At 49.5% G+C, this 103,371-nt stretch overlaps 2 protein-coding genes across 3 annotated transcripts; one reads left to right on the forward strand and one right to left on the reverse strand.

Moving 5' to 3' along the window:
- The first annotated feature begins 2,477 nt into the window (after positions 1–2,477).
- LOC122909476 (SREBF chaperone) lies at positions 2,478–74,972 on the forward strand. 2 transcript variants are annotated; one of them, XM_044253691.1, is made up of 23 exons: positions 2,478–2,525; positions 40,501–40,720; positions 52,791–52,920; positions 62,266–62,423; positions 63,221–63,441; positions 63,606–63,711; positions 64,397–64,569; positions 64,971–65,097; positions 66,603–66,715; positions 67,710–67,804; positions 68,981–69,079; positions 69,217–69,435; positions 70,243–70,619; positions 71,131–71,319; positions 71,398–71,599; positions 71,681–71,796; positions 71,953–72,472; positions 72,567–72,652; positions 73,538–73,620; positions 73,738–73,904; positions 74,065–74,145; positions 74,331–74,537; positions 74,620–74,972. In XM_044253691.1, exons 2-23 carry the CDS (start codon positions 40,599–40,601, stop codon positions 74,863–74,865), a joined length of 3,837 nt encoding a protein of 1,278 aa, XP_044109626.1. In that variant the 5' UTR covers positions 2,478–2,525; positions 40,501–40,598; the 3' UTR covers positions 74,866–74,972. The 2 variants fall into 2 exon arrangements, with proteins under 2 accessions (XP_044109626.1, XP_044109627.1); XM_044253692.1 differs by lacking the exons at positions 2,478–2,525; positions 52,791–52,920 and having other exon boundaries at positions 40,662–40,720.
- Positions 74,973–75,251: 279 nt separating this feature from the next.
- On the reverse strand, positions 75,252–100,287 carry PTPN23 (protein tyrosine phosphatase non-receptor type 23). The gene is made up of 25 exons (XM_044253693.1): positions 100,140–100,287; positions 91,482–91,556; positions 83,924–84,051; positions 83,597–83,673; positions 82,850–82,899; positions 82,573–82,704; positions 82,260–82,340; positions 82,034–82,165; positions 81,894–81,941; positions 81,464–81,520; positions 81,275–81,333; positions 81,094–81,173; positions 80,858–80,972; positions 80,700–80,765; positions 80,143–80,288; positions 79,588–79,899; positions 79,345–79,499; positions 79,097–79,248; positions 78,829–79,008; positions 76,973–78,740; positions 76,709–76,893; positions 76,495–76,599; positions 76,277–76,415; positions 76,057–76,170; positions 75,252–75,979 (listed from the first exon to the last, which is right to left on the reverse strand). Exons 1-25 carry the CDS (start codon positions 100,221–100,223, stop codon positions 75,500–75,502), a joined length of 4,920 nt encoding a protein of 1,639 aa, XP_044109628.1. The 5' UTR covers positions 100,224–100,287; the 3' UTR covers positions 75,252–75,499.
- Between the last annotated feature and the right edge of the window lie 3,084 nt (positions 100,288–103,371).

Below are 103,371 nucleotides of genomic sequence, written 5' to 3' on the forward strand. Positions count from 1 at the left end.
CAAGAGAAATGAAAGCAGAAACACTTGTAGGTGGATGTTCACATGGTGCTATTCATAATGGCCTAGAAGTGGAAACAAGATATCCGTCAACTGATGAATGGCTAGACAACGCAGGGGGAGGGCCCTGCAGTGGAATGCCATTTGGCAATTCAAAGGAATGAAGTACTGCGACATGGCACAGCGCGGATAAGCCTCAAAAACAAGATGGCAGACGCAAAAGGCCTGATAGCGCACTAGTCCAAAGGGACTGTGGTGAGAATGGGAAATGACTCCACTCGGTTTCTTTTTGGGCGGATGAAAAAGTTCTGAGGTTGGAATGTGATGTTTGCACTCTACATATCCTGGAAATCATTGGACACTTAAAACGAGTAAAGTTTATTTTAAAAAACCAGGATTATCCTGACTCCACCCCTCAGAACTCTTCTGTAGTAGCAAGCAGCCTCCAAATCCCAGCGACGTAAATGGACAGACGTACACTTCATTTAAGTTACATGTTTGGAACTATGGGTCGTTGCTTCCGTTCTGCTCCATGCCCACTCATTCTGGGACCCAACTGGAAGAAGCATTCCCAATGTGGCACTCCTGTCCCCCTGGCTAAGGGTGAGAATGAGAGGCTTATCCTCCCAACCAGTGGCTCTTAGAGCTTCTGCCAGGCCATGTTCACTCACACTCTGGTGGCCAAAGCCAGACACGTGGCCAAAGCTGCCAATGGAAAGGGAAGTGTATTCACCCTGCCGGGAGGCACCAGTCACTGGACATTGGGCAGGGCTGTGTGTATGATCCCACCGCTCACCAAGAAGGGAACAAGGAAATAGTCGATTATAATGACCTTACTCGAGTACTCTCTCCAGGTACCCTGTCCAATGTCCCATCTGAAACCAGAAGCCAATCCTGAATACAGGGAAAAATCTTAAATCACTTTAGGCCAAGGCCGGTTGTCCCCACTATTGTTTACTTTCCCCTGACAATAGTGTGTTGGGCAGGGAGGGAGGCAAGACATGCAGGGCCTTGGAGAGGTGGTCCTGAGTCCTGTGGAAATGAATGGGTGTGAGGGAGGGGATATGACTCTTTGAAGAAGGCTTGGAAGGGGTCAGCGGCCTGGTCTGGTACAAGGGCTGCTTCTGAGTTCCACTTTGCATTGTGACTACATCTATACCTTATCCCAGAGCTGTTGCCTCTGAGGGCAGGAGCAGGGTCTGCCTCGGATGGGTGCGGCTGAGCTGAGCGTGCCCAGGGCCGCAGGGTTGGGGGCGGGGCTGATCTCTGACGCTCTAGACCGGGTTCTGAGAGGGCGAGGTGAATGCGATCAAGGTTCCCGCTTGCGGCCTCGGGCAGTCAGTGCGCAGCATCCCAGCGCTGCGGGCCGGGACTCGTGTCCCCACAGGAGACGAAGCCCCCAACGTTCCCCTTATATGAGACCCAGTAAGGAGACCTCCCTCGGGGTTTTCGGGACGCTCAGATGAGCGCTCAGGTCAGCCCCCGGCACATACTAAATGCTCAGTGGACGCAGCTATGCGATTCCAACAAAGACACGGTCCGTGTGAAATGGTTAAATGCCCATCGGCGGATGGAAAAACCCAACACCCTAAATCTGCCACCCAGACATATCCACTCACTACACAGCTGCAGCATCTAGACCCTTCCTTCTCCGTGGTTGACTTTCCATAAAAATGATATCGTACTTCACAGTTCATTTTGAACCTCTTTCAGGAACAGGTTTCAACATCAGTAAGTATTCATAAGACTTGTCTTTTAAAAAGGCTGTAGGGAAATTCGTTTTATGGACTGAATTTATTCGACCCACCTGTATTTGTTGTGCATCTGTACTGTTGTCTTTAATTTTTTGCTGTTTTAAGCGGGGACCTAGGCATCTTGGGCACGTTCTTGGTAATCCTCGGAAGGTGCGGTCACAGCGGTCAAGTCCTGGTGCGGGCTCAGGGCCCTGCCCCATCTTTTTTTTTTTTTTTTTAAAGATTTTATTTATTTATTTGACAGAGAGAGATCACAAGTAGGCAGAGAGGCAGGCAGAGAGAGAGATGGGGAAGCAGGCTCCCTGCTGAGCAGAGAACCCGATGTGGGACTCGATCCCAGGACCCTGAGATCATGACCTGAGCCGAAGGCAGCGGCTTAACCCACCGAGCCACCCAGGCGCCCCCCTGCCCCATCTTCAAGCCCCGCCCCGCCCCGCCCCGCCCGGCCCAGTACCGCCACCTCTCCCTCCCTCCGGGTGGCGCGGCAGGCGTCCGCCAGGGGGCGAGCGGGAGACGCGGGCGGGGCTCGACTACGCATGTGCGCGCCGCTGGAGCACGTGCGGGGGGCGGTGAGGGCGGGAGGGGAAAGGTAGGAGGTGAGAGGTGAAGGGGCGGAGAGCTGCGCGGGCGCCCGGCGGCCGGGAGAGAGAGGGCGGGTACCACGCACCGGACCGCGGGCCGGGAGCGCGCACGCCGCGCCCCGCCCCCGCCGCTGCCGCTGCCACCGCCGCCGCCGCCACCGCCGCCACCGCCCGGGAGCTGCTGCCGCCACAGGTACTGCCGCGCGTGTCCCCACGGCGCCTGTCCCGGGGCCCGGGGTTCGGGCCTCCGGCCGCGCGGTCCCGGGAGGTTGGGGGGTGGGGGCCGCTGGGGACTCGGGCGCGCGGGCGTGGGCGCTGTCCAGCAGCCGTGCGGGCCGGGAGACCGCAGCCCAGAGAGGGGGCCGGGCCGCCGCGTCCCCACCCGCACCGGGTCCCCGCCCGCGCCCTCGTGTCCCCACCCAGCTTCTGGCCCCGGGTGACCACTGCCGGTTGAGGGGGTCGCGCCGTGGCGGCCCCTGGCCCGCCGTCCCCGGGAAGCCGCCGCTTCTAGAACCTGCTTCGGAGCTGTCGGTGTTTTCCAGAGTGCGGGGGAGAGCTTGCTGTCCACTCTGCCTCTTTTGGGGGCTGTCTGGTTTTGAGGCAACACGTAGCTCCTTTGCTGGGTTTTGCTTGGTTTCTAGTTTGCCCAAGCCCAAACTTTGCTCACTCACGTTGCCGGTGTTTACTGTGTTGCCTTGTGTTTATTACCTCGGTATATCATACGGGATTATAATGTCACGGTGGCACGAGTGCAGGGAGCCTGGGCCGTTCGAAGTGCAGAAAGTTGCACAGGTGGAAATGCTGTCGGCTGGAGGGAGCGGAGGGTCCCCGCGGGGGCTCTGGCAGGAGTTCCCCTTCCTTGTGGCTACTTGCTGGCCCACCGTCTATGGTGCGGGGTTAAACTCTTTCTGGGGATTTTGTAACAATTCTTGTAAAGAAAACCTAGGAAAGGTTTCCTTAATGATGTTAGTCTTGTATGTGTTTCTTTATTGGACCAGATCTCTTTTGGAGTTTGGTTATAGGGTGTCTTATTGGTTTGCTGCGGTCTCAGGATATCCTGCTAGGGTCAAGAATGTCTGGGTAGTGTTCCTGAGGGATGCTTAACCGATGAACTTCTTTTCCTTTTTTATTCCTTTTCTACGGTGCTGTTTTTTAAAAAAGATTTTACTTATTTATTTGACAGAGATTACAAGTAGGCAGAAAGGCAGGCAGAGGGAGAGGAGAAAGCAGGGTCCCCGCTGAGCAGAGAGCCCAATGCAGGGCTCCATCCCAGGACTCCGAGATCATGACCTGAGCGGAAGGCAGAGGCTTAACCCACCGAGCCACCCAGGTGCCCTTATGGTGCTATTTAAAAAAATAATTTTTTGGAGTGTAGTTGTTACACTCCAGTGTTACATTATTTCTGGATGACACAGTGATTCAACTGCCTGTACATTATGCTCACCACAAGAGTAGTTACCATCTGACCTGTATTTTTTTTTTTAAGATGGCTCCAGGTGAAGCCCTGGTGGGGGGGGGGGCAGGGGTCTTGAACTCTTGACCCTGAGATCAAAACCCCAGCTGATAACTAGAGTCAGCAGCTCAATTGACTCAGCCACCTGGGCCCCTGTGACCTGTACCTTTTTAAGTGTATGTTAATATAGTTTGGGTTTTAGGTTTTTACACATTTGCAGCATTCCCAGTAGGCGCATCATGTAAAAAAACAAAATATATGTGTGTGTGTGTATTCATAGTCCTTGTTTGAGTCTCAGATTGAAAGAATTCTCATTGGGGTGCATGGGTGGCTCAGTGAGTTAAAGCCTCTGCCTTTGGCTCGGGTCGTGATCCCAGGGTCCTGGGTTTGAGCCCCGCATCAGGCTCTCTGCTTAGTGGGGAGCCTGCTTCCTCCTCTCTCTTTCTCTGCCTACTTGTGATCTCTGTCTGTCAAATAAATAAAATCTTAAAAAAAAATTCTCATTTATTGTGAACTAATCTGGTGTTTGAGAGCTCTCTCTTTTCTTTTGCTGTTGTGCAAAAACCACCTCTCCTGAGGTCTCCATGTGCTTTATAATCATTGGTTTGCCTTCCATCCCCATCACCCAGACCAGTTGACTGTTAGGTGGATGTAAAGTCTACTCCTAGTTTATGACTGAACGATGGGGGCAGAAAGATGCTGAATTGCCAAGGTCATATATGTGCAAGTAAACTGTCCAGTTGGGGTGCAAACCATGCTTGTGGGATTCAGTACTTATGCATGTATTAACGTTTGGTGGCAGACTTAGGAATGCTTACTCTCTTAGTTATCTGGCCACACACATGAATGTGTCCCAAGGATGACATGTAGGTTTATGTGCTGTTCAATTACTCTCACCGTTGATAGCCATTTGCTGTGGCCAGGGTTAGTTATATTGGCTCCAACAGGTACTTTGTATACGGTTTATGTCATCACTTCCATTTGAACAGATAAGAAGACCGCTCCTTAGAGTGAATCTGGGTTTCCAGGGTCACCAGCTTGTAAGTCGTGGATCAGGTCTTCAAACCAGATCTGCCAGACTCTACTGCCTGAGCTACTTCCACTGTAACTTGCTTCCTTCCGGAGTTTCTGATGAAACAAAGTCCACGTGACTCCTCCCCCCCCCCCCCCCGTAGTAATTGAGTAAAAAATATTTGTTGGACACCTGTGCTGTCTAGGTACTGTGCTAGGTGCTCTAATAATAGCTTATCTTACTTAATCATTATAGTAACCAGGTGAGATACTGTTACTAACCCCCCCCCCCCCTTTAGTGTTGAGTTTTTACAGATGTTATCTGATGGGTCCTGGGTCACTGCTTGAGTTAGAGGCAGCGCCCAGGTGCAAACCCAGGTTTGTTTGACAACAGAGTCCATGCTTTTATGCTCTTGTTGCGGCAGAGTACAGTGATGGGGTGCAAGGAAGGAGCTAGCTAGCATCACAGACTCAGGTCAGAGATGTGGGACTCAGCACGAAGGATAGCAGTTTGGGGGCTGCATTTGACAGCTTCCGCTTCAGGGGTCGGGGGCACTGCCCGAGCGTGCTTGTGGGGTTGCTGGGCCATACGTAAGCTTTACCATGGAGTCCAGAGATGGGGCGTGTGCATGCAGCAAGGGCGCTTGGAGGTCTCAGGGGAGAGTTTGTGTTTGTTGTAGCTTTACTTAATTTTTATTAGGTTATTTTATAAGGTACACTGTATATTACAGTAGTACATGCGTATATACGAATATACATATATTGGGACGTATACTCAAGTTCTTTTTGGGGGTTTAAATTAAAAAAAATTTGGAAACCACTGACTTATTTGATATTTAACATTTGTATCAAACATGTAAGGTGTTGAGCTAACCATTTGTTCCTGATTAGGAAGTTTAGTGAAGTTCACTATAATTTCACATAATTAGGGAGAGGAGTATTTCGTATTTTTTAAAAACATTTTTAAAAATTTATTTCATAGAGCACCTGCATGAGGAGGGGAGGGGCAAAGGGGGAAGCAGATTCCCCACTGGGCCAGATGTAGGGCTCAATCCTAGGACCGGGATATCATGACCTGAGTGGAAGGCAGATGCTTAACCAACTGAGCAACCCAGGAGCCCCAAGAATGGTATTTCATATTAATAACCAATTGTAAATTGTTTTTAAAATTGCAGTCACAATTTTGTGAAAGAGGATCTGGTATTTTAATAGGCTTTATGTCTCAAATGTAGTAACAGTGTTAAGTTTGGAGCTATAGTGACTGATACAACCCTTTAGAAATTAAAATTTTGTTGAACTTCTATTTTAAACTTGTTAATGTCAGAAATAAGAGAGACTAAAATAATCAGTTAACATAAATGTGACAGTTGTAATAGTCACATTTGTGCTGTTAACTTCAGAGTATTTGCAAATCTTAGATGATATTTAGATATATTAAAATTCCAAATGTTGATTCCTTACCACTTCTTACAAACGAGATTTGAGTTTCTTCAGGTCACTCCGCTGCAGTAATTGGTAACTTGTATCAAAATAAGCAATTCCAGAATTCTGCCTAACTTAAAAAAATCTTTAAATTCTCTTTCAGTTTATTTCACAATTGAATAGATTAGTGTTTGTTCAGGAGTTCAGGTTAAAATAACAGAAAGGGATTTGAGCAAGAAAATACATTCTCCTCACTAGACAGGTGAGGCATTATTCATACCAGTGGTTCTCAGACTTTTCTGTGAATTAGAATCACCATGTTTTAATCCTATTTCGCTAGAGTCTCTGACTCTGTAGGTCAGAGATAGGCCTTAGAATTTGAATTTCAAGCAAGTTCTCAGGCAGCTGCTGCCGGTCTTTGGAACCATACTTTGAGAGCCACGGCTCCATACAGGCACACCTAAAACCAGAGCACAATTGCCAGTGCTGACGTGTTTCACATGGAATCCCAGCAGCATCAGTCAGTCGTATATTATACTTTTGCCAAGTACATAACTGGCTCTTGTTTTTATTTTTTATTTTTTTTTTTTTTAAGATTTTATTTTTATTTATTTGACAGAGAGAAATCACAAGTAGGCAGAGAGGCAGGCAGAGAGAGAGAGGGAAGCAGGCTCCCTGCTGAGCAGAGAGCCCGATGCGGGACTCGATCCCAGGACTCTGAGATCATGACCTGAGCCGAAGGCAGCGGCTTAACCCACTGAGCCACCCAGGTGCCCCCTGGCTCTTGTTTTTAGACAGTTCCCCTTATTTTTAGATGATGTCGTAATTAAGATTTCATTCTCAGTGATACTGCTGTTTATACTTTTTACTGCGTATTGTATTTCTAAATTTCTTGAGTTAGAGGTTTTTTTTTTTGTTTTTTTGGTTTTAATACAAGTTGTCCGTGTTGAAGAACAATTAGTACGCAGGTGTGCACATGCACAAGTTTTGTAATCCCGGTGGTGACCACTAGCAGGCTTCACTCTTGCTCATTCTCTTGTTCTCTGTCTTTATAATGGGATCATACTGTTTTGTATCCGATTCACCCCTCTGTATCCATGTTATATGTGAACCTCTTTTTCTGTAAAACACTGTCCTACAACATTTTTTTTTTTTTAACTTAAAAATCTCATTTATTTCTGCGTTCCCCAGTTAACTTGATCCTTTGAGCAGCTTGCTGTGTTTGGCTGGGGGCCTGGGTTGCACCTTTCAGAAGACTGCGGTGTCGCTTGGAAGGTCTCTGGTTGTGGTCCTCTTCAACAGTCTTCAGTGTCCCCCTGCCCTCATGGCCTTCCCCGAGCTGGCCTGCCCAGCCCTTCTTCCCTGCCACCTCACGTGGATGCCATCTCATCTCCGTGGGTGATTAGGTCCCTTCTGCCAGCCTGAGCCTTGGTTGGGTTTGGATATGCATTCTAATTTGTCGTCCCTGCAACAGTGACTGTTGGAAACCCCAAGACCTGCCGTTAGCAAACAGAGAATGTTGCATCTCATATTCCTGTCAGGAAAGATAATCTTGAATTCTTCTCCCAAGTGCCATCCGAAGCTCAACTGAGAGAAAGAACATTCATTAGACTGTGCTGGGAGGTGGGGTTTTTTTTGTTGTTGTTGTTTTAAGATTTTTATTTATTTATTTGAGAGAGAGCGAAAGCGCGAGCATGAGCACCAGAGTGGGGAGGATCAGAGGGAGAAGCAGACTCCCTGCTGAGCAGGGAGCCCGATGCCATCCTGAGACTCCAGGCTCATGACCTGAGCTGAAAGCAGTTGCCTGACTCAGAGCCACCCAGGTGCCCCTGGAAGGTGTTTTAATGCTTACGTTCCAGGCAATGTTTGGTCTTTGAGTGAAGCCAGATCATTAAGAAGCAGCGTAATTCTAGTCCCTCTTCCAGCTTTTTAGTAAACTGACTTTGCCTGGCCCCGCCAGCTTGCATTGAGATCTATCTGAGAACTCCCTAAGAAAACCTGTGAGGCCAATTAGAAATTTCTTCATGGGGGCGCCTGAGTGGCTCAGTGTAAGCCACTGCCTTCGGCTCAGGTCATGATCTCAGAGTCCTGGGATCGAGTCCCGCATCGGGCTCTCTGCTCAGCGGGGAGCCTGCTTCCCTTCCTCTCTACCTGCCTCTCTGCCTACTTGTGATCTCTGTCAAATAAATAAATAAAATCTTAAAAAAAAAAAAGGAAATTTCTTATGTTCAGTGCCTGGAGAGACTGTGCCTCATTTAAGCTACTGGTTTGATTTTTTTTTTTTAAAGTATATGGTGAACTGTGTCAGTAATGTTTCCTTCTTTGCGTTGGCTATTAGGGAGCTCAGAGTCCTGTTTGTATGGCTTGTGGTTTCTGTATAAAATTATTTCTGGCTTATAATGTTCTGTTTAGTGGCTAGTTATTTTGCTGTTTAAGATTTTGCCACAAAATACAGAACACATTTCATCCCAGTTCTAAAGATTACTGTCATTGTATTGTAACCAAATGTGTTCCCACCCTGTTTCCTTTTTTCTTAGTACTTTTGAATTCCTCCTAGCCCTATCCCCCGCCCCCTCCTGTGTACTCATTCTTGTACTCATTCTTTGTTATTGTAGTTTAATTTTTCTGTTGTGGTAAATACACATAAAACTTACCGTGTTAATCATTTTAACTGTGCAGTTGAATGGTATTAAATGCACACATAACATGCAACATCACAACCATCCTTCTCCATTTCTCTTTTCATCTTGCAACACTGAAACTCCATACCCATTTAACATTAATTCCCCATTCCCTCCTTCCCCCTGCCCCTGGCAACCGCCCATTCTACTTCCTATCTATGATTTTTTTCTAATCTAATTCCACGTGGGTGGAATCATACAGTATTTGTCTTTTCGTGACTGGTGTGTTTCATTTAGCATGATGTTCTCATGGTTCATTCATGCTGTAGCATGAATTAGAATTTCCTTCCTTTTTATTTTTTCAGGCTACTTATTTATTTATTTGAGAGAGAGAGACACACACACACACAGCAAGAGAGGGAACATAAGCAGGGGAAGTGGGAGAGAGAGAAGCAGGCTTTCCACTGAGCAGGGAACCTGATGCTGGGCTTCATCCCAGAATCCTGGGATCATGATCTGAGCCAAAGGCAGGCGCTTAACAACTGAGCCACCCAGGTACTCCTGTTTGTTCTGTTTTTTTATAGTAACCATCCAAGTGGGTTTGAGATAGTAACTCATTATAGTTTTGATTTGCTTTTCCCTAATGGGTGGTGATGTTGAGCATCTTTTCATGTGCTTGTTAGTCATTGGTGTCTCTTTGGAGAACTGTTTATTCAAGTCCTTTGCCCAGTGTTACATCAGATTTGTTGTTGTTGTTGTTGTTGAGTTTTAGGAGTTCTCTGTGTATGCTGGCTAGTACTCTCTCTCTCTCTCTTTTTTTAAAAGATTTTATTTATTTATTTGGCAGTCAGAGATCACAAGTAGGCACAGAGAGAGAGGGGGGAAGCAGGTTCCCCGCTGAGCAGAGAGCCCAATGCGGGGCTTGGTCCCAGGACCCCAGGATCATGACCTGAGCCCAAGGCAGAGGCTTTACCCCACTAAGCCACTCAAGCATCCCTGGATAGTAACCTCTTTATCAGATACTTGATTTGTAAATATTTTCTGTGTACTGCCTTTTTACTCTGTTGATAGTGTCTTTTGATGCACACAATTTAAAATTTTTTATGAAGTCCAATTTTTTTTTTCTTTTGTTGCCTGTGTTCTTGGTGTCTTTTTTTTTTTTTTTTCTTGAAGATTTTATTTATTTATTTGACAGAGAAACAGTGAAAGAGGGAACACAAGCAGGGAGAGCAGGAGAGGGAGAAGCAGGCTCCCCGCTGAACAGGGAGCCTGATGGGGGTCTCCATCCCAGGACCCTGGGATCATGACCTGAGCTGAAGGCAGATACTTAATGACTGAGCCACCCAGGCAGCCCTGTTCTTGGTGTCTTATCCAAGAAATCATTGCCAAATTCAATGTTATGGAAGCCTTTGCCTTTTTTTTTTTTTTTTTTAAGTAATCTCTGCACCCAGTGTGTGGCTCAAACTCATGACCCTGCAATCAAGACTTGCATGCTATACCTACTGAGCCAGCCAGGCAACCTTTGCCTGGTGTTTTCTTAAAGTTTGTTTTTCTTTTCTTTTCTTTCTTTTTTTTTTTTTTTTTTTTTGAAATTTGACAGACAGAGATCACAAGTAGTCAGAGAGGCAGGCAGAGAGGAGGGGAAGCAGGCTCCCTGCTGAGCAGAGAGCCAGATGTGGGGCTTGATCCCAGGACTCTGGGACCATGACCAAGCCTAAGGCAGTGGCTTTACCGCACTGAGCCACAGGTGCCCCAACACTGTGTTGAAGCATGTATCAGAATTTCATTCCTTTTTCAGGCCAAATAATATTCTGTTGTATGTGTATCCACATTTCATTTAGCTCTTCATCTGTTCGTGAACACTTGGATTATTTCTACCTTTTGCCTATTGTGAATAATGCTGTTATAAACATGAGTGTACAGATATCTGTTCAAATCCCTTCTTTGAATTCTTTGGCTATATACCCCGGGGAGGAATTGCTGGAATTTCTGTGTTTCACTTTTTGAGGAACTGCCAAACTATTTCCTACAGCAGCTGTCTCATTTTATATTCTGTCAGTAATGCCCAAGTGTTCCCAGTTGCTCCACATCCATACTAACACTCATTTCCCATTCTCATTTGTTTGTTTTTAATTGTTTTAATAAGAGCCATTCAAGTAGGTGTGAAGTGGTATCTCATTAAGGCTTTAATTTGCATTTCCCTAATGATTAGTGATGTTGGGCATCTCTTTATGTGCCTCTTGGCCATCTGTGTATCTTTTCTAGAGAAATGTCTGTTCAAGTCCTTTGCCCATTTTTGAATAGGGTTATTTGTTTTTCTGTTGCCAAGATATAAGAGTTTTTTATTCTGGGACGCCTGGGTGGCTCAGTTGGTTAAGCAGCTGCCTTCGGCTCAGGTCATGATCCCAGCGTCCTGGGATCGAGTCCCACATCGGGCTCCTTGCTCGGCAGGGAGCCTGCTTCTCCCTTTGCCTGCCACTCTGTCTGCCTGTGCTCGCTCTCTCTCCCTCTCTCTCTGACAAATAAATAAATAAAATCTTTAAAAAAAAAAGGAGTTTTTTATTCTGGGTATTAATTCCTTATTAGATGTGATTTGCAAATACTTTTTCCCATTCTGTGGGTTGTCTTTTCACTCTGTTGAAAGTTTCCTTTGTTGCACAAAAATTATTCATTGTTTAAGGTCCGGTTTGTCTCGTTTTTTTTGTTTGTTTGTTTTTTGTTTTTTGGGTTTTTTTTGCCTGTGTTTTTGGTGTCATATGTAAGAAATCCTTTTTAAATCCAATATCATGATGTTTTTTCTCTACTTTCTTTTAAGAGTTTTATAGTTTTAGGGGCACCTGGGTGGCTCAGTTTGTTAAGCATCTGGTTTTGGCTCGGGTCATGATTCTGGGGTCATGGGGTCGAGCCCTGCATGGGGCTCACTGCTCAGCGGGAAGTTTGCTTCTCCCTCTCCCCTCCCTGCTCTGCATTCTCTCTTGTTCTCTCTCTCTCTCAAATACATAAAATAAAATTAAAAAGAGTTTTGTAGTTTTAGCTCTTTGTTTAGGCCTTTGATGCATTTCGAATTTATGTATGTGATCTAAGGGTTCAATTTAACTGTTTTGTATAGTGGCTATTCAGTGTTCCCAGCACCATTTGTTGAGAAGATTGTGTCAAGGAGAAGGGCTCGAGGAGAACCTCATCTTTGGTCTCTTCTTTGCAGTTCTTCCCCTCACAAACAGTGCTTTTGTAGATCTGTGTTGGGAATGGAACCATTTTCCATGCGGCATTTGTATGAAAAGCTCTTGAAACCATAATAAAAAAGAGACTCGGGGCACCTGGGTGGCTCAGTGGTTTGAAGCCGCTGCCTTCGGCTCGGGTCATGATCCCAGGGTCCTGGGATCGAGTCCCGCGTGGGCTCTCTGCTCGGCGGGGAGCCTGCTTCCTCCTTTCTCTCTGCCTGCCTTTCTGCCTACTTGTGATCTCAGTCAAATAAATAAATAAATCTTTAAAAAAAAATAAATAAAAATAAAAAAGAGACTCATCACACCCCCACTTTGGGGTAAGCTATTAAGAACAATGATGCTCTCCAGCAGGCCACACATTTGTCAGGAAACCAGGCAAGGGGCCTCCATCCTGTGTGGATGTGGCTGCCCATGTGTGGCTGGGAGCAGGTGGCTGGTCCCAGCACCTGCCAGGACCGAGACTGAGGTACTTTTTGCCTGGGTCAGAGGTCTTGTGAAATGACAGGGCTGCCCCACTGGGCTCTTGAGTTGTTTCTGCCTTTATTTTATTTTTTAAGATTTATTTATTTATTTTAGAGAGAGGGAAGGCAAATGGGGGTGAGACAGAGGGAGGGAGAGAGAGAATCTCAAGCAGACTGCCCGCTGAGCACAGAGCCTGCTGTGGGGCTCGATCTCACAACCCTGAGAACATGACCTGAGCTGAAATCAACAGTTGGACACTTAACTGACTGAGCCACCCAGACACCCCTGTTTCTCACTTTAAAACAAATTCTTTTCCCATATTCTTAGCAAGGGTCAGTTCAGTCTCTTTGTTAGTCATTCCTGACCAGTTCAGGAGGGAATAACAATGTAGGTAGCCGGCATTGTGGAAGAAAATCTTTAATGTATTTGTTGATGTCCAGTTGTGAAGAGGGGCAGCATCATGTACTTGGTTACTTGTTAATACAATTTTGTCTTTCCTTCAATATGGGTGTTGCTGTGCCATCCCAATGATTTTTTTTTAAGGTTTTATTTATTTATTTGACAGAGAGAAACAGCGCATGTGTGAGAGAGAGCACGAGCAGGGGGAGCTGCAGGTAGAGGGAAAAGCAGGCTCCCCACGGAGCAGGGACCCTGACTGGGTTGTGGCAGGGGCAGGGGGGGTGGGGGTTGGGTGGGGAGGGCTCAATCCTAGGACTCCCAGGTTATGCCCCAGTAGAAGGCAGATGCCTTTGACTTAACTGACTTCGACTTAACTGACTGAGCCACCCAGGTGCCCCCAATTATTATTCTAAATGTGGCAGTAATCATTCTCTTGAATATATGTATTTTCACACTTCACGTTCTCTGAAATCAGCTTTCATTCATGAACTGAAACTTCTTTCTCTTTTCAGTACTTTTAACTTACTCTGCTGAGCATTCTTCTGGCTTATTTGGCTAATTTTGATGCTTACAGAAGCAGAATTTCGTGTCCTAATCATCGGTCTACTTTACAAAGCAACTTTCAGGAAAAGCTTCTTTTCCCCAAGGATGAACTGTTTGCAACAGTGGACTAGTTTAACACAGTGAACAGACCTGCAGTGACTTTCTGCTCGGCACCAGGTGAGGTGCTGGGTGCTCTGGGGAACACAAAAGTGATTCAGCAGTGACCTTCTTCCCGAAGAAACCACAGTCAATCAGAGGAGGCTGAAAGAGAATGAACGCAGGCATAATGGAATTACACAGTTACGGAACTCAGAGACTGAGGCTGCTGCTTCCACAGGGAAGCGTTCAATATTGTTAATTTCAGCTTTTCGCTGCAGTAATAGATTCACATGGCAGAAAATTCAAAAGGAACAGCAGTATACATGGGAAAGCTTCCCTTCCATTTTGCCCCTGGCCCCCATCCTCTCCCCAGAGGCAGCCAGTGTTACCAGTTCTCTAGTATCTCTTCAGGGCTGTTCTTTGCATGATGCAGACAGACACACAGAGAGCTCTTTTCTTCTACATGAAAGTAGCACACTATGTCCCTCACTTTTTTGTCTCTTTGTGATAATTTGTTGTCAATACATAAGAGTTTTCTCATTGTCTTTCACAATCGGTTAATAGTCCACAGTCAGGATGTGCTTTTCTGTAGCCAGAGCTCTCCTGACAGACATGCAAGGTGTTGTAAATTTTGCTAGTTTAGAAACACTGAGGGGGCGCCTGGGTGGCTCAGTGGGTTAAGCCACTGCCTTCGGCTCAGGTCATGATCTCAGGGTCCTGGGATCGAGTCCCACATCGGGCTCTCTGCTCGGCAGGGAGCCTGCTTCCTTCTCTCTCTCTCTCTGCCTGCCTCTCTGCCTACTTGTAATCTCTCTCTGTCAAATAAATAAATAAAATCTTTAAAAAAAAAAAAGAAAGAAACACTGAGTTGCCTTCTATATATAGCATCCTTTGATGCATGGCCAAGTACGTCTGCCTGGTCACTTAACCAGGAGCGGCATTGCTGCGTTAGTGAGTATGTGCTTTTGTAAAATTGTTAGCTCTTACCCGATCAGCCTCCATTAGAGGCTCGGTGCCCGTGTGCTCCTTAGCTGTGTGCGGCTGTGCCTATTTCCGCACACCTTACCAGCACCGGGAGAGCGCACGGTTCGGTATTTCCCTGTTTGATAGGTGAAAAAATTGTTTCTTTGTGTATATTTTTTCCTTCCAAAACTCAATTTACCCTATAGAAAAGTTAAAAGAGTAATAGAGTGAACGTTCATATCGGGGTAGTTTTAATTTGTAGCTCTCCCTTTGCTCTAAGATTGAAGGACCATTTCCATTTCCTTTGCCCATTTTTCCTTTGGGCTTTGGTGTTTTTAACATTGATTTTGTAAAAATCATTCATTTATGAAGGAACTTAGCACTTTGTTGGTGATAAAAATTGTGGTTATATTTTTCCAGATTGTTATTTCTTTTTATTTAGGATGGTTTTGTCATGAAAAAAAAAATTAGTTCTTTATTGGGTCATATTCATTGGACTTTTAAGGCTTCTGGGTTCTTTGTCATACCTAGAAAGAGCTTCCCTATTAGAAGAGTATGAAAAATTACCTGTGGTTTCTTAAAGTACTTTTTAAATTTCATTATTTACCTTTATATCTTTTATCCATTTGGAATTTGAGAAGTGTGGCTCCAACTTAATTTTTTCCCAAATGGCCACCCATTTGTCGCAACACCTTTTAATGAGTAATCCATCTTTCCTCCCACTTGTTCAAATGTCCTTTACTGTATGTGATATACTTTGCCACATGTTGAATGAATTTGGGTCTATTTGTGGACTTTCTGTTCTACACATTAATCTATGTGTTTATGTTTGGGTACACATTGTTTTAATTACTCTGGCTCTAGAGCATGTTTTGATATTTGGTAAAGTTAATTATCATTCATTGCCTTTAATTTTCAGAACTTTCCTGGCTATGTTTGTTTTTCTGTATGAACCTTAAGATAAATCTGTTTCAAAAAAAAAATCCTTTTTGTTTTTCTTGGCACTGTGTTACATTTTTAGGTTAACGTAGGATGAGTGATATTTAGGTGATGAGTCTTCCGCACTAAGACTGTATGCCTTTCTCTTTGAGTCTTCTTTCATGTCCCTCTGAGTTTGAGAGATTCCTTGGCATTTCCTGTTAAGTTTATTCCCAGAGCTTTTTTGTTTTTAGTGTTGTCAAAGCATTTTATCTTCTACCTTCTTGTTGATGATGTATGTGAAGGCATGGATTTCTGTATGTTAATTTTCACTACCTGCCAGTAGTGAAAGGTAAAGGTTTTCAGCTAATTCTCTATATTAGAATATACTCTGCAAATAATGATCATTTTATTCTTTTCTAGTTGCATGCCTGTGTTTTCTTCCCATTGCCTAATTGTGATCACTGACACCTCCACAGCAGTAGTAAATGGTGGTGATGAAGTGCACAGGCTTCTTTGGTCTTTGAGTCTGATGGGAATTACTCTAATGTGTTCCCAATGGGGTTGATTTTGGCTTTGGGGTTGAGAAGGAAATAAATAGTTGAAGTGTGTCTGTCTGTCTGTAATCTATCTGTATGTAAGTATAATATAAATGGCAGGGTTTCCTCCTTTTCTCATGGCTCAGTAGTATTCCATTATAAATCTACACTACATCATCTTTATCCATTTACCTGTTCACAAACAATTAGGTTGTTTCCATAACTTGGCTATTGTGAATAATGCTGTGCTAATGGGGATGCAGATAGCTATTCATGATAATGATGTTGTTTGCTTTGGATATATACCCAGAAGTAGGATTGCTAGATTATAGGTTTAGTTTGGTTTTTAATTTTTTGAGGAATATTCACATCGTTTTCTGTAATGATTGTACCAGTTTACTACAAGCAATGTACAAGCATTCCCTTTTCTCCACATCTTTCCCAACACATGCTTTCTGTTGTCTTTTTACTTATTTATTTTTTTAAAAGTAGGCTTCACGCCCAGCGTGGAGCCCAATATGGGGCCCGAGCTCAAAACCTTGTCTGTCAGATGCTTCATTGACTGACTCCCCCCTGGGCGCCTTATCTGTTGTCTATTTAGTTATTTATTTGGGAGTGGGCAGAGAGAAAATCTTAAGCAGGCTCCACATCCAGCCTGAGCCTGATGCATGGCTGGATCTCACAACCCTGAGATCATGACCTGAGCTGAAATCAAGAGTTGAGGATGCTTAACGGACTGAACACCCAGGAGTCTCCGTAAACAAAAGCCATCCTAACAGGTGTGAGGTAGTTTTGCTCTGCATTTCTCTGATGATTAGGGGTGTTGGGTACCTTTCCACGTATCTGTTAAGCATTTTTATGTCTTATTTGTAGCTATTAACAAATTATTGTTGCTGTAGTTATTTTTAGTAATTTTGTCTTTTAACCATTATGTTGGAGTTAAGTGATTAACACATTACCATATTAGAGTATTAGAGTTTTCTGAATGACTGCATACTTGCCTTTACCCAGTGTATATTTTCATGATACTAATTATTGTCCTTTCACATCAGCTTGAAGAGCTCCTTTCAGCATTTCTTGTAAAGCAGGTCCAGTGGTGATGAACTCTGGGCTTTTGTTTGTCTGAAAAAGTCTTTATCGCTCCTTCATTTCTGAAGGACAGCACAGCTTGATAAAGTATTCTTGTTTGGCAGTTTTTTCTTGCAACACTTTGTAGGGTTTTTTGCTTTTTTTTTTTTTTTTAAAGATTTTATTTATTTATTTGACAGGCAGAGATCACAAGTAGGCAGAGAGGCAGGCAGAGAGAGAGAGGAGGAAGCAGGCTCCCCGCTGAGCAGAGAGCCCGATGTGGGGCTCGATCCCAGGACCCTGGGATCATGACCCGAGCCGAAGGCAGAGGCTTTAACCCACTGAGCCACCCAGGTGCCCCGGGTTTTTTGCTTTTTGTTTTAAGTTTTTATTTGAATCAAGTGGTGCTCATCACAAGTGTGCGCCTTAGTCCGCATCACCTGTTTCACCCCTCCCCCGCCCTTTCCCTCTGGTCACCATCAGTTTGTTCTCTATAGTTAAGAGTCTGTCTCTCTCTCTCTTTTTTTAACCCTCTGCTCCTTTGTTTTGTTTCTTAAATTCCACATATGAGTGAAGTTATATGGTATTTGTCTTTCTTTGACTTATTTCACTCCGTATTGTACTCTCTAGCTTCATCCGTGTTACTGCGAATGGCAAGATTTTGCTCTTTTTTGTGACTGAATACTTTTCCATTGCATGCATATACCACAGCTTCTTTCACCATTCATTCATCTAGCGACAGACACTTGGGCTGCTTCCATATCTTGGCTATAGCAAATAATGCTGCTACAAAAATAGGGATGCATGTGTCCCTTTGAATTAATGCTTTTGTATTTTTTGGGCAGATACCTAGTGTGATTGCTAGATACTGGGTAGTTCTGTTTTTCATTTTTTGAGGAATCCAGTGGTCTGAGGAACCACTCTTTTCCACAGTGACTATACCAGTTTGCATTCCCACCAACAGTACCTGAGTGTTCCTCCTTCTCCACATCCTCATCAACACCTGTTTTGTGCTCGCTTCGGCAGCACATATACTAAAATTGGAACACCTGTTTTTTCTTGTGTTTTTGGTTTTAGCCATTCTTATGAGGTGATATCTTATTTTGGTTTTGATCTGCATTTCCCTGATGATGAGTGATGTTAAGCATCATTTCATGTCTGTTGGCCATCTGGATGCCTTCTTCAGAGAAGTGTCTGTTCATGTCTCTTGCCTATTTGTAAATTGGATTATTTGGTTTTGGGGTGTTGAGTTTTATAAGTTCTTAATATATTTTGAATACTAACCTTTTAAAGGATATGTCATTTACAGATATTTTCTTCCAGTCCGTAGGTTGCCATTTAGTTTTGTTGATTGTTTCCTTCACTGTGCAGAAGCTTTTTATTTTGATGTTGTCCCAAAAGTGGATAGTTTTGCTTTTGTTTCTCTTACCTCAGGGGATGGACCGATCTAGAAAAATGTTGCTAGAGCTGGTGTCAGAGAAATTTATTGCCTGTGCCCTTTTTTAGGATTTTTATGGTTTTAGATCTCACATTTAGGTCTTTAAACAGTTTTTAATTTATTTTTTTGTATGGTTTAAGAAAGTGGTCTGGTTTTCCCAACAGCATTGTTGAAGAGGGTGTCCTTTTTCTCACTGAATAGTCTTTCCTGCTTTGTCAAAGATTAATTGACTATATAATTGTGGGGTTCTTTCTGGCTTCTGTATTCTGTTCCATTGATGTATGTGTCTATTCTTGTGCCAGTACCATACTGTTTTGATTACTACAGGTTTGTAATATGACCTGAAGTCTGGAATTGTGATGTCTCCAGCTTTGCTTTTCAAGATTTCTTTGGCCATTTGGGGTCTTTTGTATTTCCACACAAATTGTAGGATTATTTGTTCTAGGCCTGTGAAAAATGCTGTTGGTATTTTTTTTTTAAAGATTTTATTTATTTATTTGAGAGGGAGAGAGAGAGCATGAGAGGGGAGAAGGTGAGAGGGAGAAGCAGACTCCCCATGGAGCTGGGAGCCAGATGTGGGACTCTATCCTGGGACTCTGGGATCTCTGGGATCACGACCTGAGCCGAAGGCAGTGGCTTAACCAACTGAGCCACCCAGGCACCCTACTATTGGTATTTTGATAGGGATTGCATTAAATGTATAGATTGCTTTGGATGATTTAGACATTTTAACAATATTTATTCTTCCAATCCATGAACATGGAATGTTTTTTCATTTTTTTTGTGTCATCTTTGATTTCTTTCTTATAGGTCTTTGCCTCTTTGATTATATTTATTACTAGGTGTCTAATTTGGGTGCAGTTGTAAATTGGATTTTTTTCTTAATTTTTCTTTTTGCTGCTTTATTATCGATGTACAGAAATGCAACACATTAGGGTGCGTGGGTGGCTCAGTCAGTTAAGCATCTGGCTCAGGTCATGATCTCAGAGTCATGGGATGGAGCCCCACATGAGGCTCCTTGCTCAGTGGGGAGTCTGCTTCTTCATCTCTCTCTGCTCCTTCTTGATGCTCATGCGTGCATGCTCTTTCTCTCAAATAAATAATCTTTTAAAAAATGTAACAGATTTTGCGGGGCGCCTGGGTGGCTCAGTGGATTGAGCCTCTGCCTTGGGCTCAGGTCATGGTCTCAGGGTCCTGGGATCGAGCCCCGCATCGGGCTCTCTGCTCGGCAAGAAGCCTGCTTCCCTTTCTCTCTCTCTGCCTGCCTCTCTGCCTGCTTGTGATCTCTGTCTGTCAAATAAATAAATAAAATCTTAAAAAAAAAAGTAACAGATTTCTGTACATTGAATTTGTGTCCTGCAACTTTACTGAATTCATTTATCAATTCTAGCAGTTTTCGGGTGTAGGTTTTTGGGTTTTCTGTATGTAAGTATCATGTCATCTGCAAGTAGTGGAAGTCTGACTTTGCTGATTTGGATTATCTCTTTTTGTTGTCTGCTTGCTGTAACTAGGACTTTCAGTACTATGTTGAATAAAAGTGGTGACAGTGGATGTCCTTGTGTTTTTCCGGGCCTTAGGGGAAAGGCTCTCAGTTATTCCCCACTGAAGATGACATTAGCTGTGGGTTTTTCACATACGGCCTTTATTATGTTGAGGTATGTTCCCTCTAAATGTACTTTCTTTTTTTTTTTTTATTTTTATTTTTTTAAAGATTTTATTTATTTATTTGACAGACAGAGATCACAAGCAGGCAGAGAGGCAGGCAGAGAGAGAGGAGGAAGCAGACTCCCTGCTGAGCAGAGAGCCCGATGTGGGGCTCGATCCCAGGATCCTGAGATGATGACCTGAGCCGAAGGCAGCGGCTTAACCCACTGAGCCACCCAGGTGCCCCTAAATGTACTTTCTTGAGGGTTTTTTTTTTTTTTTTTTGAGGGTTTTTATCTTGAGTGGATGTTGTACTTTGTCAGATTCTTTTTCTGGATCTACTGAAATGATCATACGGATCTTCTCCTTTCCCTTATTGATGTGATGTATGTGACGTATAACGTTGATTGATTTGAGAATATCAAACCACCCTTGCAACCCAGGAATAAATCCCACTTAATCGTGGTGAATGAATTTTTTTTTTAAGATTTTATTTATTTATTTGACAGAGATCACAAGTAGGCAAAGAATCAGGCGGGGGTGGTGGTGGAGGGGGAGGGAAGCAGGCTCCCCGCTGAGCAGAGAGCCTGATGCGGGGCTCAATCCTAGGACCCTGAGATCATGACCTGAGCCGAAGGCAGAGGCTTAACCCACTGAGCCACCCAGGTGCCCCTGATTTTTTTTTTTTTTTTTTTTTTTTTACCCCTGATTTTTTAAAAAATGTATTGTTGAATTCAGTTTGCTAGTATTTTGTTGAAAATTTTTGTATCTTTGTTCCTCAGGGATATTAGCTTGTAGTTCTTCTTTTTTGTGGTGTCTTTATCTGATTTTGGTAACAGAGTAATGCTGGCCTCATAGAATAAGTTCGGAAGTTTTACTTCCTCTTTTTTTTTTTTTTATAATAGTTTGAGAAGAATGGGTATTAACTCTTCTTGGTAGAATTCGCCTGTGAACCCATCTGGTCCCAGACTTTTCTTTCTTTGGAGGTTTTTTTTTTTTTATTACTAATTCAGTTTCTTTACAGGTAATTGGTCTGTTCAGATTTTCTATTTCTTCCTGTTTCAGTTTTGGTGGGTTATATGTTTCTAATAATTTATCCATTTTTTCTAGGTTGCCCAATTTGTTGGCATGTAATTTTCCACAGTCTTTTTTATGTGGTGTTTGCTTTTATTTTTTCTCTCTCATTTGTGATTTTATTTATTTGGGTCCTTTCTCTTTTTGTCTTGATAAGTCTGGCTAGAGAGTTATCAATTTTATTGTGTCCCCCCCCCCCCCCCCCGCAAAGAACCAGCTCCTGGTTTTGTTGAGTTGTTGTTGTTGTTTTCCCTTTTAGTTTCTATATCATTTATTTCTGCTCTCGTCTTTATTGTATCCTTTCTTCTTCTGGTTTTAGGTTTTGTTTGTTCTTTTTCTAGCTCTTTTAGGTGTTAGGTTAGGTTGTTTGAGATTTTTCTTGCTTTTGAGCAAGTAGGCCTGTATTGCTATAAACTGACCTCTTAGAACTGCTTTCACTGTATCCCAAAGGTTTTGAACCATTGTGTTATCATATTCATTTGTTTCCATGTTCTTTTTCATTTCTTCTTTTATTTCTCAGTTGGCTCATTCATTGTTTAGTAGCACGTTATTTAACCATCATGTATTTGTGGTCTTTCCAGATGTTTTATTTTGATTGACTTCTAGTTTCATAGTGTTGTGATCAGGAAAGATGCATGGTATAATTTTGATCTTTTGTTGAGGCTTGTTTTGTGGCTTAATACGTGATCTCTTCTGGAGAGTGTTCCATGTGCACTTTGAAAAGAATGTGTATTCTACTCTTTTAGGATGGAATGCTCTGAATATATCTGTTAAATCCATCTGGTCCGGTGTGTCATCCAAAGCCCTTGTTTCCTTGTTGATTTTCTTTCCTTTTTCTTTTTTTTTTTTAAGATTATTTATTTATTAGAGAGAGAGAGAGAGCACACGCACAAGTGGGGGAGCAACAGGCAAAGGGAGAAGCAGACTCCCTGCTGAGCAGGGAGCCTGATGCAGGACTCTGTCATGACCTAGGATCATGACCTGAGCTGAAGGCAGTTCCTTAACCACCCAGGCTCCCCCTATTATTGTATTATTATCAATTAGGTTTTTTTAAATGTTTGTTGTTAACTGTTTTATGTATTTGGAAGTTCCCATGTTGGGTTTATTCGGCTCAGGTCATGATCTCAGTGTCCTGGGATCGAGCCCCGCATCCGGCTCTCTGCTCAGTGGGGAGCCTGCTTCCCCCTCTCTCTCTGCCTGCTTCTCTGCCTACTTGTGCTCTCTCTGTGTCTCAAATAAATTTAAAAAATAAATAAAAATTTTAAAAATAAATAAATACTTAATGATTGTTATATCTTCTTGTTGGATTGTTCTCTTCATTATAGTATTCTTCTTTGTCTCTTGTTACAGTCTTTGTATTAATGTCTGTTTTTTCCGATATGAGTGTTGGTACTCCAACTTTGTTTTGACATCGATTTACATCATAAATGTTTCTCCATCCCCTCACTTTCCAGCCTGCAAATGTCTTTAGGTATAAAATAAGTCTCTTGTAGGCAGTATATAGATTTTATTATTATTATTATTATTATTCATTCTCTTATTCTGTGTCTTTTTATTGAAGTGTTTAGTCCATTTACATTTGAAGTAATTGTTGATGGATATGTATTTATTACTGTTTTGTTACTTGTTTTGTGGTGGTTTCTGAAGATTTTCTTGATTCTTTCTTTCAGGGTATGCTAGTTTTCTTCAGTACTGTATGTGGATTTCTTTCTCTGTATTCTTTGCATATTTCTTAGTGGTTTTTGATTTGTGGTTCCCATTACGTTTGTAAATTATATTTTTTCCATATAGCAGTTTACGTTAGGTTGATGGGCATATAAGTTTGAACCCATTCTTTACTCCTCCCCATGTTTTAGGTATATGATGTCATATATTTTTTTTTTTAAGATTTTATTTGTTTATTTGACAAGACAGAGATCACAAGTAGACAGAGAGGCAGGCAGAGAGAGAGAGAGGGAAGCAGGCTCCCTGCTGAGCAGAGAGCCCGATGCGGGACTCGATCCCAGGACTCTGAGATCATGACCCGAGCCGAAGGCAGCGGCTTAACCCACTGAGCCACCCAGGCGCCCTATGATGTCATATTTTACATCCTTTTATTTTGTGTTGTTTAATTATTTTTTTTTTACAGAAATATTTCTTTTTATTGCTCTTGTATTTCCTACATTCATGCTATTGGTTTTGGCCTTTTCTTTCTACTCAAAGAATCCCCTTTAATATTTCTTGCTGGGGTAATATAGTGGTCATGAACTACTGTAGTTTTTGTTTGTCTGGGAGACTTTTTTTTTTAAATTTTATTTATTTAGCTGATAGAGAGGCACAGCAAGAGAGGGAACACAAGCAGGGGGAGTGGAAGAGGGAGAAGCAGGCCCTCCCCCTCCCAGCAAGGAGTCCAGTGCAGGGCTCGATGCCAGGACCCTGGAGTCATGACCTGAGCCAAAGGCAGATGCTTAATGATTGAGCCACCCAGGCACCCCATTGTCTGGGAAGCTCTTTATCTCTCCTTCTATTCTGAATGACAGGCTTCCTGGACAGAGTATTCTTGGCTTCAGGTATTTTCTGATCAGCACTTTGAATATATCATGCCACTTCTTTCTGGCTTGGAAAGTTCCTGCTGAAAAATCCACTGTTGGCCTTATGGGGTTTCCTTTGTATGTAACTGTTTTTGTTTGTCTTCCTGCTTTTAATATTTTTTTCTTTACCACTATATTTTGCCATTTTTTTAATTTTTATTATGATTATTTTTAAAGATTTTATTTATTTATCTGACAGACAGAGATCACAAGTAGGCAGAGAGGCTGGCAGAGAGAGAGGAGGAAGCAGGCTCCCCGCTGAGCAGAGAGCCCGATGCAGGGCTCCATCCCAGGACTCTGGGATCAAGACCTGAATCGAAGGCAGTGGTTTTAACCCACTGAGCCACCCACGTGCCCTGTATTTTGCCATTTGTTTTTTAATTTTTTTAAGATTTTATTTATTTATTTGACAGTTCACAAGTAGGCAGAGAGAGAGAGAGGAGGAGGCAGGCTTCCCGCTGAGCAGAGAGCCTGATGTGGGGCTTGATCCCAGGACCCTGGGATCGTGACCTGAGCCAAAGGCAAAGGCTTTAACCCACTGAGCCACCCAGGCGCCCCTGTTTTGCCATTTTAACTACAATATGTGATGTGTAGGTGTGGATCTGTGTTTTTGATTTTGTTGGGGGTTCTTTGTGCCTCCTGGATCTGGATGTCTGTTTTCTTCCCCAGATTAGGGATGTTTTCAGCTGTGATTTCTTCATATAAATTCTCTGTCTCCCTTTCTGTCTGTTTGTTTTTGGGATTCTTACAAGATGGAGGTTATTAAGTTTGATGGAGTCACTGAGTTTCCTAAGTCTGTTCTTGTTTTGCATAATTCTTTTTTCTCTCTTTTGTTAAGTTTGATTACTTTCCATTACTCTGTATTCTAGGTCATTAATTCGTTTCTCTGCATCCAGCCTTCTGTTCATTCCATCAGGTGTGTTTCTCATTTCATTTATTGAGCCCTTTATCTCTGCTGTGTTGTTCCTTCGCTCTGTGTTTATGGTTTCACTGATGTCCTCCACTCTTTTTTTTTTTTAAAGATTTTTATTTATTCATTTGACACAGAGATCACAAGTAGGCAGAGAGATAGGCAGAGAGAGAGGGGGAAGCAGGCTCCCTGCTGAGCAGAGAGCCTGATGTGGACCTCGATCCCAGGACCCTGAGATCATGACCTGAGCCAAAGGCAGAGGCTTAACCCACTGAGCCACGCCCAGGCACCCCTGATGTCCTCTACTCTTTTTTTTTTTTTTTAAAGATTTATTTATTTATTTATTTGCCAGAGAGAGAGGGAGAGAGAGCAAGCGAGCACAGGCAGGCAGAGGCAGAGGGAGAAGCAGGCTCCCTGCCGAGCAAGGAGCCCGATGTGGGACTCGATCCCAGGACCCTGGGATCATGACCTGAGCCGAAGGCAGCTGCTTAACCAACTGAGCCACCCAGGCGTCCCTTAAAGATTTTATTTATTTATTTGACAGAGAGAAATCACAAGTAGATGGAGAGGCAGGCAGAGAGAGAGAGAGAGAGGAAAGCAGGCTCCCTGCTGAGCAGAGAGCCTGATGCGGGACTCGATCCCAGGACCCTGAGATCATGACCTGAGCCGAAGGCAGCGGCTTAACCCACTGAGCCACCCAGGCGCCCCTGATGTCCTCTACTCTTAAGGCCAGGGAGTATCCTTATGATTATTGCTTTAGGGGTTTTTAGTTTTTGTTTTTAGTATATGTGCTGCCAAAGCAAGCTCTTGTTTTTTGTTTGTTTGTTTTATTTGTTTTGTTTTGTTTTTAAGTAAGTTCTATGCCCGATGTGGGGCTTGAACTCATAACCCTAAGATCAAGAGTGGTGTGTTCTACCAGCCGAGCCAGCAAGGTGCCCCATGATCGTTGTTTTAAATTGTTTATCAAGGGCGCCTGGGTGGGTTAGGCCGCTGCCTTCAGCTCATGATCTCAGGGTCCTGGGATAGAGCCCCGCATCGGGCTCTCTGCTTAGCAGGGACCCTGCTTCCCTTCCTCTCTGCCTGCCTCTCTGCCTACTTGTGATCTCTGTCTGTCAAATAAATAAATAAAATCTTAAAAAAATTAAATTGTTTATCAAGCATGTTACTTATATCTGTTTCACTCAAGTCTCTGACCATGGTCTTAACCTGTTTCATCTGGGACAAATTCCTCTGTCTTCTCATTTTGTGTGAATCCCTTTGCCTGTTTCTCTGTGTTAGGAAAGCCAGCTACATCTCCTGTTCTTTAGTGTAATGGCTTTATGAAGAAGAGGTCACGTAGTGCCCTATAGCGTAGTGTCCCCTTTCGAAGGCCTGGTACTTCTGGGACTGTCTCCATTGTATGCTCTTGTGTGCTCTGCTGTTGTATCCTGGCCACTTTATCCTTCAGGCTAGTTAGTCTGTCGAGGCTTTCTTTGCCTATTGTGGGCAGGGTTTGGTGCCTGGCCTGAATGTTGTACTTTTTTTTTTTTTTTTTAAAGATTTTATTTATTTATTTGACAGACAGATCACAAGTGGGCAGAGAGGCAGGAAGCAGGTTCCCTGCTGAGCAGAGAGCCCGATGCGGGACTCGATCCCAGGATCCTGGGATCATGACCTGAGCTGAAGGCAGAGGCTTTAACCCACTGAGCCACCCAGGTGCCCCAGAATGTTGTACTTTTTAACTTGGTGTGCTCTGGCCTGCTTGTGAAATGAGATCTGTGGCTGCCACTGGAATTGAGGCCTCACAGAACTCCTGGGTTGGGAGACATGGTGTGGGCAGGGGTTTGGGCCAATCATCTAGGGGAGGGCACCCCCCCACACACCTGAGCTGAGACTGAGGCAAGCATGACTAGGGAGGGTGCTTCCCCTTCAGTGCAGGGAAGTGGGTAGTGGGAGGGAGCTTGGTATAAGCCAATTAGGTAGGGAATGTGATCACTACACTGGTTCCTAGTGGTGGCTCTGCGTTTATGCTGAGAGGTGGAGGAGGGAGATGGCGCTGCCCAGTTCCCATGTTCCTGGCGGGAGAGGGGGTGTCTCTGTGAATGCTGCCTCCCTAGGACATGCTCCCAGATGAGCAACTAACCTCCCCACTGTGTGCCCCAGGCACTCTTCAGATCATGGTTTCTAGGCTGTATGTCCGCAGACTATTTGCCCTGCCTCTTCTCAAGAGTAGTCCAGTGACCTCTCAGCCCTTCCAGAGGTAAACATGCTGATCTTTAAAACTCTAGGCTTTAAGCCCCAGTCATTGCAAGAACACACAAGATTTGGACTGTCTTGCTTTGCAAGGCAATTGCTATGGGGATTTGTTTTCCCTATGCACCCCTGCGTGTGCTAGTCTGTCTCTTGTCCTTCTTGCCTGTGGTTCCCTCCCCACTGCAGTAACCACTATCCATTTCTCTCCCGAACTGCATCTCTGCACTTCCTGTCCTCTGATGTGATCTCTTCTCTACCTTGAGTTTTGGAGTTTTTTCTGCCAGTCTTCAGATCAATTTCTGGGGTAGTGAGGATAATCTGATAGTTATCTAATTGTATTTGTGAGACCAGGCAAGCCTAGGGCCCTCCTGCTTCTCTGTCAGCTTCCTCAGTCAGTCTCTTACAGCATTTTGAATACATCATCCCACTCTCTCTTGGCCTAAATAGTGTTTCTGCTGAGAAATCCACTGATAGCCTTGTGGGGGTTTCCTTGTATGTGAAGAATTTTTGTTCTCTTGCTGCTTGAAAAATTCTCTTTGATTTTAGATGGCTTTATTATAGTTTGTCTTGGAGAAGATCTTTTTGGGGACCTATGAGCTTTATGAATGTGGATGTCTAAATCTCTCCCCAGACTTAGGAAGGCCTCAGCCATTGATTATTTATTTTTATTTATTTTTCAAAAATATTTCGTTAAATTTTCTGACAGACAAGAAGAGAGGAAACACAAGCAGGAGGAGTGGGAGAGGAAGAAGCAGGCTTCCCACTAAGCTGGGAGCCAGATATGGGGCTTGATCCCATGACCTGAGCCAAAGGCAGATAGATGCTTAACCACTGAGCCACCAGGGCGTTGTCCCCCCTCACCCCCGCCATTGTTTCTTTAAATAAGGTTTCTGTCCCTTTCTTCTGTTTCCCTTTTGGGATGCCAACAATGTTTAGATAGTTTCTTTTGATGGTATCTCATAATTCACTTAGGCTTTCTTTTGTTATTTTTTTTTGTTCTTTTCTGGATAATTTTAAGTGACCTATGACTTCACAGATTCTTTTCTCTCTCTCTTTTTTTTTTTTTTAAGATTTTATTTATTTATTTGACAGAGAGAGACAAGTAGGCAGAGAGGCAGGCAGAGAGAGAGGAGGAAGCAGGCTCCCTGCTGAGCAGAGAGCCCGATGCGGGACTCAATCCCAGGACTCTGAGATCATGACCGGAGCCGAAGGCAGCGGCTTAACCCACTGAGCCACCCAGGCGCCCCTCTTTTCTCTTTTGATCACATCTGGTTTTGGTACTCTCTGCTGCATTTTTCATTTCACTCGTTGCATTCTTCACCTCCAGGATTTCTTGGATCTTTTTAATAATTTATTTCTCTCTGTTAAACTTCTCATTTTGTTTGTGTATTGTTTACTGATTTCATTGAATTGTCTTTCTGTGTTTCCCTATAGCTCACTAAGCTGAATGAAATCTTTATTAGGTAGATTGCAGATCTCTATTTCTTTGGGGTCAGTTACTGGAAAATTACTGTGTTCCTTTGGTGATGTCTTGTTTCCTTGATTTCCTGTTCTTGGGTATCTTACGTTGCTATCTTTGCATTTGAAGAAGCAATCACCATCTCTAGCCTTGACTCATTGGCCTTGGGAGAGAAATATCTTCTGTCAACCTGCTGGGGATCCTGAGGCTTTCCCAGTGAATGACAATTGTATTATCAGATATTCCAAAAGCTTTTTATCTTTTTTTTTTTTTTTGAAAGTAGGCTCCACGCCCAGCAGGGAGCCTGTTGCAGAACTTGACCTCAACGACCCTGAGATCCAGACCTGAGCTGAGATCGAGAGTCAGATGCTTAATTTAAGAAAAAAAACAAGGGCGCCTGGGTGGTTCAGTGGGTTAAAGCCTTTGCCTTCAGCTCAGGTCATGATCCCAGGGTTCTGGGATGGAGCCCTGCATCGGGCTTTCTGCTCAGCAGGGAGTCTGCTTCCTCCTCTCTCTCTGCCTGCCTCTCTGCCTGCTTATGATCTCTGTCAAATAAATAAAATCTTCAAAAAAAAAGAAAAAGAAACAAAACAGATGAATGTAGGGCAAGGGAAGGAAAAATAAAATAAGATGACAGAGGGAGGGTCAGGCAAACCATAACAGCTCTTAACTCTAGGAAAATTAGAGTTGCTGGAGGGGAGGTGGGGGGGATGGGGTAACTGGTTGAAGGGCATTAAGGAGGGGATTTAATGCATTAAGGATGGGATTTAATATAATGAGCACTGGGTGTTGTATGCAACTGATGAATCACTCAGTTCTGCCCCTGAAGCTAATAATATATGTTAACTAAATTGAATTAAAAAAAAAAAGTCAGATGTTTAACCAACTGAGCCATCCAGGTGCCCCTCCAAATGCTTTTTAAATAGTTATCACGTTTTAGAATCAACGTATACAAAATGTACAGGAGATTTTTATAACAGTTTATTTATTTTAAATTTATTTGACAGAAAAGGAGAGATAACAAGAGCGGGAATACAAGCAGGGGGAGTGGGAGAGGGTGAAGCAGGCTTCCCCTGAGCAGGAAACCCCATGTGGGGCTCGATCCCAGGGTCCTGTTATCACGACCTGAGCAGAAGCCACACACTTAATGACTAAGCCACCCAGGTGCCCCTTGTAACAGTTTAAAAACTAAATATAAATGTTGGCAACATATAAAGAAAGAAGCATCACAGTAACTAAAGTCAGAAATAAATTCCAAAACTACTTGAATATAAATATGTGTGTACTACTTTTATAATTGAAAAGCAATCACTGTTGTGGCTGCTAATGGAGAACTTTGGGGTAATACTCTATTTCTTGATGCGAGTGTTGTTTAGATTAATGGCTGTGTTTACTTTCATGGAGCTGTATGCTTATAATTTGTATACTTTTTTACAGTATTTTATGCTAAATTTGAAAAGTTTATTTAAAATAAAGGTAGTACTCGGGGTGCCTGGGTGGCTCAGTTGTTAAGCATCTGCTTTCGGCTCCGGTCACGATTCTGGAGTCCTGGGATCGAGCCCCGCATCGGGCTCCCCGTTCAGTGGGAAGCCTGCTTCTCCCTCTCATTGCTCCCTCTGCTTGTGTTCCCTCTCTCTCTGTCTCTCTCTTTGTGTGAAATAAATAAAATCTTAAAAAAAAAAAAAGGCAATACTCATCATAAAAAATGTAAAAGTATAGAAAGTTGACTTGAAATATTTCTCCACATACCTTATGCCACATGAAGACCAACAACCAGTACTAACATTTCCCCCATTTTTCTGCTGTGCATTTTTGGCCTATGACCTTTATTTCATTATTTCAGACGTTATTTCAGACTGTAGAAATAGTACATGCTCTGTGTGGAAAACTTGGTAAACACAGTAAGGCACCACATCTCACAATGGAATGATAAGATTGACAGAAAGATGCCAATAGGCTCAGTATAGCAATTAAGATTCTTTAATGGCAAAGAATCCAGGAATTTATGAAGATATTTACATTAAGAACTGAAAGGGTTCTGATTCTGGTCAAGATGTAGTAAGAACATTCTGTCCTTTCTCTCTGACTGAATCCAACTAAAATCCCTGGATCAGTTGAGTACCCTGGAAGATAAATGACAGCAGATGGATTGGGGAAGGAAAATGTTTTTATATTTTGTTTCCATACAATACCATCCAGCCTGGACTCAAAGGTACCACGAAACCCGGAACTGGGCACTGGGTGCAGACAGAAGAAGGTCTAAGAGAACCCCCCTCTTTCTAGTCTCGGGAGCAGGAAAGGGGATTCCTATGGGACAGGGAATGGAGGTAGAGGAAGAGAATCTCTGATTTTTGTTTGCTCCCCCGCCCCACCCGCCATTTTCTCCTGCCCTGGCGAAATACTGTAGCAGCAGAGGCAGTAGTGACATGGGCAGCCAGACTGGAGAGGAATCCTTTATTTAGGGGGATTATGGTCCCAGGAGCATGGAGAGAGATTCACTGAATTTGTTTGGTCTCTTCTCACCGCTTTACTAGAGGCGATCACAGTTGTGGTAGGTGCTCAGCAGAGAAGCTAAAGCTTTCCCTTTCTACCCAGAAGACTGGGAGCTGAAAAGTGTCAGGAAGATTGCAGAGAGGAAGGAACTCAACAAAGGGAACCCATAGTATTGTTTATGAACTCCTGGGCTCTCCTGTGAAATAGCATGGGTGCATCTGACTCTGAACAGTAAGCTGAGAGCCTAGAAGAGGAGACGACTGCCCAAGTCCTCTGCTGGCCACTGCAGGGTATGCCTGGGACAGATCAAAGTAGTACTGCAAGAGCTGTGCGAACTAAACTGATATTAGAACACAGCCCACACTGTACCCCTGGGGATAAAAATATATGTTTAGGGACGCCTGGGTGGCGCAGTTGGTTGGACGACTGCCTTCGGCTCAGGGCGTGATCCTGGAGTCCCAGGATCGAGTCCCACATCAGGCTCCCAGCTCCATGTGGAGTCTGCTTCGCTCTCTGACCTTCTCCTCGCTCGTGCTCTCTCTCACTGTCTCTCTCTCTCAAATAAATAAATAAAAAAAATCTTTAAAAAAAATATATATATATGTTTATAAAAAATAAAAAATTAAAAAAAAAAAAAAAAAAAGAACAGCCCACAAAAGATGGGTAGGAGCTTGTGGATTGGGCCTACTTAAGTTAATTACTGTTAAGACAAACAAAAATCCAACATTTTCCATTCCACCTTAACAAGATCCAGATTAATACAGCGTAATATCTAGAAATACAGAATTGCTCCACATACGAAGAGTCAGGAAAATCTTACTCTCCTAAGGAGAAAGGACAGATGGGAACCATGACATGATACAGATGTTGGGCTTATCAAAGACTTTCAGGCAGAAAGTAGAATTAAATTATAATTAAAATTCCCCTTTAAGAATTGAGGGTGAACACTTTTGAAACAAATGGAAAATTACATATTTAAATTTTAAATCGGAAAACTTATAACTAAAACTAAATTTAAAAATTCATGAAATGACCTCAGTAACAGAGCGGGGGTAATAGAAGAGCCAGTTAACTCAAAGACGAAACAATGAGAATGATCCAGTTCAACCCAGCAGGAATTAAACTGAGGAAAAGTACACGGAGCTTCAGGGAGTTATGGGACAATAAGAGAGGGCTTAGCTTTCATGTTATGGAAATCGCCAAAGGAGAGGCAGGCAATGGAGTGATACAGAAAACTGAAGAAATTATGGAAAGGAAGAAATAATGTGTTTCTATTTGCAGATGACATAATAATCAACTTAGAACTTCCCAGGGAATCCATGAAAAAGACTCTAGGTAACTGGGGCGCATGGGTGGCTCATGAGGTTGGTGAAGCGTCTGCCTTTGGCTCAGCTCATGATCCCACAGTCCTGGGATCAAGCCCCACATTGGGCTCCCTGCTCAGCAGGGAACCTGCTTCTCCCTCTCCCACTTACCCTTGTGTTTCCTCTCTTGCTGTGTCTCTCTGTCAAATAAATAAATAAAGTCTTTTAAAAAAAAAAAAGACTGTAGGTAAAATAGTTTTTGTGTTTTTTTTTTTTTAACTTTATTTATTTATTTGACAGAGAGAGATCACAAGTAGGCAGGGAAGCAGGCAGAGAGAGAGGAGGAAGCAGGCTCCCTGCCAAGCTGAGAGCCGGTTGTGCTCAATCCCAGGACCCCGGGATCGTGACCTGAGTCAAAGGCCGAGGCTTTAACCCACTGAGCCACCCAAGTGCCCCAGTAAAATAGTTTTGAATGGGAGGAAACACAGTACCCATTTCAAGACTTATTTTATAGCTACAGTAATCAAAACTGTATAGTATTGGTAGAGCGATAGACACATAGATCACTGGAACCGAACAGGAAACCCAGAAATAGACTCACATAAGTACAGCCAACTGCATTTTGACTGAATGTTTGTGACTCCCCCAAATTCACATGTTAAAATCCTGACCCTAGTGTGATGCTACTAGGAAGTGGGGAACTTTGGAAGGTCATTAGGTAGAAGGGGTGGAGCCCTCACAAATGGGATCAGTGCCCTCATAAAAGGGACACCAGAGAGCTCGGATTCTTCCTTTCTGCCATATGAGGACACAGAAGATGGCCCTCTATGAACCAGGAAGTGGGCTCTGCCCAGAAATGTAATCTGCTATGATCTTGATTTTGGATTTCCCAGCCTCCGGAACTGTGAGAAATAAATGTGTGTTGTTTAAGCCACCTTGTGCATGGTATTTTCAAATGCTATAGAAGCTCAAACAGACTAAGATGTGCCAAAGCAATTGAGTGGAGGAAGGGTGGTCTTTTCAGCAGTTGGTGCTGGAATAATTCGATATCCATGGGACCAGGGGGAGGGGGAAAACAACCTAGGCCTAAGCATCACATTTTACACAAAAAGTAATTCAAATGGATCATAGATTAGTTGAAAAACTATAAAAACATTGGGGAAAAAATCAGAGAAAATTTTCAGAAGTACTGCTTGGTGAAGAATTCTTACCCATGACAAGTAAAGCATGATCCATAAAAGAAAAAAGTGGGTAAACTAGACTTCATTGAAATTAGAAACTTTGATTCTGTCAGAGTTTGTGGAAAGAATAAGACAAGAGACAAGTGGGGCGCCTGGGTGGCTCAGTGGGTTAAACATCTGCCTTCGGCTCAGGTCATAAACTCAGGGTCCTGGGACTGAGCCCCACATGGGGCTCTCTGCTCAGCGGGGAGCCTGCCCCCCCGCCCACCCGCCCTGTCTCTCTGCCTACTTGTAATCTCTCTCTCTGTCAAATAAATAAATTTTAAAATCTTAAAAAAAAAAAAAAGGAAAAGAGACAAGCTACAAAGACTCAGTGAAACATATCAGACCAAGACTCATATTGAAAGAATATAAGGATATCTCAACAACAGTTCCTAAATACCCAGTGGACCAAAGAAGAAAACACAAGTGAAATGAGAAAATACTTTGAGATGAATGAGAACAAAAATCACAACATATGGAAACTTACAGGATGCAGCCGAAGTAGTGTTTGGAGGGAAACTTACAGCTGTAAATGCCTGTATTAAGAAAGAAGGAAGATACCAAGTCAGTAAGCTCAACTATTAACTACTTGAAGAAACCAGAACAGTAAGAGCACAAATAAGCCCAAGACAAACAGAAGGAAGAAATAATGAAGACTAGAGTAGAAGCAAGTGAACAGAGAATAGGAAAACCAGAGTAAGTAAAATAAAAAATTGATTCTTTTTAAAGATCAACCAAATTGGCAAGCCTTTAGCCAGAATGACCAAGAAAATAAGATTCATATTACTAGAATTATTCATGAAAGTGGGGACATTACTACCAACTTTCCAGAAGTAAAAATGATTGTAAGGAAATACTATGAACAATAAACATGATGCCAATAAGTTAGTTAGCCTAGATGAGATGGACAGATCCTGAAACATACAAAGAAAACTTAATAAAGAAGGAATAGAGGGAGGCCTCCCTCCCTCGTGCTCTCTTTATGGGTTAAGCCGCTGCCTTCGGCTCGGATCATGATCTCAGGGTCCTGGGATCGAGTCCCGCGTCGGGCTCTCTGCTCGGCAGGGAGCCTGCTTCCCTCTCTCTCTCTCTCTGCCTGCCTCTCTGTCTACTTGTGATCTCTGTCTGTCAAATAAACAAATAAAAATCTTTAAAAAAAAAAAAGATAGATAAAATCTTTTTAAAAGTAGAACACCTTTTTTTTGTTTGTTTTTTTCTTTTAAGAGGACTAGAAAGAAAGGGGTTGGGGAGAAGGGCAGAGAGGGAGAGAGAATTCAAGCAGGCTGCATGTCCAGCATTGACCCTGATCAAGGGCTCAGTCTCACAACCCTAAGATCATGACCTGAGCCCAATTGGACACTTAACTGTCTGAGCCACCCAGGTGCCCTAAGGAGAAATAGAAAATCTGAGTAGCAGAAAAACAGGGAAAGAGGTTGAGTTAATCTTAAAATTTCCCACTTAAAAAAACAAACGGGTGCCTATGTGGCTTAGTTGGTTAAGTGTCCAACTCTTGATCTCAACTGAAGTCTTGATTGCAGGGTCGTGAGTTCAGTGCTCATGTTGGGCTCCACACTAGGCATGGAGCCTACATAAAACAACAATAACAACAACAAAATCTTTTCCATTAATAAAAGACCAATATCTGATGGCTTCATTAGTGAATTCTATCAGATGTTTAAAGATTTATCTTGAACTCTTCCAGAAAATTAGGAGGAAGCACTTCCAAGTCATCTTGTGAGGCTGGCATTATGCTGATACCAAAGCCAGACAAAGAAGACATAAAGAAGGAAAACTGCAGAGCAGTATCGCTTATGAATATAGACATAGTATCCCTTAGCAAACCAGGACAACCAACATTTAGAAGGAATTGTACCCAGTGATACAAAGTTGGTTCAACATGAATACAACTCAGCCTTTGTAATATACCTTATTAGTAAGATAAGTAAAAAACCATAAGACTGTCTCAAAAGATACACCAAAAAACCATAATACTCTTTAATGATTAAAAAATAACAACAAGGGGCGGCTGGGTGGCTCAGTGGGTTAAGCCTCTGCCTTCAGCTCAGGTCATGGTCCCAGGGTCCTGGGATCGAGCCCCACATCGGGCTCTCTGCTCCGCGGGGAGGCTGCTTCCTTCTCTCTCTCTGCCTGCCTCTTTGCCTACTTGTGATCTCTGTCTGTCAAAAAAAAAAAAAAAAGAAGAAGAAGAAGAGGAAGACCACCTTTCACTCTTAATCTCAGGAAGCAAACTGAGGGTTGCTGAAGGGAAGGAGGTGGGGGGGATGAGGTAGCTGGGTGATGGACATTGGGGAGGGTATGTGATGTGGTGAGCGCTGTGTATTGCATAAGACTGATGCAATCACAGACCTGTACCCCTGAAACAAATATGTTAAGAATAATTAAAAAAAAAAAAAAAAACAGACCCTCTCAAGCTAGGAACAGAAGAGGGCTTCCTCAGCCTGGTGAAGATATCTATGAAAAACTTTGATGTGCTATAATATTTAATGGTAAAAGACTGAATGTTCTCTTCCTAAGCTCAGGGTTAAGATGAGGATTCATTCTCACCACTGCAATTCAGTGTTGTGGTAGAAGTTCTAGCCAAGACAAAAAAGACTTATCTTTTTTTAAAAAAAAATTATTATTGTAATAAAAACACATAACATAAAATTGACCATCTTGACCATTTTAAGTATACAATTTAGTAGTGTTAGTATTTCACACTGTTGTGAAATAGATTTCTAGAACTTTTTTGTCTTACCAAACTGAGATTCTAAAGTCATTTTTTAAAATGTTGATGCATTTGTTTTTTGTTTTTTTATTATGTATTATTTAATGACTTTACCAACCTTATTTAGCCAAGACAGTTTTTTTTTAAGTTTTTTTTTTTTTTTTTAATTTTATTTATTTGACAGAGATCTCAAGTAAGTGGAGAGGCAGGCAGAGAGAGAGAGAGAGGAGGAAGCAGGCTCCCCACTGAGCAGAGAGCCTGATGCGGGTCTCGATCCCAGGACCCTGAGATCATGACCTGAGCCGAAGGCAGAGGCTTAACCCACTGAGTCACCCAGGTGCCCCAGATTTTTTTTTTTTTTTAATTTAACAGAGAAATCTCAAGTAGGCAGAAGTAGACAGAGGGGCAGACAGATAGAGGAGAAGGAGACTCCCTGCTGAGCAGAGAGGCAGATATAGGGCTTTATCCCAGGACCCTGGGATCATGACCTGAGCTAAAGGCAGAGGCTTAACCCACTGAACCACCCAGCCGCCCCAGCCAAGACAGTTTTATAAGAAAAGTAAATAAAAGGCGCCCAGATAAGAAAAGAAATTAAGCTAACATGGTTTGCAAATGACATGATCTCGTGTATGTAATATCCTAAGACATACACAGACACATGGCTGAGAGGCATGTGTTCAGTGTCACTTGTCCTTAGGGAAATGTATTTTAAGACCCAATTAGTTATCAGTACGTACTTAGCATAGCCAAAATAAAAAACAGTGGAAATACCAAACGATTCTAAATGATGGCAGATGAGAAGAAATCTCATATGCTGCTGGAGGAAATGTAAAATGGTACAAGCACTCTGGAAAGTATTTTGGCAGTTTCTTAGAAAATTTCAACGGGCCATACTACCTAGCAGTTTCACTTCTAGGCGTTTATTCCAGAGAAATGGGGTAGTCAGTAAACCTTTGTGGTAAAAACAAGCATGATAGGTCCATTGTGGCTGAAGCTTGGGGGAGATGGTGAACATTTCCAACAAACAGTCCTGAAAAGCTGTGGGACAGAGCCTGTAGTCTATATAGGTTTTTTTTGTTGTTGTTGTTTTGTTTTTTTGGGGTTTTTTTTACATCTTTTTTCCTATTACCTCCACCTCTCTTGGGTCTTTGGCACATTTATTTTTTTGGTTGATCCTTTTTTTTTTTTTTTTAAGATTTTATTTATTTATTTGACAGAGATCACAAGTAGGCAGAGAGGCAGGCAGAGAGAGGAAGGGAAGCAGGCTCCCTGCTGAGCAGAGAGCACAATGTGGGGCTCGATCCCAGGACCCTGGGATCATGACCTGAGCCGAGGGCAGAGGCTTTAACGCACTGAGCCACCCAGGCGCCCCTTTTGGTTGATTCTTATTAAGTGTGACTTGTTTGAAGAGAATTTTAAGTGTTGGGTGTTTGGTGAATATAGGCACAAAAAGATAATCATTTAAATTTTATAATAATGTATATATGTGGATTTTTCTGTAAGTTTCACATGTATTTTCTCATTCGGGGCCTGTTCAGAACTGTGGGAGTCTCAGGCAAGCTGATGACAGAGTGGGATGAGCTTGCCTTCCTGCTCTGTCCTCAGGGACCTTCATTTTCTGAGCCAGAGTGCCTGACTTGATCCAGGCTTGTCCTCTATAGAATTCCTCAGGGCTGTTCTGACTGGTTCTAGCAGTTTTTTTCTTTATGTGGACAACTCTGTAATTTAGGTGTCTAATAACGAACTTCTTTGTTTTTGCTTATAGTGGGGTCTCCGGCAAAGGCAGGCTGTGGGATTGTTTATGTTTTCATATAATGTACACTTTGGCCTCCCGGGCCTCCATCCTTTCCACATGTTGTGTCTCTTTATTTTTTTTTATTTTTATTTTATTTATTTATTTATTTATTTGTCAGAGAGAGAGAGAGAGAGAACGAACAAGAGAGCCAGCACAGGCAGGGAGAATAGCATGCAGAGGAAGACGCAGGCTCCCTGCTGAGCAAGGAGCCCCATGTGGGATTCAAGGGGTCATGACCCAAGCCAAAGGCAGAGGCTTAATGACAGAGCCACCCAGGCCTCCCATGTTGTATCTCTTTTTGTTGTTGTTGTTGTTGTTGTTGTTGTTGTATCTCTTTAAATTCAGGAAGCAGAGCTGTAGATTTTGATATGAAGAAACTTATAAGTATGGGGCAATGTAGGAAAAACAGGTTTTTGGATCACATAGAAATTTTGCTTTGGAGTACCTTTGCATTAAAATTGTATACAGTGGAATAGAGATGAATAATGTCTCCTCTTGGTAGGTTCAGGTAGGTTGGCTGTATAATCAAGTAGAATTTGCATTTTTTTGGCCTTGTTTTCTGGGTGCTATGAAAATTAACAATTAGTATAACTGGTAATATTAAGATCAGTGGGAGCTGAAATTAAGATCATGTCAGAAAGAGTTGTGTTGGCTGCAGACTGGAAGTGAATTAGAACGTTTTCTTCTTCTCTGGTTGCGCTGGTGAAAGCAGGACTGCAGAGGTGGGGCCCCTCCCCCTCCTGTGTTACTGATGTGTGTACAGAGGAGGCGGAGAAGGAGATTGGCATCACAAAATCAGAATTTTTTGGAGGGCTTGGTTTTGTGACACTTGAGGGAAGAGATGTGAGACTTGCCAGAGGACTGAGGTTCGAAGAGGTACAGTTGGTTTCTGGCCTTCAGTCTTTGGGGATCCCTGTGATAGTGTCTCTCTCCCTGCAGGTGAACATCTCATCAGTGTGTGTATCCCCACCCGCACCCCAGGGGCAGGATGGAGGGCCAGGGAGCAGGAGCAGAAACACTGCTTCCCGGGGTCGTGGTGTCTACTGGGAGGTGAGCACTAGTGCGGGTCACCCCCGGTGGGTGCTCTGCTAGACACCTCTCTGACATGCGGGGCTCCAGGCAAGCCTTGTGAATGGCTGAGCTGCCAGAAACGGCTCTGCTGCTGGGGCCAGCAGCTGCCACCTGCAGGCTCCTCTATCGCGAGCCTGTTGAGTTGACCCACAGAGGGTTCTATAGCCTTAGAAGGTTGCTGGGCTGGAAAATTGCATATGCACGTAAAGCTTGTGTTTCCTGGAAGGTGAAAGGAGTGTTAGCCATTCATCTTCTTGAGAGTTGGCTGTGCTGTGACGCCTTTGGCCTCTCCTTTCTGGTCTTGACGCTTCTGGAGAGTCACCTCTTTGGCCTAGGTTTCCATCAGTGAGCCTGATCAAGCCAGGACACAAGTCTGGGCAGGTTCCCTGTAACACAGACCAAAGAAAACGGCAACATGGAGCAGGAGATAATGGATTTCTATTTTAGGGTAACAGTGGAGAGCTTGTAATGAAGGGAATTCTAGAACCTTGGGCCTTTGCTGGAGTTTTCTATTCTGATTTTATTGGTTTAAGGTTTTCTACTTGGAAGCAACAGAAGTTAATTTTGGCTCACATGGGCAGAAAGAGGATTTATTGGAAGGATATACAGTGGCTCACAGACTGGAAAGAAAAGCTGCTGAGCATCGTCTTCAGAAGGTGCTCGCATCAGAGGAGCCTTGATCTTGGGAGCAGGAACCTGTTGGGGTTGAATAAGCACCAGCACATCTAGTTCCTATTTCTTTTTGCTCAGAAGTCAAAGTCCAGGGACAGAGGCCCAACCACCTGGCCTGGTGCGGGTCAGGGAGGGGCACCTTGACTGACAGCGTGTCCAGGCCCAATCCTGTGGAGGGGGGTGGTTCTTCTGTGGCACAAAGACAGGGGCTGGGCAGGCTGCCACACGACTGTGTCCCAGTCTGACTGGGAGCAGTAGCTTCCTCTAATGCTGCTGCCACCATGAAATGTGTTTTCTGTCAGAAGCCTGGGCTTTTTGGTGTTTTTTATGTTAAAGGCTAACTCTGCTGAACATTCCTTACCAGTGAAACACTCTCTGTGCAAGAATGTGTTTTCTGAGGGGTCAGGCCTATGTAAAGTTTTTCTGGAAATCCCAAGGATTTCTTTCAGTCAGACCTGTGCCCAGAGAAAGGTGGGGAGGATGTCCAGAATCCTCCTTTGTCAGAGAGCTGCTGAAGGTGATGTCTGCTACCCAGGTGTGCTTTCCTGTGTCACCTGTGGGAACAGTGCCCTCTTGAGGGAGTGGTCTTTTAGAAATGCCTGTTTGGGAGAGGGTTGAGAGTTCATCATCAGAGTCAGAGGGGCAGTTTTTGGCTCTTAGGTTACACTGACTGAGAAACTGCCCACAGTTAGAGCTGACCAGAGGGTGTGTGTGTGTGTGTGTGTGTGTTGGGACTGATGTCTCCAGACCTTGCATGTAGGCGTCCTCAAACACGTCTCCAGCCACGCCATGTGCCAAACCAGGACTGGCTGACTTGTCTCCCTTCTTGCCAGGTACCAGCCGATGGTGTCCATTGTCCGTGCTGTCCAGCGCACACCAGGCTGATCCATGGTCACTTTCCGGGATGGCAGCAAGGTGACTTCAGCTGAGGATGACCCTGACTGAAAGGCTGCGTGAGAAGATATCTCAGGCCTTCTACAACCATGGGCTGCTCTGCGCATCCTACCCCATCCCTATCATCCTCTTCACAGGGCTCTGCATCGTAGCCTGCTGGTATGTTTCTGAGTTGTGCTGGATAGGGTAAGCCACTGTGTTGGGACAGCAGGTTTCCTAATCCTGATTGCTCTGCAGCCCTTGGACTGTGTGTACTTTTTACACAATGAAACTGGACGCTCATCAGAGCTGGTGGGTGGAGAGTTTGAGTCCTGAGGTGTTTAGCCGCTAGACTGAAAACGGTTCAGGCTGGCCCCGGCTTAGGCATTCGCCAGATTTGTTCATGTCATTAGTAGTCTATTTCTATTTCTAAGAAACTGGAAGAAAGGCATGATCTTGTAATATTCCTTCTCCACAGCGACACTTTCATTTTGGTACCTGGTCAAGAGCAGGAGCATTCGAATGTTTTAAAACAAAATCCATTTGAACAGTCCTTGGTCTACGGCCATACCACCCTGAACGCGCCCGATCCCGTCTTAACAGTCCTTGGACACTCTCGTGCAGGCTCACACAGAGACTTGGTTCTCTGCTCTCCAGTCATTTTCTGGTGTTTACAAGGAGCCTGTTTCTGACCTCTTACTGATTCTCAGGGCCTGCTGTGCTCCCCGAGGACTGTCACGCCTGCTGTAGCCACCTTCGGTTCACGTCTGTCTTTCTGTTACAGAGCCTCACAGAAGCCGAAGGCTACAGCTAATGATGACATGAAAAGGATGGGTTTGGTGTAAAAGGGTATCTGAGAGCCTTTTTTGGCTCTAAAACACTGACAGCCATGAAAAGAGCCCAGTGTGTTATCCTTGCTTCTGGAAGGATTTCCACACTGTTTGTACATCTGACGTTTGTTGGATGCGTTCAGTGCTGTGCTGGAAGGAGGATGGTTCGGGACTGAGCTCGCTCTCCGTTGCTAATGATCCCACGTTCTTCTCTAATTAGGACTGAGGAAGATGAGTGTCTTTCATTGAGAATTTCCTGCCGGGTGCTTCAGGCATATAATTAATCTCATCAATCCTCATAATAACCTTGGAAAGCAGTCCAGTTATATTTCCATTTAACCAAAGGAGGGTGGGGGGTTGGGGCCTGGCCTGGTCTACACAGTTAATAAGCAGGGATACTGGACCTAGGGATTCTCGTGCCTGCCCCCGAGGTACTCTGTTACCCTGACTCCCTTCTTTTCTGGCTCAGTGGTTTTGTACTGATGCTTAACTTTTGTTAAATTGTGTTGTGAAAGATAAGATACAGCTACCTCTTGTAGGACATATATTAGCAGAACCCAGATCTTGTGTGTGTGGTTTTTTTCCGTCTAAGTTAATTATCTTTTTAAAAGTCTCTCAAGATCGTACTTTTTAAAAGTCATCTCTGTCCTTCAAAATCATACTTTTCTAGGCTTGGCCTGCGTGGTTCTCAAACCTGAGCTAGCAACAGAATCACCTGGAGGCATGCGCAACACAGACTGCTGGGCGTCACCCAGAGTTTCTCATTCATCAGGTCTGGGCTGGGTCTAGGAATTTTTATCTCTGACAAGTTCCCAGGCTTGGGACCACATGCTGAGAACCACTGGACTGTCTTTTTTGAAAATCTGTCTGTGGCTCTGCCACGTCTCCGCTAAAAGTGTTTCTCTTTTATTCCGATTTCTGGAGCAGCTCGTGGGGACACTCATGGTTATTATCCCCGGTATGGCCTTCTGTTGGGGCTGGTGGGACTGGGCTTCCCATGCACTAAATCCTTGGGTCTTCAGTGGCTTCCATACGGGGGAAGGTGGTAGGAAATACTTGGTGAACGAGTACATTGAATTCAACTTGTATGCTGTGTGGTCAGTTTGAGTCAAAGAGGGGTAGTTGTGATTCCCTGTCCTCAGAGATAACTCTAGCTACAGGAAAAGGGAAGGATGTTTTCTGTTTGCCGTTCGTCTTTGGGAATTGGGTGTCACCAGGTGAGACCAGGCAGCGTCCTGGACCAGGATTGTAGGATACATGATCCCGGAGGACTGGCTGCTTGGGTGCAGTCGGGCCTTACCTCTGAATGAGTAATTTGCTCTTACACTAGTGTTTCAGAACAGACAGTTCTTGGTTTTATGACATGAGGTTTTCTGTTATGAAAACCTTAGAAGATGGCTACAGTCTCAAGTTTGGAGGACCCCTTCTTGACTCTGGGTGAATTAGAATGGGCTGGAAGGTTGGGGAAGAGGCAGATGTGATGATATGGTATTTAACAACCAACACAGCCCAGATGCTGCCAAGCCTGCCTTCTATCCTGCAGGTGCTCCTGGCTGAACGTCAGTCCTGGGAAAGGGGTGGGTGAGGCTAGGGGTAGGACTGGGCTGATGGGAAGGCAAGGAAGACTGATCTTGACTGATCTTCCTTGCCTTCTGGCTCGTAGGTCCTTCGGTACTTTCCCTTTCACAGGTGCTGTTCCATTTGATGCCTGACATCCTTAGCGGGGGTGGTTGTGTCCTAGTTTTTTTCAAGATGATGACACTGGTGTGGAGAGCTGATAAGTGGTATTACAGCTGGCATGTCCTTGTGGAAAGCCCTGTACTTCCTCCACCTCACCAAGGTGATAGGAACTTTTTGAAGAACACCGCTTAGTGCTGATAGCTTTTGTTGCAAGGAGTTTGCTCCCTGAACAGGAAGCCCAGGAGACAAGGCCTCAGTTGCCTTGGGCCAGGAGCAGGATCTGTAGGCAGAACCTGCCTAGACAAGACCGGAGAGGGGTTTTGACACATTAGCCCTGTGTAACAGAAATTGAGCTCCAAGTGGGTTTTATAACACTTCAGTAAAGATGGCCATAACAGGGGGCCCTGGGTGGCTTATTTGGTTCAGCACCTGCCTTCGGCTCAGGTCATGATCCCGGAGGACCGGGATCGAGTCCCATGTCGGGCTTCCAGCTCCGCGGGGAGTCTGCTTCTCCCTCTGACCCTCTCCTCTCTCCTGCTCTCTTACTGACTGTCTCTCTCTAAGAAATAAATAAAATCTTAAAAAAAAAAAAAAGATGGTTGGGGCGCCTGGGTGGCTCAGTGGGTTGGGCCGCTGCCTTCGGCTCAGGTCATGATCTCAGGGTCCTGGGATCGAGTCCCGCATCAGGCTCTCTGCTCAGCAGGGAGCCTGCATCCTCCTCTCTCTCTCTCTCTGCCTGCCTCTCTGCCTACTTGTGATCTCTCTCTGTCAAATAAATAAATAAATAAAATCTTTAAAAAAAAAAAAAAAAAAAGATGGCTATAACATATGCCAAGCACTGTGCCAGCCTAGTGACGCACATATCATCTCAGAAGCGCGATCTGGACCCAAGACAGGTAGCCGCAGTGCCATTAGATGTCATGCTCAGCAGATGTGACCTGGCCTTGGTGCAAAGGGAGATGGTGGTGTCAGGGAGGCTTCTCTGGGGGAAAACCCTTGAGCCAAACCCTGTAGGAAGAATGAGTGGCGTCTTCCTCCCCTCTTTTCCTGTTCATGGTTGTGGCCATCAGTCAGCTCACTCAGCAGCTGGGCAGGAAGGGTGGTCCCCTGAGAGCCCCTCTGAACACCTGCTGCCTCCTCTGGTCCCACCTTCTCACGGCGCTACAGGTTCCTCATGTCTTTGCAGTCACGAGGTTTTAATTTGAAGAGGAAAACCAGCCTTAGATACTGTCCCATTCTCAGTGCCGTGTACTTTCCCAAAGCAGCAGCTTTGTCATGTCATCTTGAAGGAGCCTTTTAATGGCTTTTCTTAAAATCTGATTGGCTTAGGAAACATTTTGCAAAGCTAAATGAAGTCTGTTAGCCTCCTAAAATGACAAAATGTGTTTCAACAGATCCACAGATTCTGGACCTTTTTGTCTAAGAGACCAGATACTGTGGCCCTAGGGCACAAGCCTCCCTGTCCACTTCTAAGCTGTGAAGCTTCTTTGTCCAGGGCAGGGTCCCCCCTCCTGTTCAGTCTCAGGTTGCCTGCAGAAAGCAAAGCGTGGGTCATAGACAGCTTCTAGTAGTTTTGTTAGATACCTGCATTCTGTTTAGTGGCTTTTCTTTTATTGTCCCTGGCATGGGGCACTGGTGCAGCTTGAACTCAAAGGACTCCTGCTCTTGAGACCCTTGTTCAGATCTTAAAGGTCACGTGAGCTGTAGACCCTGTTCTTCAGCACCGGATCACCCCAGGAGCAGTGAATGCTCTTTCCTCTGGGAAAATCTGATGAAACCTGCAGCACGGAGGCACTGTGGCAAGAGGTGTCCTCACGTTTCCTGGAGGTTAGGCCACCCGAGGTGCGGCCCAGCAGCAGCCCAGCAAGGCGGAGGGTGCTCTGGCTTCCCGGCGGGGGTGTGGCAGGTGCACCGCGGGATGAAGAAAGAGCGCTTGGGTACAGGCTACCTACCGGCCTTCCTGGCTGCAGGTCAGAGGTTAGCATGAGGGGCATTGGGTCCCTTGATTCTGTTGATTCTGCAGCCTGCTGCTCCTGGCTAGAGAGGGTGACTTGAACTTGGAGAGCAGGTCAGAGCACGGTGAGGCCATTCTGAACCCCACGAAGGGTGGTCCTTGTGCGGCCTGTGCGGGAATGCCAGAGCAGGCTTGGCTCCTTTCCTCTTCCTTTTTCTCTGGAAGGACACAGTACCTTGGGGCTGAGGCTGCGTGTCTCAGCTCTGGTGGTTCTGCGTGGCAGCCTCTCTCCTGCTCTGCCCATGTTTTGAGTTTCCGCAGATCACCGTGCTCTTGGTGGGGTGTGCACACAGGGGCTTGCATTAAAGGCTCTTTTTTTCTCTGCCTGTGTGGCCACTCTAGGCACATTTTATTCTCATTTAGATCTCTAGGCATCTAAGTAGGTGAAGGCCTGTCTGTGACTGTGTTCTGGAGAGCCAGGCTGGATAGCTGAGGACGAGTCGCAAAGCCCCACTGAGCTGTGCCCTGAAGCCAACACCTGAGAGCCCAAGGGACCGGCTGCTGCAGCTGCTGCTGGACGCTGGCCTGTCCAGCATGCCAGAGCCCAGGCCTCGCCCAGCGAGAGTTACTCCCGGCCTCATGGACAAGCTCCGGAAAGGCTCTGGGATGCCTGTGGGAGATCAAAGACTCCTTCACCACCCGAAAGTTCCTCAGACACAAGAGAGCAGGAGAGCTCAGAAATACTGCTTCTAGTCTTTCACTACCCCACCCCTCGGCCTGCACTGTGGTTCTCCCCTGAGAAGGGAAAAGCAGAAACATCTCTCACCTTGATGTCTCCAGACAGGTGCCTCAGGCAATGTCTCTGAGCGTCATTTCTGTGGTTGCTGTTTCCATCTGTCTTCAGCATCTCCTGAACCCCAGTCCCAGATGACTGGGAGTGAGAGGGAATGAGACAAGCCAGTAGCATCCCCGTAATTGTGGGACTAGAGCAACAGGACATTGCAGGGCTGCTTTGGGTCAAGAAGCAGGGGAAGGGACCATTCAGGGTCCTAACTGTTCTTGCATGGGAGTGGGTGAAATATCCCTGCCCAAAGGCCCACCAGATGGGCTGTGGTGCTGCCAGTCTGTGCTGTGGGATGGCCGTCGCCTCACCCTGCCCTGGGACACAACAGGGTGTGTGCACATCTGACCCTGACCCCCTCCCTTTGTTCTTACATTCAGGCCCCTGCTGGAGGGGCAACAAACAGGATACATGGATAAGGGAGGGCAAGGCCAGGTCCTGGGATGTGGGGGCAGAGGAGCTAGTGGTCAAGAACATGTTCCAGGGAGGAGGGACCACAGGTGAACCTACATGCCATACCCTCAGCACACACTCTGTTGTGGTGGACTTCAGAACACAAGTTTAAATTTATTAAGAATTTCCATACTGCTATAGCAGAGCATTAAACGCCAAGCACTCGGACCTTATGAGCACGGAGTTCTGTGCAACAAAATGTGCACTCACAAAGTCAGCCTTGTGTGGGCCGTCTGGAAGATACCTCATCCTGAACATTTCCTGAATGTCTTCCATGTGGCTAGTATTTGGGATGCAGGAATTAAAATGGCATGTCCCCTCCTGTTGTTTCCTGTATTAATCTTGTAGATGAGTAGGAGGTCTCCGGGCTCAGTGGTTGCAGGCTGCGGCAGAGTATAGAGGAGAGGGACTGATCTGCTTGGGGACAGAGGAGTGGGGAGGCAGTGTGGCCTTGAAGGATAGGCAGGAGTTTGGCTGGCATTTGGGGGGCTGGAGGGCATTTTGTTTTGGGTTCTCCTGACGCAAGGACTGAGTCCATGTAGCTTGTGTGTGAGATGACATGAGCTCGGGCGCCAGTGAGCAGTGAGCTAGGAAGCAGGGAGCAGCATCCGGGAGTGAGCCCCACGGGCAGCTGTGTCACCTCACTGGGGGATGTGCAGAAACGGGGTAGGACGGCTGCCTCGGAGCTCCTACCTGGGTGTGGGGGGGTTGGGGTCAGCGGACTCTTTCCCTAAAGGGCCAGAGAGGAAAGCCACACACCACCTTGGTCACTTTGTTGCTGTTGTTGTTTTAATTTTTTTAAGAGCTTATTTGAGACAGAGAGTGAGCATGAGGGGGGGAAGGGGCAGAGGGAGAGGGAGAAGCCAACTCCCCACTGAGCAGGGAGGCTGATGACTTGGTGCTCAGTGACCCCGAGATCATGACCTGAGCCGGGCAGATGTTTGACTGAGCCACCAGGTGCCCCTTGTTTGTTTGTTTATTTAAAAGAACCTCTTAAATGTGGAAAAACCATTCTTAGGTCATGGGCCACACAAAAATGGGCCATTGGCTGTAGTTTGTGAACCCCCAGTCTGTACAACAACAACATCAGCTGGTTGAGGGCTGCCTCCCACTAGCATCAGTTCCCACCACTTAGGCAGAGAGACCTCCAACAGCAGTGGAAGAGTGTCGGGGACAGAGATGCACATGCTAGCAGCTGGAAATTGGGAATTGAGCCAGCACGTTCAGAAATAACGGGGGATAAGGGAAGGGCATCAGTAGCCTGTGGGAGATGTGTCGGGTGGTCTCATACGGGGAACAGGCGCACAGGTGTGGTAACAGAGTTACGGGTGGGGGAGACTGGGGACTTCAGGTCCATACCTGACTAAGAGATGAGTGATTTCAGGGGTAGAAGCAGAGTCTAGCTAGGCTAGTGCATTGCCCCAGGTGAGAGCTAATGGTTGCTTAGTCCAAGTGGAAGGCCTGGATGTGGCCTTGCCTAGATATATTTTGAAGGTGGAGCCTTCAGGATTGTCTGAGGACCAGATGTGAAGTATGAGAAAAAGAGGAGTCAAGATCAAAGTGCTTGGCCTGAGCAGCTGGATGGGTGGAGCTGAGGCAGGAAAGGAAGGGGAGGTTTTGGAGACATGGTTCATTTCCTTTGCCCCTGTGAGATCAGGGTAAGCCAAGATATAATCTGGTCTCAGAAACGAGTTTTGCAGAAGTAACATGGGGGTAGTGGTAGAAATCCCCAGACAGTTTCTTTAAATGTCTCTAGTCTGTTTTCTAACCTTGGAAAAGTGAGTGTTTTTACTTTTGAAAATTGCCTGACACTTTCCTTCAAAGCTTTCCTTTTGGCTAAAATTTGGCAGCCATGGATGGTGATTATTCCCTTGCATTTTGCAGTTTTGTAGAATTTGGCGTTTTTCTTTGCTTACGTTAAAAGGGATATATGGTTGATTAAATTTTTTTAGCAAAAAAAATGCAGTACAAGGTATTTGAGTGTGACCTTAAGAACACAGACTCTGGTGCCACACAGTCGGTGTTGACATACGGGTTTTGTTGCTTTCTAGTGGTGATGTAGCTTCTGCGTGTCTCATTGGGTTGTGGTGAGGCTTACATGAGCACATCGGTGGGAGGCACTGGGATCCATATCTGGCACATAGGTGCTCAGTGAAAGAAACTACCGCTAGTACAGGGACAGAAACTGGTCCACTGTCAGTGATAAGAACCACGTTGGGGTGAGTATGGGGCACTTTGGTAGCTCACAGGAGGAGCTACCGAAGGGAACCCAGATATTGGGGGAAGGGGAAAGACTTCCTGGGGCAAGTGGTACCACAACTGCGGGCTCACAGATGAGTTATGTAGAAGAATGGGCAAGCGCGTTCCAGCAGGGATGGAGCCTCAGAAGCAAGAGAGCAATTGTGTGGCTCCAGGGCACAGGAGAATCACTGGGAGCCTCTTGAAGAATTTCAAGGTCTGTGGACCTTTCTCCCAAGAGACTTTGTCCTAAGAAAGTTGGAGGCTCTGGAGTGTCCTTCCCTTCTTTCTCTTCCTGCTGTAGTGTTTAGACTCCTGGAATTCACAGTTGTTTTTAGTAATTTACGGTTTGAGAAAAAGGCTGCATCTAGTCTAGTCAGTGTGTTTCAAGCAGCTGTGGTGTGGGACGTGAACGTAGACGTGGAGAGTACTGAGTACTGCCGGCTTTCATTCTGGCGTGAAGCTCACGCTCCATCCATCTTAGCTCTGGGCCCCCAGACTTCCCTCCACAGGCAGAGTCCAGGGCTCCGCCCGTGTGCCGTGCAGAGCTTTCCAGAGCAGAACCTTAGCTAAGTTTGGAGACAGCCCTTGACACCTACCTCCAAACAGTTGAACCTTGGCTTTTGAAAGCAGCAAGAGAGGAACAACTGTTCGTGTTCAGGGGAGTGTCCATACGATAGACAGCTGATTTCTCCTCCCAGAGGTCAGAAGGCAATGGGATAACATTTAAAGTTTTTGAATGAAAAAAAACTCAAGAAAGAATCATATATTATACCATACGATTGTTTGGTAATGGAGAAATTGAGATATATCCAGATAAACAAAAACTGAGGGGATTAGCTACTACTGGGCCTGCTGTACAAGAAACACTAAGTAAAGCCCTTCAGGGTGAAATGATGGGATACTAGACAGTAATTTTAAATTAAAAATAACACTAGTAGGGGCACCTGAGTGGTTCAGTGGGTTAAGCCTCTGCCTTCGGCTCAGGTCATGATCCTAGGGTCCTGGGATCGAGCCCTGCATCAGGCTCTCTGCTCAACAGGGAGCCTGTTTCCTCCTCCCTCTCTGCCTGCCTCTCTGCCTACTTGTGATCTCTCTCTCTGTGTCAAATAAATAAATTCAAAAAAGTCTTTAAAAAAAAAATAGCACTAGTAAAGGTAACCAGATTGTAACTTTTGGTTTGGTTTTTAACATCTTTCTTTGTCTTTAGGGCTTTAAAAGGCAAGTGCATTGAACAATTATTTTGAAGTCTTTGGTGATGGGCCTACAATATACAGATTGGAGTCTGTGGCGATAATACTATAAAAGGGAAGAGACAGCTGTAGAAACAGTGTTTAGGTACTATTGAAACTAAGCTCTTCAGGCTGGATGGTTTCAGTTGTCTTATTTTCAAGGTCGCTGACCCCTTCTCCTGCTTGCTCACATCTGTAGAACCCCTCTGTAACAGCAGTATTTAATCTAGGTTGTTGTAAATTGTTAATAATAACTGTATTCCCCATAGTACCCAAATGATAACTTGAAAAATGCAGAAAAGGAAAGAAGGGAATCAAAGTGGCACACTACCAAAAATCAGCCAGATACCAAAAACCAGACAAACAAACACAAAAAAACAACTATTGAAGGAATTGAGGAGCAAAAGTCATAATAAGACATGCAAAAACAAGTAGCACAAATAAATCCTTCCTTATTAGTAATCATATAAAATGTGAGTGGGTTAAACTCTTCTATTAAAAGAGACATTGGCAGATTAGATTTAAAAAGAATCTGTTTGTATGCAGTCTACAGGACACTTCAGATACAGACTACACATCAGATGTAATAACACAGAGAGATTGAAAGTAAGAGGATGGAAAAATATATTCCATGCCAAATAGTAACAGAAAGAGACCTAGAGTGGCTGTATGATTATCGGATTCTATTTAAAAGGTTATGCGACAGGGGCCCCTGGGTGGCTCAGTGGGTTAAGCCGCTGCCTTCGGTTCAGGTCATGATCTCAGGGTCCTGGGATCGAGCCTCGCATCAGACTCTCTGCTCAGCAGGGAGCCTGCTTCCCCCTCTTTCTCTGCCTGCCTCTCTGCCTACTTGTGATCTCTCTCTGTCAAACAAATAAATAAAATCTTTAAAAAAAAAAAGGTTATGAGACAAAGAAGGATGTTGATAAATGCCTTAATAAGCAAGAGTGCAGGACAGTTACAGACACACACCCTTTCCAACAAGAGCCCCCAAAGCATATGAATCAAAAATGGACAGAATTGAAATGCAAAATTGAGAAATCTACAGTTACAGTTATTTGAATCCTGCACTTGCCGTACTGGACACAAAAACCAGGCAAGATGATAAGGAAATGGGGAACTTGAGCAAGAGTGTCTGCTAGCCAGACCTAACAGATATGTAGAGAACACCCAGCAGCGGCAGGATTGACCTTCTTCTCAAGTGCTCATGGAACTTTCTCCCTGATAGACCGTATGTTAGGCCACCTTAAGCAAGTCTTAATAAATGAAAGAAGACTGAAATCATATAGAGTGTCTTTTCCACAGTGGACTGAATCTAAAAATATTAGAAGGAAAGCTGGAAGATCCACAGATAAGTGGAAGTTAAATGGCACATACTAAAACAACCAATGAGTCAAGTAATCAGAAGGGAAATTAGGAAATACCTTGAGATGGGAACGAAAATAACACAATACACCAAGTGTGGTGGGGTGCTGTGAAAGTTCTACAAGGAGGGAAATGTGGAGCTGTGAAGAGAACTCCGTACTCATAGCCAGAGTATATAAAGAGCTATGAATCAATGAGAAAAAGATAATCAAAAGAGTTGAAGAAAAGAGAATGTGTCCAAATGGCCAAAAAGCATGCAAAAGACTTTTCAACATTGTTGCACTTTGAAACCACAGAGACCCAGGCCTTCTCCTGGCCATGGTTGCAGTTAATTGGCCTGACAGCATCTAGAGGTGGCAGGGCTCTGGAGCAGCCAAAATTCCCGTCACACCACTGGTGGGCACATAACATTTGTGCTACTACTTTGGAAAATTAGTATTATCTACAAAGTAGAACAAGTGCACTTTAACACCCAGAAGTTGTCTTCTGGGAACACACCCAAGAGAAAGGAGTGCTTACGGCCACCAAAAACCATATATAAAGATGACCATAATAGCTTTATTCTTAATAACTGAAACTGGAAACCAGCCAAAGGTTCCTTGACAATGGAATGGGAAAATGCACTGAGGTGTAATTCAGGGGAACGGCGCATATCTGTGGGAAGGGGTGATCCGCCGCGTGCACTGGTGTGGGTGAATCTAGCAGATAAAGTTTAAGTGAAAGCAGCCAGTCATGAGAGGAGTACACACGTGGCACAGGTGATTTCATTTGTAAGCCATTAAAAAGGCAGAACTAATTTATGTTGGTAGAAGTTCTAATTTATTTATTTTATTTTTTTTGAGTAGGCTCCACACCCACTGCGGAGCCCAGTGCAGGGCTTGAACTCACGACCCTGAGATCAAGACCTGATGAGACCAAGAGATGTTCACTGAGCCACCCAGGCACCCCCGATAGTAGTTTGGGGGATGCTCTTCACTTGGCGCGGGTGCAAGGTGCCTTCTGAGGTTCTGGAAATGTCCTATAGCTTGATCTAGGTAGTGATTATACAGGTGTATGTATATTTCAAAACTTATTGAACTACGTAGTTTAGTGCATTGTATTCTATAAAAGTTAATTCTCAATTAAAAACAGAAGTATTCTTAAGAAGATGTGAAAGAAAATGCACATCGGTTTGCCAGCTTTTTGATACAAGGCCGGGGTTTTCCCTTATGAATGGTGGGTCTGATTATGAACCATGCCCTCAGTGTGTTTTACACAGTTTTCATGGTCTCTTTAAATTGGAGCAATTGCCCAGCAGTATGCCTCCGGCTCTTTGGGATTTTTATAGATTCCACCCCCCTCCCCCAGTTTCTTGTTGTTGTCTTGCTTACATCTAATTTGACAATTTTTTTTTTAGCATCTTTGTTATATCTCTAAAAATGTTCAACCTGTTTTACGAATTAGACTTCCTTGTAAGCTTTCTGTGACTAAAAATGAGCTTGAAAAAATTCTGATCTCAGAAGGTGGCTTCTGTGAGTGTGTTTCTAGCCTTGAAGTTTTATGATTGCAGTATTTTGCACACGTGCACTGTACCTGCGGTGGCTCCTGCGTCACTTGTCCTGGCGCAGACTGTGCTCCCGCCATGTCCTAACCCTTCTCTCCTTCTTGTTCGTCCCAGCTGCCCACTGCTGAAACTGCCCCTGCCAGGGACGGGGCCGGTGGAGTTCACCACTCCCGTGAAGGACTACTCGCCCCCGCCTGTGGCCCTTGACCACAAACCAGGGGAGCCCAGTGAGCGGCCAGAGTGGGTAGGTGCTCAGCGTGGGGCCGGGGAGAGCCCCAAGGGTTGGGTGGAGATCGGCCAAGGCAGGGGTCCTGGGAGTGTGTGAGGGTGGCCATCTTCTGACTGGTGAATATGTGTACTTGACCGGCTCTACACAGGCACCACAAACACCTAGTCACAGTTAGTGAATAGCCTTGTTTGAAAGGAAACCGCAAATGACACAATAGTGAGACTGTCCTACAACACCAGGGTCGGGTGTGTGGTTGTCATCGCTGTGGCCGGGTGGGTTCAGGGTCCTAGCGGGGCAGCTCACACACCATGCCTGGGGCCGAGCAGCCTGAGATGGCGCTAGCAGCCAGGCCATCTCCTCCTTGCCCCAGGCGGTCATGAGAACCACGGAGCAACCCTAGAGAATGTTGTCAGCAGAGTCTTGGCACCATCTAACATATGCCGTGTGTGCCTCATTTCTCAGATCGGTTAGGTCGGTTAGGTTCGATTTTCTCACAGTGCAGTTAGGTAGAGAGAGTGGAGTTTTGTGTTTTGGGTTTTTTAAATCCCTTTTACAGTTAAGGAAATGGGGCCCGGAGTGATGAAGGGCCTCTGTTACTCAGTTTACATGGGGTCAGCACTGCCATCAGAACCCCAGGACTCCTGACTCCGGGTCCCTGCTGCTTCTGGACCGTACTGTCTTCAGTTGACTGAGCTCTGATGTCCACGAGGAAGTAAGAGTCACTCCAGTTGAGGGTCTGAGGCGGAGGAACTCACTCACTCTGATACTGGACTCGTTACTCAGAAATCTGGCACGCTCCAGAGCCCATCTCTAAAGTTTTTAACCTGCCAGGTAGTGGATAAACTGTCCATCCTTCACACATTGTGCTTTGGTCCCGTGGACTTGTGCTGGGCTGAGTGTGTTGTTGAGGAGGAAAAGCAAAGCTCGGAGGGCAGAGCTCTTCCTCTGCCGCCTTCTCTGAGAGTGATGGTATGTTCCTCTGTTTCCTTTGCGGGTAATGTGGCCATCCGGGACCGTGGTCAGCCGGGTGTGTGTTAAGCTGTACATGCTGTCCAGCTTACTGGGATAGGACTCCGTCCATTAACGTCGGAGGGAGCATGACTGATGTTGGTAGGAGCTCGCTCTGTGACTTCGTGTCTCAGCTTGACCATTGGCCCAGCCTGGGACCTTCTTGGTTCAGACCCTTTACCCTCATTAACCTCTTGAAGCAGTTGTACCACAGAGTGGAACGAGGGCTCCTGGTCACAACAGGGTGATCTCGTTGGTGGATATTTCATGACTCCACGAGTTTGGTGGGCCTGATGATACCGGGGAGGCATTTAATAATACAGCTGTTGGGGGAGGGGGTGATGTGTTTGTGAGCTCTTTGAACTTCCATAGTGCCCTTCTTTGGTCCGGAATGATGGTAGTAACCAGCTGTCAGATAACTGCCGGGCGCAGAAGTCAGAGGATTGTCTGCTCTCTCGTCCTCACTGGAGCACCCCCCGCCCCTGCCTTGAAGGCCTCTGTGCAGTGACCTGGTGGCTGTGCAGGTCAGTGTTCAGTTATCTTACCTCTGTGCACAGTCCATGCTCAAAATCCAGGCCAGCAAAGCGGGAGCAGTAAGGACTGCTTTAGTTACAAGGAACAGAAAACTCAGCCCAAACCAGAGTAAGCAAGAAGGGAATTTTGGGAGTCCTAGAACTCAAGGACACTATGGCTTGGGCCTCAGAAGGAGCCCCTCTCTCCACTCTGTCTGCTCCGCTCATGATCTGCCCGCCAGCAGCGCCAGCCCCACGTTGGTGTGGGATGAGAGGGTGCCAGGCTGATCTAAGGGAGGTTATGTGTCACTCCCCATCCCAGATCCAGGGGCAAAGGCTGGTACTTTGTTGACTGGCTTCAGCATTGGTCTCCATCATGAGGCTGAGAACAAGGGCGGACCATTTCCAAAGGAAAATCAGGGTTCTCGGGCTCCAGGCAGCACAGCACAAGCACCTGCTGCCCACCGGGGAATAAGAACATCCTTCCTTCCCCCGTTGCTTCCGGCTTTATGTTTACTGCATGTCTGCGGTGTGCCCGGCAGGGTGTGATCTAGGGGACACATAGAGCTCACGGCTTCTGGGGAGGTCCCAGGCCAGTTAGATAAGACAAAGATGTCTGTTTATTTTATTTTATTTTTAAAGATTTTATTTATTTATTTGACAGACAGAGATCACAAGTAGGCAGAGAGGCAGGCAGAGAGAGAGGAGGAAGCAGACTCCCTGCTGAGCAGAGAGCCCAATGCGGGGCTTGATCCGAGGACCCTGGGATCATGACCTGAGCCGAAGGCAGAGATTTAACCCACTGAGCCACCCAGGTGCCCCAAGATGTCTGTCTAAAATAAATATGATACATGTCAAAGGGACACAGGAACCGACTCAAAGAGCCTGGTGTCAGTGCTGGAAAATAAAATTTATTTTGCAATAAAGCAAAGTATTGGGTTGGATTATAGGCCAAAGTATAAAATAAATATCTGAGTTCAAATGATCAAATAAGTAAATGGGGGAAATAGAAAATTTGGGCAAAAATACGAAATAATTGATGTAAATACTCTGCCCTCAAGGCGGTGGGATTTAACCCCCTTCGTTAAGCGTGCACTGTGCATAGCAACTTCCTTCCAGAGAACACCGTATGGAGACGGGGAGAAAAGAAGCACTTTACTGTGGAGAACCAGATAGATACCTCCCCAGCAAGGCGGTCAGGGTCAGTGTCGGCAGTGGTAGATCAGGCTGATGGTGTATACCCTTGAGGGGCGACAGGTGAGACCTTCTGCCCCTGGTCTTCTTCCCAGATACCCAGAATCCCAACCTAATTATGGGAAGAACATCACATGAGTCCCAGTTGAGGGACGTTTTATGCAGTGCCTGACCACAACTCCGAAAAACTGTCAAGGTTATCAAAAGCAAGGAAATTCAGAGAAACTGTCACTAAGGGAAACTAAGGAAACCACATTTTCTTAGTTTCTAACCTGAAGTCCTTTGTCTTTCCCAGGATCCCATTTAGGGCACCACAGTACATGCACTTGACGCTTCCCTGGCCGCCTCGCAGACCTTCCTGGTCTTGGATGAGCTCGGCAGCTCCAAGTGGCGGCCAGGTGTTTCGTAGAGCCGCCCGTTTGTGTGTGTGTGTGGGGGGGAGGTTTCTGGTTTTCCTCTAGATTAGACTGGGGTTGTGGGTTTGGGGAAGACTGCAGGGGTGAAGCATCATTCTTTTCACATACATCAGCCTCCTAAGTTACTTTTTAAATTTCCATACAGTAACAATGTTCAGTTTTTATACCTTGCTACAAGTTTTTAAAAAGGTTTTCTAGGGTGCTTGGTGGCTCAGTTGGTTAAGTGTCTGCCTTGGGCTCAGGTCATGACCCTGGAGTCCTGGGATCAAGTCCCACATCGGGCTCAGCGGAAGTATCCTCCCTCTGACCCTCCCCCTTCTCATGCTCGCTGGCTCAGGCTCACGCTCTCATTCTCTCTCTCTCAAATAAATAAATAAAATCTTTTTTTAAAAAAGGCTTTTTAATGGATACAGAGAGAAATCTCATTGCGGTTTCCATTTGCCTTCCCCAGATGATTAATGTCAAGTGCTTGTTGTATTTGCATGTCTTCTTTTGCTGTTTGCAAGTGCCCATTTTGAATGAAGTCATTTGGATTTCTTTTTATTGAATTGCTAGTCTTTCTGTATGCTTTGTCTACCCTTTTGCTTTAGTGTCCCCACAATGGGATGCCATAGCTATACTCTGTGGTCTTGCCTTCGTGGGTCCTGCAGAGAGGTCTCTGATCCACTCTGCCTGGTCTTGGTACTCTGAGTCAGGCCATCCTATCTTGGAGTCACTAACTCAGCCTTGTCAGTGTGGGAGGGGCACTTTCTGGAAAGAGGGATGTTTTTACCTGAGGAAGAGAAGAACAAAGCAGAAATGGTAGAAGCTTTCCATTCCCCACACTTGTGTGACCTTGGGCAAGTTTCTTCACAGCTTTGTGCCCTTGTTTCCCCATTCATGAAATGGGGATGAATCTATATCATCCATTGTCTGAAGATTAGACAAGGCACGCAAAGGCTAAGTGCGGTACCTGGCTCATCACTTGCATTTGACACATTTGTGGCTGTCACTGTACTTGATCAGATCTGGCCAAAGTCCTGGAGGAGGACCAAAGTTCATATGCTCGGATTGCCCTCTGGGGCACAGCAGGCCTGCAAGCCCTTTAGCCTGAGCTCAGTGCGGCTCTCTCCAGGAAGCCTCCCCCAGCTTTCTTGCCCTGCTTCTCTGCTCTTGTGTTTCCACCCAGTAGGAATTGTGTTCTATTTAAGCGTGTATAGTCTGGTATTTTAACATAGTAGTTGCTGAAGAAAAGCTTCTTGTTGAACAGAGAAACCGGGTGGCTTACGTAGCCGACCGGGAATGTAAAGTGAGGCATTTGTCTTGGACCCGGTAGGTGATTAGGTGGGTGGGGCCAAGTTGGATCTGAGGTGGTGGAGTTTTAACTTTGATTGTATGGGCAGTGGGAAGCCAATCCCCCAGAGGCAAGGACTTGAGGAAAGTGTCAGTAGGAAGATCAGTTGTATTAAACGTGGAGAAACTTAGAGACGAGGTGACCATGCCTAGGAGAAGGGTGGATGTGTGAAAGGAGTGGAAGGATTCATCTGGAGGAGAAGCCAAATCTAATTTTAATAGTTTTAAGCCATGGTAATGTAACTTCATATAACTCACATGTTTTTGGCTAGACACTTCGCCGGATGGTTATATGTGGTGTTTTCTTGGGTCCTCACAGTGAAGCGTGAGGTCTGGGATTCTCTCCCTAGTAAGAGCCTGGGGGCTTAGAGAGTACAGACACCATTGTCCAAGGCACACTGCCGGGGCTGGCACTAGAAATTGAACCCAGATGGGTCCCCTGAGCCTGCCCCCCATCCCCCCACCACCCACCACACCCCCTCACATGCCCAGAGCTGGAAGACAAGGATCAGGAGTTCTGGTTTTTCAGAATTGCTGAGTAACGGGTATCCTCTGTCATGTTCTGCAGAGCGCCTGGGTGTGTCAGGATAAAGGTAAACTCCCTGGAGCTCTAGGTTGCTCTGTCTGAACGTAGAGGAAGGACTGTGTTTAAAAAAAAAAAAAAAACCGGAACAAAACAAGCCTGAGGTCTCTTGCATTAGCCTGGCTTCCCTAGACCAGCTCACCAGGAAACCTGAACTTCACACGAAGCCCTACCTGGCCGGCCGCAGAGGTGGCTGGGCTTCCGGGGCCAGCCCCGTGGTGTCTGTGGTGGTGGCTGAGCCTGGACTCGGGCTTTCCAAGGAGCCCTGGTCAGCGCCTCATGCTGTGAATGCTGGTGGTTGGAGATCTCAGGGGTCCCTGACCTCAGCTTCTCTCCTGCGCTGCTCATGTTGGGCCTTCCCGTCTGTTTCTTGCTCCCTGTGCGACTCGCATGGTTCACAGCTACCTAGGCACGTTGGCTGTTGAGGAAAAACAGGCTGGAGGATTGGGTGGCTCTGGCTTTAATCCTGACTCAGCTCCCTGTCCGCTCTGTCCTTGGACACATCCTTAATCTCTCTGGGCCTTGGTTTTCTTATCTGGGTCCTCGAGGTCAGGGTCTCCCAAGGCTGCACTCAAGGTATCAGCCAAGGCTGCGCTCCTCTCCGAGCCCTACTGGGGAGAATCCACTTACAGGCTCTCTCAGTGACCTGCTGGCAGTGCAGGCTGTCAAGCTGGGGGACTCCCTTCCTCACTGTGTGTTGGCTGAGGGTCCCCTCAGTTCTTTGCTAAGTGGGCCTTCCAGAAGAGGGGGACTTCTAGAAGAGGAAGAGTTACAGTCTTTTCCCTTCCAGTGACGCACACTCTTGTATGCACGTGTGTGTGTGTGTTAAAATACAACATAAAATCTACCATATAAACCCTTTTTAGGTATATAGTTCATCGGTATTAAATACGTTCACATTGTGCAACCATCCACCGCTGCAATTTTTCGTCTTGTAAAATGGAAACCCTATACCTCTTAAAAACCCCCCTGCTCCCAGCCCCTGGCAACCGCTGTTCTTTCTGTGTCTATAAATTTACTTTAGGTACCTCGTAGAAGTAGACTTGTACAGTGCTTGTTTTTTTGTGTCACAGAAATGCTTATTTCATGCAGCATTACGCCCTCAAGGGTTACTTGTAACCTAATCTCAGAAATGACATCTCATTACTTTCGCTGTCATCTGTTTGTCAGAAGCCAGTCACTGGGTGCTGCCCACTCAGGGGGTTGCACACGGACGTGAGCCCCGGGAGGTGGGGGTGGCTGGGGTCTCAGTAGAAGACTGCCTGCCGCAAGCTCCATCTAGTGGGGAGTGTGCGCTCTGTGCCTGAGGGCGTCTGGATCCCTGCGCCCTTCCTCTTCCGTGGCCGCTGTTGGGGTATGGGTGGCTGCGTCTGTCTGCCTGTCTCTCACTTGACAGCACCCAGCACGGGGAGTGGTGGGGCCCTGGCCACGTCCCGCTGCGTTTTCAGTGCCTGCCGTCTTACTTGCCAGCTGCCGCTCCCTGCATTGCCGGTGTCAGCGGATCTCAGGTGCAGCAAGCTCAAGGTGCTGGGGAGTTAGCATCCCCTAGCTGCAGCCCTCAGGCAGGAGCCGCTGGGCAGGTGTGTAACACCTGAGCTCTCTAGTCCCTTAGGTGGGGTGACTCAGCTAAAACTTGTTACCGCAGACGTCGTTTGGCCGGTAACACCCTTTGTTGGTTGCTTTCCCTCCCTGTGGCTTGTGCTTTTCCCCTCTCTGTACTTTCTGCACACCCCAAATAAACTACCCGTCTTGGGCTCTGCTCCTCGGGAACCCAGACTGAGATAGTGGGTGACCAGAGTCGGGCCCATGCCTGTTGAATAAACCATGTTAAGGGAATTTTGATGCCCAGAAGAGGGGGCTTGAAGGGTGCCTGTGTTGGGTGGCAAGTTTGTTACAATCCTATTAAATGAGCGGACCAAGACCTTGGAAAAGTTGCAAAGACGTAAAATAGCTGCTTGGGAAGTTCACTGGGAAATCAGGGAGGGTGAGTCAGGAGCCCTTCAGCAGAGGGAGGCCCAGCCAAGGCCAGGGGGCAGCGCTGTGCTGTAGGACTCAGCCATTCCCTGGGGCTGCCGCTGGGGCTTCCCGGCAGGGCTTGCCAACTGACAAGTGCTGGGTCTGCCCAGCCCTGGTGGAAGGACGACAGAGAAAGAGACGTCTAAGGCAAAGGGATTACATGTTCCTATGAAAATCTGATGAAAGCCGTGGATCCCTCTCCCCTAAAAATGATGATGGTAGTCCTAACATGTGTACTTCTAAGCAGAAACTTTTTTTTAAAAAATTGGTGGAGCAAGGTGCTCCCAGAACTTCTAGAGCTGTCCCTAGGACCCAGGAGAGGGCTCTAGTTCTGAGTCATGTTCGTTAGCACTTGTAGAGATGGTAGTGTGAGTGGTCCTGGCTGGGATGAAGGGGGCTGGGAGGAAGTTGAGGGCCTAAGGGTGGAGGTGGAGGGCCCGAGAGGGGCACTGGGCAGAGGAGGTGGCGTGTGTGACACAGCCTTGTGGCCAGTGGGCACAAACCGGGGCTGGAAGCTCTGCGGTGCCGTGCCGTCTCTGGGTGACCTGCCGTGTCCTTCACAGGGTTTGGGGATGATGGCCCTGGGGCGGGTCTCCTTGTAGAGCTGTTTGATTTCAGATGGCTCCAACCCCACTCAGGCCTGTGGGGGGAGTTGAGCGGAGGAGCTGCTGTACGGGTCAGAGCCTGCGGCAGCCAGCTCCCTCCAGAGTCCTCTGTGCCTCTGAGCAGCTTCTAGCAGGCCAGGTCCGGTGCAAAAGACAAGCAGGTGAGGCCTTCTGTCGGCGGCGCCTTTGTGAGGGCGTCCTGAACGTAAACTTCACAGAGGCACAGGTGCTTGCCTTGGGTCGTTCCTTGACACTCAGGAGGCCGCAACTTGCCGCTCGCCTCCAGCATCCGGACCTTGCTTGTGCGATGAACTGTCTGGGCGCCATCGAGGGGCTGCGGGGCCTTTCTTCATGTCCTCCCTTGCTCTTGGGAGTCCCTGATTGCAGCACTGCCATGCGTCATGGCTGCTGGGCTGTCTTGCCCTGCCTCCACTTGGATGATGCCGTAACTCCAGAGGCTTCCAGAGCGTGGCTTCCGCCTCGTCGCTTCCTCTCAAAGACAGCCGGGGGCTGTTCTTTGTCAGCAGGTTAGAATCGCAACCGCTCAGGCAGGCGCCCTCCCAGCCTCCCCTTGTTCTAGCTGGGACTTCTGGTCGTACCTGGCAGGACTCCCGCGTGCTGTCAGAGGCCCTCCCCGGCCCTGTCCTGCCAGGCCTTCCCCACCTCATGGCTCCACGCCATTTCTCCCTGGGCCGGCTAATCCAGTACCTCATTTTGGAGGTGCTCCATGACCTCTGTGTCACTGGGAATTACTCAGACGTGCCTGTTACATGTCTGAACGCTTCAGTCAGGGGCCTGTTGCTAGTTCTTCCAGGGCAGCCGGCCGGTTCTAGTGAGAGAAGGGTGTGGCGTTCAGTGAGGAGACGCGGGCTTGGGCCCTTGTAACCCCTGCACAAGTCCTGAGAACCTGGGGAGTCACCATGCTTCTCACAGAACTGTTGGGGGGCGGGGGTGGTGGCAATGAAAAGCTGTGCCAGAACTGTTTATTGGTAAGGTTTCCGTGAATACGTAATCTCTGCATGTGCTGTTTGGATGCACACGTGTGTCTGTGGGTCCATGTGGTGGGAGGGGTGTGTGTGTGCGTGTTCTCGATGCTGTGGGGTGAATGTTGGTCACATCCTTTCACAGTGAGGAAACTGGAATCCAGAAAAATACAGCATGTTCCCGAGGCTGTACAGTTGGAGAGCCGGGATTTAAAATTGGGTCTTTGGATCTTTAAAGTCCACTGACATGCAAGTGATGGGGTCGGTAAGACAGGCCGCACCCTTGGGAGCTTAGGGTCCTCTGTGGGGGCAGCAGACCCATCCCATAGAGGGCAGGGCTGTAAGTGCTTTAGGCTTCGTGAGTCACAGTCTCTATACTGAACACTCACCGTGGTCATGGTTGTGTGACAGCAGCCAGGGACAGCACAGAGTGGGGTGGGCACAGCTGTGTTCCAGGAAAACCGTATTCAGAGAAGCAGATGCTGGGCTTGACCGTGCTTGTAGCCGTGGTCTACTGACCCCTGGTCTGTTGGGAAGTGAGTAGGGAAGTGGTCCATAGATGGTAAAGAGCCCCTCGGGGACACCTTCATTTCTGAAGTCCCGTCGTTCGGGCCTCACATGGTTGGCCCATCGTAGATGCTCAGTATCGCCTTCCCGAGCATGGGCCAGTGCCGAGCTGACCTTTCTGCCCTCCCCCCGTTTCTTCCGCAGTATGTGGGTGCCCCCGTGGCTTACATCCAGCAGATATTTGTGAAGTCCTCGGTGTCTCCCTGGCACAAGAACCTCCTGGCAGTGGATGTGTTTCGCTCCCCTCTGTCACGTGCATTCCAGCTGGTGGAAGAGATCCGGAACCACGTGCTGAGAGACAGGTAACCCTCTCGGAGACCACAGCCTCCCTGAACTCCTTCCGCACCGCAGGAGGGGTGGGTGCCGGCCTCTCTCTAACCACGGAGCCAGCCAGCTCGGCGGAAACTGAACAGGCGAGCAGAGCGGCGGGGTCGCCAGCTTTGCATTTTTCAGCATCCTGCCGGGCCCCCATGGCCACACACCCCTGGACCTCTGCGGAGGGCACAGTTTTGTCCTCAGGTCTCAGATGGAGTAGGTGTCATCCGCGCTGACCCTGTGCCGGGCTTGCCTCACACCTCAGCTGGCTTGCTGCCTGGCGCCCCTGAGGCGTGGACGTGGTGGTGGTCGGGCTGAGAAGAGGCACTCCCCGCACCCCCAAAGCAATGGATTGCTTCTGAGGTCCCACTGGTGGTGCCACCCAGCCCCCCGGTCTCTGGGGTGTGCTGGCTTCACAGGCTGCCTCCCTCTCTGGGATTTTAGTTAGCTAAGGCTTTGGCACACATTTTGGTGACTGAAACGAAGCCCCTCATTTTTGCCCTGGCTGCCCACTGAATTGCCTGACGTGTCTTAGTGTGTGAGAGGTTGTATCCGCTCCCAGAACGCACTTCTAAGAGAGGCTTGGGGCCTCACGTGTACTGTGAAGGTCCATCAACCACATGGTTTGGTTGTTGACCACCTGGAAGAACCCCCCCAACCCCCGCCCTGCCGCTATCCTAATCCTTAGGCATCTGGGAATCTGAGGACAGGAGCTCCCGTCAGTGCAGTGTGCCTGCCCTGTGCTCACGGACACAGCAGGTGCCTTGTGCTCTCTCCTTCACAGTTCCGGGACCAGGGGCCTGGAGGAGGTGTGCCTGCAGGTGACCGACCTGCTTCCAGGCCTCAGGAAGCTCCGGAACCTACTTCCGGAGCATGGATGCCTGCTGCTGTCCCCTGGGAACTTCTGGCAGAATGACCGGGAACGCTTCCATGCTGATCCTGACATCATTGGGACCATCCACCAGCACGAGCCCAAAACCCTACAGACTTCAGCCACGCTCAAAGGTACCTCCAGGGCAGGTTGCCTAGGTTGGTCACCGTGTCCTCACTGGGTGCTCTGGCAGATCAGGGGTTACCCCATGTTTTTCGGGGTGGGGGTAGGGAGGGGTCCTTGGCAGCCCTACAGTGGCTGTCTTCCTGTGTCAGTACCTGATGCTTTCTGTCTGCAGACTTGCTGTTCGGTGTTCCCGGGAAGTACAGCGGGGTGGGCCTCTACACCAGGAAGAGGATGGTCTCGTACACCATCACCCTGGTCTTCAGGCGCTACCATGCCAAGTAAGGCTGGCGGCGCTTGGGGCTCCTGGCTGGGCTGTGGAATGGCATGAGGCTTTGAGTAGTCCCTGTTCTGGTTTAGGGTGTCCAGAATGCCCCCCGGAACTTGCAGTTTTTAAGCATCCTGTTGAAATGTTTATCTCCCTTAGACTGAAGGAGGCTGTGTTTCCACATTTGAGCAGGGATGACCTGACGCCTCGTTAAGAATAAGGCACTAACTATACATTGGATAATTGAATTAAAAAATAAAGAAAAAGAAGAAGGGACTAAGGCAAATTCATTGTCCTGGTGCTTCCACTCTGGTAGGAGTCCCTAGCTGGTGACGCCTGAGCCTGATGTCGCCTCAGGCCTTCCTAGCAGAGTGCCGCAGGCAGCTTCCTACCCAGGGATCGGCTGTCTGGGCCTTGGGCATTCAGAGTGCTATGAGAGGTCAGGAAAGGGGTGTTCAGGAAGGAGCTGGAGGAGCTCCTGAGACAGCTTTGTCATTCTTCCAAGGCTGCTTGGAGACTGTGGGGAAGCTCAGACACCACAGAGAAGCTCCCTCCAGCATGGGGAGGAGGGCAGCCCTGATGGGCCTACATTTTTTTACCTGCCAGGGACGGTCTCTGCCCCTGGCCCAAGAGGGACAGTCTGCCCCTCACTCTCCCCCACCCCCCCCCACCCCACCCCCCCCCCCCCCGCCGAACAGGTTCCTGGGCAGCCTGCGGGCCCGCCTGATGCTGCTGCACCCCAGCCCCAACTGTAGCCTGCGGGCGGAGAGCCTGGTCCACGTGCACTTCAAGGAGGAGATTGGCATCGCCGAACTCATCCCCCTCGTGACCACCTACATCATCTTGTTCGCCTACATCTACTTCTCCACACGTAGGTGCACAGCGCTGAGGCGGGGGGCTTTCTCCAAGCTAAGTGGGCATTCCAGGCCACCTGCTTCCCTGCTCTGAAGGTGGCTTGGGCAGAGAGGTCACACATGCCCAGCGATCACAGACACCAGGGCTTCCTCCTCTGGTGGAGTCTCGGGCTTGGGTGGTTCTGGGCCTTCTCTGGCTTCTCAGGAAAAGACCCTTCCTGGGTTAGGGCTCCCAAGACACACCATTTCTCTGAGACTGGGAAGTATGTGTGGCTGTTCTTTTCTTGGATTAAACTAGGGGCCTCCGCTTCCTCAGAGGTCAGGCACACTCTGCTCCTAGGAGATAAGTCCAGAAGGGCCCCGGGTGGGTCAGGGTCTGGGGTAAACGCTGCCCTGAGGTGCCTTCTCTGCCTTCCAGGCAAGATCGACATGGTCAAGTCCAAGTGGGGGCTGGCCCTGGCTGCTGTGGTCACAGTGCTCAGCTCGCTGCTTATGTCCGTGGGGCTCTGCACACTCTTCGGCCTGACACCCACCCTCAATGGCGGGTAGGTCCCCACCGGTTCCCCTGAGCTTCAGGCCGGAGAGCCTCCAGGCTTGCCCGGGACTGGATGCTTGCTGTTACCCCATATCTTCACGTAGTTATCTTGACATTGAAGAGATACATTTTTTTACCTTTGACTCACTTGGCTTGTATTTACACTCATGTATGTGTAGTGTATCTATATATAGATATAGCACATATGCAGGTATGGCCGTGTATGTGGGGCAGGTATTCATATATGTATATATAAGTGTGTTTGTGGACGTGTGTGTTCAGTATATATCCACATGCATACCGCTCCCTATTGGTTTAGGGCACAGATGGGTAGAAGGTTAAGAAAGGTACATTTCTTCCCTTTTTCACTACTGAAACATTCAATTACTAACAAAATAGGCCATTTCAGAGTTTGTTTTTTTTAAGATTTTATTTATTTATTTTGATAGAGATCACAGGTAGGCAGAAAGGCAGGCAGAGAGAGAGGAAAGGAGGCGGGCTCCCCGCCGAGCAGAGAGCCCGATGCGGGGCTCAATCCCAAGACCCTGAGATCATGACCTGAGCCAAAGCCAGAGGCTTTAACCCACTGAGCCACCCAGGCGCCCCCATTTCAGAGTTTGTTTTTTTTTTTAAGTTTTAAGTTTTTTAAGTTTTTTTTTAAGTTTTTAAGTTTTTAAAAGATACAAGCATAGTCTAATTTGCCACCTTTCCATTGACCTGTGTTTTCTCTTGCCATTTCTCTCCAGCTCTGGGGCTGGAAGCCCTGTTCCGTGTTTGTCTTCGGTCTTTAGGCTCCCCCGGCCCCCGCCCATCCTTTAGTGGCCGCTGACTGCCTGGCTCCTCACTTACTGGGGCTGCTCAGGCTGGTTGTGGGTGCAGCGATATTGTGCTGTTACTTCCCTTGCTCGTGGAACACTTGCTGCCTTTTCTAAACCTGATGGGGCTGACACCCCACCCCCCGTGGCTGCTGTGCCCTCCTCAGAGCCCTGGGTTCCACGGCCCCACAGCAGGGGTCCCGGCGGGTACACCTCAGCTGGGGTGACCTGTCCCTCACAGTTCTCACCAGTAGTCTGAGCCTCAGCTCCCAGAGAACAGGTAGTTCTCCAGATAGCTTCTGCAGAGGTGACGAGGGCCTGACTGTGGTGCTGCCAAGGGCTCCCCGCCCTTTGCTCTGGCCAGCGAAGTCCGGTGTGGGAGGGACAGGGAGAGTGGTGCTCTGGCAGCCGCTGTGTGCTGCGTAGATTTAGGCCAGGATGCTTGCTGACCCCCGGCCGGGCTTCCAGGCCTGCCTGAAAGCTGAGGGCTGTGCAGGCGGCCCGTGTGGTGCGGCAGAGGGGGCTGGGGCTTGTGCCCTGTGCTTCTGGAAGGTCACTCAGCAGTCTTCCTGCTAGAGGCTGCAAAGCCCACAGCCTTCCCAGGGCCCCACAGCCTTCCCAGGGCCCAAGCCTATGGAGAAGCAGCATGTGCTGGGGGCCTCCTCAGTACTGTCCTCACTCTCGCCCTCTCTGTCCCCAGCGAGATTTTCCCTTACCTTGTGGTGGTTATTGGGTTAGAGAACGTGTTGGTGCTCACCAAGTCTGTGGTCTCGACCCCAGTGGACCTGGAGGTGAAGCTGCGCATTGCCCAAGGTAACACGGCTGGCAGTGGAGGGGGCGCTGGGGGGGGGGCTTCTGTGCTGCGCTTCCTGCTGTGGAGGAGACAGGGGGCCCCACGGGTCGCCCTTGCTCTGACCTCCAGTATAACGTCATGTGGACTGCCGGGCCCTGGGGGCTTGCTGGCATGTGCCCTGAGGAACCACGGAGCTGCTAGACTGGGCTTCGTGCTGCTTCATGTTCCCGTCAGAACACAGCGGGCCCATGTGCGCCGTGGCCCTCTGTCCAGACTGGCACCCGGTGCTTCCTCTTCCTGCCTCACTCTGCCGCACCAGCACAGCAGCGCAGGCTCCTGCGTCTGGTCACTGCAGAGACACTGTCTCTACCGCTGCCACGAAAGGCCCTTGGGACTCGGTGCCAGGAGCTGGGGGTCAGGATTCTAAGGAAAGTGGGCAGAGAGCCTAGACCTGGAAGTCTGAACTCTTGCACTTCCTCTGCGGAACCTCCAGTCTGTGGGAACGGGGCCGAGGGCGGGCTGTTCGTTCATTCGAAGCCTTTGTGAGCTGCTGTGAGAGGCCAGGCCCTGCGCTAGATGGGGAGCTCTGAGGATGTGAGGGGACACGGCCCCTTACCCAGCAGGGGCTTGCTCTGGGGGCAGGGGCTGGAGGAAGAACACAGCCAGCCCTCGCATCGCTCGGACCTTCCACCGGCTGTGGCCAGGCCCTTGCGGACCAGACAGTATAGTACATGGGTGTGCCAGAGTGGGCGGCACTCGGCTTTCCTCTTGGATTTGCTCATCTCCGCACCTTGCTTCTCCCTTCGTCTGATGGCGGCCGTAGCTCTTCTCGGTACTCTCTAGCCCCTTCCCTGCAGCAGCCGTACAGTGCTGGCAGCACTGGAGCCTGGGCACTGGGAGAGTCCTGGGCACTGGGAGAGTCCTGAGCACTGGGCCACTGTGGTGGAATGGCTGCCTCAGAAGGCTGGGCACCCTGCCCGTGTGCTGGCCCCATGGCCCTGTTGTCCCCTGCAGGCCTAAGCAGTGAGAGCTGGTCCATCATGAAGAACATGGCCACGGAGCTGGGCATCATCCTCATTGGCTACTTCACCCTGGTGCCCGCCATCCAGGTAAGACCCCAAGGCCTGCCCGTGCGGGGGTACCCCTCAGCACAGACGCCCTGGCCTTGGGACCTCTGCTGCCCAGATGCCGTTCCATGCACAGAGTGCTCCTGGCAGGCCTGGTTCAGAAGTTCTACCAGTTCCAGTCAGACCTGTTTCTCATTTCTCAAGCAGAAGCCCTGTGCTGCACTGGCCCTCCCCTCCTTCCTGGGCTTAGCGCGGACCCACTTATGTAGCTCCAGGCACAAACCACCCCCCACCATAGGAGGGCCACCACCCACTGCTCCGAGTGGCTCCTGTTCTTGGCCAAGTGCTCCCACACAGCTGTGGGGCTGCGAGCAGGTGGAGGGGGACCGACGCCGAGTCGGAGCGCAGACTTGACTTGAGGGGTTGCAGGAAGGGAGCCGTGCAGCTTGTGCCCCAGAGCTGGCAGGGCGGCTGAGTTGTGGTGTGAGCAGAGAACATAGGGTGACCCAGAGGGCATCGGCAGGACGTAGTGCCATCTTGGGACATTAGAGCTGCCGGAGCCCTGTGTCACCGTGAGCTGGGTCCTTTATCTTACCCAGATGTAAGTGGAAGCTGTGGTGAAGGGCAGGGAAGGAAAACTGAAATCTGAGCAGATTCTGTCTATGGACAGAACTTGGAGAGCAGAGGCACTACCCGTATTCCTTTCAGGGCAGAAATAATTCCCTCCTGCCCTCTCTCCCTCCTTTGGTACTGTGCAGTCACTGGCAAGGAAGCTTTCTGGGAATCCTGACATTGGGTCAGGCCTGGGCTCTGTGTAGGCATTGGTCATAGAACTTAAGCAGGGCCAAAGAGTCTGTGGGGGAGGCCTTTTGGGGGAGCGGGATGTTGGGGCTCAGAGATTTTCAGGTTGGATCAGGCCTTCCTCTCTAGGGGGGTTGGAAGGTATAGGGGGAGCACCTACCCTTTCCACCTTCTTGGGGCGGTTGCAGGGGAGAGTGTCTCTGCTGCCCCCTGGTGGGGAGGGAGGGAGGTTGCACCTGGCACTGCCGCTTGCTCCTCGGCCACTCTGAGTCAGAACACAGCAGCGTCTCTTTATCTCTTGGCTGGGCTCTGCCCGCCACTGCCCTACAAATTCTTAGGTACTTGCAGGCAGGGAGCTGCTTCTCAGGGTCTGCGCCATGACGTCATCGTATTCCCTCAACTGCTCTAATTTTCCAGGAGTTCTGTCTCTTTGCCGTTGTGGGCCTGGTGTCGGACTTCTTTCTTCAGATGCTGTTTTTCACCACTGTCCTTTCCATTGATATCCGCCGGATGGAGGTAGGAGTGCGCTGTGCCCTGCCCCACCTACCTTCCTGGCCATGCTCAGGGTGGCCCAGGGTGAGAACGCTGCAGATCTCGGTCGTGGGCTGCCTCTGGACAGCAAGGTCGAGCCTTGACCACTGTGCCCCCCACAGCTAGCAGACCTGAACAAGCGGCTGCCCTCAGAGGCCTGCCTGCCCCCAGCAAAACCAGTGGGGCGGCCAGCACGCTTCGAGCGGCAGCTGGCTGTGCGGCCCTCCACACCCCACACCATCACGCTGCAACCGTCCTCCTTCCGAAACCTGCGGCTCCCCAAGAGGCTGCGCGTCATCTACTTCCTGGCCCGCACCCGCCTGGCGCAGCGCCTCATCATGGTACCTGCCACCCCCCACACCCCCGCCGCCCTCTGAGGGCCGGCCCTCCATTCCCTCTGGACTTCTGCGCTTTGCTTTGGGAGGTGGGGGGTGCTCCTCAGGCCCTCACGGCCCCAGGAAGCCAGGCTTTGGGAAGCTGCCCACCATACCCTCCTGCCCAGATCCTGGTGGCTTCGGAGGTGATAAGCCTATCCCTGAGAGCAGCAGTCCCGGGAGCATCGGGTAGAAGAGTCACCGTCTCCTTAGAGGGACTCGGGACAGGAGCCTGGCGGATGGGGTGCTCTGGGATGGAACAGTGCCCGGCGCCAGAAAATGCTGGCCAGACTCACTCACTTGTTGGGCTGCGTTGGGAGAGGAGCAGGGCTGGCTACTGGCCAGCAGTGGCGCTCCCGTGGAGCTGCAGGGAGAAGGCTGAGGCCCTCTGAGGACTGGGGGATCCATGGGCGTCTCTGAAGCAGGTCAGTTAGCCGGTCCCTCTCGCCGTGCTGACCATGGGAATGGTGCCTGCTTTCTGGCCCCAGCTGTTAGATGGGGTTTGGGGAAGTTCTAAGGGTGCTCTTCGTATTTCTAGGGCGGGAAACCCAAACCTTGACCATGAAGAGGGGACTCGGTCCCTCCAATGACAGTTGGCCCAGGTGGTAGTGGGAGGACTTGGTGAGGCAGAAGGGAGGACAGGTTGGGGCCTGGGTCTCTCCCCACCCCCAGGCCTGAGGTCCCTGTGCTGTTTCCTTCTGGCATGAGGGCCAAGGCTGCTGGGGGTCGGGGCCACCCAGAGGTCCCTCTGAGCACCCATTGGCCCCCCTGCAGGCCGGCACTGTCGTCTGGATCGGCATCCTGGTGTACACAGACCCAGCAGGGCTGCGCACGTACCTCGCTGCCCAGGTGACAGAGCAGAGCCCGCTGGGCGACGGCGCCCTGACTCCCATGCCTGTGCCTAGTGGCGTACTGCCCGCCAGCCACCCCGACCCTGCTTTCTCCATCTTCCCACCTGATGCCCCTAAGCTACCTGAGAACCAGACGTTGCCTGGAGAGCCGCCTGAGCCTGGGGGCCCAGCAGAGGGCGCCCCTGACAGCCCTGTCCCAGAGGTAACCTGGGGGCCTGAGGATGAGGAACTTTGGAGGACCCTCTCCTTCCGCCACTGGCCTACGCTCTTCAGCTACTACAACATCACACTGGCCAAGAGGTGAGTTGGGCTGTATCAGCTCCCCAGAGCATCCCTTCCCCCTCAGGCAGGAGACCCATTGCTCTGAATTTTGTGTTTCCTTTTCAAGAAACACCCATAGGGTTGTGAGGTAGGAACCTATGCTCCAGGCGGTCACAACCCAAGACAGTGGCCCTGGGTCTCACCCTGGGAACTCACAGGTTGCTGCCAGCCCCTCGGCCGGAATGATATCAACCCACCGGCCATCAACCACTCTGTGCCCAGATGGGGGACAGAGGCGGCATGTGGTGGCTGTATGGGCACTGGGTGCCTATCACAGAGCAGGGCTTGGGGTCGGTGCTGGGCTGGGAGGGACTTGGCTCTGCCCCCCCCCCCACCCCACCCACCGTGGTGGGAAGCCTGTACCCAGAAGGTGGGCTTGGAGTGGAGCATGTTGAGCCAGTCCTGGTGGAAAGGGGGGAGGGGCCCTTTCACAGGCTCCGCGCTGACACCCCACGCCCCCCCCACCCCCCCACCCCCCGCCGGCTCCCAGGTACATCAGCCTGCTGCCTGTCATCCCGGTCACCCTGCGCCTGAACCCCAGGGAGGCCCTGGAGGGGCGGCATCCTCAGGACGGTCGCAGTGCCTGGCCCCCGCAGCGGCAGGGCCCGGGGGGGCTCTGGGAGGCCGGCCCCAGGGCGCCGGGGGTGGTGCCGGCCCACGGCGACATCACCCTGTACAAGTAAGGCTCCCCAGGGAGGTGGTCGGCGGAGGGGATGCAGGGGTGGGGGCACGCGTGACCACGCTCCCGCCCGCGCAGGGTGGCGGCGCTCGGCCTGGCGGCTGGCATGGTGCTCGTGCTGCTGCTGCTCTGCCTCTACCGCGTGCTCTGCCCGCGCAACTACGGGCAGCCCGGCAGCGGGCCTGGGCGGCGGCGGCGCGGGGAGCTGCCCTGCGACGACTACGGCTACGCGCCACCCGAGACGGAGATCGTACCGCTGGTGCTGCGCGGGCACCTCATGGTGAGCTGGTGGGCGGGGCCGGGGCGGGCGGGGCAGGGGCGGGGCCCACGTGCTGACACCCCCTCCCCCCACTCCCGGCAGGACATCGAGTGTCTGGCCAGCGACGGCATGCTGCTGGTGAGCTGCTGCCTGGCGGGCCACGTGTGTGTGTGGGATGCGCAGACCGGGGACTGTCTCACGCGCATTCCGCGACTGGGGTAGGTGCCTGCTCCCGCCCCCACCCCGTCCCCCTCCGGTCCTACCCCTACCCCCGCCCCACCCCACTCCCACCCCACTCCCACCCCACTCCCACCCCACTCCGTCCTCATTCCATCTTCCCTCCATTCTCACTCCGTCCTCCTGGCCCGCGGCAGGCTGCGCCGCGACAGTGGCGTTGGCAGCGTGTTCGAGGCGCAGGAGAGCTGGGAACGGCTGTCGGACAGCGGGAAGGGGGGCCTGGAGGAGCCGGGGGACAGCCCTCCCCTGCGGCACCGGCCCCGGGGCCCCCAGCCGCCTGCCCTCTTCGGGGACCAGCCAGACCTCACCTGCCTGATCGACACCAACTTCTCTGCCCAGCCGAGGCTCTCGGAACCCACGCAGCCGGAGCCCCGGCACCGGGCGGGCTGCAGCCGTGCTCGCGAGGGCCCGGGCTACGACTTCAGCCGCCTGGTGCAGCGCGTGTACCAGGAGGACGGCCTGGCGCCCAGCCACTCGCCAGCCCTGCGCCCAGCCTCCCCTGGGCCTGGGTCGCCCCCGACCCCTGAGGACGAGGGGGGCTATCCAGAGAAGGGCTCCCCTTCCCTGGCTTGGGCCCCCAGCGCAGACGGCTCCATCTGGAGCCTGGAGCTGCAGGGCAGCCTTATCGTGGTGGGGCGGAGCAGCGGCCGCCTGGAGGTGGGCCGGGGCCAGGGGATGGAGGGATGGGGGAAGGGCAGTCCACTTAGGGTTTTAGGGGCCAGGCAGGTGCTCATGGCCTCTGGACCTGCAGGTGTGGGACGCCATTGAGGGCACACTGCGCTGCAGCAGCGAGGAGGTGTCCTCGGGCATCACGGCCCTCGTATTCCTGGACAAGAGGTGAGCGTGCTGCCCAGCCTGGCCAAGCCCCAGCTGTGCCCCTCCCGGTCCCTTCCCCAATGTGTCATTGATGGCCCTTCTCAGTACTCAGCCCACAGGTAGGCCACCACAGTGGGGGTGACAGCTGAAGTGCCAACAGCCTCCCCGCCAGCCTGGGCATGTTTTTCAGTTCCTCCACACTTGGAAATTCTTCCCTGCCCTGCTCATTCTCTCCCGCCCCCGACCCCGGGGTGTCTGCCCAGCCCTCAGAGCTCCTGGTGACCGCCGGCTCTCCTCCTGGCCCTCCTGCTCCCCTGCGCCCGCCTTCGTAGGCTGTGGCCAACTGTGGCCAACTGTGGCTTTCTGGTTCAGGCCTTGTATGCGGGCCCTGCCTCGTGCCGGTGGGACCTCTGGGCAAATGCCCTGTCTCTGCCTAGGAGTTCCTGGGCAGGGAAGAAATCCTGCTTTTTTGTGTGGAAAAAGGGAGTGCAGTGGGTGGTGCTTAGATCAAAGCTGCTCTTTGGTGAGACCACATGCCTCCTGCGGCTCCCACAGGGGAGCTCCCCTTGGGGCCCGTCTCCCTCCCCGGAAGCCCGCCCTTTAGCTTCAGGCTGTGAGGGCTTTTAACTGTCTCACCTGTTCTCCAGGTGCCACTTTACACGTCAGCTCATGTGCCCTCGTGACCGCCCTGTGAGGCAGTAGTTGTCCCCATTTCACAGATAAACTGGGGCAGGGTAGAGTTGCAGCCTGGGTCCCCGGCTTCAGCACGTTTCCCAGCACCTGTGCTTGCCTCTCGGCCATGGTCCCTCCGGCCGCTCCCATGTGCCCAGCGGAGCTGACCGTCCGGTGGCCACGGGGCTCGGGTGTTCTGAGGGAGCGCCCCCAGCAGCCGGTCTTCTCTTCCAGGATTGTGGCTGCCCGGCTCAACGGTTCGCTGGATTTCTTCTCCTTGGAGACCCACGCTGCCCTCAGCCCCCTGCAGTTCCGAGGTCAGAGGGCCTGTGCTGGGCACGTGTCTGCGGCCGGCGGGGGGCAGGGGTGCAGAGTGCGGGGGCTGCCTGCAGGGTGTTTCCTCAGAGATGGCGTACTTGGGCCGCTGTCTGCAGGGACTCCAGGGCGGAGCAGTTCCCCCGCATCCCCTGTGTACAGCAGCAGTGACGCGGTAGCCTGTCGCCTCACCCACACCGTGCCCTGTGCACACCAGAAACCCATTACAGCCCTGAAGGCCGCGGCCGGGCGACTCGTGACCGGGAGCCAGGACCACACGCTGAGAGTGAGGGTTGGCTCCGTCTTGTGGGGGCTGCGGTGGCCTAGCCTGGGATGGCGAGCTTTTGGGGTCAGCCAGGGAGAGGAGGCAGAGAAGGGATTTCCCGGCCAAAAATGGAACTGGGAAACCATCCGAGACCAGAACCTGATGCCCACCCCTGCCCCAGGTGTTCCGTCTGGAGGACTCGTGTTGCCTCTTCACCCTGCAGGGCCACTCAGGGGCCATCACAGCGGTGTATATTGACCAGGTGAGGGGGCCACGGGTCAGGTACTGGGTACCAAGCCATGGCCTTTGTTTTGGACTTGGGACAGCTGGCCTCCAGAACCTTTGGGGAAGCAGAACGGGAGGAACCCCCACTCCCCAGGGCACTGGGATACCCTCGTGGACAGAGGTGTTCCCCAGTGACCCGGCCCCACGGGCCTTTTCCCCTAGACCATGGTGCTGGCCAGTGGAGGACAAGATGGGGCCATCTGCCTGTGGGATGTGCTGACAGGCAGCCGGGTTAGCCACATGTTCGCTCACCGTGGGGATGTCACCTCCCTCACCTGTACCACCTCCTGTGTCATCAGTAGTGGCCTGGATGACCTCATCAGCATCTGGGACCGGAGCACCGGCATCAAGCTCTACTCCATTCAGCAGGTGGGCAGATCCGGGGCCACAGGACTCTTGGCATTTTAGGGAGGGCTTCGAGGCACTAAGCTGATCCTGTCTTTGTCTCCAGGACCTGGGCTGTGGTGCAAGCTTGGGGGTCATCTCTGACAACTTGCTGGTGACTGGCGGCCAGGGCTGTGTCTCCTTCTGGGACCTAAACTACGGGGATCTGTTACAGACCGTCTACCTGGGGAAAAACAGTGAGGCCCAGCCCACTCGCCAGATCCTGGTGCTGGACAATGCCGCCATTGTTTGCAACTTTGGTAGCGAGCTCAGCCTCGTGTACGTGCCCTCCGTGCTGGAGAAGCTGGACTGAGCAGGGGTGGGAGCTGATGGTGCACAGCTGAGTCTTCCAGAAGCTGTCTCTGAACTGTCCTGTCCTGCCTCATGACTGTAATAATATTAAAATTTTTTTTTTTTTAATCCCATCTGCTACGGATCCTTCGAGCCACTTGCATCTTCCCCTAGAGCTGCCGCACCCCTGCCTCACTCCCTCCATGCCCGAACCCCAGCACGAGCCTTGCATGGTGCACAGGGGCAGCTCTGGGCCTGCCTCCTTCACCCTTCAGAGGTTGTGGAAGCCAAGGGCGGCTCCGTGGTCCTCCTACCACCTGGCCACATCCAAGCTGACTAAAGGCACCACATTTCAGGCAGTGCTGCTGAGGCTCCAGGTACCCCCCTAAGGCAGCAACAGGCAGATGCTGGCCACAGAACAGGTTGGTTTATTACTTTAATAGCAAAGAGCTGAAAAAATGTCAGGTCCCACAAAGGAGTAGAACCTAACCCAAGGCCCGCAAGGCATCTCCACCCCACAGGGGTGCGGGCTGGGCCAGGCAGGGCTGAAGGCAGCAGGAATGGGAACAAGAGACCAGGCCCACTGGAGAGGCCCTGCTAGGGTGGGCAGCCTGGTGCGGGAGATGTAGTGTAAGGACCAAGCAAGCAAAGCCTCTTCAGGTCTTGTTAAGTGTCCAGAGCGGATCCAGAAGGCTGAGGGGGTCATCAGTGGCCCGGGCAGCCCTCAGACCCTGACCATTATGGGCTTGCAGAAAGTTTTGCTTGCTCATCCGCTGCTTTCCTCGCAAGGAGTTGTCCAGAGAGAAGGCCTCGGGAGTTAGGGAGGCCAACAGCTCGAGGGAGGAGGAGGGGGGCCCCAGGCTGGGGGCCTCAGGTACTGGTTGTTCCTCCTCAGGCTGGGGGGCCTCGGGCTGGGGTGAAGAGAGGGGGGGTGGGGAGGAGGGCGGGAGCTGAGTGGACTCTGGGAGGCTGGCTGGTGGCAGGCCCGGGGGCTCTATGGGGCCTGGGATGCTGGCAGCCGGAGAATCCAGGGCCCCAGGAGGCCGGATGCTGAGCTTGGCAATGGTAGCCTGGATGGAGCTGATGGGCACGTCCCCGCCAAGGACCAGGTCCTGGGAGTCCTGAGGAAGGTGGTTCTGGGAAGACATTAGTGGGTGAAGACCAATCTGCAAGGCTGGGGCGCGCTTGCCAGCCCCAGGGGCTCCTTCCTCACCTTCTGGCTGACGCTGGTGCCGACCGACGGTCTGCCCGGAGGAGGCACACCATGGCGCTGCAGGACCTGCTCCACATGTCTCACCACCGCCTCGTGGCAGAACCTGAGGTGCAGCTGGAGAGAACCCTCGGCTCAGTCAGCAGGGCAGGGTCTCACCGCCCAGGGCGGAGGACCCCTCCCCGGCCCCATCCCACCCAACCCCTCCACCCCCAACCCTTACTTTCTCCTGCAGCATGTGTTTCCTCTGCTGCCGCATGCGCCGCACCAGCCGAGGCAGCTCGGGGATCCCGTTCCCAGCCTCCACCTCCTGCACGGCGGCGTAGAGCAGCGCGAAGGCTCCCGTGCGGCCCACCCCCGAGCTGCGGCAGGAAGGGGGTGTAAGCGGGGTCCAGGGCTGAGGTGCCGCGGGGCACGCGGCCGCTGCCCATGGGGCCATACCTGCAGTGCACGACGACGGGCGTGTGCAGCGGCCGCTGGTGCAGGCAGTGTGCGTGCACCTCCTGGATGAAGCGCAGCAGGTTGCCAGGGCTGTCCGGCAGGCCCCTACGGGTGCAGGCGGACCCGTGAGCCCGAGCTCAGCAGCGGCCCCTGTAGCGCCCGCGCCGGTGCCCGAGCCCCCCGCCCACCGCCCGCCCAGGGACAGCAGACGCACAGCTCAGGCCAAGTGGGGAAGTGGAGGTGCACGAGCGAGCGCTTGAGGCTCTGGTCCCGAAACTGCAGGCTCAGCACGCGCTCCACGTGGGTCTCAGTGGCCCGAACGCTGCTCAGGGCCAGGCTCAGGGCGCCGTGCACCATGGGCTGGCCCCTCTCGGTGGGGAAGTAGCGCGCCACCTTTTGCTGAAGAAACAACAGGCAAGGCAGTAAGGACTGCTCTGCCAGGGCCTCTCCCGGGCGCCCCCTCCCCTCGCCCTCTCACCTTCTCCATCTCCGCCTCAGACACCAGCATGACAATGACCGACACCTTCTGCTCATGCACCATGAGCCAGAAGTCTGCGGCCGTACCGGGCAGCGGTGCCTGGGTGGCCACCAAAGGCGGGCAGTAGGGGGAGAGCCCTTCCACACGGCTGGCGTTGATGTAGTCGTCCTTACCCGAGCGCAGCACCACGCGGTTACTGTCGTAGGGCATGACATCCTGGTGCCGGTTCTTCAGGGAGTAGCAGCGGGCGATGGCAATGGACCGGCCACGGGCGTCGTGTTCCTGGGCATCCTGCAGCTCTCGCCACATGGCATCCAGGGCCGCCGCATCCCCCAGCTGGCCTCGAAAGGCCTCCAGCTCCCGCTGCAACTGCTGCAGCCTCTCGGGGTGCTCGTAGGGGTCCCGCTCAATCAGCCTTAGGGCTTGTGGGCGGCGGCCCTCGGCCGCGTCCACCTTTGTAGGCTGCAGCAGGGGCTGCCCACCCCCAGGGGGCTGCGTGCCTCCGTGCTGACTCTCCGGGCTGGAGGACAACAGGTCTGCAGCCGCAGTGCCCCGGCGCGCACACGGGGGCGGCTCTGCAGCAGGGGGCCGAGGTGGCACCGGGCCAGGCCCTGGTGACGGGGCAGGTGAAGGCACCAGATGGGGGTTGGGGGTGGGCTGGCCAGCAGGTGAGGGACCCCGGATGGAGAGAGGGGCCGCCTGGGGGCCCAGGGGCCTGGGGGAAGGGGCAGGACCATATGCCAGGGTGGGATGGGGAGACTGAGGTGGACCAGGGGTGGGGAAGGGCAGAGCCCCTGAGTGGGGGGGCAGAGGGTCCTGAGGGGGGCCCGGGTAGAGGGGGGTGTGCAGGGGTGGTGTTGGCTGTCCCAGGACACCAGATTGAGGGGCAAAAGGGTAGGGAGCTTGTGGGGGGACCCGCCCTGGAGCCTGGGGTGGGAAGAGGTTCGGATGCTGGAGTGGAAGGGGCTGCTGGGGGGGCTGGGGCCCAAATGCCACTCCTGCGGGATGGGGCTGGGGCCCAACCCTAGGGGCTGGAAAACCTGGGGGAATCCCAGGAGGAAAGTGGTGCTGGGCGGGGGGAGCTGTGAGGGGCGGCTTGGCTCCCACAGGGTACGTGTAGGGTGCAGGCAGTAGTTGCGGCTGTGGTGGGGGCACCGGGAAGCAGGGCTGGGGAGGAACATGGCTGGGGTTTGGCCGTGGTGCGGTGTGGCTGGAGATGGGGGCCTGCACACTATCTACAGTGGTGGTGGCTGGCCGAACCCCCATGGCCATCTCAGGGCCTGAGAACTGGGGAGGTGGGGCTGAGGGCAGACCTGCAACTGGCGGGGGGGGCCCTACACCCCTATAGGGACTGCTCACCACACCATGCTGTGGGGAGGACCGGGGCACAAGGCCCAACTCCGGTGTGTAGGCAGGGGCTGAGTAGAGGGCAGGTCCAGGAGCCATGGCCATTGCAGGGTGGCCTGGGACCTGGGGGGCCCTGGGCTGCAACACCTGGCTGGGACCTGAGTAGGTACAAGGAGGAACAGTACCTGAGAGATAGTGGGGTGCTGGGCCCACAGAACTGGGGAAGGGGCTGGGAGGAAAGTGGAGTGGGGTAGCAGTTCCCAAGTAGGTTTCCGGTGGCCGTGAGCCGGCCACCATGTCAGGGGGCAGGCTGCGCAGCTCCTCAGGCAGGTCTCCTGTCTCCGCTGCCTCCCCCTCTTCCCTCCGGGGCAGCAGTGGCTTCGGGGCTGTGGGCCGTGGGGGCGGCTTCTTCTTTAGCTCCCTGCAGGACAAAGTCAGGAAGGAGTGGAGCCAGACTGCCATTGGGGAGCCTGGGTCTGGGCTGGAGCTGCCCCCAAGGCCACACCCACCTGTCCAGGAGCTGCTGGCGCGCAGCCTCACGGGCCTGGCAGGTAGACTGCGCCCGCTCCAAGAGAGCAGCCACCTTGCTCTCCAGGTCCGCGTAGAAGTCCTTGCCCTCCTGGGACTTCTTCATCAGGTCCTCATAGGCTTCGTAGGAGGCCACCAGGGTCTGGAGTGTGGAGTTCCACCTGGTAGGCAGAGAGGCCAGCGGCAGGTGAGGAGCAGAGCCAGGCTCTGGGCGGGAGTCTGGGCTGCAGTGCGGGGCTAGACACTGACTTTTGGTCCAGCTCACTGAGCACCCGCCGCACGGCCGCATACTGCACGTTGGCCTCGGTCAGTGCCCGGAGGACGTTGTCCTGGGCCGCCAGGTTCTGCTCCAGGTACACCCGCAGCTGGTCATACTTCTTCAGCTGCTCCTCAAACAGCTTCTGAGGAAGGGGTTTGGGGCGTAGGGGACACTCAGGGCCACACCGCGTCAGGGGGCAGCCCAGCATCAGAGACCGGCCCCGCCTCGCCAGCCCCACCTTCATCTCTGAGTGGTCGGCAGTAACCAGAGAGGCCGTGATATCATCCTTCTGGATCAGCTCCCGCAGCTGCTGCTCCAGGGACACACGCTGGTCCCGCATCTCCTGCACCTTGGCCAGGATACGCTTCAGGTTCTGCAGCACAGCCTTGTCCTCTGCGAGCAGCAGTGGTCGGTGAGACCAGAGGCTCCAGCTCCACATCCCTCCCCAGGGGCACAGGATGGGGGGGTGCGGGGGGCTCACCCGGGGTGAGGGCTGGCGTGGGCAGGGCAGCCCGGACCTGGTCCAGCGGCCCGCTGAGCAGGCGCAGGTTGCCCACGTGCAGATTCATGGCCCGGTGCAACTCGCTGTTGGTGAAGGAGGCCTTCTCGTGGACCTCCATGTACTTAGCCCAGTCGCGCCTCACCTCAGCCAGCTCTGCCTTGGAGCCCGCCTGGCCGGCCCCGGCCTGGCCCAGGGCCTCCTGCAGCTTCTGCTCAAGCAGCTCGTCCTCCTCCAGCAGCTCCCTGATGTCCTTCAGGGAGGCTTCCACATCCGTGAACACACCTGACAGCGCTGGGGGGCGTTTGCAGGAGGGGAAGAGCTCCTGAGGCAGCCACACCAGGCACCCATCTTGCACCCGTCCCCAAGGAGACAGAACCACCCACACAGTCAAGGGCTGGTGTGCGGCCCCAGGCTCACTAAGCAGGACAGATGGGAGCATGAGGGTGGGTGCCTGCACAACCTCCGTCCTCAGTGAACACCGGAAGGCCGCCGCAGAGGACTTCTGCCACCCAAGTGCTTCTCCCCCTTGCTCACCTTGCATGGACTGCACAAGGTTCCTGACGGTGTCGGGCCGGACACTGAGAGCTGCGCACTTCTCCATGAGCTGGGGCGGGATGTGGCTGTACGCATCAAGGTTGTCCACAGTCTCAGGGTCCAGCTGCATTGAATCCATGAACTGACTGGGGGGGTGGGGATGGGCAACAGGACCAGGTGGGCACCGACCCAATTCTCCCTCCTCTCATAAGGGTAAGCCCCACCACTGAAACCCAGGCCTGAGGTCCTAGCAGAGGCCAATCAGCATCCTGACCTCCACCACTGGAGGACTGGCCTAGCCCCACAGAACACACCTGGGGCACTGCTGAAAACAACGGCACACAGGAACACTGCCCTCCCAAGCCAGGTGACTGTTCCCCTATAAATCTGGTACCCAAGACCATGTGCAGGAAGGGGAAGGCTAGGCAACCTGATGCAAGAAGACATTCACTCACTCTTCCTCTCCCCGTTGCAAGCAGCACTAGGGACCCTGCAGAGGTGCACCGGATCCCCACGCCCCCCACCCCCGCGCCTCCCACCTCCAGCTCCGCACTCACTCCAGGACCTCATTCTTGTCCTCAATCTTGGCCATCATCTCCCGAAGCAGCTTGGCCTTCTCCTCACTGCCAAAGTGACAAAGCAGGTGTTGGGAAGCTAGGTCTCGAGACCTCCCAACCCCATCTGTGCTAAGAACGGGTCAGCTCCTCCCACCCACCTGTAGAGCGACGAGGCTTCGTGAGCAGCCATAGGTACAAGTTTGGCAAAGATGTCAGGGCCTGTAACAGCAGGGTCTGTGGGGTTCACCGGTAAGGGCTTCACCAAGGGGGCGCCTGGGAGGAAGAGAAAGAACAGTGGAAACCAGGCCCACACAAGCCTTGAATCTGTCTCTATTCTATACTCCTGCCTTCAGCACCCCCCGCCGCCATCCTCAGCCTTCCCTCAGCTCCAGACCTTTTACAGGCTGAAGGGTGTCCAGTGCTGGGACAGCCTCGTGGTAGATGAAGTCATTGTCCTTTTTGGCAGAATTGTACCTGGGGTCAGAGGGGGCAGTGGGGAGTCCAGCAATTAGGCCACCCACTCAGCTACTTGAGAGCTGAGCCCCCCGCCCCCTCCTTCCCAGCCCAAGACTCACTTTCCCCCAATGACGTCCATAGCAAAGCGCAGTGCGTCCTGCACAGTGTCAGGCTGGCCCTGGAGGAAACGGATGGGAGGGGACTCAACACCAATCAAAGCCAGTGCTAGCACAATCCTTGACCCCCGCAGGCTCACTCCAGGTTCTCTCGGGACTCTGAGGGCCAGCCAGGCTCTTCCTCAGCTTTACCTTGGCCAACTTGATGGCTTCATTGAGCTTGTCCAGGGCACTCTGGAAATATGCGACCTGTGGGGGGGCAGTAGACAGAGCCTGGTGCATCCTTCCCTCCTCCTGCAACCCCACTAAGCTCTGCCTGCTCATGAGGTGACCCACTAGAAGACCAAAAGCTTGAGGAAGCAGCCAGGTGTCAGCCCAGCCAACAGCATGGAGTCTGGCAGGCCAGCTGGCTCCACCAACCCATCCCCACCTCAGTCCCCTGGGGACAAAGGTGAAACAGATAGGACAACACAAAAGAAACACCAGGCCTGCAGCTGGCGGGTGGCCAAGGATGTGGGAGTGAGGAGAGCCTCCCCATCCTCTGTCATGGAAGGGAGCCCTCTAGCACCTTGTGAACAAGGATGGAATCAGTCCGAACCCCTCCTCACCACAGCTCACTCACCCGCTCCCCAAACTTCTGCTGCTCTTCCGCCTGCTTCCCCATGTGCAGCTGGGGGCAGAAAGAAGAGACTCTTACTTCCCAAGCGGTGACCCCCCACCCAGCCCTGCCCCACCCCGCCCCAGTGGTCATGGTGCTCGCACATGAGCCACAGCTGCAAAGTAGTAGATCTTCATCTGGACAAGCTTCTTCCAGTCCTTCTGGATCCGGCCCAGCAGTGAGGCGGTGTCGGGGTTCTCCAAGGCCCGGCATGCCTCCTTGTAGTAATCTACTACCTGGGGGCCAGGATGGGGTTGTAAGTGGGAGTCAGGAGTAAACTAAAGGCCTGCTCTCAGTCCCTTAAGGGCCACCATCCACCCCTGCCCCTACCTGTGCACTGATGCGGGCCACCAGAAAGCTCTTCCTGTTGTCCAACATTGACTTCTCCAGAAGGCACTCCTGAGCCTGGCCCTGGGCCAGCAAATGCAGAGATCTTACTCTTCCCATCAGGGGAGCCAGAGAACCCTGTCCTCTCCTCCCACCTTCCCGCCTCCAAGAAGCACCCTCCTGCTCTGACCAACCTGCAGCTCAAGTGATCAAAACCACGTCCCCACTGCCATGTGCACAGGGCCGGGTCCAGGATCCGGCGCTGGCTGTCCCCTCCCCTGGACTGAACTGGGCCCCGATGAGGGCCCCTCCTCACCAGCATGAGGTTGACGTTGAGAGAGAGGATCTGGCGACTCATGTCCACACTGTAGGCCTGAGGGAAGTGCTCACGCAGGTAGGCAAAGGCGCCTGCTGCACACTGGAAATGCGTACAGGAGACCTTCATGCCCTGGGAGGGAAGAAGAGGACGATGGCCAGAGGCAGAGCCAGACAGCTGCCTGTGTGTCCACTCCCATGGGACAGGACACAGACTATGGAGGCAAAGAACACTTAGCCCCACCCTTATGTCTTGTGTCCTGCCCGCCACTCCTCACCTCCTCAGACACCCGCTTGTCCATGGCCCCCAGCATGGAATGCAGCGCCCCTGGGGAATCAGAGGACATGGTGTCAGAGCTAGCCTGGGGCTGCTCCCTGAGTCGCCGCACGCCTCTGTAGAGCGTGAGGCAGGGAAGACAGGGTCTGGGTATTGCGGCAGATGGTCCAAGAACACCCAGAAGGGGAAACTCCTAAGTCCAGCCAAGCCCCTCAGTGTCTTGCTCTATCCCAGGCAGACACGGGGTGGAGGAAGGAGGAACTCCCGTCCACAGCACCCAGCCTACAGTTCCAGTCTTGAGGCCCCAGGGATGCCTACACAGCACTTGGGACTCCTCAGGCTTCTCCCTTGAGCCACACTGGACCTCAGTGTGGACTGAGTCGCTGGACTCAGCTGGACTAAGTCGTCCGGGCTGATAGCAGGGCTAGTTGAGGCCAGCCTTGTTCTCCCGCCCGGAACAGCCCAAAGCTGCTGGGGGGTTAGAGCTGTCCAGTCACAGAGAGGTCACTGCTCCTGGCCAGAGCACACAGCAGCACCACCACGTGACAGAAGAGGAGCTTCTCCCCCAGCAGTGTGCCCATGGCCCAGGAAAGAGGTCTAGGAGAGCTATGGGGAAGGCGGTGGAGGGGTCGGAACCCAGGGGTCTTCTGTCCATGAGCCCACTGCCTTAGCGGACTTCTGCTGAGCGGAGATCCTGGGTTGGCAGAGCTGAGAGGCAGGCCCATGGGGAAAGGGTTAGGCAGCTCACCAAGGTTGTAGAGAATGCAAGCCTGCTCGTATTTGATGTCCTCATGGGCCACAGACTTGCCAGAGAAGATCTCGGTCCTGCAGACATGGCACCCCCATCATCTTAAGGGAAGGAGCTGGCCAAAGCCTTGAGGCCAGGTGAGAGGACCAGCCACCCAAGTTAGGTCAGAGGGAGGCCTAAGGAGACCACACCAAGCCACCCCCGTCCATTGTGTTAAGGAAAAGGGGAGGGGGCTGGGGAAGGGGAGGGGGCATCCCCACCATCCAAACACTGGGCTGGCCCAGGCTCCCTCCGGGCATCCCCCCAGCCCTGCCTGCCAGCTCTCACCAGGTGACAGGAACGGCGGCCTCCTGGCCCGAGCCCATGGGGACCCGACTCTGAAGGTAGTGGAGCTGGCCCAGGTACTTGCGGAGCACACTGCAGCCCTCAAAGTCCCGTGGGACACGGACAGCATTCTGGGGGGCGGATGGGAGAAGTGGTCCCGCCATCACTTGAGGTAGAGTACAGGCAGGTCTGTCTGCCCAGAGAGGCCCCAGGGAGAAATCTGCATCTGAGATAGAGACCGCACACTCCAACGGATCCAGAGAAAGCCCACAGCTAAGGCTGCAGCTGTTCAACCACCGCCCTGCCAGCCGCAGCTGGCTGAGTCGGTCCCACCTCCTGGAAGGCAGTTCTACAACAGGCATTAAAAATGTTCATGTACCTGACACTGACCCACAGTTCTGTGTCTAGAACATACAGTAAAAAATGCGCAAAGAAGCAAATGCTTGATGAGCACATGCGGATATTTATCACAGCATTAGTAACAGGGTCACATACTGCATGCCTCCGAAGTGGACTGTTCAAATAAATTATGTCAAGGCCACTCCCAAGAGAGAACACGGCCACAAAGACTGATGACGAGAGTCTCTATTACGTTTAGATGTTCATGACATATTTATTGAGCCAAAAAAGGAAGGTAACAGATAAGCAGTATAGTTTCATTTATGTGAAATTGTATAGATACTGACAGCCAACTAGGTATATAAAAAGATAAGATTCTAGAAGGTTATCCACCAAAATGTTAAGTGAATACCACTGGGTAACAGGGTTTAAGTAACTTCTCCTATTCTATCCATACATATAGAGACATCTGTTTCTTTGTACTGTTTACTCATTATACTGAACACTTTCACTTTTTTCCTTTAAAAAATATTTTAAATTTAAATTAATTAACATATGGTGGATTAGTTTCAGAGGTAGCGGTCAGTGACTCATCAGCTGCACACAACACTCAGTGCCCATTACATCATGGGCCCTCTCGATGCTCATCAGCCAGTTACCTCATCCCGCCCAGCACTCCCCCACTTTCACTTTTTAATAAAAAACAATAAAGCTGTTCCCATTTGGGGGAAATAAAACAAAGCAGATGAACCCTGCACTCAAAAAGAACAGATGGGGCGCCTGGGTGGCTCAGTGGGTTAAAGCCTCTGCCTTCAGCTCAGGTCATGATCTCAGGGTCCTGGGATCGAGCCCCACATCGGGCTCTCTGCTCAGCAAGGAGTATGCTTCCTCCTCTTTCTGCCTGCCTCTCTGCCTACTTGTGATCTGTCAAATAAATAAATAAAATCTTAAAAAAAAAAAAAAAGAAGAAGAAGAAGAACAGACAACATCCTCTCCAAGAAGCAGGTGCACAAAACAAAGAAGGGACGGGCTACAAGCATTGTGCAACCCTCACCCCACCCGCTGGAGAGAACCACAGCACCCCACTGCCCCCTGGGGACTTCAGCAGCCACTGGGCCCAGCCGAGGGCTGACCAGCACTAGGGCCGACCGGCACTGGCTAGCAGAAACTCTCCTTGGAGGACACCACACTCCACAGCTGGGCTCAAGGCCTCTGCCTGGGATGCTCTCAGAAGGAAGGGCGGGGCTACTTCCCCAGTCCGACTGACAGCACTCCCCGGTGCCTCCAGCGCCTCTCTAAGCAGGAATGTAAACTCCCTCCAGAGGCGCTTCCAGAGGCCCCAAAACAAGGATCAGGCATGTTCACAGCCTTACTGCTGCAGTGGGACACATCCCTCAGGCCAGGCCTTCTGGAATCCAGTCACCACCCACTCCCCATCAGAACTGCTGCTAGAACCAAATGCCTCATGGACTTAACATCTTCCTTTAGGCTGACCCATCTGTCAAACTGGAGCCACATCCTCATAAGGCGTCTCTCTAAAACAACAGGGTCCGTGTGTTAGCTACATAGTTTTTTAATATTCACTAAAGCATATAGAGAAAGATTAAAGCAGAAAACCTTTGTCTTTGTGCTTCCCAAAACCACCTTTGGGAAACAATGGAAGCAACCCTCCCTCCAAGCAACACAACTCCACAGCACTTTTAATCTTTCAATCCGGCCAAGGATGAGCCTCCCCAACCCTTCTACCACCACCCCCCCCCCCCGTCGGGCTCTGCATGGGGAGCACTAGGCAGAACCAGAGGGGCTGAGCCAACAGCAGAGAGGAAAGGAAGCTCTGAGACCACACCACTCCCACCACCCCGCTCCCGCCAGCAAACCCTTCACCGCCTGCCAGCTTTATGCCCTATAAATCAAGAACTGATCTCAGAGTTGCAGCCGAAAGGTCTTCTTAGAGACAACTCTTCTAGCCCCTGCTTTATAGATGAGGATACTGAGGCCAGATCACCAAAAGAGCATCTCCTACAGCTCCCCAAACTTTATCTGCCTTCCATTTCCAGGGGGCGCCTGGGTAGGTCAGTTGGTTGAGCATCAGACTCTTGGTTTCCGCTCAGATCATGATCTCAGGGTTTGAGATCAAGTCCCAAATTGGGCTCTGTGCTCAGGGCGGAGTCTGCTTGAGATTCTCCCTCTGGCCCTCCCCAATCTTAAGCTCAAGCTCACTCTCTTTTGCTCCTGCCCTGCCCACACATGCATGTTCTCTCTCTCCTTCTCAAATAAATAAATACGTCTTTAAAAAAAAAAAAAAGATCTGCAATAGACTCCTGTGTAGCTCCCTTAATTGGAGCCTTCCACTGTAGAAACTCCTGGGCCAATTTTTCTAAAATAAAATAAGCCACCTGGCACTTGGCCTTGGTAACGCTGTCTCCGCAATGCTGTAGGTAGTACCTCGGTTCCTCGCCTGAGAACTGAGCCTGTGTCAGCTCTTCTAGCTCTGTTTCCCACACCCGCTGCCCCACTGTGTCTTTGATGAGCCACCATGTGCACGGCTGGGACCACACCACCTCGGGAGGCAGAGGGAGGCGTCAGTAAGTCACGTGGAAGCAGGAAGGCCTCACCCCAAACTGCCAGATGAAAGCCCCACTCTAGTATCATGCTTCCCGGATGCATCCATCATGACGCTTCTCTTTTACTGGGCACCTTGTTGCTTTTCTGCCCTCCAGCCCCAGGAAAATGAACTCAAATACTATCGGAAAAAAACAATTAACAAAATAAATTGCTCAGGGCACCTGACTGGCTCAGTCGGAGGAGTGTGCAACTCTTGATCCTGGGGTCATGAGTATGAGCCCCACAGTGGATGCAGAGATTAATTAAAAAACAAAACAAATTGCTCAACTGCTTTTCTCCACACTAACTGTAACAGGTGGAAAATATAAAAGGGGAGGGACACTTAACAATAGCAACAACAATTTAAAAAAAAGTCTAGGAGCACCTGGGTGGCTCAGTTGTTAAGCATCTGCCTTTGCTTGGGTCACGATCCCGGGGTCCTGGGATGGAGCCCCGGATCGGGCTCCCAGCTTTTCCCTCTGCCTGCCACTCCCCCTGCTTGTGCCTGCAGTCTCTCTTGCTCTCTCTCTGTATCAAATGAATAAAACCTTTAATTAAAAAAAATGCTTTATGGCTAAAAAATGCTAGCTAACCTTTCAGTGAATTTCAGTGAATTGTAAACTTTTTGCTGGTGGAGGGTCTTGCCACCATACTGATGACTGATCAAGGTCGTGGTCACGGGCAGCTGTGGCAATTTCTTAAGTATGGTAAGTGAAGTCTGCCTGTGGATTTGCTCTTTTACAAATGATTTCTCTGGAGCATGTGATGCTGTTTGAGAACATTTTACCCACAGCAGAGCTTCTTTCAAAATTGGAGTCCGTCTTCTCAAATTGTGCTGCTACTTTATCAATGCAGTTTACGTGACACTCTAAATCCTTTGTCATTTCAACAACTTCACAGCACCTTCACCAGGAACAGAGAATCTAGCACAAGAGACCACTTTTCTTTGCTCATCCATAAGAATCTGGTCAAATTTTATCATGAGATTGCAGCAACTTAGTACTATCTTCAGACTCCACTTCTAGTTCAAGTTCTCTTGCTGTTTTCACCACACCGTGGTGACTTTCTCCACTGAACGCTTGAAACCCTCAAAGTCCTCCATGAGGGCTGGAACCCACTTTTTCCAAACTCCTATTCATGTTGACAACCTCTTCCCATAAATCGCCATTGTTCTTAATGGCATCTAAAATGATGAATTGTTCCCAAAAGGTATTCAACTGAATTTACCCAGATCAGAGGAATCATGATCTATGCAGCTACAGTCTTATGAAATGCATTTTTAAGGAATAAGCCTGAAAGCCGAAATGAGCTGCAGAATGGATATTGTGTTAACAGGCATGGAAACAACATTTCCATCAGTGCTCTTGGGTGACCATGTCAATGAGCAGTCATATCTTGAAAGGAATCTTCTCTTCCTGAGCAGTGGGTCTTAACAGAAGCCTTAAAATATTTAGTAAACTACAGGGGCACCTGGGTTGTTCCGTGGCTTAAAGCCTCTGCCTTCAGCTCAGGTCATGATCTCAGGGTCCTGGGATCCAACCCCGCATCGGGCTCTCTGCTCAGCAGGGAGCCTGCTTCCCCCTCTCTCTCTGCCTGCCTCTCTGCCTACTTGTAATCTCTCTCTCTGTCAAATAAGTAAATGACATCTTTAAAAAAAAATTTAGCAAACTACACTGTAAACACATATACTGCCATCTGGACTTTGTTGTTCCATTTCCAGAGCACAGGCGGAGTAGAATTAGTATAATTCTTCAGGGCCCTAGGATTTTCAGAACAGTAAATGAGCACTGGCTTCAACTTTACAGTCACCAGCTGCAAGAGAGTCAGCCGGTCTTTTGAAGCTCTGAAGCCAGGCACTGACTTCATCTCCAGCTATGAAAGTCCTGGATGGCACTTTCTGGTATGAAAGGTGGATTCTCCACACTGAAAGTCGGCTGTGCAGTGCAGCCACCTTCACAAATTATCTTCTAGATCCCCTGCTGCAGCTTCTCCATCAGCACCTGCTGCTTCACCCTGTACTCTGTTTTATTTTCACAGATTTTATATATTAGTTTATTTATTTGAGAGAGACAGAGAGAGAACAAGCAGGGGGAGGGGCTCGATCCCAGGACCCTGAGATCATGACCTGAGCCGAAGGCAGACACTTTACCATTTGAGACAACCAGGTGCCCCTCACCTTGTACTTTGATGTTAGGGAGACGGCTTCTTTCCTTAAACCTCATGAACCAACCTCCGCTGGCTTCAGACTTTCCTTCAGCAGCCTCCTCAGCTTTCTGAGCCTTCACAGAATTGAAGAGTCATTGTCTTGCTCTGGGCTAGGTTTTGGCTTAAGGGAATGTTGTGGCTGGTGTGATTTTCTAACAAGATCACTCAAACTTCCTCCACATCAGCCACAGCTAATGTGGTTTTGTTACCATTCATGTGCTCACCAGAGTAAAAACTGTATTTCCTTCAAGAACTTTTCCTTTGCATTCACAACTGGGCTAACTGGTACAACGGCCTATCTTGGATTTCAACTTCTCTTCCTCACCAAGCTTAATCATTTCCAGCTTCTGATTTAAAACGAAAATGTGCAACTCTTCCTTTCACTTGAACACTTAAGAGACTGATGTAAGGTTACTAACTGGCCTAGTATCAATACTGTTGTGTTTCATGGCAACAGGGAGACCCAAGGAGAGAGAGAAAGATGGGAACAGCTGGTTGGGAGAGCAGTCAGAACACCCCCAACATTTACCGATTGAATTTACATGCTTAGATGGGGTTTATGGTGCCCCCAAACCACGGCAATAGTGACTTCAAAAATCACTGACCACAGCTCACCCCAGCAAATATAAAGATGAAAAAGTTTACAATATTGTGAGAATTACCAAAATGTGACACAGACACACAAAGTGAACAACTGCTGTCAGGAAAATGGAACCAAAAGACTTGCTCCACGCAGGACAGGACAGTCACAAACCTTCAATTTGTAAAAAATACAAAACAAAAAAACCAAAAACAAACAAACAAACAAACAAAAACCAAAACACAGTATCTAGGGGCGCCTGGCTGGCTCAGTCAGTGGAGCATACAACTTTTGATCTCAGGGTTGTGGGTTTGAGCCCCACATTGGGTGCAGAGATTACGCTAAAAAATAAATAAATAAAAAACACACAGGGGTGCCAGGGTGGCTCGGTTGTTAAGCATCTGCCTTCGGCTCAGCTCATGATCCCAGGGTCCAGGGACTGAGCCCCACATCATGCTCCCTGCTTGGCAGGGAGGCCTGCTTCTCCCTCTCCCACTCCCCTCTACTTCCATTCCCTTTCTCACTATCTCTCTCTGTGTCAAATAAATAAATAAAACATTTTAAAAAAACAAAAAGCAAAAAACAAACACATATGGTATCTGTGAAATGCAATAAATCTAAGTCTAGGAGAAAAATGCACAGAAGACACTGGCAAGTCCTAAAAGGATATATAACACATTAACAACTGCGAAACCTTACTATTAACCAAATAACTGAAAATTAAAATTAAATACCCTTTTCACCTAACTGCCAGAACTGCAAAGTAGCAGCAGGAGTAGGGGGTGGAAATGAAAGCAAGTGCATCCTCTTCACCCACTAATTTCTACAGAAACAATCCCAGAAGTGGTCAAGCATGCACAGACACGGCTTATACTTACAATGGGGAAAATGGAAATAACCATATGTTCTCTGACACCAGACTGATTAAATCACAGTGCAATGCAATGATCACAGGATGTTACAAATAATATGGTTCTATGTTCACTGATACAGAAACAAACCCACAATACATTAAACGAAAAAAGTAGACTATGTAGGCTGAATAGGCAGTGTAGGGTCCTACTGTGTTTATACAGTATACACAGCTGACACTTGAACACTGTGGTGTTCAGGGTGCTGATCCCCCAAGCAGTCAAAATTCACTGTAATTTTTGACTTCCCCAAAACTTAACCACTTATAAGCCTACTGCTGGCCAGAAGCCTCAGTGGTAACATGGTCAGTTAACACATATTTTTTATGTTATACGTATTATATATTGTATTCTTATAATAAAGCTAGAGAAAAGGAAATGTTAAAGAAATCACAAGGAAAATAAATTAATAGTACTGTACTATACAAAACCTGCATATAAATGGAACCACGCAGTTCAAACCCATGTTGTTCAAGGATCAACTACATATAAAATTATAAAATATATATTCAAAAATTTGCAAGGATTAAGAATTTTGTTGTTGTTGTTGTTGTTGCTTTTAAGCATTTTCATACATCTCTATTAAGTCAACTGCTTTAAAGAGAAAAAAATATTAAACTAAAATAAGAACACAGGCGGCGCCTGGGTGGCTCTGTGGGTTAAAGCCTTTGCCTTCAGCTCAGGTCATGATCTCAGGGTCCCGGGATCAAGCCCCTCATCAGGCTCTCTGCTCAGCTGGGAGCCTGCTTCCCCCCCACTCTCTCTGCCTGCCTCTCTGCCTACTTGAGATCTCTGTCTGTCAAATAAATAAACAAAAATCTTTAAAAATAAATAAATAAATAAGAACACAGTTCCAGGTGGCCTCTTTACTCCCTATCAAACCTGTCCCATTCACAAGTGCGTAAAAGTACTGTCATCCTACCTGTCTGAGCAACTCCAGCTTCTTCAGTTCCTCATTGTAGGCTTCTGGGTTCTCTCCATAATTCTTTAGGACAAACTAGAAGAAGGGAGAGAGAGAGAGAATGTAAACCAAGAACACAGAACACTCCCCTGCTCTCACTGCTGCCCTGAGCCCTTAGCAGTCACTAGTCTAGATGCACAACCACGAGCCTATCTCCTGGACCACTGGGAACTTCACCTCAATAACAGGGCAGCACTGAGATGTTGACCATGGGAGCCTCTACCTTTAAGCTAAATGGGAAATACGACTGGACCACCCTGTGTGAGCATGTTGGCTGGTCTTCATCAGGTTGAGCCCTCTCTGTAAAATCCAGGACTCTGGCAGCTCAGGAAGCTGGGGAACTTAGCTGGCTGAAACGGGATCCCACTAAGCATCCCAAAAGAGGCCACCAATTCAAGCCTCCCTCAAGGACTGGACCTTGCTGTGTTCTGGGATCACAACCATAACCCTAACCCAACAACAAATGTAGGCAAGACATACCAAACAAGAGTGGGAGTGCAAAGCCTTCTTCACCAGCTGTCCTGGCTAGGGAAGGGCACTGCAGTACAAATGATTTACATCATCCTCACCTTGAAGAAAGGCCCACAGGTGTGTGATGGGAATGATCCACATAGGAGAAGGAAAAATCAGTGCTCACATCAGAGAGGGGACTGGCATGCCTGGCTCCAAAGCACTCAACCACCTCAGGAGCAGACTCTCGGAAATGAGCACACTCATTAGTCTGGAGGCATAGCCTGCACCACAAGAGCCCCTGTCCATCTAAGATCAGCAGACTAAGGCCACTGACCAGGAGCCTGTTGTGGTGCCTGCTGCCAGCGTTAGCAATCTGGGGGCAGGGGGCAGATATACCCATTCCACAAACACTAAGGCACTGATGCCCACCTCACAGGTTCCCTAAGGCCCAAACCAAGGTTGTGAAGTGGTGAAGGAAGCCAAAAAGGCTGAATAGAGGTGGCCAGCTCTCTCCAGTTGCACACTCACACAGCGTCTGCGGCCCACTCACCTGCTCTGAGGTCTCTTCCCAGAACCTATGCCACAGGACTGAGGCATTAAGCATGTGGGAACCCAGGCCACGTGACAGCTCCTACCTGCCTTGGCAGGGAAAGGGAGAGGAGGGACAGGCAGAGGGGAGGCTCCTGCTGAGCTTCTTTCAGCATCAACCAGTCACATTCCCAAACCTCCAATCCTGACCCTCTTCTGTTGGTTTTACCTCCTGCAAGATCCATGTGTCCATAAGCTCTATTCTCACCCCTTCAAATCTACCCCTCACCTAGATGCCAGAGGTCTCTTTCTAGCAAAATCCACTGTCACTCCTAACTTCAAAGCCTTCTGAAACACACACACAGCTAGGGGGCAAAAAAAAAACAAAACCCAAACATACTTTTCTCAGGACAGTGAGATTATGAGAAATAACTGAGTTGCAATCTAAAGAGAAAAATCTGAAAAGGATGTGTGACAATGGCTCCCCAAAGCCTCCAAAACCAAAGGTAATTTCCTAGGCACAGAGTTCACGGCTCTTCACAATCACTCCCAACAGCCTTCAAGGACTGTCTTCTAGCAACTCCTGGGGACCCCCAGCCACCAGGCTTGTGGAATTGTGCTCTCAGGTCTCAATACTTGTTCACATGTCCCCTCTTCTCTATTAAGACTCAGCTGAGACGTCACTTCTTTGAATTTCAGCTGCTGCTCTACCTACATTCTAAACATGCCTTCACCAGACTGTGCCTGACATAGTAGCAGGGTCCTGCCAGCGACACCCCTCCAACCCCCACCAAGCATCAGAAATGGTAGGGGCCTTACTAGGTGTTTTAGATACTCAGCAAAAGGTTGTGTTTACAGGAAATGCAGAGAATGGATGAACAAACTGAAAATACTAAAAGAAGACACTCAAGAAAATTCCAAAGATGAGACATTTTGCCCAACAGTTAACCTACTCTCTGAAAAAAAAAATCAATGTCATGGGAGTGCGGCTGAACAAGAGACTAGTCTAGATTCTAAAAGATTAAAGAAACAGAACTAAATACAACTTGAGAACCTTGACTGAATCTGAATTTGGGGGGAAGTCATAAAAATATTTCGGGGAGGAGGAGCCTGGCTGGCTCAGTGGGTAGAACATGTGACTCTTGATCTTGGGCTGTAAGTTGGAACCCCATGCTGGCTGCAGAGATTACTTAAAAATAAAATCTTTACAAAAATGCTTTGGGGACAATAGGTAACATTTTAATATATATTATAGTAGAAAATTTTTATGGACTTTCTTATGTGTGATGATAATACGGTCACACAGGAGGATGTGCTGAGATGTATACAACTTACTTTCAAAGCTTTGTGGGATATATACATATACACACACATACGGGTGTGTGTGTATAAAGACACACACAAAACAAGAACACACAAACACAGTGAAATCAAACTCTTTTTCTTCTTCTTTTTTTTTTTTTAAGATTTTATTTATTTATTTGAGAGACACAGATAGGGATAGAGAGCATGAGCAAGGGAGGAGAGGGAGAAGCAGGCTCTCTGCTAGCCCAATGCGGGGCTTGATCCCAGGACCCTCGGATCATGACCTGAGTTGAAGGCAGACACTTAACCGATGAAGTCACCCACGTGCTCCCCGAAATCAAACTCTTTACAGTTGCAGAGCTCAGAAGAAGAGTCTGCTCAGGATCTGAAGCTCCTGACAGAACCTGAGAAAAGGCCCAGCAGCAAATAGACCTCGGACCCTGCCACCACAGACTAGAAGGCAACAACAGGACACCAGTGCACCTACACAACCAACAGCGAGTTAGGGTTGAAAGGACCAGAGAACCTCCAGAGCCTCGGCCGGCTCTGGAGCAGCTGGCCATCCTTTCCTGGGGGAACAAAAAGACCTACGGACAGGTCTGTTAACTGAGACCATGTCCGGGATCGAAGCCACTGGGGTGGGGGGGGGGGATGAAAAAGGAAAGGAAGGAGTTACAAGCGCAAATTGTAAGAGAATGGAAAGGCCATCTCCAGAGAGAAAGATCAATATGATGTTAAGACCTCTAATAGGAACTCACATGCATTAATTTTTTTAGTTTTTTTTTTTTTAATTTCTTTGACAGAGAGAGAGAAATCACAAGTAGGCAGAGAGGCAGGCAGAGAGAGAGAGAGGGGAGGAAGCAGGCTCCCCGCGGAGCAGAGAGCCCAACGTAGGGCTTAATCCCAGGACCCTGGGATCATGACCTGAGCCGAAGGCAGAGGCTTTAACCCACTGAGCCACCCAGGCGCCCCTCACATGCATTAATTCTTGATTCTCACAAGCTTATGCGTTAAGAGTAGTTCCATAATACAGGTGAGAAAAATGAGGACCAGATTAGTTATATAATTATTTGTAGCAGCTGAAGCTCACCTAAATTAAGTGGAAGAGATGACCAAAACCAAGATCTGTCTGATTCCAATGTCTATGTTATTTCCATGATACTCCTCTTCTCTTTAACTGAGCAACAAATGGCACAGAATTTTGTATGCAAACATTCATCCTAGGTCCTGCCATTTGTTTACAGATTGTAAAAATGGGAACCAGAGAGCACCTGGGTGGCTCAGTGGGCTAAAGCCTCTGCCTTCAGCTCAGGTCATGATCCCAGGGTCCTGGGATTGAGTCCCAGGTCAGGCTCTCTGCTTGGTGGGGAGGCTGCTTCCTCCTCTCTCTCTCTGCCTGCCTCTCTGCGTACTTGAGATCTCTGTCTGTCAAATAAATAAATAAAATCTTTAAAAAACAAAAAAAAAGGAACCAGAGATTAGCAATGGCAGTGCTGGAACCCCAAGCCAGGTTTCCGGACTCTTGACCCAGGGATATTCCATTTGTATCCCTTTCTCTTCTATTAGCATGTTCCCATTCTTCTGTGTCTGTGTCCCCTCACCCCCTCACCCGCCCCAGGCTGTGGGGATGTTTAGCTTTTGCTGTTAAGTTGATACAACATCTTGGAATTCCATGGTGCTAATTAAAGCAATAAGCCAAGAAAAAAGAGAATAAAAGGCACACATGTGTTAACATTACCTTTGTTCACCACACACTTATTTTTTTGCCCCACTTGCAGGATTTACTCAAATATGAGGCATTCCTTGGGCTGGTCCATGGAAACACACATAAAACTAAGTCCCACATAGAGGAGTGTTAATAATTACAACATATGCTTTGCTACTGAATTTCAAATGAGATTTATTCAGAGAAAGAAGTTTTATTGCCCCTTGATGTCAGCAAGCCTAAAACCAAATTACAGGCCAACAGCACTGAGGATGAGAAGAGAGTGACCAGAGTGACCCTACACTCAAAGAATCTCTCCCACATCTCTTCTAACAACAGCACCAAGGATAACTCAAGTTACATCTCCTGGCAGGTGCTAGAACTAGACTAGGTCATTCAACCAACACTTGTGAAGCACTCTCCACACACAAGTATTTATTACTTCCCAAGTAAAGGAAAGACTCTGGAGTGAAACGGATACAGGTTTTTGGTGTATGAGACTGAAGTCAGAGAGAGGACCTGGACAACGCAAGTCATCTGCTCTTGGAGCCATTCGGCTTTAAAACACAACTGGGCAGACAGGTTTGGTGACTCCAAATCTGTGATAAGAGATAAGCCAGGTCACCACCAGAGGTAACCCAACGTCCCATGCTCCCCACTGCTGAGGAGGCAGGGTCCCCTTTTAGGCCCCTAGTTGTCTCATTTTCTTTTCTGTGTGTGTAGCAAGAACTTCAAAGGAGTCGGCTATCGAGAAGAGGGAGAAAAATTCCACAAACCTAAACACCAGGCACTACAAGTGAGTAAGATGAACCATAAGAAGAGGTAGTAAGGGACGCCTGGGTGGCTCAGTTGGTTAAGCAGCTGCCTTCGGCTCAGGTCTTGATCCCAGCGTCCTGGGATCGAGTCCCACATCGGGCTCCTTGCTCGGCAGGGAGCCTGCTTCTCCCTCTGCCTCTGCCTGCCTCTCTGTCTGCCTGTGCTCGCTCTCTCTCCCTCTCTCTCTGACAAATAAATAAATAAATTCTTTAAAAAAAAAAAAAAAAAAAGAAGAAGAGGTAGTAAGAGTGAGCACTCTGTGCCGCAGGTCAACTGAGCATTAAGACCTGACTGAATCTGGAGGAGTGTGGTACAACAGCTAGACAGCTAAAGGGGCCCAGAGGACCTAGGGTTCAACCTGAATACTGAAGAGGAGGAAAGGAATTCCAGTAAGGACCAGAGCATGAACAATGACCAGATGTGGAAGGAAAAGAGGCTGACAGTTCCTACAGGAGAGGCCTAGGGGAACGAATTAGAGAGAGGCAGGCTGAAGCCAGTGGTGGCAGGCCTTGAATAGCAGGCAGTTTCTCTGGAGAAAGTGGAGACTTAGAGATCAGTCCAGCCAGAGTGGGAGGAGAGGTGAGGCCAAGAAGCTACTCAGTTGGCAGGATGGCTACCACATGATACATCTGCCCTTGAGGAAGAGTTACTATGTGGATCATCAGAAGATAAGCTCCAGGGGTGCCTGGGTGGCTCAGTCTGTTGGGCGTCTCACTTTATCTCAGCTAACGATCCCACAGTCCTGAGATAGAGCCCCGCATTGGGCTCCCTGCTCCGTGGGAAGCGTGCTTCTCCCTCTCCCACTCTCCCTGCTTGTGTTCCCTCTTTTGCTATGTCTTTCCTCTCTGTCAAATGAGTAAATAAAATCTTAAAAAAAAAAAATAAGATAATCTCCATGAAAGCAGGAATTTTTGTCATTACATACAGCCCTGACTTCCCAGGGCTGGCACATACAGTCACTCAATAACTATTTGTTCAATAAATGAATCCGAGATGGATGCTAACACCTAAGTCCAAGTGAGCTTAGTGCAGTTGATTAAGGGCAGGTGTTTGGGACCGGAAGAGGAAACAACTTCAAATACCAACACTTGTGACCAAATCACTCGGTGATGTAGAGTACAAATCAGCCTTCATCAGCTTCCAGTGAGTCAGCACTCTGGGCTCCACAGCACAGGTAAAAAAGTGCAGAGACAGCAGCATTTTCCCACTCAAAAATTATGTGCGCCCCACTATCCCAACCTAAAGTTTGACACTGCAGTTCCAAATCAGTTTGCTGTTCTCCTGGCTCTTATTTCACATTACTCCATAACTGAAGGCATGTTCATTAGGAGCAAAAACCAATATTAACCATTAAGAAAGATCTTTTCAACAGCCCAGGCCTTAAAAAGAAACAAACCCTTTAGCTATCTGGAAAACTCCTATTCATCCTTCAAAGCCCACCAAGCCTTCTCTGATGGCCCCTCCTTAGGCTGGTACTTCATACACTGCATATATTCTTCCACTGATACCACCATTTAATTTTTAAACTTTTTTACTAAACTGAACTCCATGAAAGAAAAAAAAAGAATTGTCTCTTATTCATCTGTATTACCAAGGTAATAGTGCTCAATAGGTTGACCTCAACAGAACCCATTTTTACCCCAGTATCCTAAATTAAATTCCACCTCTCAGCTCCAAGTCACTGGTGAAGGTTCCCATAGCTGAGAGAAGGGTAGAAGAGGACAAGCATATGAATGGCAGAGGCAGAGTAGGGGCTCTAGGGTTGGGGAGAGGAGTCCGGGTCAGGAAGAGTTCCCAGGCTCAAGTGGCTTCTGCAGTCTCCCTCAGGCAGAGTTCTAGGGTACCCTGAGGAAGCCCAGCCTACCCACACACTGCTATTCCTTTTCAGTGGGTTCTTGCAAATACATGCTACAATCTTAACCTATCAAATAAATGGCATATCTTTCCCAACCCCAAAGAATAGGAAACAAAGAAAAAAACAAAGACTAATCGTGTCTAGGAAATAATAGTTTCTTTAGCACTTGAGACCACCTGAGGCTGAACGGCTAATGAGCAACTACTCTCTGGAGGCTCAGAGAGCCTTCCAGAAACTCATTACTCACAAAATACTCTGCGGTTAGGTAAGAGTGGCCAGAGTATCAAAGGCTAAGTTCCAACAAAAATATCTCCTAGGATTTTCTGGGCTAAGACTTTATCCACTGGATTTCCATAAATTTATGGTCACCATGTCTAAATTCCCTCTCAAATGTCATTCAGTCATTTGAGAAACACTTTCCTGAATGCCCAACTATGTAGAGGACCCCATTAGGCTTTGAGGACAAGGAGATGCTTCTCTGGTCATTTAGGATTGAATAATTAAAACATAGCACACATACTAACACCGGGAAAAGAATGGAAAAAGGGATTCAGAAAAGAGAAAGATTCATCCAGATGAAAAGGATTAAAGAACGCTCTTGGAAGAGAAAGAACTTAAACTGGGCCTTGAAAGATGGACAGAACCAATATACAGAAATTAAAGAGGGGTCCCATCCCCATCCCACAGGACAAAGAAGAGAGATTTTCTGGGTGTGAGGAATTCCACAACCAAAAGCACAGAAGAGCAAAATACAGAGAATGTTAAGAGAACAGCAAATGGCTGACTGTGAACAGAATGTGATCAGAGATACACAGATCAAGCATACACTTGGCCGTCAAAAAATACTGAAAGGGCTGGGGCTGGTCAGGGAGAACTCTAAATGGGTTAGGGCTGAATGAGAAAACAAAGGAGTTTTGTTGTGTTTTAGAAAAATTCATCCAACTGAACTTGCCTGAAAGAGTAGATGGAGAGAAGACCAGAGTCTGGGAAAGAGCTAACAAAATTCTTCAGGTTTAGATTAAATCTAATTTCCTGTCTTTACAAATGAGCAAACAAGTGCCCAAAGAAGTTTAGTTTAATGACGGAATCAAAGGAATTCAATCTGTTACCGGTAGTGTAAAGAGAGGGAGGGAAACCCAGTGCTCGGTGGCCCTCCCCAAGGCTGATGTCTCAGAGGCCATCTGATGCTCATTCCACACGCCTGGCCCCTGTGCCAGCCCCACCTGATCTCGCCAGAGCTCCCTTGCCTCCATCACCAGACCTGTCTGTCTCCCCCGTCCAAATGAACGCTCAACACAGCAACTGCTAAGGTTTCTCCGGGAGCTACAGGCTCCTCTCCCCTCCAGGAGGTTAAGAAAAGCAGTAACCCTTCCAAAAATGACAAGGAACTGTATCTTTCGGTCCAAGGGGGCTCCCGAACATGGTTCTTCGTAAGAGCCCAGAGACAACTGCACCAACTGTCAGAGAGACCCCAATCGCAGAGGTCAGGCATACCTCTGGCTCCCACCTTCAAAACACACAAGCGGAGCCACAACCCCTGAGTCTGCCCAGGAGGGTGCTGGACTGACCGCGCACCTAGGGTACAGGTCAACGAAACGGCCAGGGAAGCCCGCCTCTCCCCGCGGGGCGGTCCCGGCGTGGAGGAGAGGCGAGCCGAACTAGGTCCGGAGCGTCACCCCGAGGAAGTGCGGTGCCTCAGTGGGAACCGCAGTTGGCCCGGAGCAGAAGTCGGAAAGTCGGTTTCGACGAGACTGTGGGTATTAGCCCCGAGCGGGCGAAGAGGGGACAGGAATGTCTGCGGGGTGTGGGCCAGACTGAGGAAATCCACCCGAGGCCCCTCCTGGCCTCACCCAACCCCGCGACCAGGGCCTAGGGAGATGATGGACGCGCAGGGGGCGTCACGCGCTGGCAGACGGCGCTACGCGGGAGAGGTGGGGGCTGTGGGGGAAGTACTTACCTTCTTCACGGCCGGCTGGAAGAGGAAGTCACCAGCCTCCTTCAGGTCCAGCCAGATCATGGGCATGCGGGGTACGGCCTCCATGGCGGCTGGCGCCCGCCGGCCACCGGGCCGCTCCCCTAGCTGCCCCAGCTGCTGCCTCAGCCGTGCGCCCCGCCCCTCCGCGCCGGAAGTCACTTGTCACGCGGGGATGAAAATTGGCCGCAGGGCCTGCTGGGAGATGCAGTTCCCGCCTGCGCAGTCTTTAGGGCTAGGCGCAGCTGCCATTGCGCATGCTCAGTTTCCTCCGCAGGAAGGGCGTGTAGGGCCAATCTACAGCTCCCCGCGAAAGGGTTTCTGGGAGTGATAGTCTTCCTTCACTAAGCTGCGAAGCCGGTGGCGGCTGGTTTTCTCTTCTGAGGCGAGGCGGATCTGCGGGCCTGGCTTCTGCAGCCGGGCTGGGGCGCTCCGGTGTCGGGGCGGGGAGGGCGTTAGAGACCTCACCCATTAGCTTGTAGTCCCAAGTAGAGTCGAGGAACGTAGAGGACAGGGTCGGGGCGGGTGCTGTGACAGAGGTAATGGGACCGGTGGGCCGCCCAAAAGAGGTGATTTGGAAACAGCCCTGAGGGAGGGACCCCCTGGCCAGAGGGAGCCCCTGGCAAGATGGGGCTGAGAAGAGAGCAAAGGGTTTTATCCCAGGTTGCAGAGATTTGGGACAAAGAAGTGACTAGTTAGAGACTAGTGCACTCGGTCCAGCCTGAAAGGCCCGGGACTGTCTAAGGGACTGAGGTATCCACTTCTGATAGGAAAAGAACGCCTGGCGGGGGAACCACAAAATGGAGAAGTTAACCTCTAGAGGGGTGACCTGTAGAGCTGGAATTTTAAAATCATGTATGTGTGACCCGTCTTTGTAAATAAGATGGAGAATGGTTTGGAGATCCTGAAGGCCAAAGTCGAAGCTGGGAAGCCAGTGAGAATCTTTTTGTAGTCTTCCAGAACACTGGTGATGCTGGGTTGGGGCAGAGGGAGGTAAAAAGTGGGCACATTTGAGAAACATTTTGGAGAAAAAAGTGTCACAGCTTGGGATGGATGGATGTAGGGGTATGAGAATGTCAAAGATGATTTCCAAGTTTCCATTTGGTACAGTTGGGTGGCTGCAGGAACACTTACTGACGTGAAAACAGGAAGAGCAAAAGCTCAGGTCTGTCTAGTGTTAAGCTCTGAGACATTTAAGAGGAGATGTAAAGGAGAGTATGGGACGTGTGGTGTCTGGGCTCACAAGAGAGGATTCACCCACAATGCCGGACCCAATTTGACCCCAAATCTTGTAAGACTTAGTCAAGGGCCTACCTTCATGTCAGCGGGAGTTAGAGCAAAAGAAAATGCAAGCACAGCAGTGTTCCTAATAGTGTTATTCACAATAGCCAAAAGGTGGAAACAAACCAAATGTCCATCAGTGGATGAGTGGATAAACAAAATGTGGCAAATACATACCCTGGACTATTACTCAGCTGTAAAAAGGAAGGGAATTCTGACACCTGCTAGGATATCAATGAACTTGAAGGCCTATGTTGAGAAAGAATGGAGAACAAAAAGGACAAATATTGGGGCACCAATAAATTGGTGCATTAATTCACTAGGGCTGCCGTAACAAAATATGATAGACTGACTGGCTTTAACAGCAGAAATTAATTTTTTCACAATTCCAGAGGCCCCAAGTCTGAGATGAAGGTCTTAGCGGAGTTGGTTTCTTCTGAGCCCTCGCTCTGGTTTGTAGATGGGTGTCCTCTACCTGCGTCTCCACTTGGTCTTCTCTCTGTGCATATCTGTTTCTTAATCTAAGACACCAGTCATACTGGACAAGGGCCCACCATCATGACCCCATGTTAACTTAATTACCTCTTTCTCCAAATACAGCTACACTCTGAGCTACTGGGGGTTAGTACTTGAATATATGAATTTGAGGGAGACACATTTCAGCCTATAACACAGGGTCAGTGATATAAAGGACAATTACAATTAGTGTGAGAGGTATCAAAGATCAAGAGGCCCTGTGAGGGGGCCTCAAATGCTGAGGATATGGGTGGGGGACAGGCCAGTGGGGGCGAGGCAGCAGAAAGATATCCCCCAGGGCAAGAGGTACCTTCCTAACACACGTACTTCCTCACAGGGAAGGACAGAGTTGGGAGTTTAGGGAAGCCTAAGACACCATAGTACCTGAGGAAGAGTAGGCCCCATTACATGGGGGCAGCAAACACCCCATTCAACCCTTTCTCACGACAACCCCATCACACTCGGTAGAGCTGGAAGGGCCTCAGAGACACAGACATCCTGCCCCATTTTACGGACGTGGAAACTGAGACCTGGATTGGTGAATGGATCCCTCAAATCCCCCAGCAAGTGAATGGAAGAGTCCAGGCTGGGCCAGGGTATCCTCCCTCCCAGTTCAGTTATTCAACAGTTATTGACTCCACAGCCCCTGTGCTCTGTGCACTGTTCTAGGTGCTGTTGAATAAGACAGGCGAAGATCTCAGCCATCACAGAAGAAAGAATATACACTATGTTTGATGGCAATAACAGCTACGGTTAAGATGAAAAAATAGAGCAGCAGAGGAAAGAGGATGGGAGCATGAGGAAGGGACATCTACAATTTTGTATCTTTTATAGAGATACAGGGTGGTGAGGGAAAGCTTCAAGGAGAAGGTATGATTTGAGGATGTAAAGGAGCAAGCCAGGCCCATGGCTAGGGGAAGAGAGTTCTAGAAAGAGAATAGCAAAGGCAAAGACCCTGAACCTAGACTGTGCCTGGAGAATAGCAAGGAGGCCAGGGTGTTTGGAAAACTGTAAGGGATGGGGTCAGAGAGGCAATGGGTGGAGGTGTGGTAGGGGTTTGCTGGTGGTATAGGGTCTCAAAGGCCATGGTGAGGGTTTGGGCTTTTCTGGATGACCTGGGGAACCATGGGAGACTTTGGAACAGAGGAAGGATATGATCTGACTTGAGTTTCAGGATTACACCGGCTGCTATACTGATGGACTGCGGAGGAGGGTAGTGCCTCAGAGGAAGGCCCATACCAAGAATTATGGATTCCCAGGACTCTGTTCTGGGCCCTCTAGAGAGGGGCAAGGGCCAGAACTGCTGCCTCAGGATCTTCACAGAGAGATCTGGGATACGGGCACACACAGGAAACGTGGGAGGGGGACTTGAGGAAAGAATATACCACAGGGGCAGAGTGAGGGTGGGGTCTGGCATGCT

The sequence above is a fragment of the Neovison vison genome, chromosome 6, assembly GCF_020171115.1.
Source record: "Neovison vison isolate M4711 chromosome 6, ASM_NN_V1, whole genome shotgun sequence".
NCBI lineage: Eukaryota > Metazoa > Chordata > Mammalia > Carnivora > Mustelidae > Neogale > Neogale vison.

Coding starts and splice junctions, on each gene's coding strand:
- LOC122909476 (XM_044253691.1), top strand. CDS start 40,599: ATGACCCTGACTGAAAGGCTGCGTGAGAAGATATCTCAGGCCTTCTAC. Junction 62,424..63,220: donor AACCACGTGCTGAGAGACAG/GTAACCCTCTCG, acceptor TCTCCTTCACAG/TTCCGGGACCAGGGGCCTGG. Junction 71,797..71,952: donor ACGCGCATTCCGCGACTGGG/GTAGGTGCCTGC, acceptor GGCCCGCGGCAG/GCTGCGCCGCGACAGTGGCG.
- PTPN23 (XM_044253693.1), bottom strand. CDS start 100,223: ATGGAGGCCGTACCCCGCATGCCCATGATCTGGCTGGACCTGAAGGAG. Junction 80,973..81,093: donor CACCCTTCAGCCTGTAAAAG/GTCTGGAGCTGA, acceptor TCTTCCTCCCAG/GCGCCCCCTTGGTGAAGCCC. Junction 79,900..80,142: donor CCTTGTGCAGTCCATGCAAG/GTGAGCAAGGGG, acceptor AACGCCCCCCAG/CGCTGTCAGGTGTGTTCACG.